The sequence below is a fragment of the Babylonia areolata genome, chromosome 23 (assembly GCF_041734735.1).
Source record: "Babylonia areolata isolate BAREFJ2019XMU chromosome 23, ASM4173473v1, whole genome shotgun sequence".
NCBI classification, from domain to species: Eukaryota; Metazoa; Mollusca; class Gastropoda; order Neogastropoda; family Buccinidae; genus Babylonia; species Babylonia areolata.
The window spans coordinates 6,478,306-6,593,305 of NC_134898.1; the positions used below are offsets into that span (position 1 = coordinate 6,478,306).

The window sequence follows — 115,000 nt, forward strand, 5'->3', positions numbered from 1 at the left end:
TGATGTGATCATGATGAAGAAGATGATAATGATGGTGGCGGTGAAGAAGAAGAAGAAGAAGATGGTGGTGACGAAGAAGAGTGATGGGTTTGGGTGGGGTGTGCGGTATGCGGTGTGGGGTGCGGTGTGCAGGACTACCTGAGGCAGGCCCGGGAGGTAAAGAACGCCAACGTGGGGCTGTACGGCATGGGGGCCCAGTGCCACTTCGGGGATGAGGAGGAGCCCAACGTCAATGATATCAACGTCAGTACTGCGCCCTGTCTGTCTGTCTGCTGGTCTGTCTGTTCCCTGTCTGTCTGTCTGTCTGCCTGCTGGTCTATCAGCTCCCTGTCTGTCTGCTGGTCTGACAGCTCCCTGTCTGTCTGCTGGTCTATCAGCTCCCTGTCTGTCTGCTGGTCTATCAGCTCCCTGTCTGTCTGTCTGCTGGTCTGACAGCTCCCTGTCTGTCTGTCTGTCTGCTGGTCTGACAGCTCCCTGTCTGTCTGCTGGTCTGTCAGATCCCTGTCTGTCTGTCTGCTGGTCTGTCTGTTCCCTGTCTGTCTGTCTGTCTGCTGGTCTATCAGCTCCCTGTCTGTCTGCTGGTCTATCAGCTCCCTGTCTGTCTGTCTGCTGGTCTGTCAGCTCCCTGTCTGCTTACCTGGCAGCCCTCTGTGAGTGAAAATGTACAAGGATGTCTGTTCGCGTTTTGCCGTTTCAGTTGTCAGTCCGAAAAGACCACTGTAGTTGTGTGTTTACTGTAGATATCATGGTACAGTTAACAGTCCTGTCAGCTAGTGACCACTTCCACATCTACCACACCAGTGACAGGGTTCTTGTGTTTTACCCAGAATCGGCTGAACACTCTGTCCCAAGCGGGTGTCCCCATTTGGATCACGGAGTTGGACGTGCAGTCTTGGGACGAGAACAAACGGGCTGACTCGTACGAGAAAGCGCTGACGGCTTTCTACAACCACCCGAATGTGGAGGGCATCTTGTTCTGGGGATTCTGGGACCAGTCCCACTGGCGGGGAGAGAAGGCGGCTCTGGTCAAGGGCGATAACTTAGAGGTAAACAAATCAGTTCAAGAGATGATGGCTGCTTGTGACGTTTTCTTTTTGTTAAATGGAGGCAGAAAGGTCCTTTTTGTTTCTCAAATGTGTGGTAGGCTACTGTGCTGTTGTACACATGCACAGCGCTGAACGGGGCAAGGACATACTCCAATAGAAAGACTGGTCACACAGTGCATCGGCAGTGTTGGATCAGTCACTAACGGTGAAAATGAACCTGCTCATAGCTGGAGATGTAAGATAAACCTGCTCATAGCTGGAGATGTCAGTAGGCCTGTTCGACATCAACGTCAGGGTCAGCGTTCTACGAAAGGAATTTTCAACCCCCCAAATGGATACCTCCAAGCAATAGCATCATCATCTTTTCTTTCTATTTTTCATTTCATTGACCGTCGGCAAATTTGAAAGAAAAAATTATGGAAAGTAATGTGATCCTTCTGTGCGTCCTTCCCGCACGTGATGTCACTGAGGCCAGGCGATAGGAGGATATGTCGGCCTCAATGAGAACAGCGTGTAATTGCGAACGGTTCGTGTACCGCTCCACTTTGAAGCTAAGTTCTCACCACACACATTAATTTTCACAATTTAACGTCTGCTTCGACCCCGTTCTGATACCTTGATTAATGAATGTCCATTTCCAATATCCAGCCAAACATTACATTTTTCCAGCTATTTCCGCGCATTACCAGCACTGGAAAAGCATGTTGGTGACAGATCAGAACGTCAGTTTTGACAGGAATTTCAAAAAAATACTTTCGTTTGCAAGTAGACCATAGGATAGTTTGACTGCGTATATTTGCAAACGATTCTGCAGTTACTCAATAGCACTCTCAAAACGGTTTGTTTGTGTATGTCAGTGGTGTGTGTGTGTGTGTGTGTGTGATATCAAAACCAACAATACAACAGTATGGTGCAATATTTAAATAATATGGTATGTCTAATGACGTTCAAGACCTGAATGTTTTCAGTCAACATATACCCAAACCCATCGTTCGCAATTAGACCTGCCCGTTTGCATTTAGCCTTTGACACCCCTGCTTAAAAAAAATATTAAATTTTTTTTTAAAAGTTGACCAAAAAAAAAGTTGATGAACATTTCCTGGTACAACCAAGATGATCGGAGAAAGCCTTCAAAAACAAGAAGAGCTACATTTTGCTATCGTTGTACGTACAATACACACATTGAGCTGGTCGCTTCGACTGGATCGTTCGCAGTTAGGCTCACCTTGCCTATGTACTATGTCGACAAACCTTTCAGTCTACGTGCTCTGAAAACGGGGAATTAAGGTCACTATCGGATCACTAGTCAGCAGATCAACTTGATGCAATATAAAGTTACAATGCAATTCAATTGATTACTCCGTATCAGTGTGGCTGTCTGTAATGATAATCATCAATTTTCATAATGACAATATTCATTATTTCAAAAAGTATTTTCCACTCACGTAAAAAAGAAAAGACTGACATTAACTGACTGAAGGCATCGGTTTACGTGTGTAGCTAGTTCGATTTCGTGGAAATCTTATAAAGCTCAGAACTGGAATGAAACTTATTCAGAGTATGTTATGCCATTAGTAAATATGTCCAAGTTAATGTTTGGTGCCGTTACTGGATATTCAATATTGGGCATGTGCCATGAGTCACGTGCAGTGGAAGTATTGCGGTGGTGAACTGTTTTATTGTTATAATATAGGATGAACAAGTACTCTTCTATCCAATGAATATACATTCATTTGTGTGTGTGCAATTTTCCCCAGCTGACAGCGGCGGGTCGTCGTGTCCTTGACCTTTTCGAGAGTCGCTGGATGACAGAGGTCACGAAACCCTTGGCTGACGTCAATGGTCAGTTCACTGTCCGTGGTTTTCATGGTGACTACGAAGTGCATGTGTACCGCAACGGGCATGAAGTTCCAGAACTGATGCAAAACTTCACTTTGGAGAAGAATTCAGATCATACTGTCACCATCAACTTGCCTTGAGTCCAGTGGACATTGACCATGCTGTCGGGTCAAAAATCACTGACTTTCCTTTCAACAAACCCCGACCTATCCGTCACCGACAAGCTGTAACTGTCAACAAGCCCTGGTCATGCCGATCTTTGTCACTTCCACTAGAAAAGCAAATGATTCTCCCCCCCCACCCTACCAAGACAGCCGAAATGATTCAGTACTTTCGAGCACTTACGTTTGGGGGTGAGGTCAACATCACTTTCTTGTATTGCCAACATCGATTGTAATGATAGTATGCGATGGAAACCCCATTTCTACTTTTGAAAACCAGCCATGTGAACGATTGTCAACCGAGTCAAAATCAATAAAAGGATGTTTGGAATGATGCACTTCCTGTTTTTTTCTTCTTTTATTGCTTAAATTGTAATATAATAAATTTTAGCGACACCCCAAATCCCTCAACCACACCAGGCCAGCAGTTCAGTGAACAACATTGCACCACCAGGAGCCCACACACCTCAGAAGACCCTGCACTGCTGCTGAATCACTTCAGTGGTGCTGTTTGCATGAGGCAAACCTTTCCACTGTATCTTCAGGTTCCACTTATAAAATCATTATGAAAATGGTCTTCCAATGTTTGAATGACAAATACAGTTGAAGCAGCTTATAAAAAAAAAAAAAAAATCACCAGGTACATTCATAATTGCTTTGCTACATCTGGCTTTTGTTAAATCCAACACACGGGCTTGTCAGGTTACTCCATTATTTTTGGCACGTGCGTTTCTTCCTCACACAGACACACACTTGCATGCCTGCACACATTGCCAGTCATCAAGCTGGTTTTCTGGGCCGTCGTATCTTTGATAAAAATTGTTTTTAAAAAATTATTTCAAAAATATGTCTAAATGAATGTAAACAGATTACATATACACCTATATTGCAATCTGGAGGCTTAGAAACCATTAGATAAGTGTTTTATTCTGAAGACTTCAAAAGAAAAGATTGTCAGAAGAAATCGCACAGTGCCACAATTTGAAGGGGTGGGCGGGGATTTCATTTTCTGCAACGTTTGTTTACTGTTTCACTGTTAGGTCATTGAAGTATGCACTGGTATAGAAATAACTCGATTTTAAGTCTGTCATACTGGAGCAATTTTTTGCGCTTGTCACAGCTTAACAAGAAACCACAATAACCAAAAATAGTATGTGAATAACGTTTGAAAATAAAATGACAATTCTTTTTACTTTTCTCTCAATGTCTTTAATTTCAAATTCGCTTTTGCAACAGGCCTTTGCAACATGCAGACGCCATGACGAAATGGCCTATGAAATCAAGGCTTGACACCCTTCCCCTTCACCCCACCCTGTCTACAGTCATTGGCACTTGCTTTACAGGACGATTGCTTTACAGGACGATTTTATTGCTTACGAAGCAGAGGTGACAACAACATACACTGAAAAAAATTGTGAACTACCTAGTGTCTGAAGCTGTGTAAGAAAATGAAAAAAACTTTAGGGTTATGCAGCAAATCAAACATTTATATGTGTGGCTTCTATTTAGAGCAACTCATAGAAAGCTCTACATTTCATGTGCCTATGCAGACACTCGATCTCTCTTGAAAAGCCAATGATCATATGAAGCAAACATTGCAGCAATCCAACTATTCCAGAGAAATGGTTTCCGTACACAAAAGTAAGCTTTGTTGCATCCGGTGTGACTGTATGCTGGAGACCCAAAACCATTTTGTTAAGTGGCTTTGTTACTTCCAACTTATTTTTCATCATTTAAAGATGGATTTTGATGAGACCAACCTTGCTTTGTTACATCTGGCATTCGTTACATCCAACTTCGTTATTAGTGGTTTCGACTATATAAACACAAACTAAGTTGTCTTGTGTTCATTGAATCAAACATGAAAGAAAAAGTAGAACAGATGGCTGCTGACAGTGGATGGCTTGGGACTGGGGAAGCACTTTGTGCAGTCAGCTGAAAGCTTATAGGCAAGGAATGCCTTTTTTAAATGGGTTAAGTAACTTTTTAATCAAATTTATATCCGTCAAGGCTATTATTCTGACAATTAAAATATTGAGATACTTATTAATTTTTGTGTCAATTTCAAGATTTTTCAGTCACATAAGAACTTGAAAGTTTATTTTATCATCTTTAAATCAGATGAAGGAAATATTCTAGTGATGGTAGCCCATGCTTTCCCACAAATGTGATAATCACTTTCACATTGAAAGCGAGGGGGGTGCTTCTATGCATTCTCTCACAATGAAGCATGGGATTGAAAGAAAGCATGGTTGTTCCCTTGACAAGCTCATCTACAGTGTCGGGTGCGCTCACCCGCAACATGTGATAAGTGTGGGAAGTTAACAAGGAGGAAAACAAGCAAACCAAACAGACAAAAAGAAACACACATTTTTTAAAACAATCGATCTAGTATCACCACCATCGTTGTCTTCATTGATGTCACCATCAACAATAGTCATAGTAGCACATTTTTCTCATGATTGAAAGAAAACAAGGCAGACGAACAACCATTATTTTCTAGCAACCCTATGCTGTAAAGTGAGAGATATATGCTCAATGTCAGTGGATCTGGGGATGAAGTGGGCGTTATTTTTGGTATGATCATCAGAACTTCAATGAATTGTCCATTCCACACATTTCAGCTGCTTAACCCGTTTATTGCTAACTGTCATAAACACATATAGGATGGCAATAGACACAAGGCAAAAAATACATCCAAAATGCAACAAGTGAGCAAGATTAACTCTATATTAGTGTAAAGACATATGGACAATTGAGAAAAACACACATGACATGCAATTCGTAAGTCCCCCAATTCCGTATCTTAAAATCCCTCTAGTCCTCTCCACTCTACAAGACATTGACAAAAGTGAGAGACGAGAAAGAAAATGAAAACTGAAACACAAGGACAAAAAACGCACATTAATGTCATAGCATCAAAATGGTGAGCATATCCAAAGATCCCTGTAAATATCATCCATGAAAGAGTGCTGCTTTCTGCCTCAGGCTGCACTGCACACCCCATTATGGCATACTTTCACTGTACACTGTGAGCCACCTGAGCTAACAGTCCAATCACAGATAGCTTCTTGACAGGCCCCTCATTCCAGTCCTTGATGCATGGACATGGGGGAATGCCAAGACAAATGTTCCTTGTTGTGATGGTGCGATAGTGCAGGCTGCACTCCATTCAGAAGTTGAAGCCCTCTGAGGGAACACACTGCTGCTCACTGAATTGGAATGTGTTGTCTTCACCCACTTCAGGGGCAGCGATGGCACCATCTTCATCCTGAACACACAGCAAAACAAATGTACAGGACTGATAACCTTTCCCAAAATGTCATTTCTTTCTCTTTTATTGCAAGCAGTCTTTTAAATAGATATAAATCACAGCTTAACTCGCTCCGGACGATGGAACACTATAGTGTTCCTGATGTAAGGTAGTGTTCCGGACAATGAAACGCCATAGGTTTCGACAATTTTTCACATTTTCATCATGGTGTAACATAATCGCAGCTACATCGGGCACTGCGAACATGTCAAGGGTCGAATGGAAATTTTCTTCACGAGATTCTGTAACACAATCGCTAATGAGTTCAGCACCCATGACAAGCTAATCTGTACAAGTATCAAAAATGGCTTCACAGGTAATACAAGTGGAATTTTTTGGAGCAAACTAGATCATGACAGCGGCTTTTACTGCTGCTGAAGTGAAGGTTTCAACATATGACACAGAATAAAGTATCTGCAGTGAAGAAAGCTACCGGCAAGAAGTTACAGATAGTGACTCAGCTTCTGAGAGCAGTGAAGAGGGAGTGGGGTGGGCGTTCACATGACACGAGAGGGGTCAGGTCAAGCACAGTGAGTTTCATTCAGTTACTTTATGTTTTGTATTTTTTGTGATTTTTTTTTTCCTAACCCTAAGAAATGGGTAGTCTGTAGGGAAACGCAAGGGGCTGTGTGGACCAAGGCTGCTGAAAGTCATACAGCTAAAATCATGGATCAAACTGCATCAGATCTCATGAGAAATTACATCACCGGTGGTGAAACAAGTACTCAACACGAAAACATTAAACAGGACAGATGACTTTAAAAGAAGCAATAATAAAGGACATTCATGTAAAAAGTATTGCATATTATTCATTACAAATGTAATTAATCATTGTAAACATGTTGAAAGATGCCAACGTTAAAATTGCATGTATCATATTGCACATTAAATCTGCTTGATACTATTAAATTTTTTTTGAGAGAATAAAATAATGTGCAAACTGTCATACACTTTACCAAGTTATACTCACACACACATCTGGCACTAAATTTAAAAGGTGGATCGAACATGGGATAAAAGTTTTGAGCTCTGGATTTCAAATGAAAAGTTCTGTCTGTAGCATTGTCCTGATGGCACTTGCTCATGCTACATTACTGGGTTTATACCCGATATAAGTTCGTGTTAACTCAGAAACACTCCCATGTAATTCATGTCCTGGGCTGGAACAATTCAGCTTGCACTACATTTCAAAATAACCTGAATTGTTCACCACTGTCCATGACACCTTTTTCTTTAATGTAATTATGTTTAAGGCCCACAAAATTGGGTTGTATTGCTGATTTCCACAAACTAAGCTGATGAACAGGATTAAATATTTTACTGAACAATATACTGGCAGTTACTGTGCCTTGTCCAATCTTTAAGGACCATGGGTGTAGGGAGAGGGTGGCCATCACAACTTCACCCCAACAAGAGTGAAGATCACATGGCAGTTTCAAGGACAAAGGGAGGTAGGTAAACAGCTCAAGAAGATGTCAATGGTAAAGTGACCTACCTCAGCACCAAAGTAGTTATCAATCAGCCCCTGTGCTGCCTTGTAGACATTCTGGTTTTCATGCTCCTGCAGTTGCTCAATTTTGTCCACAGCTCCCAGCTCCTCCAGATGTTGACACAGGCTGTCCAGCTGAGTCATTCCCTTGGCCATCTGCACACATCAGTTACCTCTCACTCACACGTCTTTGCATCCCAAACTTGAGGGGGTGGGCCTCAAAAGTCAGGAAGGTGATCAGGGAATTCAGGACATTGCAGTGTATCAGTAATGCACCATATGGAGCAGCAAGGAAATTGACTAGCCAGTTCCCCAAACTGGAAAAGGTTTTGAACACCATTCTTTTTAGCATGGAGAGGTTCCTCAACAAAGGAAACTGTCCTCATGACCAGGATGAGGTTAAATGCATTTTCTTTCCTTAACATTGTAGGAATTTCTGGTCTCATGTTTACATTCTGAAAGCTTTTTAGTCATACTGCCTAGTTGGTTACTTACATTACAGATGTTGGAGATGGCATCAAGGATGACCAGAATGATCTTGGTGTCTTTGGCTGACAGCAGAGCACAGAGAGGGGGCAGGCAGTCCTGTTCCAGAGCGTAGCCCACTTGCTCAACACTGCCGCCAGACGTCAGGTTGGTGATGGCCCACACACTCTCCTTCTGACTCTTGAAGTCACCCTGAAACAAAACCACTTCACTTTGGCCACCACCTTGCCCCAGCTATCATTTGTCCATCACATTATTTCCCTCCTTGTGTCCAGTTGCTAAATCTTCCAACCAATCATGATATGGATACTTATATAGTGCCTATCCTAGGTCAGAGACCAACCTCTGAGCACAGTCATTTTCACAACTTGCTGCCTTTCTACAACAAAATTCATTCACGTTCAAACATTAGCATTGGCAGGATAAAAATCTGATGTAATAATCTTGACAAATTTTAATTTGCTAGAATACTGAGAAATTATCACTGCATTTAACAATGTAGAAGTGGCAGCAAAAGAACAGGCAATGTCCATGACTGGTCATATGGAAACAAAAATAAAAAACTATCTTTTCTCAAACTGTTTATGGAGACCAAGATGGAAAGAAAGGGAGAAGAGGTGCCTACCCTGTGCATGAGGCTGATGAGGTGAGGGATTAATCCGGCGTCAATGACAGCCTGGATCTGTGACCTGTTGCCAGCAGTGATATTGGACAGGGCCCAGGCAGCCTCTTTCTGCAGACTGCACTTTGGGTGTTGCAGCAGGTACGGGAAAGCCCGCAGTGCTCCACAGTCCACCACAGCCTGGGTCTGCATGTCATTGCCAGTCACTATGTTGCCCACGCTACGCAGGGCAGGGGTCAGCACTGACGGCTCATTGCTGCCCAGCAACTCCACCAGGCGGGACACCACACCTGTCAACAGTCACACCTGGCTTCTTGCAACATCACAGCACACACCTTGTGCAGACACCACACCTGTCAACAGGCCATTCACACCTGGACACAGCACACACCTTGTGCAGACATCAGTGACACATAGCTTGTGGACAGACCACAAATAGCTTATTGACAGACATCAATGACATCTTTTTGACACAGTTTAGTGTAATATTCTTTCCACAACCCCACTCCAGCAACACTTTGATTAATTAAAAAAAGACAAAAAAGGGAACTTTCCAAACCTGAATCAATGACAGCTTGAATCTGTTCATTTGTTCCATCAGTGAGATAGGAGAGAGCCCAGCAGGAATCAGCCAGCACCTCTCTGTCAGAGTGCTGCAGCAAGAGACGCAGGGCTGGCAGGCACTGACTGACCACCTCAAACTTGGGGGGAGGGTCCTTGTTGCGGCACAGGTTGGAGATGGTCCAGGTAATGTTGCGCATGAAGCCGGCCTGCACAGGTGCACATCATAGGATACAGGAACAGGTTTACAGACCCACATTCAAGGGATACTGTTTACTGTTAAAGCTGAATCATGACAAAATATTTCCTGCAAGCTTTTTCATGATGGCATTGTGACATGAATGACCAATTCATTATACTAAATTCAAACTCAAATCAAGTTACATGAAATGGTAGAGCTGTCTGACAGAATCAGTTTACACAATGAGACTGATAATGCATGTTTTCATTGCATCAGTTTACAGATGGTTCATCAAATAAAACCTTAAGGGTGAGGTGGGGTGGGGAGATGAGGTCATCAAGTGATTTAACAAGTACACGTGTGGACGAGTGGGTGCGTGTGTGGAAGCTCGTGGTGGGCAGTCCAGGTCAGGTTCTGCTTCATGCTGTAAGTAGTGCATGTGCGCCTGCCAGTTTTAACTGCCAACAGAATGGTCAAAAGACAAATTTCAAGACAACTTACCGGAACACTTGAAGTTGCAAGTTTCAGCAAAGGCTCAAGAATGCCACTCTTGGTCACAAAATCTCTTAAAACTGTGCCATCACCTGAAAGAAAGGAAAAATTAGGTAATATAATGAACGTAACTTTAATACTGCAGTACATAAATACTCTGCAGACAATACATCTTTATTCATCTTATTGGAAAGTGTCACCAACCTACACTTTCAGTCCACAGTCTAGTCCAACATAAACATAAACATGACAATGGTTAAGCTCTAAAAGGTCCAGTTTGAGTTGTGATTTTATTCTGTATCAGTAACTTCTACTGCTGTTCATTCACACCTGGGCTTCTGTCACATCTCCAGTTCTGGCAGTTTACTGCAACAATGTTAGGTCACCATGAGACTATATACTTGCATTAGGATGGCGCCATTAGATTTGTTAAGTTCAGTTACTCCCACTCATATTTCAATATTTGGGATGGGGTTACTCATCAAGACTGAATTTTAACCCCCTTTCATAATAGAATTTGGCATCAACTGGGCCACATAAAAATTTATGGTGATGATCACTTCCAAAGACATTTGTGAAATGGATGATAACTGTGTGACTGCTGTCTTCTAATCTAAGTATACATCTTGTATTACATGGCTCTGATGAGTTTTGAACCTGTCCTCTGAGCCATCAATCAAGGTGACTAATCACTTCAGTAACTGCTGTTTTTGTCACCAGCATCAAAATATGTTCAGCACTGCCAACCCCCAATTCATTTCCTTACTAGTATTATTGACACTGTCAGAATTTAAGTCTAGACTATACTTTCCACAAAAACTTTCATGGGTGGGAGTGAATGATTTTTCAAATACTGAAAAGTTTGCAGCTGGGGGCCAACCCCAAGGGCCATGTGGTGGGTACAAACTAGAATAAAAATTTAAAATTCACAAAAATGTAAAAACTGTAAAATGTTCTTTTGACAATTTTGACAAAGACATCCAAGACAACTATTGCAAAGGTTGATCCTTACAGTCTTTGATATTCTAATGATCAGTTTACTCAAACTGATGTATACATTCTCTTTAGTCTTGACATGATCTAGAAATCAATTAAATTCATCCAGTAAAAGCATCAAACATCACTGACATGCACATAACCCACTCTGGAGCATGTGGATGCAATGACAATTTACAATTAAGGATTAAAGCCAGTTTTTAAGTGTTGCTAATCCTACCTGCAATATTTCCAAGAGCCCAGACAGCCTGCTCACTAACAGTGAGATCAGAAGAACTGAGGAGACGTATGAAGTGGGGCACAGCACCAGCATTCACCACCACCTTGGTCTGCTCACTGGTACCAGAGGCGATGTTGGTCAAGGCCCAGGCTGCCTCAAACTGAAGTTCAGATCTGATAACAAAAAGCAATACTACCACCTGATGTTCTATTCTCCTTCTGTATCTGCTGACAATACTTTAACATACCTTACATTCATGTATATTCCATATCAAATAACCAAACTATATGAAATTGCAAGGTTACAATAGGGTTTTATGTTATTCAATGACAAGAAAAAAACGACGTTGAGGTGTAAAACCTGCAACTACACCCAACTGGAAAATAACCATAAAAAAACTGACCATTCGGATCAAATTGTGCCAGAACTCCAGTAAACAGCACATTAATATAATATGCTGCTTTCGCTCTATGAACACATCACCCAAATCAGTGTTGGAACAGAGAAAAATTATCATCCGTCAAGACTACATATTATCAGCATGAGTTTGTACACCACTAACACATTTACATTAACCTGATCAAGTAGTGTTGAAAGCTGACCAGTCCACATACTATTTACTATAAAAATAAAATGACTTGCTTAAACACATTTCTGCATTAGTGTGACGAGTGATTTGTACACCGATACCTACAGCTGACTATTTTGCAGAAAGGTGACCAGGCGAGGAACCACACCCGCTTTAATCACATCACCAATGGGAGGGTTGCGCTCTCGGGACAGCATTTTGCGACACGCCTGCGTGGCCTCAAACTGCTTGTCCGTGTCCTCCCCTTGAATCCCTGCGATAATCTCTTGTAATGTGGCAGCCTGCACAAAAGACATGTACTTTGTCTTATGATCTGTATCTTTCACCTTTTTAGCTGATACACTTTATTTTCAAAGTGTTCTATTCTTATGGTAGCATTCCAGAAAAAAAACACACTTTCCGAGCCTCAAACAATAAGATATGCTTCAAAAAGCTTAAGTAAAACATGCTATGAAAATGATTCAACAAAATAAATGCAATGGTATGAAAATATTTTTTCCTTCCAACTGGCTGTGATGACATGTAGATCTGTCCACTAATCAAGGCACTCTAGCATGACCAGTCATTCTTCTGGTTGACCCAGACAAGTTTTGTGGTATTCCTACTGCTTGAAACTATGAAAGCTGAATTACAAAACTTATGACCATGCTAAAAGGTCTTCCAATGAGAAAGATGGAACAGTTGTGGCTTCTTCAAAAGCTGTCTTTTTTTTCTTTTCTTTTTTTACGAAGGCCACAAATCCCTCCAACATCTTCATGTTAACAGGCATCAAGATTGCAGTTTAGAAGTTGTGTAAATCATAATAGATTACTCTGACAGAAGTTTAACGCCTTCAAATTCAACAAAAGCAAACTTTTAGTTTTACTGAACAAATTTATGTGATCAGGTGTCCTTACTGATTTGCAAACCAGTTTCCGCATTATGACCTAAACATGCCTGTGTGCAATTGCAAAACTGTGGGCTAAGCTCAAGAAAAAGGCTTCATTCCACCTCATTCTAGAGTCTCAGTGTAAATAAGTTATCAATCAAGGCAGTCAATAATTTGCCCACATATAATATATATGATGTACAATATATCTTAGAGAAATACAAAACTGCACACACAGACTGTCCACTCATTAAAATCAGTTTTCAAAATAACTTCATTTTCACCGTTCGGTTTCAAGATGCAACAAAAGAGAAGCGAGCTCTAGTTATCAATCTCCACTTATCAAATTTATAGTCATATTTCATTCATAAACATTCTCTTTAAGGCAAGAGGGTATGAACAGGAATAACTGTATAATTGATAGATTCCTTGTGGTAAAAATTAATGCACAAGAAAACATGCTTATAATAAAAGTGTAGACAAAGTGCAGACTTAATCACATTTTACACTATGTGCCAGCCCGACACCTGTATGACTACTCTATCTGAAGGGTTTGCAGTCACAGTATAGTGTGTTGGTTTCAGGGACAATGATTCACATTACCTTGCTGGCATTGTGCACAGGACTGGTTGCCAAATCTTCCTCATCAGACAGGACAACATTTCGCCGTTTCAGCAGGTTTTCTTCCTTTTTGGCTTTTCTCAGCTCCACAGAGGTTTCATTCCTCCTCCTGCGCATTTCCTGAAACAAGCATTCAACAATTCAAACTACAGATTGCGATCAACTGAAACTGGAATTACTTCAGTCTTTTCTTTACATTGATGTATATTGCTGTATGTAGGCACATGCCTATATATAGTATTAAAGTCCTCAATCTGCCTTCCTTTAAATCTAACCTCAAGCATTTCCTCTGACCCTCTCTCATACATGAAAGTTGATTGTGTAGGTACGTTTGTCACGCTGTATTGTGTGTGCGTTCAAAATATGTATGTATATAATTTTGTATGTATGGATGCATGTATGTATTGTACGTACAAATTTTTATGCGCATGCACATGTTTATTGTGCATGATTTGAGTTGAGTACTGAGTGTGTTTGGTATGCATGTGTGTGGACTGCACAGTGCTTTGTGCAATGAGGAAAGAGCTGAAAAATGTACAGTTATTATCTAGTCAATATATTTCCCATCCATTACTCATTTACTGGATCATGTTAAATTTGTCACTTTGGCTATCTGATCATTCGTAAGACATGGGCTACAGTGACAATGAGTTTAAACATAATTATGGCAGACTTCAGTCAGATTTTGATTTGACGGCAACATTTGCCAAGTTGAATTAGCATCCAAAGTTCTTTCATTTACACATGAATATTTGATTTTTTTTGAATAAATATATAAACAGGTTTCTTGCATCTTTTTAAAAACATGTAATTATATATCTCAATACAACAAGATACTGCAGTTTTTACTTACCTCTACATCTCTGCCTTTATTTTTGTAGTTCTTGATGCGGTCACCAATTTCCTGAAGAGGCATTTTGTAGGACTCTGTAGATATCTACAATGTTTAAACAAAACAAAAACATTATTAGTGATGAAATAGCACCAGATGATCTACTCAAAAAAAGAAAAAGAAAAGAATGACAGCTAAAAATGAAATACAAATTACAACAGACTGTATAGAGAATTTCTGGAAATTGAACACAACTCTAGGTTCCTTTATTCAGTTGTAATTACAATTTGAAGTCTAATTGTTTCCAACATATAAAAAGTATGCAATAATACTACGTCAATCGTTAAACTTTACAGTGAATAGACTGCTGGAGAGTTCCATGGCCATCTAAATGTTACTCAATATCTCGAGCAATGCCAAAGGCTGATGTAGACAAAAGCAGCAAATATGCTGTCCTCCCTTCAGTCAATAGCTTCCATTGATACAACCATATGGAGTGCCACCAACAGTGCAATATTACCCCGAGTTCTATTGTTTCCTTTCAACTCTTCAAGGAACTTTGGTCGCCTCAGAAAGTTCTACCAGTTAAGTTATGCCTACTCATCCCAATCATCTGCAATGGCACAAGTTCAAAATTACAGAGGGTCGGCAATATCTACATGAATCCATGTTTGATATCTAGCCTATAGTCGGCACAAACCAAATTTGGTATTAGGTGTTTCTTCGTAACCTACTTGTCTTTTTCAAATCTTGCAGAGGGGAGGTGGGGGGCGGAGGGGGGGGGGGTGGAAGAAAAAATGACGCAGGTTTTCCCATGCCTGGAATTGTGAATAAAAAAAATTTGAGAAAAGTGTAGCTGAAACTGATTTGCGCACGGAGATCATTTCAAGTCAAAAATAAAAACTCTAATCACAAACATAAGCAATCGCTGAGATTGTGCCAATGTTCGCTGGTCAAACTCAAAAGGTCAGCGGAGGGTGGGTCGAGTCTTTTTAAACCAAGAGTGAAAAAGCAAACTACGCGCTTGTTATTGGGTTGACATGAGAAAATAAGCTTATGCAATGACAAATACGTGCTTAAAGTCATCTTGAAAGCAAATTATACTTCTTTAACTTGTAAACTTACCAACTCTTTCAGATGTGTATGGACCAACTGTGCAGCGTCTGTCAAGCCCTCGTTCACAAAGTGAGACTCAAGCGTGCCGCGTCAACGTCACATTTCTGCATGAAGCCTTTTTCGATTGGTCAATTTCTTAGGCAATGAATTTCATTGGTCATTTCCATGGCTTCAAACAACAAACATTATAAATTTCACATCACAGTTAGTTTGTTTTGTTTTTTGTAGATGATTCCTGTTATGCACAGAATGTTCCACCAGTATGTAAATACAGGTATTGTATGTAAAAACCATTCAAATCAGAAGTTTTATCCGCACGTTCCTTTTCCGCGCATGCGCAAATGTCATTGTTTATGGACGTTCAACATGTCTGCCGACGAAGACACCGAACTTCGGGACCTGGTTGCCCAAACGCTTGAAGCAAATGGAACTCTCGGAAAACTTCGCGTAAGTCTTCATGACAGTTATCGACACTCGCTATACATATAATTCTGAAAATCTGTAAAGTATACAGAACTCATTGAAGTACTGATGGCAATTGACATCCGTCCATCTCTAGTTTTTTTGTCCCATGATGATGGAAACTTGTGACTAATAGCAGCAGACACAGGAAACATGTGTGTGCTTGCCGATTCGAATTCCGAACAGTTGTGCATTTGACCCGTTAGTTTGTTGGTTGGCTGGTTCTCTCATGTTTATTTCGTGGATCATTTAAGCAAAATCATTGATATCTTTATTGTACAGTCTCAGCATGTCTTTGCCGAGCTGTCAGTGTCAGAAAGGTTGAAGGGGTGATATAGAATAGAATAGAATATGTCTTTATTACCAAGTGTACCGGGGTCACAAGGAATATGGGGGGGATAGTACATATCAAGGTACGAACATAAATCGAAAATCATACACAAACACATATACAGTAGAAATTAGGATACATACAAGTGCATGTAAATAAAAAAAGTTGTGCATTGTCACACATGCAGGCACTGCACACACACACACACACACACACACACACACACACACATGCACGCACACATGAACGCACACACATGCACACACATACACTCTCTCTGTCTCTCTCTCTCTCTCACACTCTTGGAAATATCACATCATTGTTTCAGTAGTGCAGTTATATCCACTGTTCTGGTTGTTTTAATTATTCTTACAGAAATTGTCATCTCTCCATGGGAAGTTGCCAGTCATTCAAAACTTCTGAAAATATTGATCAAATTTATTTTCCATGCGATCAAAAGGAGAAATCATATACTCAGACCTAATTAAGTAGAATTAATGTCAAGTCCATGAATATTATGATATTGTGTCATCTATTCAAGTGTTATAATACCCCTTCCCATGCCCACCCCCAGTCCCCTGGTTTTGAATTGTGGTCCATGGCCAAAGTTCATTAAAACAATTTCGTTCGTTCGTTCGTTCGTTCTCTCTGTGCCTCTGTCTCTCTCTCTCACACACACATTCTCTCCCTGTGTGTGTGTGTGTGTGTGTGTGTGTGTGTGTGTGTGTGTGTGCCTCTCTCTCTGTCTCTAACACACACACAAACATTTTCTCTGTCTTTCTCTGCCTCTGTCTCTGTCTGTCTGTCTCTCTCTCTCACACACACACACACTCTCTCTCTCTCTCTCTGCCTCTGTCTCTCTCTTTCTCTCTCTGTCTCTCACGCACACACAAACTCTCTCTCTCTCTCTCTCTCTCTCTCTGCCTCTGTCTCTCTCTTTCTCTCTCACACACACATTCTCTCTCTCTCTCTCTGCCTCTGTCTCTCTCTCTCTCACACACACTCCCTCTCTCTCTCTCTCTCTCACACACACACATACACACACACACACACGTTTGAACAGAAGCAGCATATTACATGTGGATGGGACTGATAACTAGATCTTCAGGTAGATGGTTGTTGATTGCACAATTCTATTTATCATACTGGATTTCTTCAAGAGACAGGCATTGACTGCTTTGGGTAAAAAGCTTTAATTGGCAAAGCGATTGGTTTTCGTCCTTATACCTCTGTTCTGTCAACCAGAGGGGAGTTTCTCGAAAATCCCAAAAGTTGGATGTGATTCATCCTGGCTGATTGATTTTGCGTTTTTGCGAATTATGTCATTTAGAGAAGGTAGGTCAGCCCCGGTGATCTTGGTGGCATTTTTTATGATTCTGTTAAGGACTGCAACTTCTGCCTTGGAAATATCACATCATTGTTTCAGTAGTGCAGTTATATCCATTGTTCTGGTTGTTTTAATTATTCTAATAGAAATTGTCATCTCTCCATGGGAAGTTGCCAGTCATTCAAAACTTCTGAAAATATTGATCAAGGGAACTAGAATAGCCACAACAGTTGAGTGATAAGACTTGGAGCATTTCACTTTCAGTAAGGGCCTGAGTTCAATCCCTGCAGCACTTGCTGAGTAGAAATTTTTTCCAATCACCCAGGTCAACAGAGATGTGGAGACTAGCTAATACTGAAACACCTTTCTATACATATAATGAATGGAGAAATTTTGTGAAATTCAGTTACATGTCATTTATGGTAAAGATCCTTCATCCCATTTAACAGTTCAGCTGGTAATGGAAACAAAACCTCTGCCAAAAAGGAAGCTTCCATACCCTGCATTTTATTTAAGCATGCTGAACCACAGTTAAAGAAATGTGAAACACAAATAACAATATTAATTTAGTTAGACTGGACAAGGCCATATAGTACAGAATATAATGACTAATGAGACAACTTGAAACTTTGGTGTGTTTAATATAATCAGGAAAACAAGCAAAGACTGAAAAAGATGGAACTAAACAGCGGATAAGTGCTGTTGATCTTGGTCAGACAAAGAAACAAATGACAATTATAAACCATCCCTGTTTGTGCTAACCATTAGCTAGCAAAGAAATGACACACTAACATCCCCAAAAGGGAAGCTACACTACACATCTTTACTGACACCATTCATTTACTGACATGTTGTGAAACCTGTACAAAGATCAAATGTAGAAGTTTTTTTATGCACTTAAATATCATGAAGATTTATTCAAAACTTGACAGGTCCTTTAGTCCAGAGTATTTTTGGTTTTTACTCTGCCCAACTTTAAAAGTTCTGGAAGGAATATATTATATACATTAATACATAAAATGTTAAATACACAATTGATATATTCATGATGCATATTTACTTTTTATGTAAATGTCTTTTGTATTCACTTGAAAAGTGTAAACCCAAAAAAAATTAATGAAAAAAGTTTGAGGGGAAAAAAATTTTTTTTTTATATATAACACAATCTTTGTCCTTTCCATTCTATCAGGTCTTCTGTTGAAAAGCTTCTTTGAGTCCCCAAAACCATTTAGACATTTGGCCAAAGAGTCCTTAAGTATCAAGCACCTTCTGTTTGGAATTCTCTTACTCTGGATCTCAGTCACTTACCAATGTTATCCTCTTTGAGAACAAACTTGAAAACCCACCTGTTCAAACTGACCTTTTTGTGTGATGAAGCATTGTTAATTGTCTGCATTCCTTCTCCTAGCCACCCCACTTCACCCTCTACTGAAACCATCATGTAGTATGTGTGTGTCTGTGTGTGGGTGATTTAGTGTGCGGGAGCATGTGTGTGCAGAAATGTGTGTGTGCAAGTGTTGGGCATTTTTTGTCCATGTGTGTGTGTATGTGTGACTGTTCTATCTGTAATCTGTAGTATTGTCTTGGTGTATAGATACACACATGAACATATGTGTTGTTTTTCCATGTACAGAGGTATGTTGTTATGCACTATTGTGTATGAAAATATATATGTATGGGGAGTTTGGGCCATGTAAGTACAATCTGATATTATTGATGATAATATCATTATTGTTTTATAGCCCAGCTGACCACACAGGTTGATATCAGGGCTTTGACATAACAATCAGTGTGTAGTATACAGTACAGAGAGTTTGGATAAAAAAATTTTAAAAAACCCCAAACAAACAAAAAAATGAATGGGGAATAATCATTTTCCTAAGCATAAAATGATGAATAGCACAGCTCACTCTTTCCTTCTACCCCTCCCTTTCTCCCACAGTTTCAGTATGTCTTTTGTTTTCTTTTGCTTCACCTCCTGTATGAATAGTTTCAGTTCCATCCAAATGCTAAAAAAATTTGCAAGCCTTATGAATACATAGCGTAATATATTATCCAAACTTGTTGAACTTGCTCAAATTTTCAATGTCACATTGAATTTATTTTCCAGAAATAAGGTGTAAAAAAAAAAAAGAAAAAAAAAGAGGCTGCTTTTAATGACCACACCTATTTACATTAACTCACTCTGGACGAAAGGCCCTGATTGGGGCCATACTGTTCACAACTGTTTCAGACGAAGGGCTCCAATCATGGCCTTAGATGGTTTTGATTTTTTGGAGTGGCACCTAATTTCCATAAATGGTGTCTGACCCAGTTTTGTCTCAGTCACAAGACAAACAACAGAGTTAGATGAAGGGGCCCTGTCATGGCTTTTTAACATTCTTCAAACTCTTTGTGCTTTTCTGGAAATCATCAGTGTGTGCAAATTTTGAACAAAAATATGGATACCTTCATCATTTCACTGTATGATAGCATAAGGAGGAAGGACGTTTTATGTTTTGTCCCCAGCTAACACATTATGTTACTAATCAGTTAGGAAATTTTCAGTTCATAAGTTATAATTTTTTAAAATTTTTATTTTGTTTTATATTTTTTGTGGTGATTTTATTTGTTTCCCACACAAATGGGTCATTTGTGGGGAAAGTCAGGGGAGCTAACTGGGAGTACTAAGTTAAATGATATATATTTCAACTGTATTGTATATTTACTACATACATGTTTGTTGTATAGGTAGTTTGTTATATTTTCTGTGTTCAAATGGATTGGACTGAAGCGCACTGATTTCTCTCACATGGTACTCGTATTTTAATGTTTTTAATAGATACTGTTTAAAACATGAAAGCTTTTCATTTTTACACTTTTTTCTTTCTTTCTTTTTCTTATAAATCTTTCAGGCACAGCTGCGGGCCAGTGTGTTCCTGGCCCTGGAGGAGCAAGAGCAAGTGCAGGTCAGTACAATACACAATCTTTGTGTACTCCTTTACTATGTCATGATGTGACTAGTTCCATGCAGCTGTCTCCTGTCTTTTACAGGTACCAGGTCAGCGTGCGGCCTCCAACAAACCAAGGTGTCATGCATTTATCACAGAATGGCAAGCTGTGAATGCCAAGAAGTAGTCATTTACCTTTTAAAAGTTTTATTGTTGTAACTTACACTTGATAAGAAGACTCATTTTTATCTGCAATGTCTGTTTTAGAAACACTTGATAAGAAGACTAATTTTTATCTGCAGTGACAGTTTTAGAGTGGTGGGTTATAAGACAAGAAGATGTGAGACTTGGTGTTCCCATTTCAGCGTGTAGTTCCAGCCCTTGGCTGTCCAAATGAGGGCTTCTTGGCTTCCGCTAGTACTCCCCAAGTCCTGGTTTGCTTGTCCACATTGTCACTTCTGAACACTGTTTCTCGTAACCCTAGTCACACTTGTCTCCCTTCTGTGTGTACATTTATACCTCTATACTTGTAGACCGAGTCACTCTGACAGTTGACAAGCAAAGCAGTAAAAAAAAAAAATTGCCATGTGGCTCATTGTATTCATGTCCATGTTATTCAGTGTTGTTTTTACGTGCGTGCGTGTGTGTGTGTGTGTGTGTGGTCACATTTTGGTGTGTGTATGTAACATAGATATAATGTTTTATGTTATCAAAAGCGTTTTTGTAAAGCACCTAGAGCAGATTTCTGGATAGTGTGCTATATAAGTATCCATTATTATTATTATTATTGTTTATGTACATGCTATTCAATGTTGTTTATGTACATGTTATTCAGTGATGTTCCATATTTGGTTACAGAACAGAGCACCATTCCTCAACAAGAAACTGAACAGCTTTCTGTCAACAGAAGATGGTAATCTTTAATCCCCCTTTTTTTTTTCTTTTTAGAGGTTGAAGGGGGGTGGGGAGAGCGATCAACATTGCCTTTTAGGATACCCTCCTGTTGCCAGCTTGCGTTTTTCTTTTTTCTTTTTTTTCTTTATAACCTGCTTAACATTTTAAGTGTATGACATGTTAGCAGCAGGACAAAAATGGTGTTTTTGTGTGTGTGTGTGTTTGGTGTTTTGTTTTGTTTGTTTTTTAAAGAGCAAGGAATCTGTTCAAGGAGCAAGGTACCTTTACTCTGTTAGCTTTTTGTTTCCAAAGCTGGATCAAAATGATTGTCTGAATCAAGGGACATTTACATATGGTACTTCATGTTATAAAGTGTGAAGGTTTGGCCAGTATCATCAAAAGATTTACAAAAGACGATATCACACCTTTCTGGTCATTAACATTGCATGCAACAGTATCTGGTCAAAAGCAGTTGTAGTATAAAAGAAAAAAAAGAGCAGAGTTTTAGTCTGCTACAAAGAGCCCTGGTCTAGATGTTATCAGGCTTCCCACATGATGCAGGGCGCCTGGTGACCGGTATGGTGCGAGAATTCTTGGATTTCTTCCACCTGGAGTTCACTGCAGCTGTCTTTGACCCTGAAACTGGCCTGGTAAGTTTTTGTTGATGTTTTGGTAGATATGCTGGTGTGTGAAAAGTGAATATGTGTGAGGGGAGAGATGTCACGGTAGAAATGTTGATGTATGAAGAGTGGCAGTGTGGGGAAGAGATGACACAGTGGAGATGTTGATGTGTGTAATGTGTGAGTGATGTGGTGGGAAGATGTCAAAGAAGAGATGCTGATGAGTGAAATGTGAGCGATGTTATGGAGAGATATCAGAGCAGAGATTTTCATGTGTGACATGTGGTGATACGGTTGAGAGATGTCAAAGTATGGATGTTGATGTGTGAGTGATGTGGTTGAGAAATGTCACAGTAGGGGTGTTGATGTGTGAGCGATGTTGTTGAGAGATATCACAGTAGGGGTGTTGATGTGTGAGCGATGTTGTTGAGAGATGTCACAGTAGGGGTGTTGATGTGTTAGCAATGTGGTTGAGAAATGTCACAGTAGGGGTGTTGATGTGTGAGCGATGTGGTTGAGAAATGTCACAGTAGGGGTGTTGATGTGTTAGCAATGTGGTTGAGAAATGTCACAGTAGGGGTGTTGATGTGTGAGCGATGTGGTTGAGAAATGTCACAGTAGGGCTGTTGATGTGTGAGCGATGTGGAGAAATGTCACAGTAGGGGTATTGATGTGTGAGTGATGTGGTGGAGAGCAGTGTGGTTGAGAGATGTCACAGTAGGGATGTTGACTTGTGAGTGATGTGGAGAGTGAGTGGTTGAGAGATACCACAGTGGGGATGTTGACTTGTGAGCGATGTGGAGAGCGATGTGGTTGAGAGATGTCACAGTAAGGGTGTTGCAGACGGAGGAGGCAGAGAGCCGGGAGGCTCTAGCCAAGGAGCTGAACCTGAGGACTGGCCCAGGGGATGGGGAAGCCCAGAGTCCACTGTTGATGCAGCTGCTGCAGGGATGTCGGAGTGGTGGCTCCCCCCAACAGGCATCTCCCTCTCACATCACCAGGTCTGCCGCACTCATCCATGTAAGTGTTGTCCAGGATAAGTACACAGTGTCTGTGAAGATCTGTGTTTGATTACTGCTCTCGCCCTTTCTCCCAGGTTTGACTGGAAAATCAAACTGAGCATCCAGTCATTCGGATGAGGTGATAATCTGAGGTCATGTGTACAGCACACACTTAGTGCACTGAAAAAGAACCCATGGCAGCGAGAATGTCGACCTATGACAAAATTCTGCAGAAGTACACTCTGATAGATACACAAACATATATATAAGCACTTAAGGCCTGACTAGCACATTGGGTTATGCCGCTGTCAGGCATCTGCCCAGCAGATGTGATGCAGCATGTAAGCATTTGTCCAAATGCAGTGATGCCTCCTTGGGAAACTGAAACTTTGTCAGTCTCTTGTGTCACCTCGCAACAGGACATGACATTCACTCCTCAGCCTACACAGTCATCAAGTCATGTACAGTTATCCGTGTCAGTATTTTATAAAGATGTGGTGTCATCTTCTGTCTTTTGCTCCACCCAGTGCTCTTGTGTTGGGTACAGTAAAAGTTTTTATTGAACATCATTGGCTTTCTGGGTATATTGTGTAAGTATGATTTGCTTTCTGGGTACAGTGTAAGTATGATTGGGTTTCTGGGTACGATGTAAGGTTTTATTGAACATGATTGGGTGTCTGGTTACAGTTTCGATTTTTATTGAAAATGAATGGGTTTCTGGGTACGATGTCAGTTTTTATTGAACATGATTGGCTTTCTGGGTATGGTGTAAGTTTTTATTAAATATGACTGGCTTTCTGGGTACAGTGTCAGTTTTTATTGAACATGACTGGCTTTCTGGGTACAGTGTCAGTTTTTATTGAACATGATTGGCTTTCTGGGTACAATGTATGTATGATTGGCTTTCTGGGTGCAATGTAAGCCTTTATTGAACATGACTGGCTTTCTGGGTACAGTGTAAGTCTGGGTACAGTGTCAGTTTTTATTGAACATGATTGGCTTTCTGGGTACAATGTAAGTATGATTGGCTTTTAGGGTACAGTGTAAGTCTTTAATGAACATGACTGGCTTTCTGGGTACAGTGTAATTCTTTATTGAACATGACTGTCTTTCTGGGCACAGTGTAAGTCTTTATTGAACATGAATGTCTTTCTGGGTACAATATAAGTTTTTATTGAACATGACTGGCTTTCTGGGTACAGTGTCAGTCTTTATTGAACATGACTGGGTTTCTCTCTCCCTCACAAAAGTGCAGTCTCCCCCATCAGGAGTAGATAGATGAGATAATTGTTTGGCATGGTGAATAATGGTGATTGGTCATTATGTTTGTTCATGGGGTGATGGAACTTTGCTGTAACTGCAGGACTGTGTTGTTAACTTGTAAAGCTTTGGTTCTGTGTGAGATGGGTACTGTCTGCAGGTACATGCAGACTGACAAGCGTGTGTGTGAAATTGGGTAGAGTGGTGAATATCAGTAAAACCTGTCTGGCTGTTGCCTGTGTAGAGATGGTGCTCATGCATGATGAAAGTCGTAAGTCTGAAGTGAATGTTTCAACATTGATTTTACTATTTGAAAAAGATTCACATAGAATTTGTTGAACACTGCAATAACAAAAAGCTTTCCAGATTACACTGTTCCACTCCAGTACTTCAGCGTGTGTTTTGGTTTTGTTTTATGTCCCTACAGTAAACTGTGTGGTAAATGAAGTTGGAATCATGAATCAGGGATGGCTGTGCCTTCCTTGCTGTTGTTATTTTGTTCTTTTTGTGTCGTTTGATGGTTTCGTGATGCATTAGATGACAGTGAAACAGAGAGTGTCTGGTTGTCTGAATGGTGGTGGAGGTGGGGTTGGGATGGTGGTGTTTGCTTTCACAACATGTATTGCAGAAGACTGTCTTCACTAACACTTTGTTTTTCTTGCCTGCTGCTTCTAATCTTCAGCCAGAGGAAGATGTTGAGTGTAACAGCAGTCCACACCTCCCACAGGTAGAGTCTGATGTGTTTCATATCATATAGTTCCTCACCTGTTGACAGTTACATGGTGTATGTACTAAGCACCTCTTTTTGGTTTACAGCAGTAACGGTAGATAAATAGATATATATATATGTGTGTGTGTTGCTTGTAGTCAGTAATAGAATTGGTTAGTATGTCTCACAACAGAATGTAAAAAGATATTACTTCATTTGAATCAAAGTTGTGTAGAACAAGTATATGTCGTACTTTAAATGTTCTGGATGTAGGATGTGTTTCCCATAATCTTCAAGCCAGGTCAACAGAGATAAAACTAAAAGTGCATTGGCTGTAGTTCAGAAAGCAAACTGTATATCAGTAGATGTAATTGTTAGACAGCTTTTGATACAGTTCATAATTGAGCCTTCATAACTGCTTGACATGAATAATGTAAACTGAGCATGGTGTGTGTCCATTTCCCATTTGATCACTCTTTCTCCATAATCTCCCCTTCACCCCTTTTTCTTTGTCTCTGTTTCCTATTATAACTGATTTTGGGTTTTATATGTAGTATGTATCACCCTTCAGTAAGGGGCTGTGGCTTTTACCTAAGTGAACTACCACCTCATGTCATGGAATTTCTCTTTCCTGTGTTGTAGCTTCACTGGGTGTTCAACACTACAGTGCTATTGTTTCAGAGCTTGACAGAGAAGCAGGTAGAAGATGCCAGGAAGAAATTTGAGGAATATGACAGAGTGAGTATTGTTGCATTCAGGCATTATTTGTGGCAGCTTCTTGTCTCCATTTTATGTGAATGTTACTTGTGCATGCATGTTTTAGAATGGCTGAGGCCTGTGATGGAATGTGGGTAATAAGAAACACTGTGATGTACAGAGGTTGAGGTAGGTGATGCCTGCAGTTTAATGGATGAGGCATTTACTATAATTAATGATCTGTACCTCTGTCTCTGTGCTGTATACATGTGTTGTAGAAATGTAGTGCAAGGGATGATGTCTGTAGTGTGTGACATGATCTGTTTGTGTTTCAGGACGGCAGTGCCAGACATGTGTTGTGGATATGTAGTGTAAGGGATGATGTCTGTAGTGTGTGATATGTGATGTGTGTGTGTTTCAGGACAGCAGTGGTGTTATAGACATGTGTTGTAGATGTGTATTGTAAGGGATGATGTCTGTAGTGTGTGTGACATGTGATGTGTTTGTGTTTCAGGATGGCAGTGGTGCAATAGACATGTGTTGTGGATGTGTATTGTAAGGGATGATGTCTGTAGTGTGTCATGATGTGTTTGTGTTTCAGGATGGCAGTGGTGCTATAGACATGTGTTGTAGATGTGTAGTGTAAGGGATGTCTGTCTGTAGTGTGCGACATGTGATGTGTTTGTGTTTCAGGACGGCAGTGGTGCAATAGACAAAGATGAACTAAGAGAACTGTTCATGGACATGTTTCCTTCTTTCAACAAGTACGTACTTGGCATGAAGCTGTGTCCTCTCTTAGTGTCTGTCTGTCTCTCTCTCTTTTCCTTTTTGCAAGTAGTCTATAGAAGCGGGTTGGAGGAGATGGTGCAGTTTGTGTTGCTATCTCAAAGTTTTATGGGAATAGGAATTTTTCTCTTTGTTTTAGAATGTTCAAAAGATTCGTTTGTTTTATAATTTTTTAGAATGTCGGAACAAAATAGTTGGGTTTTTTGGGTTTTAAAAAAAATATTATATTACAAAAATGTTTGTATACATTACTTATACTAGTTTTGAAATATCTGAACAATAAATTTGTTCGATAATAATGTAGAAATATGTGTACAAAATACGTTTTTTCTAATTGTTTAAAAAAGTCTGAGAAGAATATGACAGAAAGAAAGATACGTAAATATTTGTCTTTGTTTCAGAAATATGCTATCACATAGAATTTCAGGAACAAGTGTGATGTGTGTGTTTATCTGTGTTTTGGAAATGTATAGTAAAGTTATGCTTGTCTCTGTGTTCCAGAATTGTGTTGGAAATATATGTTTGTATCCGTGTTCCAGAACTGTGTTGGAAAGATATGTTTGTCTCTGTATTCCAGAAATATGTTGGAAAGATATGTTTGTCTCTATATTCCAGAAATATGTTGGAAAGACATGTTTGTCTCTATATTCCAGAATTATGTTGGAAAGATATGTTTGTCTTTTGTGTTTCAGTATTATGTTGGAAATATATGTTTGTCTGTCTGTTCCAGAAATATGTCGGAAAGATATGTTTGTCTCTATATTCCAGAAATATGTTGGAAAGATTTGTTTGTCTCTGTGTTCCAGAAATATGTTGGAAAGATATGTTTGTCTCTATATTCCAGAAATATGTTGGAAAGATATGTTTGTCTCTATATTCCAGAAATATGTTGGAAAGATATGTTTATCTCTGTGTTCCAGAAATATGTTGGAAAGATATGTGAACGATGAGTTTCGAGCTGTGGACAGAGATTTCAGCAGCAGTAAGTCATGAGACTTGATGTGTTTGTTGATGTGTTCTTGTAGTATAACTGTTGGTGTGTTCTATAATGTAACTGTTGGTATGTTCTTATGGTAAAACTGTTGGTGTGTTGTTGTGTTCTTCCAGTGTAACTGTCGGTGTATTCTGTAATGTAACTGTTGGTGTGTTCTTCTGGTGAAACTATGTAACTGTTGGTGTGTTCTTCCAGTGTAAAAATGTTCTTTCAGTGTAACTGTTGGTATGTTCTATAATGTAACTGTTGGTGTGTCCTTCCAGTGTAATGTGTTCTTCCAGTGTAACTGTTGGTGTGTTCTTCCAGTGTAATGCGTTCTTCCAGTGTAACTGTTGGTGTGTTCTGTAATGTAACTGTTGGTGTGTTCTTCCAGTGTAATGTGTTCCTCCAGTGTAACTGTTGATGTGTTCTTCCAGTGTAACTGTTGGTGTATTTTGTATCATTGAGAGACTGTCTCTCAGTGCGTTGGGGTGATGTTTTTGTGGGTTTTTTTCTGGTGAGACATGTTAGGAAGTGACTAGCAGCATGGCTGGGTTGTGGTTAGGGGTTGGACAGGATGGGTTTTGGGGAGAGGGGTTGTGTGACATTTGCACACAAGAAAATAAATGTTATGACGGGGGCAATAGCTGAGTGATTAAAGCATTGGACTTTCAATCTAAGGGTCCCGGGTTTGAATCTTGGTAATGGTGCCTGGTAGGTAAAGGGTGGAGATTTTTTCCAGTCTCCCAGGTCAACATATGTGCAGGTCTGCTTGTGTCTGAGCCCCCTTCGTGTGTACACGCAAGCAAAAGATCATACGCACGTTAAAGACCCTGTAATCCATGTCTGCGTTCGGTGGGTTATGGAAACAAGAATATACCCAGCATGCACACCCCTGAAAACGGAGTATGGCTGCCTACATGGCGGGGTAAAAAGGATCATACACGTAAAATCCCACTCATGTACTTACTAGTGAACGTGGGAGTTGCAGCCCACGAACAAAGAAGAAATGTTATAGACAAACACACTTGCAGAAACGCTCGCATGATGCAAAATACTAAGCATCATTGGTTTGGAGGTGTATGGTGTTGAAAGCGTGACGGTTACTGTCCGTGTTAATCATGTCATATGTCACATCCTAGCCTCCTGAGGATCTGGTTTCATGGTGAACGGGTGGGGAACTATGGTTTTGCTGCTTTTGCCTTAATGGGGATACCAGAGGTTCTTTCATTTATTGTGTCCTCTTCATCTGGAAATTTCTGTTTTTTTCCATCGTTGCCTTTGCTTCTGATTTTCTCTTTCTGTCATGTCTTTCTCGCCCATTGTCTGCCTGGTTAGTCTGTTCACCTGTGTCTTTTCCTGAAATGTCTGGATGTGACTACTGAGTATTTTGATTGTGTTGTGGTTTTTAGCCCTTGGGAAATGTGAGTTGCCTTTAGGCAGTCATGATTGTTGTGTGGATGTATGTGTGTGTTGTGTGTGTGTGAGAGAGAGAGAGAGAGGGAGTAGCAGTTCACTTTTGTCTTGCGGTGTGAGAACACATGGTATCCACATAACTAGTTGGTGAATCGCCAGAAATGCATGCAGTCACAGTTTGATAGGGAGTCTTCATTTCTTTGATGGATGAGGATTATTCTTAGACACTACAGACAGTGTATTTTATTTTCCATTTGCTAAGTTGTTTTGTTTTATGCTGTTTTCTGTTGTTTTTTTGTAGGAAACTATTTCACAATCACAGCCAGAGGTACCTGCTTCAGTTTTTATTTCTCTGTTCACATTTCCTTGGCTGTGTTCTGCATGCACCGCTGAAGATGGTTGATTAGTTCTGACTGCATTGTCTGTTTTTCTCTGATTAGTTCTGACTGCGTTGTCTGTTTTCTTCTGATTAGTTCTGACTGCGTTGTCTGTTTTCTTCTGATTAGTTCTGACTGCGTTGTCTGTTTTCTTCTGATTAGTTCTGACTGCGTTGTCTGTTTTCCTCTGACGAGTTCTGACTGCGTTGTCTGTTTTCTTCTGATGAGTTCTGACTGCATTGTCTGTTTTCCTCTGATGAGTTCTGACTGCGTTGTCTGTTTTCCTCTGACGAGTTCTGACTGCGTTGTCTGTTTTCTTCTGATGAGTTCTGACTGCGTTGTCTGTTTTCCTCTGATGAGTTCTGACTGCATTGTCTGTTTTCCTCTGACGAGTTCTGACTGCATTGTCTGTTTTCCTCTGCTTAGTTCTGAATGCATTGTCTGTTTTTCACTTATTACTAGTACTGACTGCATTGACCGTTTTTCTCTGCTTAGTTCTGAATGCATTGTCTGTTTTTCACTTATTACTAGTACTGACTGCATTGACTGTTTTTGTCTGATTAGTTCTGAATGCATTGTCTGTTTTGCTGTCCTTTGTACTATTGTATGCATGCACAGTGGTAAGTGTTCAAGGTGCAAAATCATTTAATCCGAAAAATCTTTTGGGTACATGGAAACATAACAAAGAAATTACAGGCCCACATCCTCAAGGTGTGCACTTGCACAATGAAGAAAAGAAAAAAAGGGGGAAAAGGAAGAAGAAAGGAAGAAGAAGAAGAAGAAAAAGATGGGTGATCCCATTGATGTGCTGCATGGGCAGCATGCACTGTGGTAATGGTAAGGGTAATTCCATTGGTGTGCTGCATGGACTGCATGCACTGTGGTAAGGGTAATTCCATTGGTGTGCTGCATGGACTGCATGCACTGTGGTCAGGGTGATTCCATTGGTGTGCTGCATGGACTGCATGCACTGTGGTCAGGGTGATCCCATTGGTGTGCTGCATGGACTGCATGCACTGTTGTAAGGGTAATTCCATTGGTGTGCTGCATGGACTGCATGCACTGTGGTCAGGGTGATTCCATTGGTGTGCTGCATGGACTGCATGCACTGTGGTCAGGGTGATTCCATTGGTGTGCTGCATGGACTGCATGCACTGTGGTCAGGGTGATCCCATTGGTGTGCTGCATGGACTGCATGCACTGTGGTCAGGGTGATTCCATTGGTGTGCTGCATGGACTGCATGCACTGTGGTCAGGGTGATTCCATTGGTGTGCTGCATGGACTGCATGCACTGTGGTCAGGGTGATCCCATTGGTGTGCTGCATGGACTGCTACTGTGTAAGGAATCCACGGACTCCAATAAGCTGATGTAGTCAGATACAGTGTGTTTCCGTCATCAGTCATCTGACAGTCAGCATGCCCATGAATGAAGCGTGGATGAGGGTGTGTGTGATATGCCTTCTCCTAGCTTCACTGCATGAGTGTGGGTAGTCTGACTTGTCCCTCCACCTGTCAGTCTTGGCTGCATGTCTGTGCCGTGACCAGGTGAAAGATGACCTGACATGTCTTGTCATTGTCCCTCCACCTGTCAGTGTTGGCTGCATGTCTGTGCCGTGACCAGGTGAAAGATGATCTGACATGTCTTGTCATTGTCCCTCCACCTGTCAGTCTTGGCTGCATGTCTGTGCCGTGACCAGGTGAAAGGTGATCTGACACTGTCTTGTCATTGTCCCTCCACCTGTCAGTGTTGGCTGCATGTCTGTGCCGTGACCAGGTGAAAGGTGATCTGACACTGTCTTGTCATTGTCCCTCCACCTGTCAGTCTTGGCTGCATGTCTGTGCCGTGACCAGGTGAAAGATGAACCGACACTTTGTCTGCTCAAAACCCTTGTCACCTGAAAGGGCACATCGTTCAATGAGAATGAAAAGCTGTCAGTAGAGTATGATATGTTAGTGTTTGTTGTCATGTGTCAGTAGAGTAATGTTATGTTGGTGTTTGTTGTCATGTGGCATGTTTGGGTAATGGTATGTTAGTGTTTGTTGTCATGTGGCAGTAGAGTAATATGTTAGTGTGTTTTGTCATGTGGCATGTTTCTCACAGGTGTGCTGACATTTCTATTGTTGTACACTTTAAAAAAATGATTAAAAAAAAAAGAAAAAAAGAATCAGCCACTTCAGGTAGTGGAAAGCAAAAAAGAGGACAGACAGATTTCTCATGTGGAGAAACAAATACAGACAGTGTATTAAGCGTTGATGATGAGCTGCACATAGTTGATGCTCTGTGTAACTGCTTTTGGGGAAGCAGGTGGTCAGTTTGGGATCTACTGCCTGCAGCACTGTGCGCTTTATTTGACAGTGCCTGTGTGTGTGTGACTCAGGTCAGTGACTGCACAGTACAGAGTGCTGTGTGCTGTACCTGACAGTGCCTGTGTGTGTGTGACTCAGGTCAGTGACTGCACAGTACAGAGTGCTGTGGGATTTACTTGACAGTGCCTGTGTGTGTGTGTGACTCAGGTCAGTGACTGCACAGTACAGAGTGCTGTGTGCTTTACTTGACAGTGCCTGTGTGTGTGTGACTCAGGTCAGTGACTGCACAGTACAGAGTTCTGTGTGCTGTACCTGACAGTGCCTGTGTGTGTGTGACTCAGGTCAGTGACTGCACAGTACAGAGTTCTGTGTGCTGTACCTGACAGTGCCTGTGTGTGTGTGACTCAGGTCAGTGACTGCACAGTACAGAGTTCTGTGTGCTTTACTTGACAGTGCCTGTGTGTGTGTGTGTGTGACTCAGGTCAGTGAATGCACAGTACAGAGTGCTGTGGGCTTTATTTGACAGTGCCTGTGTGTGTGTGTGTGTGTGTGTGTGTGTGACACTCAGGTCAGTGACTACACAGTACAGTGTGCTGTGGGCTTTACTTGACAGTGCCTGTGTGTGTGTGACTCAGGTCAGTGACTGCACAGTACAGAGTGCTGTGTGCTTTACTTGACAGTGCCTGTGTGTGTGTGTGTGTGTGTGTGTGTGTGTGTGTGTGTGACACTCAGGTCAGTGACTACACAGTACAGTGTGCTGTGGGCTTTACTTGACAGTGCCTGTGTGTGTGTGTGACTCAGGTCAGTGAATGCACAGTACAGAGTGTTGTGTGCTTTATTTGACAGTGCCTGTGTGTGTGTGTGTGTGTGTGTGTGTGTGTGTGTGTGTGTGTGACTCAGGTCAGTGAATGCATGGTAGTTATTGGTACAGAGTACATAGAAGTGGGTGTCCAATGCATGCTGCCTTAGAAAAGCAGTGTTAAACATTGTGTAGGTAGTGGAGGTAGACATGGAAACAGCTATCAGTAACCTCATGAGAACCACAGTGTAAAATTGGTGATGATTTGCATCACTTGAATTTGAAAGTCTTTACTCTTGACAACCTTTTTTTTTCCTTCTTCTTCTTCCGTATCTGTTGAAGTGTGCATCAAAGTGTGTTACTTAAGTCAGATGCATTATGCAACATATGTACTGACACTGACAGTGAAGGTAACTTGTTAACTGGAAATTATCTGGTGGTAATGTTGACATGCGTTGTGCAGACTGGTTTAGATCTTGGGTGTATTAAATAAGATGAAGACAGTTTTCATAATAATCATGAATGTACCTGGCTAAGTAACCATGTTTTCAAGGTGATGAAATTGTTTTTTTTACAAATTAGTTTGAAGCATATAGTTTAAAAAAAAGAAAAGATATTGGTCATTTGAACGCACTCTTTATATTGCTTATACATTTTGTGGATGACAGTCTGAATTATTTCTGAAGCATGATGAATGTGTGGAAATGAATGATTGAAAAAAGACTGTGTATTTCATGTGTGCAAAAAAGAAACCTGTTGATTTCAGAGATACTGATTATACAGGTGTATACAAAATATAAAAGTTTTTTTTTTATTTCTGAGATACTTACGTACATTTATATGCATAATATGATGCATGATATGAAACCTGTTTATTTTGAGATATTCATGTATGTCTGTGTACAAAATGTGAAAGCTGTTTTGAATGAAATGGTTCCTGTATGTGCTTAACATGAAAGCTGTTTATTACCAAGCTTCTGAGTGTGTGTGTGTATGTGTGTGTCAGGCATAGACTTTGAGGAGTTCCTGGGGATGTACAAGCGTCTGTTCCTGCAGTGCCGCACAGTGGTGTCAGGGGATGTGGAGGGCATCTTGTCCTCTGTCCAGCACCCTGCACCTCTCAAGGTCAGTATCCCCTGTCCACGACTCTTCACCTCTCAAGTTCAGTATCTCCTGTCCACCACTCTTCACCTCACAAGGTCAGTATCCCCTGTCCACCACTCTGCATCTCACAAGGTCAGTATTCCCCTGTCCACCACTGCACCTCACAAGGTCAATATCCCCTGTCCACCACTGCACCTCACAAGGTCAGTATCCCCTGTCCACCACTCTTCACCTCTCAGGGTCAGTATCCCCTGTCCACCACTCTTCACCTCACAAGGCCACTATCCCCTGTCCACCACTGCACCTCACAAGGTCAATATCCCCTGTCCACCACTGCACCTCACAAGGTCAGTATCCCCTGTCCACCACTCTTCACTTCTCAAGGTCAGTATCCCCTGTCCACCACTCTTCACCTCTCAAGGTCAGTATCCCCTGTCCACCACTCTTCACCTCTCAGGGTCAGTATCCCCTGTCCACCACTCTTCACCTCTCAGGGTCAGTATCCCCTGTCCACCACTCTTCACCTCTCAAGGTCAGTATCCCCTGTCCACCACTCTTCACCTCACAAGGTCAGTATCCCCTGTCCACCACTCTTCACCTCACAAGGTCAATATCCCCTGTCCACCACTCTTCACCTCACAAGGCCACTATCCCTTCTCCACCACTCTGCACCTCTCAAGGTCAGTGTCCCCTCTCCACCACTCTGCACCTCACAAGGTCAATATCCCTTCTCCACCACTCTGCACCTCTCAAGGTCAGTGTCCCCTCTCCACCACTCTGCACCTCTCAAGGTCAGTGTCCCCTGTCCCCTGTCCCATGTCCGTGACTCTGCACCTCACAAGGTCGGTGTCATCTGTCTGTCCTGTCAACACACTGTCCTTCCTCACTCCTTTAACCTGTTTTTCCTGTTGGCACGGTATGTTTAGTCACTTGCCATATAGCAGTTATTACTATACTCGCTAAACCTGTCCCCTCTCTGTCCTGACATGGAGAGCATGTTTATTTGCTATGTAATGATAATTATTATGCTTGTTAAACCTATTGTTTGTGTCTGTCCTGTGTCAACAGAGTGTGTTTACTTGCTAGGTTATAATCATTCTTTTTCTTGCTAAACCTGTTCCACATCTGCTCTGTCAGCAGAGTGTGGAATCACTTGCTAAACCTGTTCCATGTCTGTCATGTCAGCAGAGTGTTGAATCACTTGCTAAACCTGTTTCACAGCAGACAGGGTCCTCCCAGAAGTCAGTGGAAGCCAGGAAGCAGGTGAAGACAGAGAAGAGTGCCCCTCCTTTACCCAGCACCCCCCCTCCCCACAGTGCGGGTAGTCAGAATGGGGGCCATGACAGCTTGGTGGACGACCTGTTGGGAGGGGATGATGACTCCTTCTTCGATGACGTGTTGCCCTCTGGGGGAGGAGGCATGAACCTCTTCCCCAACAGGTCAGTGTGCAGCCCTTGGGGCCTCTCTGTCTCTTCCTTCTGTCCTTGGGGCCTCTCTGTCTCTTCCTTCTGTCCTTGGGGCCTCTCTGTCTCTTCCTTCAGCTCTTGGGGCCTCTCTGTCTTTCCCTTCAGCCCTTGGGTCCTCTCTGTCTTTCCCTTCAGTCCTTGGGGCCTCTCTGTCTCTTCCTTCTGTCCTTGGGGCCTCTCTGTCTTTCCCTTCAGTCCTTGGGGCCTTTCTGTCTCTTCCTTCAGTCCTTGGGGCCTCTCTGTCTTTCCCTTCAGTCCTTGGGGCCTCTCTGTCTCTTCCTTCTGTCCTTGGGTCCTCTCTGTCTTTCCCTTCAGTCCTTGGGGCCTCTCTGTCTCTTCTTTCAGTCCTTGGGGCCTCTCTGTCTCTTCCTTCTGTCCTTAGGTCCTCTCTGTCTTTCCCTTCAGTCCTTGGGGCCTCTCTGTCTCTTCTTTCAGCCCTTGGGGCCTCTCTGTCTCTTCCTTTTGTCCTTGGGGCCTCTCTGTCTTTCCCTTCAGTCCTTGGGGCCTCTCTGTCTCTTCTTTCAGCCCTTGGGGCCTCTCTGTCTCTTCCTTTTGTCCTTGGGGCCTCTCTGTCTTTCCCTTCAGTCCTTGGGGCCTCTCTGTCTTTCCCTTCAGCCCTTGGGGCCTCTCTGTCTCTTCCTTTTGTCCTTGGGGCCTCTCTGTCTCTTCCTTTTGTCCTTGGGGCCTCTCTGTCTCTTCCTTCTGTCCTTGGGGCCTCTCTGTCTTTCCCTTCAGTCCTTGGGGCCTCTCTGTCTCTTCTTTCAGCCCTTGGGGCCTCTCTGTCTCTTCCTTTTGTCCTTGGGGCCTCTCTGTCTCTTCCTTCTGTCCTTGGGGCCTCTCTGTCTTTCCCTTCAGTCCTTGGGGCCTCTCTGTCTTTCCCTTCAGTCCTTGGGGCCTTTCTGTCTCTTCCTTCAGTCCTTGGGGCCTCTCTGTCTCTTCCTTCTGTCCTTGGGCCTGTGATGGTATATGTGTTATGTGTGTGTGGCTGGTGACACTGGATGATGTGTCATTATTGGTGTGGTGGTGTGTGTTGTGGTGATGTTAGTGATGTGTCATTGTTGGTGTGATGTGTGTTGTGGTGACATCAGTGATGTGTCATTATTGGTGTGATGGTGTGTGTCAAGGTGACGTCATTGATGTGCCATTATTGGTATGATGGTGTGTGTTGTGGTGATGTCAGTGATGTGTCATTATTGGTTTGGTGATTGGTGTCAAGGTGGCGTTAGTGATGTGTCATTATTGGTGTGGTGGTATGTCGTGGTGACGTCAGTGATGTGTCCTTATTGGTGTGTGTGGTGTGACGTCATTGTAACTGGGCCGTGTCCACATTGCAGCCAGTGATGTGTTATTATTGGTGTGGTGGCGTGTGTTGTGGTGACATCAGTGATGTGTCATTATTGGTGTGGTGATTTGGGTCGAGGTGACTTCAGTGATGTGTTATTATTGGTGTGGTGGTGTGTGTTGTGGTGACATCAGTGATGTGTCATTATTGGTGTGATGATGTGTGTCGTGTGACGTCAGTGATGTGTCATTATTGGTGTGGTGATTTGTGTCGAGGTGGCATCAGTGATCTGTCATTATTGGTGTGGTGGTATGTGTTTTGGTGACTTCAGTGATGTGTCATTGTTGGTGTGATGGTGTGTGTGGTGGTGGCGTCAGTGTAACTGGGCCATGTCCACATTGCAGCCAGTGGCGACGGTCAGCGCAGAGCAGCAGGATCAGGTGTTGAGCTGAGCACACTGCTGTCTGGTCAATGTCTGTCCCCCTTCCTGCCCCCTCTTGTCCCTTCACTACAGGGGGAGTCCTCACACTGCCTTTCTCCTTTCAGTGCCCACTGGTCAGCAGTCACTAAATCGTTCAATCTTTTTGTGTGTGCCATTTGATGTTCTGAATCATGATGGACACTTCCACACTATATCTCTTTCACTTGACAAGATTTTCAACAGTGGATTTCAAAATCATCAGTTTGTTACAGAGCTGCAGATGTTAGCAGGTTATTTCTTGTAACCTGAATGGTTTAATCAGTTTGCTACTTGTGCAAAGCTGAAATTATTTGAAATTTACTGGTATAATTAGCATGCTACACACTGATAACCTATTTTTTTTATTTTTCAAGTCATCCGTTTTTTCAGAGGTCTGTTACTCCACCCTTTGCTTCAAATGACAAAAAAAAGACTTTACACTTTCTTGAATACATTGACAGGTGGTTACTGTACATCTGTATCTTGGTTTATATTGATCATTATTTTTGAAGTGTTGTCAGTGAATCTCTGCTTGAATGAAAGTCATTTGGCTGCAGTCTGAGGGAAGGCATCGGCAGCATTTTTAAAAAAATTGGCATTGGACATCAGAAGTAAAGCAGAAACACTGTCATGTCTGACCTTTCAGTGGCCAGTATTTGTCCTGTGACATACATTTTCAGTTTAAGCTGAAAATGAACTTCAACAAATTGAAAGAACTGTAATAGTGCTACACATTGCTCTAAGATACATGTCCAAGTTCAGCATAGGCAGGCTATTTGTGAAAGATGGTATCAGAATTGTGATGAAAGATGTTGTCAAGGAAATTTTGAGTATGTCACAGCAATACACACATATACTTTATGCAAACCGTTGAATGTGCAATGGACGAAATGATCACAGTGTTCCCAATGAGAAAGGTGTGAGAGGATTCCACAGTCTGCATGCCACATGCCCTCCTGTCAACTGTCCTACTGTCCATTAACTGTCCACTGTCTGCCCTGGCACTGTGTACCACCTGTACTCTTATCTCTCTCTATTATACATTCTGTGACAAGGGTGGGGGCAGTTGCACTGACTGACTTGTACAGAGGGTTCACTTGCCTTGTCCACTGAAACACACTGCACTTCTGCACACTGGTCTCTGTGGATGTGTGTGTGTGTGTGTGTGTGTGTGTGAGGGACAAGTGACCGTGTTGTGGTTAGTGGTGTGACAGCCATCAACAGACAGACAGACAGCATTGTGATGTAGAAACACTCCATGCACCATGTAGTGTCCACATTGTTGTGGTCAGTGGTGTGACAGCCATCAACAGACAGACAGCACTGTGATGCGATTGTGGAAGCGCTCTATGCAACATGTAGTACCCACCTGGAAACATCTCCCACAGCCTCACCACTTGAGGTGCTGTCAGGTTGGTCTGGGAAAACCCTACGAGACAGAAGGAAAACAGGGAGGGGGTGTGGTGTGGTGAGGTGGGGGTAGAGGGTTGGAGGCTTCCTGATGCCTGTTGAGATGAGCTTACTCGGTGAACACCTGTGCAGGACATGCCACCTGTAGGTCATGTTTGTGTAGCTTCAGTTCTATACTCTGCACAGGCACTTAATCAATGCATAGACTGTGTATTCTGAACACTAATCATACGAATATCTACATGGAGTTTTCTGTGACAGCTCTGCTTTGAGTCATATAGAATACTGTACATAAGATTCTTCGAATATGCTTGGAGCTTTGATATTTGTGTACTGAATCCCATTCTCTGGAACTATACAGCGCTTCACTGAATGTGTTTGGCATTTCTGTCTTATCAAACAATATGAGGCTTTAAATGTTTGTTAATCTTTCATGGTTATGATGAGTTGGGTGTTGTTGTTTTTTACAAGATCTTGCAAAATTTATATGTCATTGCCTGTCACTGAAAATTTTGTTTCGACCTCTGAAAGATGTCTTTCAATCTATTTCTGTTTTTAACTGAGATCAGTGAAAGGGAGGGATTTTAACTCAGATTGTGTACAAAGTACATTGAGTTTAAGATGACCTGTATGAAGCTGTGCCCTCTGTGATGACAGCGCACACCACACAACCTGTGTACAGCACTGTCAACAGACTGTGTCACCTTCTCTGTCAGTCTGCACACAGGTGACGGCACTGCACCATTACCTGTACATACCTCTCCTCTCTTCCAGCCTGTGTCTGGCATTCCTGTATCTATTGTGTACTGTTCAGTATACACTCCTGAAGCATATTGCATTCCTCCACTGTATAATATCTGTAATCATGCAACGGAGAAACAAGCCACAGGAAGAGAAGAAAAATGTTCGTTTTAACCATTACAGAATGGATTATCTTGGTAAAGAGGTCAAAACAGTGTTGAACAGATATATGGTAAAGTGATCATTATAAACAGTACAGAACAGATATATCATGGTAAAGTGATCATCATTAACAGTACCGAATGGATATAAACTGGTAAAGTTATGATTATACACTAACACAGTACAAAATTGATATATCATGGTAAAGTTATCATCATAGACAGTACCAAATGGATATAAACTGGTCATGTGATCATCATACATGTTACAAAATTGATATATCATGGTAAAGTGATCATCATACATAGTACAGAACAGATTTGTCATGGTAAAGTTATCATCATACACAGTACAAAATTGATATATCCTGGTAAAGTGATCATCATACATGGTACACATTTGATATATCATGAGAGTGATCATAAACAGTATAGAACCGATTATGAGATATAGTCAGGTGATCGTAACACATATAGAATGGCCATATCATTACAAAGTGATCATAGGGCATACAGAATGGCCATATCATGACAAAGTGATCATAAACAGTGCAGAATGGCTATATCATGACAAAGTGATCATAAACAGTACAGAATGGCCATATCATGACACAGTGATCATAAACAGTACAGAATGGCTGTATCATGACAAAGTGATCATAAACAGTACAGAATGGTTATATCTTGACAAAGTGATCATAAACAGTACAGAATGGCTCTTTCATGACAAAGTGATCATAAACAGTACAGAATGGCTATATCATGACAAAGTGATCATAAACAGTGCAGAATGGCTATGTCATGACAAAGTGATCATAAACAGTGCAGAATGGCTATATCATGACAAAGTGATCATAAACAGTACAGAATGGCTCTTTCATGACAAAGTGATCATAAGGCATACAGAATAGCTCTGTCTTGACAAAGTAATCATAAACAGTACAGAATGGCTGTATCATGACAAAGTGAACATAAGGCATACAGAATAGCTATATTATGGCAGAGTGATTACGGTGTAAAACACAGAGACAATTTACTATTGTAAAATGATTATTATGCATGATACAAAATGAATATATTTGGTAGAAAGATCAGTGCAAACAGCAAGTAATGAATATGTCATGGTAAAGTCATCATCATAAACACTACAGAGTGATTAGTTATGATAAAGTGCTCATCATAAACAATGCAGAATGAATTGTTATGGTAAAGTTATCATAAACAGTACGGAATGAATAATTATGTTAGGGTAAAGTCATCATCATAGATAGTACAGAATGAATAATTATGTTACAGTAAAATGCTCATCATAAACAGTACAGAATGAATAATTATGTTAGGGTAAAGTTAACATTATAAACAGTACAGAATGAGTGATTATGCTACGGTAAAGTGCTTATCATAAACAATACAGAATGAATAATTATGCTACAGTAAAGTGGTCATCATCATAAACAGTACAGAATGAATAATTATGTTAGGGTAAAGTTGTCATCAGAAACAGTACAAACTGAATGATTATGTTATGGTAAAGTAATCATCATAAACAGTACAAAATGAATAATTATGTTATGGTAAAGTCATCATAATAAACAGTACAGAATGAATGTTGATGTTAGGGTAAAGTCGTCATCATGAACAGTACAGAATGAATTATTATGTTAGGGTAAAGTCGTCGTCATGAACAGTACACAATGAATTATTATGTTAGGGTAAAGTCATCATCATGAACAGTACAGAATGAATGATGATGTTAGGGTAAAGTCGTCATCACGAACAGTACACAATGAATTATTATGTTAGGGTAAAGACATCATTAACAGTACAGAATGAATAATAAAGGTAAAGTCATTATCATAAACAGTACAGAATGTTTATGTTCGGGTAAAGTGCTCATTATAAACAGTACAGAATGAATATTTAATGGTAAAATTATCATCATGAACAGTACAGAATGATTATGTCTTGGTAAAGTGATCAGTGTAGATTTCTTAGAATTAATACATTAAAGTGCTTGTTGTAGACAATGCTGTTATGGTAAAGTGATCAATATATTATGGTAAAGTGATTGATGTACAGTATATATGATTGTAAGTCGATCAATGTACTAAAGTAAAATAATTTCAGCAAACAATACAGAATAAATGTATTATGGTAAAGTGATCAGTGTAGACAGTACTGAATGAGTATTTTATTGTAAAGTGATCAATGTTGACAGTACTGAATGAATATGTTATGGTAAAGTGATCAGTGTAGACCGTACTGAATGAGTATGTCATGGTAAAGTGATCAGTGTAGACAGTACTGAATTAGTATGTCATGGTAAAGTGATCAGTGTAGACAGTACTGAATTAGTATGTTATGGTAAAGTGATCGGTGTAGACAGTACTGAATTAGTATGTCATGGTAAAGTGATCAGTGTAGACAGTACTGAATTAGTATGTTATGGTAAAGTGATCGGTGTAGACAGTACTGAATGAGTATGTTATGGTAAAGTGATCAGTGTAGACAGTACTGAATGAATATAATTATCATGGTAAAGTGATCAGTGTAGACAGTACTGAATAAGTATATCACTGTAAAGCAATCAGTGTAGACAGTACTGAATGAGTATTTTATTGTAAAGTGATCAATGTTGACAGTACTGAATGAATATGTTATGGTAAAGTGATCAGTGTAGACCGTACTGAATGAGTATGTCATGGTAAAGTGATCAGTGTAGACAGTACTGAATTAGTATGTCATGGTAAAGTGATCAGTGTAGACAGTACTGAATTAGTATGTTATGGTAAAGTGATCGGTGTAGACAGTACTGAATGAGTATGTTATGGTAAAGTGATCAGTGTAGACAGTACTGAATGAATATAATTATCATGGTAAAGTGATCAGTGTAGACAGTACTGAATAAGTATATCACTGTAAAGCGATCAGTGTAGACAGTACTGAATGATTGTATCATGAATAAGTGATCAGTGTAGACAGTGCAGGATAAATGAAATGTATTATGGTGCAAGGATCCTTTTGGACAATATCATCAAGTTCCAATCCTCCATGCCACTGTGTCAATTTACTGTGGACAGTTTTGTTAGGTTTCATTACACTGCTACTGTTACAAAATGGTCACTGTCATTCAAGTCAGTCTTCTGACATGTTATAGAGCTCTCCCGTACCACCAGAATATAGTTTGGTTTGAAGAGTTGTATGTCTGAGCTCTTTGCCTGTGGCTAGTTTGCATGGACGCAGACGTGGCAATGAGTTGCTGGTCAGACAGTGATGCAGACAGCGGTATGGTCAGGGTGTAACTGATGTCGTTGCCTTTCAGCCCTAGCCCCAACCAGAGCCCAGACTCCAAAAGTCGTCCTTCACAGATTCCGGTGTGGGCAGCATCGCGGAGGTAACTGGCATGGCAGCTGTACTTCCTGTGTTGTGTCAAGTCGCTCTCACCCCAGGTGCTGAGGGCAGATAACAAATCATGGACATGCCTGGCCTGCAGTCTGTGGTTGTGTGGGACTTGTTGTGCAGGGGAGCTAAGTTAACCATAAGGCCCTGTAGTCTGTGGTTGTGGGACTTGTTGTGCAGGGGAGCTAAGTTAACCATAAGGTCCTGTAGTCTGTGGTTGTGGGACTTGTTGTGCAGGGGAGCTAAGTTAACCATAAGGTCCTGCAGTCTGTGGTTGTGGGACTTGTTGTGCAGGGGAGCTAAGTTAACCATAAGGTCCTGCAGTCTGTGGTTGTGGGACTTGTTGTGCAGGGGAGCTAAGTTAACCATAAGGTCCTGCAGTCTGTGGTTGTGGGACTTGTTGTGCAGGGGAGCTAAGTTAACCATAAGGCCCTGCAGTCTGTGGTTATGGGACTTGTTCCACAATGGAACTGACCATGAGCACAGAGGAAGGTAACTGACATGCCTCTGGCCTGCAGTCTGTGGTTGTGTGTGACTTGTTCCACAGGGACAGCTAATGTGACAGTATTCTCACAGCACATGTGTGTTGTATGCATGTTACACAGCTGGCAGGAAATGGCAAACACCATAGCAGTGCAAGCAGGAATCACACAGTAATACATGGCCGTCATCAAACAGTTGCATGCTGCACATGGCATTGTGTGTCCATTGAATCCTTCAAGCTGCAAGTGCCACATGTGACAGTTGCTTGACACGCAGCATGGTGTGTCAGTGTGGTCCTTGTGAATGGTGTGTCAGTGTGATCCATGTGAATGGTACTGTGTCAGTGTGGTCCATGTGAATGGTGTGTCAGTGTGATCTATGTGAATGGTACTGTGTCAGTGTGGTCCATGTGAATGGTGTGACTGTGACAGATGGCAGGCAGCACTGTGAGGTGTGTACAGCAGGAGGCCTGCAGGAAAGGCTGGTGTTAGTGCTGACTGCTGGGTGCAGGGACCCAAGGGCGAGGTCTTTCCTCTGGGTGGCCACATACTCCGTAATTCACACTCTGTCCGACGGGGGCAGTAGCCGACTAGTTAAAGCGTTGGACTTTCAATCTTAGGATCCTAGGTTTGAAACTTGGCAATGGCACCTGGTGGGTAAAGGGTGCAGATTTTTCCAATCTCCCAGGGTCAACATATGTGCTGACCTGCTTGTGCCTGAACCCCCTTCATGTGTATATGCAAGCAGAAGATCAAATACGCACTTTAAAGATCTTGAAATCCATGTCAGTATTGGGTGTGTTATAGAAACAAGAACATAGCCAGTATGCACACCCCTGAAAATGGAGTATGACTGCCTACATGGTGGGGTGAAAACGGTCATACATGTAAAACCCCACTCGTATACATTGGAGTGAACGTGGGAAATGCAGCCCACAAAGAAAGAAGAAGAAGACACTCTGTCCCCACTTTCTCTAAATTCTGGTCCTTTCTGTTGTTGTTTTGGGGGCAGCAGTTCTTTTCAGTGTGAAGCCATTTTCTTTTGGAGTTCCCTTTGGCACCTTGGTTTGGGAGGGGGTCAGAGGGTGGGGGAAGGGAAGAGGGCATGGTACTGGGAGTGACATACAGGCAGGGGAGGGGGAGAGGGCATGGTACTGGCAGTGACATACAGGCAGGGGAGAGGGAGAGGGTATGGTGCTGGCAGAGACATACAGGCAGGGGAGGGGGAGAGGGTATGGTGCTGGCAGAGACATACAGGCAGGGGAGAGGGCATGGTACTGGGAGTGACATACAGGCAGGGGAGGGGGAGAGGGTATGGTACTGGCAGTGACATACAGGTGGGGGAGGGGGAGAGGGTATGGTACTGGCAGAGACATACAGGTGGGGGAGGGGGAGAGGGTATGGTACTGGCAGTGACATACAGGTGGGGGAGGGGGAGAGGGTATGGTACTGGCAGTGACATACAGGTGGGGGAGGGGGAGAGGGTATGGTACTGGCAGTGACATACAGGCAGGGGAGGGGGAGAGGGTATGGTACTGGCAGTGACATACAGGTGGGGGAGGGGGAGGGGGTATGGTACTGGCAGTGACATACAGGCAGGGGAGGGGGAGAGGGTATGGTACTGGCAGTGACATACAGGTGGGGGAGGGGGAGAGGGTATGGTACTGGGAGTGACATACAGGTGGGGGAGGGGGAGAGGGTATGGTACTGGCAGTGACATACAGGTGGGGGAGGGGGAGAGGGTATGGTACTGGCAGTGACATACAGGCAGGGGAGGGGGAGAGGGTATGGTACTGGCAGTGACATACAGGCAGGGGAGGGGGAGAGGGTATGGTACTGGCAGTGACATACAGGTGGGGGAGGGGGAGAGGGTATGGTACTGGCAGTGACATACAGGTGGGGGAGGGGGAGAGGGTATGGTACTGGCAGAGACATACAGGCAGGGGAGAGGGCAGGGTACTGGCAGAGACATACAGGCAGGGGAGAGGGCATGGTACTGGCAGAGACCTACAGACAGGGGAGAGGGGAGAGGGCAGGGTACTGGCAGAGACATACAGGCAGGGGAGAGGGGAGAGGGCATGGTACTGGCAGAGACATACAGGCAGGGGAGAGGGGAGAGGGCAGGGTACTGGCAGAGACCTACAGGCAGGGGAGAGGGGAGAGGGCAGGGTACTGGCAGAGACCTACAGGCAGGGGAGAGGGGAGAGGGCAGGGTACTGGCAGAGACCAACAGACAGGGGAGAGGGGAGAGGGCAGGGTACTGGCAGAGACCTACAGGCAGGGGAGAGGGGAGAGGGCAGGGTACTGGCAGAGACCAACAGACAGGGGAGAGGGGAGAGGGCAGGGTACTGGCAGAGACATACAGGCAGGGGAGAGGGGAGAGGGCAGGGTACTGGAAGTGACCTACAGGCAGGGGAGAGGGCATGGTACTGGCAGTGACCTACAGGCAGAGGAGAGGGGAGAGGGCAGGGTACTGGCAGAGACATACAGGCAGGGGAGAGGGCATGGTACTGGCAGTGACCTACAGGCAGAGGAGAGGGGAGAGGGCAGGGTACTGGCAGAGACATACAGGCAGGGGAGAGGGCATGGTACTGGCAGTGACCTACAGGCAGGGGAGAGGGCATGGTACTGGCAGTGACCTACAGGCAGAGGAGAGGGGAGAGGGCAGGGTACTGGCAGAGACATACAGGCAGGGGAGAGGGGAGAGGGCAGGGTACTGGCAGAGACATACAGGCAGGGGAGAGGGCAGGGTACTGGCAGTGACCTACAGGCAGGGGAGAGGGGAGAGGGCATGGTACTGGCAGTGACCTACAGGCAGGGGAGAGGGCATGGTACTGGCAGTGACCTACAGGCAGAGGAGAGGGGAGAGGGCAGGGTACTGGCAGAGACATACAGGCAGGGGAGAGGGGAGAGAGCATGGTACTGGCAGTGACCTACAGGCAGGGGAGAGGGCATGGTACTGGCAGTGACCTACAGGCAGAGGAGAGGGGAGAGGGCAGGGTACTGGCAGAGACATACAGGCAGGGGAGAGGGCAGGGTACTGGCAGTGACCTACAGGCAGGGGAGAGGGGAGAGGGCATGGTACTGGCAGTGACCTACAGGCAGGGGAGAGGGCATGGTACTGGCAGAGACATACAGGCAGGGGAGAGGGGAGAGGGCAGGGTACTGGCAGAGACATACAGGCAGGGGAGAGGGGAGAGGGCATGGTACTGGCAGAGACATACAGGCAGGGGAGAGGGGAGAGGGCAGGGTACTGGAAGTGACCTACAGGCAGGGGAGAGGGGAGAGGGCAGGGTACTGGCAGAGACATACAGGCAGGGGAGAGGGGAGAGGGCATGGTACTGGCAGTGACCTACAGGCAGGGGAGAGGGGAGAGGGCATGGTACTGGCAGAGACATACAGGCAGGGGAGAGGGGAGAGGGCATGGTACTGGAAGTGACCTACAGGCAGGGGAGAGGGGAGGGTACTGGCAGTGACCTACAGGCAGGGGAGAGGGGAGAGGGCAGGGTACTGGCAGTGACCTACAGGCAGGGATGGGGAGGTTTGTCAGGAGACAAGCGTAGAGGATTGAGATGAGGAATGGTCCCATTTGTCATGACTTTTTCCATGCATTCATTTAAAAAAACACAAAAAACTTGGAAGTAGCTGTTGCATCAATTTTACAAATTTTATGCAGTTATCCTCAGGAATACAGGTGTGTCCACTTATTTGGAAAATCAAACATTCAAAAGTGTGTGTCTGTCATTCCCGTGTGTAAGTGAATTTATGTTTCAGGTGTTTTCCACTTTACAAATTCAGTTCAGTTTCATTCTGAATGTAATAAAACCATCTATTTGCACAGTGAGAAACAGAATGTCTGTCTCATCTCCACCCCCACCCTCCCCCCACTTTTTGTTTTCTGCATGAACATGGACAAATCCACCAGTAGGATTTTTGTCAGTGGCTCATTTATACTGCTTACTACAGTGCAAGTGAGTGTGTGTGTGTGTGTGTGTGTGTGTAAGAAACTGACCAGAGCCATACTGTATGTGTGTGCGCATGCATGCATGCAGTTGTACATTCCATGTCACAGTCGTGTGGCAGTCTGGCTGTGTGTGTGAATGTCAGAGAACACGTGTGTTTTTGAGCTGTGCCTCACTGTATATGTTGTGTGTTTGTGTGTGCTGACAGTGAGGGTGACAAAGCCGGAGAGAAGAAGGACGCAGGAAAGAGTGGTGGAAACAAGGGAGGCAGCAAGACAGCAGGCAGCAGCATGAGCTCCCTTGGAGACCTGCCCTTCCTCTCCTCCACTGGTACTGGCAGCACTAAACCCACAGGTATGTTCTGCAGAGCTATGGGGTGACACAGTGTGTTCACTAAACCCACAGGTATGTTCTGCAGAACTATGGGGTGACACAGTGTGTTCACTGAACCCACAGGTATGTTCTGCAGAACTATGGGGTGACACAGTGTGTTCACTGAACCCACAGGTATGTTCTGCAGAACTATGGGGTGACACAGTGTGTTCACTGAACCCACAGGTATGTTCTGCAGAACTATGGGGTGACACAGTGTGTTCACTGAACCCACAGGTATGTTCTGCAGAGCTATGGTGACACAGTGTGTTCACTGAACCCACAGGTATGTTCTGCAGAACTATGGGGTGACACAGTGTGTTCACTGAACCCACAGGTATGTTCTGCAGAACTATGGGGTGACACAGTGTGTTCACTGAACCCACAGGTATGTTCTGCAGAGCTATGGTGACACAGTGTGTTCACTGAACCCACAGGTATGTTCTGCAGAACTATGGGGTGACACAGTGTGTTCACTGAACCCACAGGTATGTTCTGCAGAACTATGGGGTGACACAGTGTGTTCACTGAACCCACAGGTATGTTCTGCAGAACTATGGGGTGACACAGTGTGTTCACTGAACCCACAGGTATGTTCTGCAGAGCTATGGTGACACAGTGTGTTCACTGAACCCACAGGTATGTTCTGCAGAACTATGGGGTGACACAGTGTGTTCACTGAACCCACAGGTATGTTCTGCAGAGCTATGGTGACACAATGTGTTCACTAAACCCACAGGTATGTTCTGCAGAGCTGTGGGGTGACACAGTGTGTTCACTAAACCCACAGGTATGTTCTGCAGAGCTATGGGGTGACAGAGTGTGTTCACTAAACCCACAGGTATGTTCTGCAGAGCTGTAGGGTGACACAGTGTGTTCACTGAACCCACAGGTATGTTCTGCAGAGCTATGGTGACACAATGTGTTCACTAAACCCACAGGTCACAATACACACACACACACACACACACACACACACACACACACAGATCTACAAACTATACACAGAAACATACATATATGCACACAGCTGAAACACAGCAGATATCAAACTATTTGTAAGTACTCTGGTTCTCATGCATATACATACAACCATTGACATGCACACACAGACCGGCAAACATGCAGGCACACAGACCGGCAGGCACACAGACGGTGATCCACAGCTGATGGGTGTTGCCGTGTTCTCTGTGCCCCAGGGTCCAAGGCAAAAGACGGGTCATCCAATCTGAGGTCTCTGGATCGCCGCATGGCTGACCTGGGCATCGACAATGGTACGTCAGACATCACTGACATGCCATCTGTCAGCTGTCTTCACTTCTTTGATGTCAGATGGGCAGAAGGAGAGGGGTCAATTTGTGTCACTGAGCAGTTAGCAGGGGCTGTGTTGTTGTGCAGTCTGACATGTTGTGACTTTGTGTGGAGGGAGGGGGGGGCATCAGTCAGGAGCAGCGTCTGTTGTTGTGCAGCCTGACATGTTGTGACTTTGTGTGGAGGGAGGTGGGGGAGGGGGAGGGGGGCATCAGTCAGCAGTCAGGAGCAGTGTCTGTTGTTGTGCAGCCTGACATGTTGTGACTTTGTGTGGAGGGAGGTGGGGGAGGGGGAGGGGGGCATCAGTCAGCAGTCAGGAGCAGTGTCTGTTGTTGTTCAGCCTGACATGTTGTGACTTTGTGTGGAGGGAGGTGGGGGAGGGGGAGGGGGGCATCAGTCAGCAGTCAGGAGCAGTGTCTGTTGTTGTTCAGCCTGACATATTGTGACTTTGTGTGGAGGGAAGAGGGGAGGGGGGGGGGGGCATCAGTCAGGAGCAGTGTCTGTTGCTGTGCAGCCTGACATGTCACTTTGTGTGGAGGGAAGGGGGCAGGAGGGGGGGGGGGGGCATCAGTCAGGACCAATGTCTGTTGCTGTGCAGCCTGACACGTCATTTGTGTGGAGATCAGTCAGCAGTCAGGAGCAGTGTCTGTGCACTGACATGTTGTCACTTTGTGTGGAGGGAGGGGGGCCATCGGTTTGGAGATGGGTGCAAGACCCAAAATGGGTCTTGGACTGTCAATCTGAAGGGCCTGTGTTTGATACTGATGTCAGCAACTGTTGGGTTAAGGGTGGTATTGAGTATTTCCCATCTCCCAAATCAGTAGAGTGCATACCTATAAATCCCTTAATCTTCCTTCTTGTGTGTATGCATACTGAAGATGAAATACACCTTGTAACAATCCATGTCATTGTTCTTCAGGAAAATTACCCAGCATGTACTCCCCAAAAACAGAGTATAGGTTCCTGAATGGCAGGGTAAAACAATATTTCACATCAAGTCCCCTCACTTTCAAGTGAACAGGGGAGCTGTTGCCCACAAATGGAGAAGCAGAAGTTCAGAGACAGAAAGTAGTAAAGACAAAGAATGACAGAAAGGTGTGTGACCCAAACACAGGATGCATGCAGTCAGGACAGTTCACTGACCCATCCTTTCTGTTTCAGACATGCAAGATGACTTTGAGTATGAAGACGACTTCCAGAGCTCTGGGTAAGCAGGATCTATGCAGTTTTTACAATCTTGTTTAAAAGAAAAGTGAGCTGGCTGTCTCAAGTCAGTCTTTAAAAACTTACCCCACTTTGGGGTCCAGCCACTAACAAAGTCTTTGTTTGTTGTCTTTGTGTTTTGAAATGGACATGTGTTGATTATTTAATTTTTATCTGAACATGAGACAAAAATGTGATGGTGTCATGCAAGGGAGGTAAACTGTCGCACAAATAATGAACTTGTGGTGTGGCTCGGCACGGGGTTCTGACTGTCAACAGTGACGGTCAGCAGTTATTGACCTGCCTGTCAGGGCCTTGCTGCTAGCTGTCTGATCCATTCTCACCCTGCCTGTCTCACCACACAAGTAGTCTTCTCTCTCTGTCCACCGGCACTCTCCCTTTTCTTTCCCTGACAGCAGCAGTGTGTGTGTGTGTGTGTGACAGCCACAGCCTAAGCCAGAAGTCGCCCCGCAGCAAGGGGGAAGGGCGAGAACAGGCGGAGAATGGCAGTATAGCTGAGGAGATAGACGGTGAGGAGATAGACGAGGACATCTCCATCGAGGCCGACGACTTGCTGAAAAGTGAAAACAGTGGGGTAGGTTGCTGCCCTCCTGGGACTTATGTCTTGTCTGTCTCTCACTCCTTTCTCTCTCTCTCTCTCTCTTTACCTTACCAGCACGTCAGAGGGTTTGGAGTGAACAGTGGAAATTGGTATCTCAGTTTCTGTGAAAATTGGGAAATGTATGTCACTTCAAGTGTGTCAGTGGTAGGAGTGACCAGGGAAGATGACTGACAGGACCTGACAGTGGTGGGTGTGGCTAAGGAAGATGACTGACAGGACCTGATAGGGGTGGGCGTGGCCAGGGAAGATGACTGACGGGACCCGACAGTGGTGGGCACGGCTAAGGAAGATGACTGACATGACCTGATAGTGGTGGCATGGCCAAGGAAGATGACTAACATGACCGGACAATGGTGGGCATGGCCAAGGAAGATGATTGACATGACCTAAGTGGTGGGCGTGGCCAGGGAAGATGACTGAAGGACCTAGCAGTGGTGGGCATGACCAGGGAAGATGACAGACATGACCAGACAGTGGTGGGTGTGGCCTGGGAAGATGACTGACATGATGTGTGACCTATGTATTATGTGTGCAGTTTGAGGACATGACGGAGGACCACAGCATCTCCCAGATGGATGGAGGCTTTGACTACATGGAGGATCCACAACTGCCCTGACCTCCCACCTAAACACACACACCCCCCACACCCCCGACGTCTCCCTTCATCCTTGTACAGCACAACACCTCACTGACCTAGTTGTGTGGGAGGGGCGGAGTGAGTGCTGGTTGGGGTGGCAGTGTGTGTGCCCCCGACCGTGTAGAGTAGCAAGCAGCAGTCTGTCCTTCCCCCACACAGTGACATACCTACAGCAGCAATATTGTGTGTTTGGTGATATCAGACTGAAGCAGCAGTGACCATTGCTGGTCTCTGAACTGAAAACCAAACCTCCGCTCTCCACAGCATTTGGTGTTCATTGATAAAATATCCTCCCTTCTACCTGTATCGTGTATTATGCTTTGACGTGTGTGTGTGTGTGTAGTGTTCAGCTGTGTCAGTAGACGTAGTGTTGAGGGCAGGGTCCACTGCCCAGCATGAAGCAGTAGTGTGAAAGACAGGTGTTGAGGGCTGCACACAGCAGTAGTGTGGAAGATCCAGAGGTCAGAGTGACATGGAGGGATGCAAGCTGCTGGGACTGACGGGCTAGTTGGTGGCAGGTTCCTCAGTGTGTGTGTGTGTGTGCGCAGAGGGTGTAAGGGGAGGGGTGGAGTCTGGGTCAGTGCTCATCACCATGTGACAGTCACTGTGGTGTCACGTGTCACTGTGCTTGTGATGTGTCACTGTGGTAAGTGGCAGGGATGTGTCAGTCACAGGAAATGAGTCAGTCGCTATGGTATGGATGTCACTGTGGTAGTGGTGGAAACGAGTCAATTGCTGTGGTATGGATGTTAGTATAGTAGTGGTGGAAACGAGTCACTTGCTGTGGTATGGATGTTAGTATGGTAGTGGTGGAAATGAGTCAATTGCTGTGGTATGGATGTTAGTGTGGTAGTGGTGGAAATGAGTCAATTGCTGTGGTATGGATGTCAGTATGGTAGTGGTGGAAATGAGTCAATTGCTGTGGTATGGATGTTAGTGTGGTAGTGGTGGAAATGAGTCAATTGCTGTGGTATGGATGTCAGTATGGTAGTGGTGGAAATGCACCAGGCACTGTGGTAGTGGGAGATGTCACTGTGGTAGTGATGTGTCTGCTGTCATTCACTGATGTGGTAGAGATGTGTCACTGTGGTAGGGATGTGTAACTGGAAAATGAAAGGGGTTTCTCCGTCACTGGTAGTGGTATGTGTTGCTGTGGTAAGCAGTAGGGCTGTTTCAGTCACTGTGGTAGTGGTAGGCATGGCACTGTGGTAAGTGGAAGAGATGTTACTGTGGTAAATAGGGGAATATGTCAGTGGGTAGTGGTAGGCATGTCACTGTGGTAAATACGGGAATATGTTAGTCACTGGTAGTGGTAGAGACGTCACAGTGGTAGTGATGTGTGGCTGTGGTGAGTGGTAGTGCTGTCCGTCAGTGTGGTAGAAATGACCGGGTGATGTCAGGAGAGCAGTCCAGTGTCCTTGCAGTGCCGGTGATCCACAGTGGAGTCAGGGACAGCCCTGTCAGAGGGGACTCAATGTGCACAGCTACGTGGATATTCAACATTGCAGACGATGAGCTTCATGGACATTCAACATAGCTAAAGACAGAACCAAGAAGGGCAGTGATCACACAGTTCTGTGTCCTCGGTTTTCTGCACTCAGTGATTGATCATGTATAGAAAGTTGTGTTTTAAGTTCAGTCAGTCGTGCATAAAATCAACGGATGTTTTTAAAATATTTATTAGCTAACATATGTTACAGTTGTATAGTTTGCTGGGCCAAATCTTAATGAAGGAATTTTAGAGTGCGAGCAAGTGCGGGTGTTGTGGGTTTTTTTTTTATAATTATGGATTGGTTTTGGGGAAAGAGAGCCTATGCAGAGCAGCAAGTGACCAAGTGCTGACCGATAGTCACTTACCCAACACTTTTCCCATGATGTACATGTTCTCAGGTCATTCCAAACACTGCTTCTGTAGGAAAATCAAGGGTCCTCTGCAATCTGTGCTCCTGTGTGGAAAGAGCAAGGAAGCTTTAGATGTGTGTCGTGACGTTTTTCAACCCATGATAGAGGGCGTGGGTGAAGATGCCTGGGAAAAGAGGGGTGCGTGTCCAGTGTGCACACTGCAGGCAGCGAGATACCATGGGAAAAGAGGGGTGCGTGTCCAGTGTGCACACTGCAGGCAGGGAGATACCATGGGAAAAGAGGGGTGCGTGTCCAGTGCGCACACTGCAGGCAGCGAGATACCATGGGAAAAGAGGGGTGCGTGTCCAGTGCGCACACTGCAGGCAGGGAGATACCATGGGAAAAGAGGGGTGCGTGTCCAGTGTGCACACTGCAGGCAGCGAGATACCATGGGAAAAGAGGGGTGCGTGTCCAGTGTGCACACTGCAGGCAGCGAGATACCATGGGAAAAGAGGGGTGCGTGTCCAGTGCGCACACTGCAGGCAGGGGGATACCATGGGAAAAGAGGGGTGCGTGTCCAGTGTGCACACTGCAGGCAGGGGGATACCATGGGAAAAGAGGGGTGCATGTCCAGAGTGCACACTGCAGGCAGGGGGATACCATGGGAAAAGAGGAGTGTTCAGAGTGCACACTGCAGGCAGGGGGATACCATGGGAAAAGAGGGGTGTCCAGTGTGCACACAGCAGACAGGGAGATACCATGGGAAGAGGGGGCAGGGGGTTGTCCAGGGTGCACACTGCAGGGAGATACCAGTGCACCACCCATTCAGGGACAGTCATGGAGGAACTTTGTTTAATGTCCCATCACACACACTGGTGAATGTACAGTAGACGTTGTGCTTGAAGTATTATTTTTCACATTTTAATGTAATCATTTATTAACGGGCAGTCACCTGAACATGTACTGACAACCCCTTGCTTTGTGTGTGTGTAGAAAGTGCTGACCACAATTTCTTTTTCTTTGGGTATGACCACTGTCAATGTCTTCTTCATATTGTATAACCAAAAACAGTTTAGTGCTCATTTTTGTGGGGGTGTGGCCATATGTCATGATAGTGATGGCTGATCTTGGTGCGAGTGTGGCCATCTGTCACGGTAGTGTACTGGGAAAGATAGAAGAGAGCAGCAAAGAGGAAGACAGGAGGTGGTGTACAGATGTTGCTGTGATAGTGTGGGGTAAAGAGTGAGAGGCATGTCAGCTGGGGTCTGTGACTGGCTGTCTTGGTGGCCTCATGTGGGCAGCTTTTCTTCTCGTCTCTAGGTCAGAATAAACATGAATCCTACACGTTTGCTGCATCATAAATTGTACGTGTTCTTCACTGCATCATAGATTGTACATAAATTGTACGTGTTCTTCACTGCATCATAAATTGTACATGTTCTCCACTGCACCTTTTCCTGTCCCACACACACTGACGCCACATTTACTTCTGCATGCACACACCAGTCAACATGGACATGTGGTGTGCCTCTGTTGGAATCATTGACAGTTTGATAGTCATTGTATGGGTCTATTTCTCCATTGTGATGAACTTGTCCTATTACTGTTGGAGCAGCATGGACTGATCCCTGTGTATATTGCCAAACATTTAAAAATTCAAAACCATTTATAAATCTAAATGTATTATACCATTTTATGAATTAAATTGAAACACACCCTCTTTGAGAATTTAAAAAAAGGAATATGTTTCCCCTACTGCCAAATACAAGAATAAAAAATAGTGTCATTGTTTGCAGAACGTGTTGTGGCAGTTCACTCTGAATGTTGGGCCAGCCCCCCTCTGGGGAACAGTGATGAGGCATTGGGAAAGGAAATGGCTGAACTTGTTGCTCAGCTTCAGTCTTGTTCCAGATCAAGCCGTTCCCTTTTAAGTACCTTTTCATTTTCCTCCTTGCTTTCAGCGGGCTGAAAGGTGTGTGTGAAGGAGCCAACAGATGGAAGTGGAGCAGAGAGTGCAGGATATCACATAGTATGTCACTCTAATCATCCTTTAACCAGTTCAGTGCCAGAAAAAAATTTTTTTAAAGTGCTCTCCCCTTGCCAGGGAATTTTGAGGATTTGGGGGTAATTAATCACAAAAAATTCTAGCACAAAAGTTACGGGCGATACAGAAAGAAAGTAAATGTTTTTGTGAAGGAAAATGGTAGATTCTGCTTCTGGACTTTTTTTTTTCACAATTAGGTCGATTGTAGGTAACTGTTCAGGCATGTAAAGTCAAGATAATTTTTGTACAACAAAAAAGTCTATTTCCACCTCTACATAATGACATCCATAAAGAAAAGAAACAAAATACAGCAAGAAATAGCATGCCTATTGTCAGATTATACCTGTAGAAGAAATTAAAACAGGTTATAAGTTTATGAAAACAAATTACAGCTTGTGCAGACATGTAAGTAAATCACTGCCCCAACAATGACAAAGGTGGGTAAAGTCAACATAAAAGCCATTAAAAGGTCAATCACGGTCTCAGAAGCTGAGATGGCAAGCTTTTTGACAACAAAGAGCGTTTGCAAGTGAGAGGGTGAAGTTCTTTGATGACGTTGACACCTTCCAGCTTGCCACCTCTTCAAACAAGTGATCCAGCTAAAAAAAAAAAAAAAAAAGTGTTAAAAACAAAAAGCATGTGTTTCACAGCCAGTGCAGGTTCAGCCCTGCGTTTCATGAAAATTGTGGGGCATTGGCAGCTGTCAATTCCCTTCTGTCTGCTTTGAAATGTGAGTACACTCTTCCCAAAAGCCACGCCCCCTAGGTCATTGACCTCTGGCTGGCATTCGACCTATCGTCTTACACAACTGCTCTTCCTCTCCTCCCCTTCTTCCAACGCTCGCTGCACATATTCTGTCAGTCATAGCCAGTTGTTCAAAAACGCTGTCTGATTGGATGGACGGACTGCATTACCACCATCAAATGGGCAGTCAGTTTTATCACTGTCGTTGTCAATAACCTTCGTTTTCAAACCAATCATCAGACAAGAGAGATCTTCTCCATCACAAAAGCTGTCCATAATCACAGGCAGAGCTTTCAGAATTGTGTAAATCTGCTGACAGCGACTATTTGCTTTACTGGATACAGTTTTCAACACATTTTCTTGCACATGATAACCACCCCCTTTTCCATGCATTTATCACGTGGTTGGTTAGCAAATCATTATTGAGTAGAAAGGGGTCTTCTACCTGATGAATGTTCATTTAAATAGTATTTTTATAATCCAGACACATCAAACTAACTGTTCAGAGTCCGTTTATGTGAATTGAACCAAACTCCAATAAAGGAAAATTTGGAACATATGCAGGACGTTGGAGGACGTCTTATAGGCACTATGGCAATACTTTTTGTAGGTCAGCTGACGTCTTATAGGCACTCTACTGGTTAAATACTTGAACTGTGCTCTGTATATTTACTACTCGCACACTGTGTGTGTATTCAATGTAATATGCCAGTGCCACACAGAAGTGGTTGGCAACTAATTATGCAATTTTAAATAATAATAAAATAAAGAAATCCAGTTACTCTGACATGGTTGTTTTGGTGTTTCCTGTGGCTGAGTGGTTTGGGAGTGAAAGATAAATGAAGGCTTGCATTCTCTCAAACCATCCTGTCTCCCATAAACACAAACCCCAAGAATCTTTAATATTTCTTTATTCAAAAGTGTCCTGATAAAATTAACTTGAAGACTGCATGCAAAGCATGTTCTGACAAAGCATAGTGGTATTTGTATGACATGAAAAATGTTCTGACAAAGCATAGTGGTATTTGTATGGCATGAAAGATAACTTTTGTGAACCAAGAAGGGGGAAGATGCAGCCAACCTAACACACACTGGACCACTCACTCCACAGACGTCGACACACAACCTGACACCTAGCACTACATCCATTTCTCCCATTGCAGTTCATTCAGATTCACTTGTTTGTTTTTTCCTCTCTCCTGTCTAACAAAGTCTTCAAATAGTGGCGGTGGGTTAGTTTACTCTGTGTGTGTGTGTGTGTGTGTGTGCGTGCATGTGCGTGTGAGCTTGTTCTGTGTGTGTGTGTTCTATTTCCTCATGTGCCCTTATATGTCATTGTGCATGGGGCACTTAGGAGTCCATCACATGGGGAGATTGCGCCATATGAGAACCATATGTTGTTGTTTTTGTCAAACTACTCTCCAAACACGACAGGAGCATCTCATACTTGACCTTTTCCCATAAAAAGTCACTACCTTTTCGGTCTTATGAAGAGCAAGAGCATTTCTGCAGGACAGCAATCAGTGCATGTACACAACCTACCACTGTCACTGAAATCATCCTTTGCCCTCCCACTCCCTTCCCACTCTACTTCCCTCCACATGTTCCAGCCAACCTTCCCCTGACAAAACCAAAGCGTTCCAAGAGGGTTTAAGTCTGACACTCAGTCATCACATACCATAAACAGTCTCTGACACTCAGTCATCACATACCATAAACAGTCTCTGACACTCAGTCATCACATACCATAAACAGTCTGGCACACAGTCATCACATACCATAAACAGTCTGACACAAAGTCATCACATACCATAAACAGTCTCAGACACACAGTCATAACATACCATAAAGTCTGACACAGTCATCACATACCATAAACAGTCTGACACACAGTCATCACACACCATAAACAGTCTGACACACAGTCATCACATACCATAAACAGTCTGACACACAGTCGTCAAATACCATAAACAGTCTGACACACAGTCATCACATAGCATAAACAGTCTACACACAGTCATCACAACCATAAACAGTCTGACACACAGTCATCACATACCATAAACAGTCTGGCACACAGTCGTCAAATACCATAAACAGTCTGACACACAGTCATCACATAGCATAAACAGTCTGACATTCAGTCATCACACACCATAAACAGTCCCTGACACTCTGTCATCACATACCATAAACAGTCTCAGACACACAACACATACCATAAAGTCTTACACACAGTCATCACATACCATAAACAGTATGACACACAGTCATCACATAGCATAAACAGTCTGACATTCAGTCATCACACACCATAAACAGTCCCTGACACTCAGTCATCACATACCATAAACAGTCTGACACACCCACAGTCTCAAACACACAACACATACCATAAACAGTCTGACACTCAGTCATCACACACCATAAACAGTCTGACACAGTCATCACATACCATAAACAGTCTGACACACAGTCATCACATACCATAAACAGTCTGACACTCAGTCATCACATACCATAAACAGTCTGACACACAGTCATCACACACCATAAACAGTCTGACACAGTCATCACATACCATAAACAGTCTGACACACAGTCATCACATACCATAAACAGTCTGACACAGTCATCACATACCATAAACAGTCTGACACAGTCATCACATACCATAAACAGTCTGACACAGTCATCACACACCATAAACAGTCTGACACACAGTCATCACATACCATAAACAGTCTGACACTCAGTCATCACATACCATAAACAGTCTGACACACAGTCATCACATACCATAAACAGTCTGACACTCAATCATCACATACTATAAACAGTCTGACACACAGTCATCACACACCATAAACAGTCCCTGACACTCAGTCATCACATACCATAAACAGTCTGACACAGTCATCACATACCATAAACAGTCTGACACAGTCATCACATACCATAAACAGTCTGACACACAGTCATCACATACCATAAACAGTCTGACACAGTCATCACATACCATAAACAGTCTGACACACAGTCATCACACACCATAAACAGTCCCTGACACTCAGTCATCACATACCATAAACAGTCTGACACAGTCATCACACACCATAAACAGTCTCTGACAGTCATCACACACCATAAACAATCCCTGACAGACATCACATACCATGAACAGTCTCTGACACTTGGTCACTTCATACCATAAACAGTCTGACACACAGTCATCACATACCATAAACAGTTTCACACACAATCATCACATACCATAAACAGTCTCGGACATACAATCAACACACAATAAACTGTCTCAGACAAACCAACAACACATACCATAAAGTCTCGGGCACACAATCAACACATTCAATAAACTCTCAGACAAACCATCAACATATACCATAAACTGTCTCAAACACACCACCAACACATAAAGAAACTGTCTCAGACAAACCATCAACATATACCATAAACTGTCTCAGACACCATCAACACACACCATAAACAGTCTCAGACAAACCATCAACACATACCATAAACTGTCTCAGACACACAATCAACAAATACCACACATCACATGATAGGGGGGTTGGAGGGGGGGGGTCCATTGAGAACATCCCTTTTTTTTTTCCTTGACCACACACAAACCTACCATACAGTCTTAAAGCAGTAGTCCAATAAACATACATATAAAAAAAAAAAACACCAAAAGATCCCAACTCAATTTTGCTAATGTGGTTAGCTCCCTCTAAAGGACTCCACAAAACAGAAAATGTGGGAAATACAGCCACACAGGCACCCCTTCTTTTGTCTCCAGTTCTCCATCTGCCCCTCCCTAATCATTTCCCTTACCCCTTGACCTACTGCCTGACACCTCAGTATACACACATGCCAGCACAGGGACATAAACACATGTGAGCACACATCCATGCATACACACACATGCAGAAAGTTAGAAAAACAAATTATGCAGGTAATGTCTATCCTATGTATTCCAAGTGCCAACAGATAGTGCAATGGCACAGTGTTAGTCCTGCAGTACCTATCCAATACCAACCCTCTTCTTTCCATGAAATAAGGTCCCACACTAGGTCCCAAATATGGTAACTATATCATCCCTCCTATTTCTGTAAGAAGATTTTTGACACTGTGTTCCAAGTAAGGAAGCTGTACAATCTCCAAGGTCACTTCACTATTCTGAATGGTTCTGTGACTGGGTATATGTTCACCATGACTACACAGTCATAGCCTGTGCACACAGTGCATCAGGCAGTATATGTACTGAACCACTTTCCTCCCTTCACACCTACTGATCTGAATCACACACACACACACACACCTTTCTCCATTTTTCCTTCTTTCCCCATGCGAGCTTAGTACCCACAACATATGGAAGATGCACGTGAATGTCTCTCAGTGATAACAGAATCGATGTACTACTCAAAAGATCAGACTGGTGCACCAAAAGAACCCTTTACAAACCAGCATCAAACAAAACTGCTGGTGGCAGCCTGGCTTCACCGTCTCCGCAGTGAGGGGGACCTGCAAGCAGACAAGCAGTTGGCCAAACCACCGCCACACTGAAACACTCACACGCCACCCTTCTTCCTCCACACAACACCAACACAGTCCAAGGCAACACACACACACAAACCTACTTCCGTGTACTTCATCCTGAAAAGGAAAGGGGTTTGGGGTTAGTTGCTATTTTGGGTTTTCTCTGTCTTCCGTGTTCCTTGTCCTCATTCATTCTTTTGCTCAACGTCTAATGGGTCTATCCACATTTGTGATTTTAGACAAATAAAATCCTGTCAGTGGTGGGCTGCCCTCTCACTGTGCCACACCCAGTGTCACTCTGCCTCCAGCAGTGAGCAGTCCAGTGTCTGGTCACAAGAGTTATTAAACCTCTTGCTCTTTGTACAGGGCTACTTCCAGCAGTGAGCAGTGCTGTCTGGCCACGCTCAGAGTTAAATCCCTCTTGTTCTTTGTACAGTGTTGGAATGCATGGCTCAAAAGACTGAGAAAAAGAAAAACAATATCCTTCTACAGTGTTTCAATAACCCGGTCAAAAGACCCAGTGCACAATACATCTTTTACAGTGTTTGAAATTGTGTGTCAAAAATCTGAGACAATCTTTGTACAGTGTCCGAGTCGGTCAAAATAACCATAATGTAGCTTTCCACAATGTTTGAATAAGTGGGTCAAAAGACAGACATAAATTTGTAAAATGTTTGAATATGTGGTTCAAAATACACACAATATATCTTTGTACAGTGTTTGAATAAGTGGGTCAAGGAACACAATATACGTTTGTACAGAGTCTGAATTTATGTGGGTCAAAATACCCACAATATATAGTACAATGTGTGAATATATGGGTCAAAATACCCACAATCTCTTTGTACAGTGTTTGAGTAAGTGGGTCAAAAGAACACAATATATCTTTGTACAGTAAGTGGGTCATAATACCCACAATGTATCTTTGTACAGTGAGTAAGAGAGTCAAAATACTCACGATATATTGTTTTACAATGTTTGCATATGTGGGTCATAATACCCATAATATATCATTGCACAGTGTTTGAATATGTGGGTCAAAAGACCACAATATATCTTTGTAGTGTCTGAATATTTGGGTTAAAAAAAAAACTGAGACAATATATCTCCATACAATAAGTAAGTCAAAATATCCACATTACATCTTTGTACAGTGTTTGAATACACTGAATATGTGGGTCATAATACCCACAACATATCTTTATACAGTGTTTGAGTATGTCAGTCAAAATACCCACAATATACCATTGTACAGTGTTTTAATATGTCGGTCAAAAGACTAAATACACATTATAACTGAAGCACAAACATTTGTGCAACAAAACAGTTTTTTTTAACAGAATGTTGGGTTTATGCTAAGGTCATACGTCTCCTTTTTTTTCACAGCAAATGTAGTAGGGTGTATATGATGGACAACTATGTCCACAAATTTCTAACCTTCTGTCTGGATTATGGAACTCACAAAACTGAACCCCCAAAAAAGATACAAAGACAGTGTCACCAACCCACGCAATCATAGCACACTGATACCACCATTCTGACACATACAGGCTGTCTTTTATTTTCCAGTCTAAAGTGCACCAAGTCAGCATCACAATCCCCAGGCCACCTATCCAAACTGCCCCACTCTGTCACACCTGACCTGTCAAGTCTCTAGCCCTAGCAGTCCAAGAGAAATATCAATAGCTTCTTCTTTGTTTCGTGTGCGTCCCATCATTTGCATTGAATGAAAGGCCACAGAAGTATGGTGTGTGTTGTTTTTTTCTTTCTATCTTTGACGATCAGAATGAAAACAATACTGCAATGGAGGTCTCTTGAGGTTTGGAACAATGTAACAAGGCTGTACTGTTTGTATCACACCATATTCCATTCTTCATCACACTGTGTTCCAACATCAACTGAGCCAGACACCTGCAGTGTTGGTCAGCAGCACTTTCATTGACACATCCATGAAGTGGATGACCCTCGACTAGGTGATCCCAGTCTTCCCATTTGAGCTCCAAGCATGCTCAACTCTGGGTTCTACCTCTGATGGGTCTTTGACTTGTGTTCTCCCAGTTGTGATTTCAGCGGCGTTTAGTGTTGTCTGTTCTGATTCAACAATAGTCATTTCAGTGGTGTTCAGTGCTGTCTGTCCTGATTCAACACTAGTCATTTCAGTGGTGTTCAGTGCTGTCTGTTCTGATTCAACACTAGCCATTTCAGTGCTGTCTGTTCTGATTCAACACTAGCCATTTCAGTGCTGTCTGTTCTAATTCAACACTAGCCATTTCAGTGCTGTCTGTTCTAATTCAACACTAGCCATTTCAGTGCTGTCTGTTCTAATTCAACACTAGTCATTTCAGTGCTGTCTGTTCTGATTCAACACTAGCCATTTCAGTGGTGTTCAGTGCTGTCTGTTCTAATTCAACACTAGCCATTTCAGTGCTGTCTGTTCTGATTCAACACTAGCCATTTCAGTGGTGTTCAGTGCTGTCTGTTCTAATTCAACACTAGCCATTTCAGTGCTGTCTGTTCTGATTCAACACTAGCCATTTCAGTGGTGTTCAGTGCTGTCTGTTCTGATTCAACACTTGCCATTTCAGTGGTGTTCAGTGCTGTCTGTTCTAATTCAACACTAGCCATTTCAGTGGTGTTCAGTGCTGTCTGTTCTAATTCAACACTAGCCATTTCAGTGCTGTCTGTTCTAATTCAACACTAACCATTTCAGTGGTGGTCAGTGCTGCCTGTTCTAATTCAACAAAGGCAACCCAACAAACCACCACCTTTCTCACACAAACACACACGCACACACACATACTCACACACACACACATACTCACACACACAAGGAGGGGAGAAAGGGAGAAGGAAACGTACCTGGACCTGGATCTACTCTTGTGCTTTCTGGACTTCTTACCACTGCGCTCGTACCCATCACCATGACTGTCTCTGCTGGAACCATGTCTGACGTTCGAGTCCTTGCTGTTCCGGTGTCGCCCTCCCCGCTCGCTGCCAGATGACCCTGACCTTGACCTCCTCCTTTTACGTGATTTGCTTTTGGTATCAGAGCGCTTGGAGACTTTACCGCCCCGCTCTCTCTCATCGCGAGACCTACTGCGACTTGCCCGGTCCCTGTGGCGACCACGGGTTCGAGACTCGCTATAACTGTCTCTACTCTGGCTGCGACTGGCTCGCTCATACTCCTCATACCTCTCCCTGCTAGCACTACGGCCCCGTCTCCCCTCTCTCCCCCTGCTCTCACTTCTCCTCCTCCTCCTCCTCTCTCTCTCCCTGCTTCTGCTCCTTCTGTCTTCTGGGCTAGAGCTGGCGTAGCGTCTCCTGTGGTAGCCCTCCTCCCTGTGTCTGCCCCAGCTACCCTCACTGTCCACCTCCCCACTGGTGCTCCCCTGCCCCCTCCTCCTCCCTCCCCGTTCAGAACCTCCGCTTCCTTCTCTGCCCCTCTCTCCGCTCCGCTTGTCCCTACTCCCTCTCCTCTCCTCGCTCTCCCCTCTCTTTCTCTTTTTGTCTTTGGATTTTTCCTTCTCTCTGCGCTTCTTTTTGTCTGCCTTCCTGCTTCCACTCCCTCTATCGCTGTCCCCCTCCTCCCTCCTCTTCTCCTTCCCCCTCTCACCCCCATCCCTCTTCCGCCGCTTGTCAGTGTCCACACTGTCCCTCTTCCTGCCCTTCCCCTCCTCCGCCCCCTCCCTCCTCTTCCTGTCCCACTGTTTTTCCACCCACTCCTCTGAGTCTCCCTGTTTCCTGCCTTTCTCACTCTTCTCTGGTCTGGACGTTTTCTTCTTCCTCTTTTTCCCCCTTGAATTGGAGTCAGACTCAGGGGAGCTTTCACTGTCACTGGAACTAGAGCTAGAAGAACTAGAGGAGGAGTCTGAGGTTGAGGAGCTGGACTCTGTGCTCTCTTCTTTCTTCACTTTGGACTTGGGTTTTTTGGAATCCTTGTGTTGTTCGCTCTCACTGCTGTCTACTTTAACTACTTCCCTGGATACCTGTTTAGGCTCTACCCATTCCCCCTTGGCTTTTGTCCCCCCCTTGCCCTCCTGATCACTATCAATCCCTGGGATTGTTGTGTCCTCCTTGTTAAAGGACAGCGGCTGAGCTGCTTCCCTCAGAGGGTTTTTCAAGCATTCTGGAACCTCAGGTTCAGCCTTGTAATCTGAAACAAAGCACACAATATAACACCATTAGCTCAGTGATTCACTATACAAACCAATGAGAAAATCTGTGGAGGAGAAAGGGGTGGGGTGGGGAGGTAAAGGTATCAATAAAATCATTCAAAAACAGGAAATATGAACTGCATCAGTCAATCTAAAACAAAAAGTAGCTCACCATCAGACTATCAAACCTGACTTCAAAAAGTTCATGTCCCCTTGTTGATCACCATACATGTACGCTGGCAACCCTGTTTAACTTTGACCCCAGCTAGGACAGCTAGGCCTCTAACTGCAGGGTGAACTAGGGTTAGGCAGGACAGAGTGGCCAAAAAAAGAAAACCCAGCTAGGACAGCGGCTACAACTGGCTACTGGAGCTGCAGAACCTGGGGTCTGACCCATCGGGGAAGAACTGTTATCTGGCTGTACACCCTGCCTGCAACAGGCTGAAGCTGACAGACCAGGAGCAGATTTGCTGAAGCCCAAACTGACTCCCTGTGAAAGCAATGGGCAAGGTTACCGGTAGTTTTTGGACCTCAGCACAGCATTCAACCACTGGATCATTCCATCCATCACAAGCACTTGGAGGTCACCTTTGGAACTGGTAGTGTAGTCCTTGACTGGTTTTCATCTTCTGCATGTGCTCTGTTGCTGGTGATGGTATTCTCTTGCTTCCTTCACCTCTCATGTGTGGGCTGCCACAGGGATCAGGTTTGGACCCTGTCCCTTTTGACATTCTATTCTCAGCCACTGTCAGATGTGACTGTTGCACATAACTGCAACGTCCACAAATTTGCTGACAACACTGAACTGTCACAGAGCACTTGCTCTTGGTGACTTCCTTTCTATTCAGCATGGCACTGAAATATATAACTGAGGTACTTGCCTGGCTGAACAGTAACAAGCTCATGCTGAACACAGGTAAGTCTTATTTGTTGGTTCATCCTGTCGTCTGGGACTCGCTGGCAGTCAATATACAGATATTAGCTCTATTCCCTTCAAACTGTCCATGGTGTATCTTTGGATCACTACTGATTAGACTCTCCCCATGCTCAAACATATTAGCAATGCTTATAGCCCTTGTTTCCTTGAACCGACAAGTATTGCATTTCTTTATGCAACCTCATGCACTCACCTTGTTGCAGCTTTCATCACTCCTCGTCTTGATTTCTGCTCAACTCTATTTTCTCCACACTCACACCAAAAGAACTTTCAAGGATACAGTGAGCGAAAACAGAGCTGTGCTGCTCATTCTGAGAAAAGGTCAACACGGTCATGTTACACCACTTCTGAAGGAGCTGCATTGGCCACCAGTCAAGTTCCACAGTCAGAAGCACTAAGTGGCTGTCCTTGCACACAACCTTTTTGATGGGACACTTCCACCATACCTGTTGAAAGCACTCCTCACATACAAATCACCACCTTCTGGTCCTCAGGAAAAAATCTTGAAAGTACTTATAGTTTCCATGCTCCAACTGTCTGGATTTTGCTCCCTGTTGGTCTTTGGAAGCAAACAAATCCCTGCTAAGAACTCATCTGCTCTAAGAGGAGTTTTTTGTGAATTTTTTCTCCACTGTTAATTTGAGCTGTTTTCTGTTCAGAAGCGTGTGTGTGAATGGTCAAGTGTAGTCAGTCATTTTGGGGCATGGTTGCATGTGAATGAGTGACTGTAAGCACACTGAGACAGAAATGTGTTATACAAATGCTGTTCATTATCATTTTTATTATTAGGACGACCCTGGGTTCAACATAAAATGCTGACCCAATACCATGATGAAGAGAGGGAACAGGTTTGAAAGCAACAGAGAACATGGAGGGTCTCTGCTGGGGTCCAGACAGAAGCTAACACCCCACCCCACCCCCACTTTCCATTGTTCTGGGTGTGTAAGGAGTTATGGTAGTTGGACAATTGTCCATCCTCAACTGCCCTTTGCATCTGACACTGGGCCGAACGATCTCTATTCACAGCCCTCCCACCCTTTCAAGCATATCTGTAAGTCTCTTCAGTGACACAATCCAGAAAGTCAGCACTTACTTCGCTGATTACCTCTTGAAAAGGTAAAGGGGGCGTGGCACACACCTGACATGTACAGACCAGAAGAGCCACAAGGTGGCACAGCTGGAAAGAAAGGAAAGTCTTTGTGCATCATTCCTCACTCACATCACACACTGCTTCCCCCCTACGTCTTTCTCCCACCTGCCACCCAAGTTAACAAGAAAAATGTCCAAACTCTAGCATCAAACACGCTTGGTGTCTTGCACCCATGTGATTTGTGAAGGCAGGAAGAAAAGGGGCGTGAGGCAAAGGACACCCTCTCCCTCCAGCCCCTACACTCACCAGAGTCCTCATCACTGAAGATCTTGTCTTTGTCCTGTGCTTTGCTCCTGGCAACCTTGCTGGCGCCCTGAGCTGACGACTCACTGTCGCTGTCGTTGCTGTCTCCAGACTCCTCGTCAGAGCTCCCTGACCCGTAGCCAAGTCCTGCCCACATACACCTGTCCCATCAACCCCTGCCTCCTCCCCTTCATGCATCACAACTTGGCACATCACTTCTCAATATCCCACCACACACCCCTACCCCTTCACATCTACATAACATTTTTACTCACATTTGGATATTTCCCACAGCACTTTTTTTTCCCTCTTAACAAAGTCAATTTTGGAGAGAGAAAAAAGAAAAAAAGAAAGAATCCCAAAGCAATGTGTGCTGACAGTTGTGATGCCTGACCCTGTACTCTGACCACAGCCCCAGCTCCAACACTGACATACCATTATCACAGCTGTGTGTCTCTACCCCTGCCCCAACAATGACACCCCATTATCACAGCTGTGTGTCTCTACCCCTGCCCCAACAATGACACCCCATTATCACAGCTGTGAGTGTCTACCCCTGCCCCAACACTGACACCCCATTATCACAGCTCTGTGCCTCTACCCCTGCCCCAACACTGACACCCCATTATCACAGCTCTGTGCCTCTACCCCTGCCCCAACACTGACACCCCATTATCACAGCTCTGTGCCTCTACCCCTGCCCCAACACTGACACCCATTATCACAGCTCTGTGCCTCTACCCCTGCCCCAACACTGACACCCCATTATCACAGCTCTGTGTGTCTACCCCTGCCCCAACACTGACACCCATTATCACAGCTCTGTCTACCCCTGCCCCAACACTGACACCCCATTATCACAGCTCTGTGTGTCTACCCCTGCCCCAACACTGACACCCCATTATCACAGCTCTGTGCCTCTACCCCTGCCCCAACACTGACACCCCATTATCACAGCTCTGTCTACCCCTGCCCCAACACTGACACCCCATTATCACAGCTCTGTGTGTCTACCCCTGCCCCAACACTGACACCCCATTATCACAGCTCTGTGTGTCTACCCCTGCCCCAACACTGACACCCCATTATCACAGCTCTGTGTGTCTACCCCTGCCCCAACACTGACACCCCATTATCACAGCTCTGTGCCTCTACCCCTGCCCCAACACTGACACCCCATTATCACAGCTCTGTGCCTCTACCCCTGCCCCAACACTGACACCCCATTATCACAGCTCTGTGCCTCTACCCCTGCCCCAACACTGACACCCCATTATCACAGCTCTGAGTGTCTACCCCTGCCCCAACACTGACACCCCATTATCACAGCTCTGTGCCTCTACCCCTGCCCCAACACTGACACCCCATTATCACAGCTCTGTGCCTCTACCCCTGCCCCAACACTGACACCCCATTATCACAGCTCTGTGCCTCTACCCCTGCCCCAGAACAGCACTAAAACCTCACACTTTATCTTCTCACAGTCACCAAACACATCTCATCCCACCTTCACCCACAAACACACCCACCTCACCTTCACCCAAATAACCACCCCTAACCTTCACACAACATAACCACACCTTCCAAACCTCCACATGCATAACATCCCACCCCCCAACCTTCACACACACAAGCCCCACCCCTAACCTTCACACAATGCCCCCCCCACCTTCACACACATACCCCCCTTCACACAGTAACCCCCCCCCCCCCCCAACTTTCACTCATACTCCACCCCCACCCCCCCAACCTTCACACACATACCCCCCTCCCAACCTTCACACACATACCCCCCCCCAAACCTTAACACACATACCCCCTCCCCCCAACCTTCACACAATACCTCACCTCCAACCTTCACGCAATACCCCACCCCCAACCTTTACACAATACCCCCACCCCCAACCTTTACACAATACCCCCACCCCCAACTTTCACACACATATCCCTCTCCCACCTTCACACACATAACCCCCCCCTCCTCCTCCCATCCTCCACACAATACCCTCCCACCCACCCCACCTTCACACACCACACCCCCACCCCCAACCTTGACACACAAAGGACAGAGAGATGTGTGATCAGCAGACCCTGTTCAGCGTGGTCACTTGCACCAGGTTAGTTCAACACAGCAGTGTGTGCTTCCTGACAAACTATGGTCACTGCCTTCTTCTACACCAGTACACAGGGGTGCAAGCAAGTGACTGGCCCAAAGCCAATGACAACTTCTCTCATCTTCCCATGCGTTAGTGAACTAAAAAAATATATACATATTTACTGGTTTGTATCCGACTAGTCAGCAAAACAGCACGTTTTTTCAAAACCTATTTATAGTTATAGGCTTCTTTCTAACTAGTCAGCAAAGCAGCAAAGTTTATCGGTACTGTACACTGTTCAGACTGTATCCACTTAAGTTTCAGCCCACTCCTATCCTGACCCTACCATTCCCACCTGGATCACAAAAGCAGTGAACACCTGACAATCACTTGTCACAGGTAACAGCAGCAGGTAGGACAGCAGTTCCTTATTAACTGCTATGATTTCACTACTCCTCTATCATGTCACACAAAGTGTTAAAAATGGATAACATAAAAAAACAACAACACAACTTGCACCCCTGAGGACATTTGTTCCTGTTTGTGGCTTTTTCAGACCATGGATAGCTGACTCCTTTCTTTGGACAGCATGGCCTCAGAGAGAGACCGGCCTAGAAACCTGTGACAGTCAGCACTGTTTCTCTCTGTCCTGTGAGGTCAGACAGAGAGAGACACTGTTCCAGGCACTGAGGGGGGTGCGACCGTGCTGATAAGGGTCAAAGGGAGACAGACACACACACACTTACTTACCCAGTGCGCCGATAGAGGCCAAAGCAGAGGACTTGGTGAGGACTTTTGCTGGTGCTTAAAATGACAAGGACAAAATTAGTGAGCGGCCATCAAAGAGGCGAGGAAAAGAAGCTACAGGAAGCAAAAGGTGAAATGGGCAGTAAGCAGCAGGCAGGTGTGGACTGCTGGCCCCAGCAGCTGGGGCCTCCTCCCTGCACTGAAACCACTAAAACAGTCAGAGTGGGTTACTGACAACCCCCCTGTCCCAACCCCACCCCCACCACCATCCCCACACTTCACCTGGACACTGACCACCATCACCTCATCACCCTCACACCCCTGTCTCCACTGGACACCCCACATTTTTCACACACCTCTACATCCACTGATGCCACAGGGCACCAACACATCACATGCAGTGTTCCTTCAGCCTGTAACTATCACTTTTCTCTCTTTCTTCCACTATGGACTGATCCTTCACTTTGGGTGAAGCTTTAGTCTGGTGATTTTATCTGGCAACACTCAAACATTAATGAATCTTGCAAACACTTGTGTGTGTTAAAGATCCCATAATCTGTCAGCATTCAATGGCTTATGGACACACACACACACACACACACACACACACACACAGCATAAACAAAGTATGGCTACCGACATGGCAAGGTAAAAACAGTCTTACCAAATAAAAACCCACTTATACATACGAGTGAAAGTGGGAGTTACAGTCCTGAATGCAAAAGACAAGAACTTTGTTACATTGTTGTAATGTTCACCATTTTACAAACAGCAGGGTCAGTACTGGTACTTCTGTACCACCCTTGCTGCACAGCATCCAGATCATCTCTGACACATCTGATGGGATGACAGTCTGTTCTAAAGCCTCAAACTGACAAGTTTGCCATGAGACATGGGTACAGGTCAACATATAGACCAGTGCATGGCTCCCAATGGTAGCTGTCTTCATTTCTTCACCCCGTTTATCCTCTCTCTCTGTGTGTCTTAGGGAATCAGTGAACGTGTCTTCAACACTGACATGCCTGTTCCTGGCCGCCCATGTTTGTTAGTTCTGCTTTTCCACTCCTCCCCTTGTTTAGCTGTGTTTGCCCACACAACTCTGTTTAGCTGTGTTTGCCCACACAACTCTATCCACATAACACACACATATGCTCAAGGCACATACATGTACCACACAAACGCGATCCACACAACACAAACATATAAATGCTCAAAGCACATACACATACGTACTCACACATACACACTTACATTCACTCACATTCACACAGATGCTGCTGTTTAGACTCAACCCTACCCACAAATGTGTTTAACAAGCAAGATGCCTTGCATGTAATAATCACAGTAACAGAGAAGGTGCACGTCATAATCGCCATCAGTCATCAGTCATTTCTCTACATCAGCTAATTAAATAGTAGGCCTCAAAATTAATGTTTCTTTTTTTCTTCTTTAAACAGATTAATAACACTCCTGTAATTCCTGACAGGACAAGAAAACTGATGGGTGTGACAGCCCTGAGGACTTTCAATCTGAAGGTCCTGGGTTCAATCCCGTCATTTTGTACCTGGTGAGTTAGGGGTGATTTTTCCTACCTCCCAGGTTAACACAGGTGCAGACCTGCCAATGCCACATCCCCCTTCATGTGTACACACATGCAGATGATCAAATATGCCCATGAACGACCATGACAGAATTCTGTGGGTCAGAAATACCCAGCACGTGTCAACCACAAAGAGAATCATTAGCAATTTGATGTTGGTCATATATTGTAATAGGAAAGCAATAAATCCACTAAAAGTAGAAAAGAGACAACAAACATCCAAACAATGCAAAAATCATTTTATTTCCAACTCAGTTCAAAAACAAAGAAACAGCACTGCTACAGTTCATCATCAATACCTGCATGGTGTGTGTGGTGTCTGTGTGGAACTTGAGACAGACCTACCTTTGCGGGCCTGCACTTTGGTCTTGTCACACACCTGCTGAACTACCTAGGTCTTCATGGAGGTGTGCATGTGTGTGTGTGTGTGTGTTTGCGTGTGTGTAGTGTGTAGTGTGTGTGTGTGTGTGTATGCACAAATGCATATGTATGGTGTGGTGTGTTGTGGTGTGGGGTGGAGTGGGTTGAATGTGAGTGGTATGATCATATGCGTATGTGTGGTATGTGCATACTGTAAGTATATGTAGTGTAGTGACTAAAACATGTGTTGTAGAATGTATGCAGTGTAGTGTGTAGTGTAGTGTAGAGTAGTGTAGTATGTGTGTGTGTGTGTGTGTGTGTGTGTGTGTGGTGTGTTTGTCTGCGTGTTGTATGTGTGTAAAGTGTGAAATGTATATCTGTGTGTGTGTGTGTGTGTGTGTTTGTGTCTTTGCATGTCTGTGTGGTATGTATGTGTCAGTGTAGTGTGTGTGTGTAGTGTGTGTGTGTGTGTGTGTGTGTGTGTGTGTGTGTGTGTGTGTGTGCGTGCGCGTGTGTGTGTGTGTGTTTGTGTGTGTGTGTGGTTTAGTATGAGCGTATGTGTGTGTGTGTATGTGCAGCGTGAGTGTGTGTAGTGTGTAGTGTGTTGTGTGTGTGAGCGCACCAAGTGAAGTGCCCTACCTTTCAGGGCCTGTTGTTTGGCTTTGTCAAACACCTGGTGAGCCACCTGGGTGATCATGGAGGATGTCACATCCAGCAGGATCTCCATCATCCACTGTTTCACCTTCATCATCTGTCCAACACAGTTCATTTTGGTGAATATGTGACCAGGACAGCTGTTTCACTTCATCATCTGTCCAACACACACAACACTTTGTGACCAGCTGTTAATCAAATTACTGGTAATGTTGTTTTAACTTTTTTTTTTCTTTTTAAAGGCTGCCCGTACCTACACTTTGTAACCAGCTGTTTTGCTTCATCAACATCATCCAACACACAGAACACTTTGTGACCAGCTATTTCGCTTCATCATCTGTCCCAACACGCACAACACTTTGTAACCAGCTGTTTCACTTCATCTGTGTCCAACACACACACTACACTTCAGTGACAATGTGACCAGCTGTCCTCTGTGCCTCCTTTCAAACTAAATCCAACCATCAGTTAAGCATAAGTGATACAGATCTGCAAAGATTATCCAGTGAATTTCAACAACACTGAAAAAGCACACACACCCCACCACCTGAACCTGGCCTGTGAATGGCATTTAGAGTATGTAGTCTTGGGGCATCACTTGACAACATGGTCCTCACTTGACAACATGGTCCTCATTGACATCATGGTCCTCACTGCTGTGTTGGGCATCACCTGTCATCATGGTCCTCACTGACATCACAGTGGTCCACACTGGCATCATGATCCTCACTGACATCATGGTCCTCACTGCAGTGTTGGAGCATCACCTGACATTATCCTCACTGACATCATGATCATCACTGACATCACGGTCCTCACTTGACAACATGGTCCTCACTGACATCATGGTCCTCACTGACATCATGGTCCTCACTGCAGTGTTGAGGCATCACTTGACAACATGGTCCTCACTGCAGTGTTGGGGCATCAACTGACAACATGGTCCTCACTGACATGGTCCTCACTTGACAACATGGTCCTCACTGACATCATGGTCGTCACAACAGTGCTCATACCCACCTCACAGCACTGACACACTGCTGGTATATGTGGTCACCTCCCTCCCACACCACTACCCAGCACTGCTGCCTCTCTGCTTCTCTCTCACACTGACTCACTCACATATGTGACCTCCCTCCCACATCACTACCTAGCACTGCTGCCTCTCTGCTTCTCTCTCACACTGACTCACTCACATATGTCACCTCCCTCCAACAGCACTACCTAGTACTGCTGTCTCTCTGCTTCTCTCTCACACTGACTCACTCACATATGTCACCTCCCTCCCACATCACTACCTAGCACTGATGCCTCTCTGCTTCTCTCTCACACTGACTCACTCACATATGTCACCTCCCTCCCACAGCACTACCCAGCACTGCTGTCTCTCTGCTTCTCTCTCACACTGACTCACTCACATATGTCACCTCCCTCCCACAGCACTACCCAGCACTGCTGCCTCTCTGCTTCTCTCTCACACTGACTCACCAGTTCCAACTGGATCTCCTCCTCAGTCTTGACCACTTCAGGTGCAGGAGAGTGTTTGCCAATCTCCGGCGAGGTAGACGCCCGATCCTTAGGGGCAGGTGATGTTGTTCTAGAGAGTTCCCCATTGTCCTCATCATCCGAGTCCTGCACCAACACGCTTGGTTCATTAGGAACTGCAGGGAACTTCATTGTATTCAGATCTGTTTTCAGTGCAGAGTCCCCACTGACACAGCAACCAGTCCTACACATCACACTGTTTATACACTGCCCTAATACTGACACAACCACCAGTTATACACACTTCACTGTTTATACACTGCCCTAATACTGACACAACCACCAGTTATACACACCACACTGTTTATACACTGCCTTAATACCAACAAAACCACCAGTTATACACACCACACTGTTTATACACTGCCCAAATACCAACAAAACCACCAGTTATACACACTACACTGTTCATATACCTCCGTAATACTGACATACCAACCAGTTATACGCACTACACTGTTTATACACTGTCAAAATACTGACAAAGCCACCAGTTATACACACGTCACAGTTTATACACTGCCCTAATACTGACAAAACCACCAGTTATACACACTTCACTGTTTATACACTGCCCCAATACTGACACAGCCACCAATTATACACACTACACTGTTTATACACTGCCCGAATACTGACACAGCCACCAGTTGTACACACTTCACTGTTTATACACTGCCCTAATACTGACACAGCCACCAGTTATACACACTTCACTGTTTATACACTGCCCCAATACTGACACAGCCACCAGTTATACACACTACACTGTTTATACACTGCCCGAATACTGACACAGCCACCAGTTGTACACACTTCACTGTTTATACACTGCCCTAATACTGACACAGCCACCAGTTATACACACTACACTGTTTATACACTGCCCTAATACTGACACAGCCACCAGTTATACACATTACACTGTTTATACACTGCCCAAATACCAACAAAACCACCAGTTATACACACTATACTGTTCATATACTGCCGTAATACTGACATACCAACCAGTTATACACACTACACTGTTTATACACTGCCCTAATACTGACACAGCCACCAGTTATACACACTTCACTGTTTATACACTGCCCTAATACTGACACAGCCACCAGTTATACACACTACACTGTTCATATACTGCCGTAATACTGACATACCAACCAGTTATACACATTACACTGTTTATACACTGCCCTAATACTGACACAGCCACCAGTTATACACACTTCACTGTTTATACACTGCCCTAATACTGACACAGCCACCAGTTATACACACTTCACTGTTTATACACTGTCAAAATACTGACACAGCCATCAGTTATACACACTACACTGTTTATACACTCTCAAAATACTGACACAGCCACCAGTTATACACACTTCACTGTTTGTACACTGCCCAACACAAGCAGAGACAGTGGACAGCACTGTATCTCTGAACTACTTTGCTTACAGTCAATATTCAGGATTAAAACTGTCCCTTGAATCTTTGTCCTTCAGTGAGAAATCTGCTATCCTACGGTGAGAAATCTGTCATCTTGCAATGAAAAATCTGTTATCCTACAAAGAGAAATATGTTGTTATACACTGAGAAATCTGTTGCCCTACACCAAGAAATTTGTCATGCTACACTGAGAAATCTGCTGTCCCACACTTACTAATCTGTCAACCTACACAGAGAAATCTGTCAACTTACACTGAAAAGTATTGTTCTACACAGAGAAGTATGTTGTTCTACACTGAGAAATCTGCTGTAATCTGCTCTCCTACACTGAGAAATCTGTCAACCTAGACTGAGAAATCTGCTGTCCTACACTGAGAAATCTGTCAACCTACAATGAGAAATTTGCTGTCCACTGAGAAATCTGTTGTTCTACACTAAGAAATCTGCTTTTCCTACAATGAGAAATCTACTCTCCTACACTGAGAAATCTGTTGTTCAACACTGAAAAATCTGTAGTCCTGCGTTGAGACATCTGCTGTCCTTACACTGAGAAACCTGTTGTCCTATACCAAGATATCTGCTCTCCAACAGTAAAAATTCCATCACTGTACACTGCCAGATAATACAATACTGTCATACCAGACCCCAGTGCTACGAGACACATGACAACACAACACCGTCACAGCAAAGCACTGTGCTACAAAACAGGACACTGACAAATCGGCTCTTGCGTGGCACCCGGGCTTCTCCACTGGAGGCCTCCTCTCGTTCACGCAACAGCTCCTCCGCCGCTTCCTTCTCTGCCGCCTCCTTGGCGCGTCGCGCTTCCTCCTTCTCCTGCTCTGCTCGCTCCTTCTCCGCCTGCTTCTGCTTCTCTCTCTCCATCTTCTCCAGCCCTTCCCGGATCCAGGCTGGCAACTGTTTCCTTTTGGCAGAATCTGTCAACAGCCAACACTGCTGTCAACGATGCCGGCATGCAAACGCCATAGTGTCAATGTCATCAAGCAGTGTCAACACTTCTGATACCATCGCCACTGTACTGAGCCAACTACTCTTTTGTCACCACGCAGTGACAGCTCTTCAGTCAACACACAGTGTCAACTCTTTCGTCAACACACAGTATCAACTCTTCCTTCACCACACAGTATCAACTCTTCCTTCAACACACAGTGTCAACTCTTCCGTCACCAACACAGTATCAACTTTTCCGTCACCTTTTCCGTCACCACACAGTATCAACTCTTCCTTCACCACACAGTATCAACTCTTCACCACACAGTGTCAACTCTTCCGTCACCATACAGTATAACTTTTCCGTCACCTTTTCCGTCACCACACAGTATCAACTCTTCCATCACCACACAGTATCAACCCTTCCTTCACCACACAGTATTAACTCTTCCTTCACCACACAGTGTCAACTCTTCCGTCACCAAACAGTATCAACCCTTCCTTCACCACACAGTATCAACTCTTCTGTCACCACACAGTATCAACCCTTCCTTCACCACACAGTATCAACTCTTCACCACACAGTATCAACTCTTCTGTCACCACACAGTATCAACTCTCACACAGTATCAACTCTTCTGTCACCAGTGTCAACAACTCTTCTTCACCACACAGTATCAACTCTTCCTTCACCACACAGTATCAACCCTTCCTTCACCACACAGTATCAACTCTTCCGTCACCACACAGTATCAACTCTTCTGTCACCACACAGTATCAACTCTTCCTTCACCACACAGTATCAACCCTTCCGTCACCACACAGTATCAACTCTTCCTTCACCACACAGTATCAACTCTTCCTTCACCACACAGTATCAACTCTTCCTTCACCACACAGTATCAACTCTTCCTTCACCACACAGTATCAACTCTTCCTTCACCACACAGTATCAACCCTTCCTTCACCACACAGTATCAACTCTTCCGTCACCACACAGTATCAACTCTTCTGTCACCACACAGTATCAACTCTTCCTTCACCACACAGTATCAACTCTTCCGTCACCACACAGTATCAACTCTTCTGTCACCACACAGTATCAACTCTTCCTTCACCACACAGTATCAACCCTTCCTTCACCACACAGTATCAACCCTTCCTTCACCACACAGTATCAACTCTTCTGTCACCACACAGTATCAACAGTCTCAACTCTTCCGTCACCACACAGTATCAACCCTTCCTTCACCACACAGTGTCAACCCTTCCTTCACCACACAGTATCAACTCTTCCGTCACCACACAATATCAACCCTTCCTTCACCACACAGTATCAACAACCCTTCCTTCACCACACAGTATCAACCCTTTTCTTCACCACACAGTATAAACTCTTCCTTCACCACACAGTATCAACTCTTCCTTCACCACACAGTGTCAACTCCCCTTCACCACACAGTGTCAACAACTCTTCCGTCACCACACAGTGTCAACAACTCTTCCATCACCAGTGTCAACTCTTCCATCACCACACAGTGTCAACAACTCTTCCGTCACCACACAGTGTCAACTCTTCCGTCACCACACAGTATCAACTGTGGGTCTGTCTTGTTGATCGGTTGGACAATGATTGTGTAACATTCGTCGGTAGGGAAAAAAACCTCCCAGGTGTAGGGCTGGTCCTTAGCCCTTACCAATACCAGGTGTAGGGCTGGTCCTTAGTCCTTACAAATACCAGGTGTAGGATTGGTCTTCAGCCCTTACATATACCAGGTGTAGGACTGGTCCCCTAGCCTTACCTATACCAGGTGTAGGACTGGTCGTCAGCCCTGACCTATACCAGCTGTAGGACTGGTCGTCAGCCCTTACCTATACCAGGTGTAGGACTGGTCGTCAGCCCTGACCTATACCAGCTGTAGGACTGGTCGTCAGCCCTTACCTATACCAGGTGTAGGACTGGTCGTCAGCCCTGACCTATACCAGCTGTAGGACTGGTCGTCAGCCCTTACCTATACCAGGTATAGGACTGGTCCTTAGCCCTTACCTATACCAGGTGTAGGACTGGTCCTTAGCCCTTACAGAAAACAGGTGCAGGACTGGTCCTTAGCCCTTACCTATACCAGGTGTAGGACTGGTCTTCAATCCTTACCTATACCAGGTGTAGGACTGGTCCTTAGCCCTTACCTATACCAGAATCATCAGTCCTAACAGGTGCAAAGTTGTCTCCCTGGTAGTGGCGCCCTCTGGAGGGATGACGATCTGCTGCCAGGTTAGGGGCTGGGGGGAATGGTATCTGAGGGGGAAAGGTCTGTGGAGCCATGCCAGGAGGGGGGGCGGCAGCACCCTGAGGGGGCCACAGTGACTGCTGCATGTTGTTCATCATCTGGGGACCGCCACCCTGTGGACAGACATACATCACACACATCACTCACAGCATCTGGAGACCTCCACCCTGTGGACAAAGATACATCACACACATCACTCGCATCATCTGGGGAGGGTGGACAGACATACATCACACACATCACTCACAATCACATCGTCTGGGGACCACCACCCTGTGGACAGACATACATCACACACATCACTCACAGCATCTGGAGACCTCCACACTGGACAGACATACATGACACACATCACTCACATCATCTGGGGACCTCCACCCTGTGGACAAAGATACATCACACACATCACTCGCATCATCTGGGGAGGGTGGACAGACATACATCACACACATCACTCACAATCACATCATCTTGGGACCTCTACCCTGTGGACAGACATACATCACACACATCACTCACATCATATGGGTAGGGTGGACAGACATACATGACACACATCACTCACATCATCTGGGGACCTCCACCCTGTGGACAAACATACATCACACACATCACTCACAAACATGCACACACAAAAATACACACTGTTTTTTTCTCAATTACTTGGAAATTTGTCATGCAAAAATGTGTGTGGGTATGTCCATGAGTACAAGCATGGCATACCCACATCAACCCACAAAATTATATGCCAGTAAAAAGAAGCTTGTTTCCTACAGTGTAGTGTATACAGATCAAAGTTTTTTTCTTCCGTTTTATTTTTTTTGGGGGGAGGGGTGGGGGGTGGGGGGGGGGAGGGGTTGGCACCACTGGTATAAAAATAGGACAGCTCATTGGCCAGGAAAGATGAAGCCAACTGGACGCCATACGGACACTCGTATCCGGCTGTCAGTTCACTGAGAAATTGTCTGCTAACTGGTGGTAGTTTCTGAACTGTAACTCTGTATCTTCGATGAAATCACGTTATGCTTGCCCCCACAACATGCCAATTATTGTGTCTTGATTGATATCTGCCAATGGTTTATTTACCACAGCTGTTACAGGAAAACTGCAGTGACACATAGCACAAACTTGCTGGGGAGGCACACACTGGAATGTCAGCTTAACTAATGCTGCGAGCAAGTGAAAGATTGCCATGAAGCTGCTGAGCGCTTGGCTACATATAAGAAGTTACCGCTTCGCACTATATTGACACGAGTAGCAAAATGGCTGACTGAACACTTCCGCTGGCTTCAGTTAGTAAAGGGGCTCAAAGATGGCAATACCCACCTATTTTTAGATCAGTGGGTGGGCACACGTCTCCTTGTGATCAAGGCAATAAAGCCAAAAAAACTGGGGTCAAATTTTAACTTATTCATTAATTTTATTAATTAATTTCACCAGTTATATATCTAGATCTCTATATACCTGTGGCTTGAGCTATATGTCACAATGTAACCAGCAAATCTGCACAGAATGTAACCAGCAAATCTGCACAGCTGTACATCATACCTGATAAAATATGTCACTTGAAGGAGCAAAGTTGCCCCCAAAGCCTGGCCCTTGATTGTAGTGGAAGCCATCCTGGGGGGAAATACATGACATTTATACTCCACACAATGGCATGTAACATTTATGCTCAAGACCATGAGACTATAAAGTCATATCTAAATTCCACACCACAACATTAGACAGTCACATTTCAACTCCACACAATGAAATTAACTCTACAAAATGTTAGTCACACTTCAGCTCCACACAATGACATTACAAAATGTTAAGTCACATTTCAACTCCACATAATGACATTAACTCTTCAAAATGTTTGTCACATTTCAACTCCAAACAATGACATTAACTCTACAAAATGTTAGTCACATTTCAACTCCACATAATGACATTAACACCACACAATGACATTAACACTGCACAATGACATTAACATCACAACTCCCCACAATGACGCCAACACCATACAATGACATTCCATAGTCATATCTAACTCCACACAATGATACTAACTCTACAAAATGTTCGTCATTTCAACACCACACAATGACATTAACTCCACACAACATTAACACCACACAATGACATTAATTCCACACAATGGCACTCCACAGTCAGATCTAAACTCAACACAATGACATGACAGTGCCACATCTGAACTTCATACAATGACATCAGACAGTCACATTTAAACTCAACATGACAACATTTTAGTTAGTCATGTTTAGAATTGACACAATCATAATAACAGACATGTATTAAGTCTTCCACTTCCAAGTGTGGATATATCCACACTTTGCAGTAATTGCATTATCAACAGACCAGCCGGTCAACTGAGTACACTTACTTCCTTGCAAATGCTGAGTGCCTTGATGTGTGTTTGAAGTAATATCTCAGCAAATTTTCACTGGATTCGATGCATTTTCTAAAGTGAAAAGTTGCTGAGCATGTCTATATGGCTGCCAGGATGTACCGTACATAAGAGGTGGCAAGAATTTTGTTTGATTTTCCACACAATGTTGACAATGCAAAAAAACAAAAAAAAGCAAAGCAATAGAAAACAAAAGTAATGATTTAATCAACTGAGGTGATTCTGGTTATCCTGATAAAGATTACTTCCAAAAGGCATATCAGAAGGAAGGGGGTGGGGTCATGTTTGAAGTGGGTATGGAAAAAAACTTTTATTTTAGCTTGAAACCTTCATTCTGGGGTTTTCATTTACTATGAAACCCTCCAGATGAAAGATTCAAGCCAAAGTACTGCTTACAGTGAGCTTTCGTGTTGTAATATTGTGTGACAGTGTTTGTGGTTGTTTGGGTGGGAGGGGGTGTGTGTGAGTGTATGTGAGTGTTTATGTATAGTGTTTATGTTTAAACTGCACTTGGTTGTTGTGTCTGATGCATTCACAAATATTTCAGCACCATTTCCACCAATAAAATAAACAAGCTTGAATTTTCTTCTGTTTTTCAAAAAAAAAAAGTTTTTCCCCTCAAAATCTGAGTTATCCTCCTCTGAGAATTATCTCATCCTGTCAACAGTGAATTTATGTAAATTATTTTTATAATAATAATAATAATAATGGTACTTATATAGCGCTAAATCTTGTGCATAAACAAATCAAAGCGCTTACTTCTTCTTCTTCTTCCACGCTCGTGGGCTGCAACTCCCACGTTCACCCGTATGCACACGAGTGGGCTTTTACGTGTATGACCGTTTTTACCCCGCCATGTAGACAACCATACTCCGTTTTCGGGGGTGTGCATGCTGGGTGTGTTCTTGTTTCCATAACCCACCGAACGCTGACATGGATTACAGGATCTTTAACGTGCGTATTTGATCTTCTGCTTGCATATACACACAAAGGGGGTTCAGGCACTAGCAGGTCTGCACATATGTTGACTTGGGAGATCGGGAAAAATCTCCACCCTTCACCCACCAGGCACCGTCACCGTGATTCGAACCCGGGATCGGGACCCTCAGATTGACAGTCCAACGCTTTAACCACTCGGCTATTGTGCCCGTCACACTGTTACAAAACTCTTGGAATTTCACAGTGATCACAATATTACAAACACTTTTTCAAACACTTTTGCAGAACTGTAAAATCTCAATGAGCACGATGGTATACAACACTGAAAGAAACCCCTAGAAGTTCACAATGATTATGATGATATAAACACAACTACAGCCATCTAGCCCAACAATATGGCAGAGCTGACCATGGTGTACAACTGATGTAAATGACAGTACTACAGTGTAAGTGGGCACACAGGGAAAAAACATGATCATAAACATGATCACCACCACAGGGTGTATAAATGATCTAAACAGAAGGACTAGTGTGTACAGATACAAGAGCTGACCAACAGCACACACTTACAGGGTAGCACTGATTGGCATCATATCCCTGTACCTGACTGCCGTCTTCGGACCATGGCTCCCCGCCCTGGGATGGGGGAGGCCAGCCACCGCCCCACTCCATCCCCACCCCCTGGTGAGAGGTCACCGCCGGTGTGGGCAGCAGAGGTCCTTGACCGGCATAGCCTGCAACACACATGTGACATCATCCTCATAGCTAGACAACACAAGTATGTAAATATACTGAACAAAAACTCACTGAGATACAACTTAATTAGTTCATACAATAATTACATAAAAAAGTTGCACTTGATTCACATTTACTTGCACTGCTACTTAGATACAGTGGAGTTTAGCGGAAGGAAACGTGTACAATCCTACCATTCTTGTTGGACGAGTTGACTTTGGACGAGCCTTCAGCCTCCTCATCAGAGATGTCCATGCTGTTCTCATCCTGCTGCACAGTGGCTTGGTCCTGAGGGAAGGCAGCATTGTCAGGGGGGAGGGCTGGGGCAGGGGGTGGAGGCTGCTGGGCCAGGTTCTCCATGATCTGCTGATGCTCCTCCTGCTGAATCACCTCCGCTGCCTCCCTCTGGGCAATCCACTGCTTGGCCAGCGTGGCCCAGTCCACTGCACACAGGGGCCACCACACATCAGGGGGACAGCTAGTTTGTCATCATCATCATCACAGTATCATACCAGTTGTCCTGACTGACCACACATCAGGGGGACAGCTAGTTTGTCATCATCATCATCACAGTATCATACCATTTGTCCTGACTGACCACACATCAGGGGGACAGCTAGTTTGTCATCATCATCATCACAGTATCATACCATTTGTCCTGACTGACCACACATCAGGGGGACAGCTTGTTTATCATCATCATCATCACAGCATCAACCATTTGTCCTGTCTGACCACACAGAGGGACAGCTAGTTTGTCATCACCATCATCACAACATCATACCATTTGTCTTGTTTAACCACACATCAGAGGGACAGCTAGTTTGTCATTATTATCATCTGACATCATCACAGCATCATACCATTTGTTATGTCTAACCACACATCATGTGATCGTGTGTGATGAAAGAACATCTTTTTTTTTCTCTCTCTCTGATAATTACATTCATCCTTCTGAGGGCTAACATTCATGATGATTTCACAGTGCTGCAGATCTGGTGTGGAATGGTGTTGATCGATGCGATTCGCTTACCTTGATCGTGCGGCATGTTCTGCACTGTGGACTGCTGGATGGGCCATTGTCCACCCCATGGGTTGGCCCACATGGTCACAATTCTGAGATGGATAATCTGAAACTGTATGACACACTGATCAGCCCACCATGCAATCTGTCTGACATTCCTGCCAGTGTAACTTCTGTTCTTAAAGGTAATCAATCAATCATTCAATGATTAGTAATGAATAATCATAATAAAGTGCTCTTCAAAAGCACTGCTCCCTTACAGAGAGGCTCACGATGATTAACAAATTACATATAACAAGAAAGAAACAAAAATGATCAAGAAATTTGAAATAACCAATCTGTTATCACTCACAGCACTCCAAAAATTACCTGTTACAAAAGCAAAGCAACAATCATTAAGAAAAAAATATCAACCATGAAGAAACGATCACCATCCCCGTATCATGAACGGTACACACATACACAATCACACACATGCAAAACACACAAAGCACATAATCACATGCACACACAGCACCCCCACCCACACATACACACAATGGAAAAAGCAGCACATACCTCATATAAAAGCAAATAAGAATAAACTGTTACTCAAATGCAAGACAAAGATGTTTTCAGTTGGGACAAGAAAGAGTCTGAGCAAGGGGCTCATCACTCAATGAGTTCCAGACAATTTGGACTAAGAAACTAAATGATCAAGGACTGAGGGTTTTCATATTATTATTAGTGTTTGGCATCCAATATAACCTTCATCTGAAGATCAAAGAGGACAGAAATACTAATATAGTCATTAGTTGTGAGTGAAGAAGAGAGATACTGTGGAAGTGTGCCATTAAAAAAGTGGTATGCGAATGTGGCAATTCTGAAATGGATGCTGAATTCAGCTGGAATTTGGAAGCCAATGCAGCTCTGTAAGCAAAGGAGTCACATGCTCATGCTTAAGATTTCCATTTAACAAGTTATGCTGCACTCATCTGAACTCTGTGCAAACGACTGATCTGATCAGTTGGAAGACCCACGAGTACCGAATCCCAGTAATCCAAGCACAAGGTAACAGTGGAGGAGACGAGTCTGACCGTGGCAGTCTTTCAAGGACAGGAACAAATGCTGGCTATTTCTGAATTCCAAGCAAACCTGCACAGCAGATGGAGCTAACATACTGCTGCATGGACAATGCTGTCTCGATGTACACTGAGGTACTTGACAACAGGTTTCAAAACAACTCTATCACCCCCAATGTTACCAGACTAACTGTCCTCTAAACAAAGATGTGATGCTGAGCCCACTGCCATGACCTCAGTCTTGTCTGCGTTGAGTTTCTATTTGCTGCAGCTCATCCAAACCAGCAGGTGATCATACAATTTTGAAGGTCAAATAAAGCAGTGGGACATTAATTTTCGGATAATTCGGTATCATCAGTGAACACGTATGGTAGTCACAAGCACAAGAATTAATCATATTGTCAATGTACTTATGGTAGTCGCAAGCACCAGAATCGATCACATCTGAGAGAGGCTAAGCGTACAAAGTAAAAAGTACCGGCCCCATCACCAAAACATGGACTCAGCTGGAATACTCCATAAACAAGAGGACTGGGTGAAGACATAACCCTATTTCCAACAACAGACTGTCCACAGCCAGTTAGGTAAGACCTGAACCAGTCAAGGACAGTACCATCAACTCCAAAGGACACTCAACTCCTCAAGTCTAACAGGATGGCATAATCCAGTGTATCAAAAGCTGCACTCAGGTCAAGTACAGCTTGTACTGAAACAAGTCTGTCATCAGCCCTGGCAAACAGACCATCGAGATCACAGAAGACAGCAGTCTATTTACCAAGAAATGCTGATTTATATCAATTCACAAAACAATAAGAACAGGTAAACTTTCCACAATTAGAGTCCAAAAATAGATATCCATCCCCCACCACCACCACCCAAAAAAGTTTTTATCTTAAAGTAACTAAACGAGTAAACGTTGATCCTCGATTGATACGAAGCTTGGTGCCTACCGGAGATCCCAAGAAGTGTCACTGAACAACATCAGTAATTGTTACATCCAGTATTTCTAATTGGAGGAAGTTCGCTGGTAATTTGGTAGGAGATCTGGCAAATATGGAGTCTGGAGGAGGTGTTAAGGGTGACCAATCTGTGGATCAAGAGTCTGATTCCTGATTGAACTTTTCTGTTGGGATCGTACATTCAATCAGCCATTAGTGAAAAATTCATGCCGGAAAGCAAACTAAAGAATTACAACAGGCCTTCATTTCCCTGACACACCTGAACTGATGTAAGCATAGACTTTCAATGAACGAGAATTGAACATTACATCCGTTAATTCTTGGGGATGAATGGCGAGTTGCTTGCTGCACATCAATCCGGTATCGATGTCCAGTGTTAGCCATTTTATTTCATAGTTCTTACATTATAGTCCTCCTTCGCACTCATAAGCGGACTTGCATCAAAGAAAGAGGCTTGAAGCAAATGAATTACTCATTTACTGAGTATCTGATTCCTTCCTTCCTTCCCTCCATGGGTGAAGCGACCACAATCATTTGTTGATTATTCTTTTACGAATGGGAGGGATCTACAGGAAACAGCACAAACTTCAAAAAGAAAAAATGACATTTGGCTGTATAGGCTAGAAAAGCCTGGCTAACAATGCACTCACTGGGGGTAAACCACTTTGATCCATGATCCATACATTAAGAATATAAAATATTACCCAACTCCTCTCTTTTCTAAAACGTTTTTGGTGTGGTTCCAGGACACACACACAAAAAGTGACAAAAATCAGTTGTTGCTAGCAGTCACTTTGAATCCATTGGCACAAAGGTGCAAGCAGTATTGGCCTCCACACTGCCTGAGGTAGAACAATCCAGTCCCGAATAGTTCTTCGGAGGGATTCTGCTTGTCTGTATTATGTCCTGCAGTAACTCTGGGGCAGCTGTTCTGGATAGGAGGAGGGCATGTTAACTATGTCGAACAGCAGTTTACACAGCATGGCCAGTCTTGCCGTTTGCCGTCTTTGTTGGAGAGTGGGCCATTTCAGGTGATCAATGATGTCAGAAACGCTTGAAATGTTTCTGCAGCGCCTCATTATAAATCTTGCTGCACGTCACTGAACTGATTCCAGGCGACCGATGTCCTGTTGCTGGTGTGGACCCCAGACTGAGGATGAGAATTCGAGTACTTGAAAAAGGCACTGGACGGACAAATGACGTAATATATCGTTGTATGCCAATTGAAAGAGTTAGTTATCTCCTGAGGGTGGCTCTGACGATTATTTCATAATCGGTTCGCATACACTGCAAGATAATGCTTTTTACAATAATATGAAACATCCCTCGTATCAACGTGTTTCAAGCTACTCACTGTTTCTATATCGTCACAGCAATTTACGGCCTGCGAGAAGACAAGTCTGTCATGGCGGTCCAGTAAGAAATTTGCAAATATCTTAATATCGCATGCTTCACAAACAATTATATCAAACGCTTTTATTTCATCAACTACAACGAATTGATCATAATCAAATAATTAAAGTATCTTTTACTCAATTACATGAGAAGAAATACTCCATGTGTCCTCTGGATAATGATCCAAGATTAAAAGAAAAATGCACTGAGTTTCAGTTTCAGTTTCAAGGTGAGGTATCTGGGTTTACTGTTTTATGAATTCTCTGCTGGCTTGAGGATGTGTATGGCTCCTCCTCAAACAGCGTGATGCCTGTATAATTGGCTGATGACACCTGTACGTTAAACTGATGGCCAGTGTACTGATGTATATGTATATCTATGACAGTCACGCCCAACTGTGACCATAAGAACAGTTCAGTTGCTCAAGGAGGCATTACTACATTCAGATAAATCCATACAGACCACACCACATCTGTCAAGCAGATGCCTGACCAGAAGCATAACCCAACATGATAGTCAAGCTTTTACGGAATAAATGAACGAGGAAAAGAAAAGAACATTTATTGATAGATATATTAATTAAATTAAAAACTACTAAAGGATAATAATGATGATAAAAATGATAAATAAATAGACAAACACACACACACACATTGATACTTATCACTGCTCCTCAGTAACACACACACAGACACACACAAACACACACACAAACACGCACACATAACAGATATGCAACAATTTGCAGTCTTGCAGATATAAAAACCAAAACCAAATGTACACAGTCCAAACTCTGCACATAAAAGCACACGAGTCCCAACACATAAACTTACACACACACACACACACACACACACACACACACACACACACACACACACACTCTCACATGCACATACACATCTACATTGCCCATCTCCCACATTACTGACATGCACTCATACACATACATATTGCAACTCCCATGATATACATACACACATGCATATGCACAGAGCTCTCACGACACATATGTAATGTATGCACACACACACACACACACACACACACACACACACACACACACACACACACACACTCACACACACACCAGTCCCTCTGTCTTTCTTTCTGTGAGGCAATCAGTGATGTGCTGGTCTTTTACCTGTTTTTTAGGTACTCTTTTACTGTTTTACTGTATTTAGGATTTCAGATTCTTCCAGATGTAGACCACTCATTGTTGCTGTGCTACCAGCAAACCCATGGGCTCTCTCATGTCCCTTACACCTACATATCCAAAGCAGTATATCTATGTAAGCTTATGCATCTGAGAGTTGTGCATTGCTTCATGGGCTCCCCATTCCACTTTTTTTAATTTTTTTTATAAGAGGTTCACTGAGTCAGTCAGAATCATAGCATGTTGATTGCCAGGTGCGCAGATGACAGCCACTGGACAGTATGTGTCACAGCTTCAACTTCCATTGTCGGGCCGAAGGTTGTGACTTTGTAAGCAACACTCTCTTCCCTAATTGTTATTCCCTTTTGCTCCACAGTGAATCCCCAACCGGATTGGTCTTTGGTGACTGAACCATGTGTGTATATCATCTCCTCTTCTTTTCTGTTACCTTATATGAGCAGCTCTTTGTCAGTTCTGGTCTCTGGTCATTCCTGGCAATATCTTCCTAGACTGGCTGAAATGACTGTGTTGAAGTGCTGTTTGAAGTTTTCAGGGTTTTCTTCCCATTCTGTTTCTTTCATGTCTTGTAGCTGGCATACAAGATGGATTGTGTATTCTGCTTGTCCAGTCCATGATCATCCACATCCAAGATGGCTGCCTTTTGGTTCCTTAACTTTCTCATGTAGTGGGTTTTGAGGGTTTACCAATGCTCTGAAATAGGCCTTCACCTTTTCTAACTTGTTTCTGGCCTGTGTTGAGGGAAGATCAAGGCGGTATCACATGGTTTTATTAGGAGTGTTTTTCGTTGTTCCGAGGATCTGCCTCATAGCTTCATTTCTAATTCTTTCTTACTTTAGGAGGCTGCTTTTAGAAAGTGTCGTTAGCCGTAGTCCGTAGTTGATCACACTGAGATGAAGTTATTGCCATAACCGGAAGAGGTGGTATTGTTCAATGCCTTTGGCTGCCGTTGCCTTTATGACTGAAAGACCCTTTTGCATTTTAGAACAGTGCTTTCAGTGTGTGTGTGTGTGTTCTGAAGGTCAGCATCCTGTCAAACTGCAGGCAGCGTAGACAGACAGATTTATCGATGTGAATTCCATCAAATGAGACAGCTGGTGGTGATTTGCTCGCAATTTTGATGTTGAGAGTGCATGGCAATGTTTGGGCTTTCGCTGGACTGATGGAAGATCCCATATCCTTGCACCATTGGGGGATATCGTTCTGTTGTTTCTCATGGATAGCTGTAATTCTTTCTTGAGCATCTTTCAAAGTTTTGAAGACTAGGCCATCGTCCACAAGAGAAAGCTCCCGATCCATTGTTGTATCAGTGTCTGCAAGACTTGTAGATATTGTGGAAGACAGACAAGAGCAGTGATCATTGTGGCAGTCCAATGGAAAGTTTAGAGGGCGCAGACATCCAATATCCAAGACATAGGATGATGGTTCTTTCCCACTGAAGTGCTGCTGTTATCCATCTTGTAAGTGTCAAACTTGACTCCATACTTTAGGTCTGCAGACTTTACCATGTTGTATGCATTTTCCTGGTCAATTGCTACTGCTGATCAGTCTTTCTTCTTTTCCTTGAGATCGTCCTTCACATACCTATCATGCGAAAGCAGCCACATTTTCTCATGAACACTTATCCATTCTGTGCCCACCTTAAATAGGAGGGGGAATGATCAGTCCTTTGCCAGTTTCCTGGCTATAATGCGTTATCAGAACAGCAAAGAACTGTGACCAAGGTTTTCTTCCCATTCGATCTTTTGTTTCTGTTGCTGCTGTCCCGACAATCCAGGCTAAAATTCGATTTTAGTGTTGAGTGCCTTCCCACGTTACATTATCTCTCTCTCAGTCAAGATGGATTCAGGGCAGTCAGCGTTGAGATGGTACCATGAAAATGCCAACTAACCCCAAGGCTGCAGTGCTAAGAGTCAGTGCAGTCTTGCCTCCAAGTTTGAGAGTCTTAGTCCTTCACAAAAGACTAAGCTCTAAACAAATTCCCATTGCAATGGAGAAACCTGGCAGGCAATGGTCATACAGCTGTCACTTCATTGACTGTTGGCCCAACTGTAAGTTTGTGTCAATCTCTGATATAAGCCGAGCAAATTTTACAATGGCAGATCAGTTGTCATGTGTAAGTCCAGCTAGGCCAATCCGGCTACTGTAGTGGTCCCAGGGAATACACCCGACTAGCACAGCCCTAGCCTTCTACAACACTACTTACCAGTGAAAAATAAAAGTGGGGGTGGGTGGACTTGCTGGCTAGTGCAGGCGTGGGGTGATGGGAGGGGACCTAAACAGAGGTGTTGGAGGGTAGTGAGGGGAGGGGAGGTGAGTCTACTCTGTTGTGTCACAGGCAGGAGGCGAGTCTAGACTTGAAGCAGTCAAGTGACTCAGCTGTGACAACCTCCTGGGGCAGTGTATTCCATTCCGGGATGGTACGGGGGAAGAAAGACATCTGTCTGTACTGCGTCCTGCAGGCAGGTATGTCATAGTTGCAAGTGATGTTTTTCCTGGAGCTCAGCCTGCTGTCTGATGGTGTTGGTAAGTTGACTGAGTCGATGGAGATGAAACCATGGTGGAACTTGTAAAACATCTCCAGGTGATATTTTTTGCGTCTGACTTGTAGAGGGTACCAGTTAAGGGAGCTAAGGATGGAGCTGACACAAGATGTCTGTCGATGTCGGTTTGTGACCCATCTTGCTGCTCGGTGCTGGACCTTTTCGATGGCCTGGATGTCATTGGCTGTATAGGGATCCCACACAGATACAGCATACTCAAGGATAGGTCGAACAAGGGCTTTGTACACAGTTTCCTTTTTCTTCTTGTTTCCTATCTTCAAGTTGCGCCGAAGAAAGCCTAAGGTCTTGATGGCTTTGTTGGTTGTAGAACTGATGTGGGATCCCCAGTGTAGGTCGTCTTGGATGTTCACACCAAGATATTTTGTGGTGTTGACGTTTTCAAGCAGATGGCCATGGAGTTTGTAGTTTGGTGCAATCTTTTTCCTCTTCATTCTACTGACACTCAAGGTGGAGCACTTTTCCGCGTGGAATTGCATGGCCCACTGTTTCTCCCAGATGGAAAGGGAAACTAGGTCTTCTTGGAGTGTTTGCTGGTCAGCTTCCTTCTTGATTATTTTGTGGCCCATGGTGTTGCCTGCAAATAATCTGGCCTTAGATTTGATGGTATTTGGGAGGTCATTGATGTAGAGAAGGAAGAGACAAGGGCCGAGGACCAAGCCCTGAGTTGACTGGAATGTATTCTGAGATGACTCCCTCCACCACAACTGCTTGCTGCCTGTCCTCAAGAAAGCTTTTGATCCAGGTGTTGAGCTGACCTCTAATTCCATAGCGCTGTAACTTATGGTCAAGCACTGAGGGCCTGGTTGATCTTGTCAAAGGCCTTGGAAAAGTCTAGCACAATTGTATCCACTTGGTTTCCTTTTTACAGCTCAGTTATGGTTTCGTCAATGTATCCGAGCAACTCAGTGTGTTTCACAAGATCGTCCTCTTCGGAAGCCGTGCTGTTCTGGGCAGAGGATACCATTGCTCTCCTGGTACGTCATGATGTGGTTGGTGACAATGTGCTCCATCATTTTGCAGGCTACACATGTGAGGGAGATGGTCGATAGTTCTCTGCCTTGTAACGTTCTCCCTTCTTGAAGACCGGTGTGATGTAAGCCTGCTTCTAGTCGTGTGGCAGTGTTCTGGTGTTGAAGGAACTGCGGAAAAGCAGGGTGAAGGCTGGAGCAATCTCATCAGCAACTGTCTTTAGGAGCCTGGTTGTGATGCCATCAGGTCCACATGCTTTGTTGTGGTTCAGTCTGAGGAGCAGCTTTCTTACTCCTTCCTCTGTGATGTTGATGTCGCTGCATGTGGGGTAGTGGGGTAGTTCAGGTGGTAAGGGGCATCGTTGGTTGAAGTCCTTGAAGCTGAAGACAGACTGGAACTGTTTGTCCAGGACTTGGGCTTGTTCCTTTGTCAGATGTGACACTATAGCATCTCTGATGAAAAATTCCAAGATTTAACATACAATGCAAGTCAAGCTCACTGGCCTATAGTTTCCTGGTTCAGGTTTTGACCCCCCTATATATATATATATATATATATATATATATATATATATATATATGTGTGTGTGTGTGTGTGTGTGTGTGCGTGTGTGTGTGTATATATATATATATATATATATATATATATATATATATATATATTGCTGTTACCTCAGCCATCTTCCAATAAATAAATACTCAAGGGAAGAGCTAACTCTCTGTTCAGTTCCTTCTGACCATTGACCACCCCATACCACTACTAACCACCACTGACCATCACTGACCACTGAACACAACTGACGGCTACTGACTACAAAAGATCACTTACCGCTACTGACCACTGACTAATGCTGACCACTGGTAACCACTGAACATTATGGTCACTGACTACTGCTGATCACCGACCACTGCTGACTGCCACTGACCACCACTAACTGCTGACCACTGAGCATTACTGATCACTACTGACCACTACTGACAACCCAAAAGTGTATGTATGTATGATAGTCAGTCATGTGCGACATGACCATCAGAACAGCAGTGAGGTAACTGCTGTCCCAACTATATGGGCTAGAATTTGATTATAGTGGAGAGTGTCTGGCCAACCACTCTCTCTGCCAAGAGGGTTTTAGGACAGTCTGCGTTGGGATGATTCAGATGAGCCAGTGCAATCTTGCCTCCTAGTTTGAGAGTCACAAAAAACTAAGCTGTAAATGACTTCCCACTGTAATGGAGAAATCATTGATCCTACTATGATTGAATACACATAGGCCTGGGGGAATTTATACCACAGGCGAATATATACCTTGAATGGGGAACATATACCTGGGGGAATATAAACCTGGGGAAACATAGACCTACCTTTTTGTGGGACACATGAAACTGGGGAACTCAGACCTGGGGGAATATAGACATGCTCCCAGGCTTAGCATGCAAATACTTCGTCCCCCTTACCCACTAAAGCAACTGCCAACGAAGGAAATAATGATAATAAATCAGTGGTTACAAAATTACTCGGTCAGGAGAAATGGTCCACCTTTCACCCCCACCCCCACCCCCCCCCCCCCCACCCCCCCACACACACCCCTAATAAATTTGTCATATGCATTTTTTTTGTGCTTTAGAGTGTATAGATCACGAAAAAATCATGTTAACATAAAAATTCTTGGGACTCACTGTCCCTTCTGGCAGGGTAGGGATCGGGATGTGCAACAAAAAGATAAAGACATGATTTTTTTTCTTCAGGGCATCAGTCAATCCGTCAAGGGGCAAGTTATGTCACAATGGAATAATACCGCTGATTTACACCAGATTGTCATTCATTTCAAATTAGTATATTATTCAATAGCGTGTCTTTTCAATGCTTCATATGAAAATCTATCTATCTACATAGATAAACAGATAGCCTGCATTCTCAGTCAGTCACTTCGCTTGCAAACAGGGCAGCTAAACTTAAACGATCACAATTTGTTTTATTCTTCACATGGTCACTGAGGCACACCTCAAGCCTTCCTGTGGATTACGCGCCGTTTTCCTCTGTGTCTGTTTAAAGGGTCTGCATATATCTTTAGATCTTAAGAAACTGAACAGAGTTGTGAAGCAAGAACGCTATATTCTGCCGACTCTTGAAGATATATATGCAGAATGGATCGATGGTATTCACAAAACTGAAAGCAACATCAGGCTTCTGTCAGCTTCCACTTGACTACGAGTCAGCAAACTCACGACTTTTACCACACCGTTTGACAGGTACTTCTTTCGTAGTCTTCCAGTTGGTATCTCAACAGCTCCTGAAGAGTTCCAGCGAAATATGGAAACAATCCTAGGCAACACTGACGGAGCTGAGTGCAAAATGGACGATATCCTCATCCATGCAGAAAACATGGAAGACCACGATATATGTCTCAGCATGGTACTTCATCGCTTAACAGATGCTAGACTGAAGCTGAACAAAGAAAAATGTGAATTTCGCAAGAAAGAAATCAACTTCTTGGGCCCCATCTTCAACAAGGATGGGATCAGCCCAGATCCTTCAAAGCTGGTAATATTCGGAACATGAATGATTCAAGCAGATCTTTCTGAATTATGAAGGTGGCTAAGAATGATAAACTATCTTGACAGATTTCTCCCTGATTTCTCAAACGTCATGAAACAACTGAATGACCTCCACAAAGACAACTGGCTCATCTGAATGATCCCAACGCAGACTGTCCTAAAACCCTCTTGGCAGAGAGAGTGGGGATGTAACTTGGCAAGATTCTCTACTATAATCAAATTCTAGCCCAGACAGCTCGTCAGTTATCTCACTGCTGTTCTGATGGTCATGTCGCACATGACTGACTATCATACATACATACACTTTTGGGTGCTGGTCCGACATGGTCAGTTGTCAGTAGTGGTCAGCAGTGATCAGTAATGCTCAGTGGTCGGCAGTTAGTGGTGGTCAGTGGCAATCAGCAGTGGTCGGTGATCAACAGTGGTCAGTGACCATAATGTTCAGCGGTTACCAGTGGTCAGTTGTGGTTAGCAGTGGTCAGCGGTCAGTAGCGGTAAGTGATCTTTTGTAGTCAGTAGTCGTCAGTTGTGTTTAGTGGTCAGCAATGGTCAGTGGTGGTTAGTTGTGGTATGGGGTGGTCAGTGGTCAGTGGCAGTCAGCAGCTGTCAGTGGTAAGTAGTGGGCAGTAGCCACCAGTGGTGGTCAGTGGTCAGAGGTGGTCATCAGTCAGTAGTGGTCAGTGGTGGTTAGTGGTCAGTAGTGGTTAGTGGTTTGCGGTCATCAGTGATCAGAAGTGGTCAGCTGTCAGTAGTGGTCAGCGGTGACCAGAAGTCAGCGGTCAGTGGTGGTCAATGGTCAGCAGTGATCAGTACTGTTCAGTAGTGGTCACTGGTGGTCAGCGGTCAGTAGAGATCAATGGTGGTGAACAGTAGTCAGCACTGGTCAGTAGTGGTCAGTGGTGACCAGTAGTCAGTAGTGGTCAGCTGTGGTAAGTAATTGTTAGTAGTGGTCAGTAGTGGTCTGTGGTCAAAACTGGTGAAAAAGTACTGATATTGCATAAGATATAAGTTAACAATGGTTCCAGACCTGGGGGAATATGGACTTGGGTGAGCAGAAGACCTGAGGGATTAGAGACCTGGGTAATGAGGTAGTGGTAAATTTGGGGGAACATAGGACTAGGGGAACATAGGGATGAAACCACTCAGTTCTTGTACACAAACACACGAACATACATTATTTTCCTTTACTTCGTTTCATTTTTTGTCTTTTTATTTTTCTTTCTTTCTGTCATGTATTCATTCATTTCTTCAGCCCCTTAATTTCGTTTTTCAACTGTTATTTTTCTGTCTTTTTTTTCCTTGCCCAATTTCCCTTTATTTCTTCTTTCTTTCCTTTTGTACTTCTTTCCTCAATTTCAATTTTCATTGCTTTCTCAATTTTTTTTCTTTTTTTAAATTCCATGCGTCTTCGTTATTTTCTTTCTTGTTCTTCATTTCAGCAAAACAGCGACAATATGGCATTAGCTTTGTAAGATATGTCGCCGATCGGTTTGAGCTCCGCTGAATTGAGCGGATAACACACAGCCACACTGTCTCTGTCTCAGAAAATCGACTGTCGTTCGTCGCATCGTTTGATTCGAGCTGCGAGTCTGCCTAGCGGCAAGCTGCACCACGAAACAAAAGCTGACAGACAAGAAGCAGCCGCTCAGTTCACCAAACGTCTCGGGGCAATCTGCAGTCTTTGATCAGACAACCACGACCTGCTGTCCCGTGCAGGCTGACAGGTGAAACTTGTCACACGGTCGCTGTCTCTCTCTGAACTCAGCTGTGGAGCTGGAAAGCTTGCTTTGAATGTCTTTTGTGGTGAGTAATTTTTTGTTGCAAAATTTGCTCATGGCAAGCATACGCACAAACATAGAAACGTGTTTGCAAACACACGCATGCACGCACACACCACAAATCATGGACACAGTTCTCTCCGCATAAGTCGGCCTCACGGTGTTGTTTCGTCGGACAAGCCGATGCAATTCTTTGGCCATGGCCAGCAGCCTATTTTACCCCAAGAAGTTTTCCTCGCATACCTCGACCTGGTGTTAACTCTTCGCATGCGTCTTCCATATTTTTGTATCAAGTCATGGACACAGTTTTCTCCGCATAAGTCGGCCACGCGGTGTTGTTTCGTCGGACAAGTCGATGCAATTCTTTGGCCATGGCCAGCAGCCTATTTTACCCCAAGAAGTTTTCCTCGCATACCTCGACCTGGTGTTAACTCTTCGCATGCATCTTCCATATTTTTGTATCCTAGTAAAGTTCAGCCCCCTCACTTCCTACACCCACCCACTCCCTCAGTCCTGATAAGTCGACACAAACACCACGCCATGGACTCTAAACTGCGAATGTTGCGAAAAGTATCCTCGTTGAAGCCGGCCTAGTATCCCAGATAGTTCCCCGCCACGAGAACATGCACGGGGGGACAATTGTGACCACTGGAAATGTCCCCCAGTTACTTTCTCGGCTTTCATAATGTCCCCCATGGACAATTTCAGCGACCAAAATGTCCCCTTTCTTGCGTTTTAGCCTCGTTCTGACCACCACCACCCCCTACCACCCCCTGAAAATGTTCCCTCTCTTTTATCCCAAAACGTCCTCTCTGCCGAAAATGCCCCAAATTCATCGCAGAAGCACAACATAACCTTATCAACGGTGACAATAACAGAAATAACGAGGAAAGTAATCATGTGTAGTGTTTATTTTTGTGTGTGTTCTGATGATAAAGTAAACAGTATAGAATGAATGGCTGAGTTTGGTTATATTATTCCTTTTTTTTCCTTTTTTATAAGCGTTTATTTTATTTGTTTAATTCTGAGGAACTTTGAAAAGATTGTGAGAGGGTATGTGAGAGGGACTCCTGGAACGAGCAGAATATGTTCTGCTATACTTGTGTTAAACAAAAATTATCCTGTCCCCCCCCCCCCCCCCCCCCACACACCCCTTTTCAATAGACCCTTGCAGGTAATGACAATAAAGTATCAGTGTCAAAGTCCCTGTCTGTCTGTCTGTCTGTCTGTCTGTCTGTCTCTCTCTCTCTCTATATATATATATATCCTTCTTCTTTTTTTTTTTTAGCTCCTCTCTCTCTCTCTCTCTCTCTCTCTCTCTCTCTGTATTTCACTACGCCCTCTTTTTTTTTTTTCTTTTGATTGCTTGAAAGTGTTCGTTGATTAAGTTAAAAGACATAGAGAGGAACATGAAAACAATAAAATTAAAAATAATATTTAGTTGCGTTAAAAAAAATAGTTAATTGTTTTATTTTTGTTGTTGGTATGGGAGATCTCCAACAGAAAAGTGTTCCTTAATTTATTGATTCACCAGTCTTATTATTAAAGAAATAAAAGAATTCCTTGAAAAATATCAAGTGAAACGGCGAATGGCAGTGCACTCTTTTGGACTGCTGAAGTGTTATTGACATTGTTTTCCTAAGCCCTGCAGTTTTTGCGTCCGTACCTTGCTATCAGTGAATGTCAAAAAGCATTTCAACAGGATCCCAATGCTGCAGCAATACATCTTTATACATATACGCTTTAATTCATTAAATCTAGATAATCTTTCTTTGATTTTAAATCAAACAACCTAAACTGCTTTAACCCAGGAAAAAATATCCCGAATATGCTTCTGAACTTACAGAACCAGAATTCTGTGATTTGGGCATGTACAGTTAGAAATCTTTAGTACAAATTTTGTTTTGGAAAAGTTTGGAAATCTCAGGGGTCGGTAACCCGGAACTGTTTCTAACGGCTTTTATACAGAGACTTACCGACTGCATTAAACAAGATTGGCATGCTCGTATGCAGTCACATACTTTCTACGATGTCTATGCCTCTTATGAACATTCTTTTTCACTTAGTAGTAATTTACTTCGAATTGTCAACATCAAAGTAGGTAACGTTTTCTTGCGATTCAGGATTGGAATGTCTCCACAAAATTGTCATTTTTTTACAGTACGTACGCAATATGAACAGAAACGTGAACTGTCCTTTTTGTGCCAATGTCTAAGAAACAGAACTTTACTTTTTCTTAACTTGCCGTGAATATGGAACTATTCGGAAAGAGCTAATACCAGAAAGTTTTATAGACAATCGTTAATGTTTAAACATATATTGCTGTTTGTCAGTGTGAACGAAATAATTATTTATAAACTGTATCCTTTTGTATTCAAATCTTTGAAAAATATGACAATGTGTGAATGCGATTCCATGTCGAAGATTATTTATATGTGTAGCCGTGTACCCGAGTGGTTTTATAAGCGTACGGTACAAAAGAACTAACTAATGATGAATCAATATATTAAAGGATAGACAAGAATTCCCACGCACAGGCCAGGAACATACAGAGGCCAGTCACAAAAAGGGTTTTCTATTGTTCTATTTACAATAGTTATTAAGAAGATTAGAAGAAGAAGAGATAAAACAAGGATAAGGAGAAATAAGGAGAAGAGATAAAACAGTGCCTGAACAGACACAAGTAAACATATGTCATTAAGCACATGTCAGCACAAGTGAATAATAAAGCACATGTAAACATATTACATGGAAAGACTATCACTCTGGGATAAGCAACAACATAACATAAGATAATGCATATATGTGAAGACTAAACACTGACATCAAATGGCATTTCTAATACATTTAAATTGTGTAGATAAAGTGGTTAAAACTAAGCTGATTTTGTGAAAGTACACAAACAGTATAGATAAGGTAAAGCTTATACTGTGTCAAAGTGACTCAAATGAATCAGTTATCATGTAGCACTATACTGGAGTAAGCCGTATAGGAGAGAGCATAATAACTAAAATATAATAAACAGACTGATGCATATCAGATGGTTTTAACCAATAACTGATATTAATCCAACACTATCTTGTAATCATGACAACAGAATACTACACACATCTTAGAGTATTGAGAATCAGTGAAACACTATAGCAGCATAACTGATATCAGTATGTAAAGTAATACGTGAATAATATACAAGATAATAGAATCGGTGGCTTTGCATCAAACCGGCAATGACGTCACACATTCTGCCTGGGTCGTTGTAGACCAGCAAGTTAGTTGCGAAAAAAAAAAGCGTCTGCTACAGCTGGTGTTGTAAACAGTTTTTGAAGCAAGCAGAGCGCTTGGTTACATATGATACCAGTATTTTCATACTTTCTTACGCATAATCCATTGTATTGTGCGAATGGCCTGACGATTAAACCACCCTGCGTCCTCTCTCTCTCTCTCTCTCTCTCTGCGTAAAATTTCAAACAAAACGGAACAACATGCGAAAAACATCAGTGTGGATACGTGGTTTCAGCCTTTTAAACAGCTGCTCGAGGAAAACAGCGACATGTACTTGTTATAATCTGTTACAAAATTATATTCAACCCAACAGCGATGCTGATCTTAGTAATGCTGATAATGATGGTAATCACAGTTTGAATAGTCCTATTTCAGCTGAGGAATTTTTTATTATTATTTTTTATATCAATTTTGAGAAAACTAATGAAGCTGTTGGTACCAAATTGTTCACAAATGCACGCAGATGTAATTTAATATTATACTTTCTGGCTAAGTTTTTCAGTTGTTTATTCGATGGAGGGATTTATCCAGAATGAGTGAAAGAGTCAGTTGTAAATCCATTGTACAAAAAAGCGGCAACAGCAATCCTGAATTTTATAGAGGGACCTTCTTATGTAATGTGTAAAGTAAAATCATTAACTCGAGACTCTAAAAAAATTGCATGGTAGGAGACTTTCAAACTTGGTTTAAACGGAATTACTTTGCAATAGATCACATCTTTACATTGATGGCTTTCATAAAAAAATTACTATTTTCTTTTTAATGTTTAAGTCGCAAATTGTAGATGGTAAGACTGGAACTGACACACAAAATAGTGTTCAATTTGAGATATATCGTCGGATGAATAACTTACATAATTTTTCAATTTTTGGTAATTGTCTATACATATTTGTCAGACATCTGAAGTATATACTGACGAGATTTAACATGGGCGTTTCTGAACTGTTTGTTTATCTACTTGAATCGCCAAAGACAGTCTGAACATTTCTGACATGACTTGTCCATTATATGTAGAGAATGAAAGGAAGATGAAGTCCATTTTGTGTTTGACTGCTCAGAAATGAGAGATAACAGACATTTGATTTCAGATAATATTTCAAACAACACTGGATATTTAGACTCGTCCTGTGAATGTCATCTACAAATGAAAAACGTATGTATCTATTTTAAACATAACAAGAGAGGCAAGGCCTTCAAGACTCACTTGTGATACACTTTAAAAAAATCCAAGCTTTTTATGTATTGAGTATAATTTCAAAATGTAATGTTTAAGATGAGAAAGATCAGTTTAAAGCAAATTAAGTCCCCTAGCATTAATTACAGAGTAATTTCCCTTTTTTACTATCTGCACCAAAACATTTGCAAAATAAATAAAAATTCCATGCTTCGCAAAAGAAGTTCCTGTTTGAACAAAAAATGATAATAATGACTCCTCTTGTTGTTGTGTCAGAATAAGAGGTCAAAGTGCCAAGTTTAGAGAATACAAAAAATATAAATATAACAGTAAATGCAGTTTGCATATGTAAAAAGAGGTGTTTGACAGAGAGTGTGGTTCGATTCTAACAGAAGAGAGAGGGGAGCAGACAGGGGGATATAGGATCAACTAATGTTGCACTCACTCACTCTCTCCTCACATCAATAGCAGGGCCACATGGAGTGGTTTTTATAGAGTGTTTACTTTACAATACAGCACACAGTAAAAAGTTCACCTTACACCTAAAGCAGCACCTATAAGCAGCACACCTGGAACACAAACACACAACCAAAACCCAGGTCAGGTAAAATCTCAAAATATCCCGACATCACTGACATGAAAGGCCTATACCCTCTCAGCACCTTTCATCACATGTCCACCAGTATGCACTCCTCTTACACATAGATCTATGCGAGGAAATACAAGCTTCATCAAGCTTACCTGCCACCAGCAGTGACATACCAATTACCATACTGTGTACAAAACATATCACTGACCAATACAACCCTGTGTTCCAACTCATGTTACCCATCATTCAATTAAACTGTGTGTTACCATTACCAAACAAATCTATTTGTCTTTACAAGGTATACCACCAACACAAGTACATGTAAGGAAATTATTACTTCCAACATATCTCTGGTAAACAGCAATGTGCAACAACATAGCACTGACCCTCAATGCTCTCATAGTTTGCCAACTCACTAATCACATTACAATGTTCCTTCCCACTTTGTCTGAACAAAGTAAACCACTGACACATAGCACAACTCCTACACATGTTACCACAACTACCAACAAATCAAACATGTGTTCCACAACACTTGCTGTTACCCCCATGTGCACAAACACATGAAAAACCCTCAACACACATTGACAATGTGTTAGCCTATAGATCTGTTCAGTTCACACTGAACCAACACCACCTACAATATACAAAACAAGTAGGTAATACATCAAAAATACAGAACAAGATATCTGTAACAAAATAGAAGGGGGAGGGGGGGGGACTCAAAAGATATAGGCCAGTACTTCCCTCAGTGGGTAGCTTTCACACATTAACCCCTTTTCTTTCCACAAACCACAAGATCAACTTAAACTGGCTGTTCACCAACTCAAACATAGTTTCCCAGCACAACTAAGTTATCAACATAACATAAAACCATTACAAGTTGTGTACCCACAGCCCAACAAGGATTTCCTTGCTCCTCACATCACTGATCAGTCAGTCACCCTGTGTCAGTCAGTTCTTCTGGGAGACAGCTAAGAACTGGCTGTGCTGACTGGTTTTATCCCTTCCCACAACATACTATGCATGCTCACTCACTCCCCCAACTAGCTGAACTGAAATAACCAATCTTTGCTTGTCCTAATGACGCTATGTGAATGACTGACAGATTCACTGCTTAATCCCAATTCGTCCAATTAACAGATTGATCTGATTCGCTCACTTCAACCCCACTTGTCTATAACATTCTGTGATGACAAGTTCACCCGTTTACGTCTCAAAGAGATTGGGGAGACAGGACAATACAACTCTCGGCATGTTAGCCGGCCTGATCAAAGTTCACATTAGCATAAATTTTCCCTAGTTTACGTTCCGAAGTCCCGCCATCTACGTCAGCTGCGTTTGTGAACGGGGAGATGATGAACGACTTGAAAGACAGGCCGCCACACGGGATGTTCCGCTTAGCACGGGGATTCCGGCAAACGTCACATAACCCCACGTGTTTCAACGACTGGGACGGGTGACGCGGACCAAAGGCGCCGACTAGGGAGTAGGGGTGAGGAGGGAGGGTGGCGCGGGTGTCGGTGCAACCTCAAAGACTGGGCTTTGGACGAGCGGGAAGGGAGATAAGAAGGGAGGGGGGGGGGAGGGAAGGGGGACAGATTGTGGGTGGTGGGGGGTGACACTGCTGGCACACTATAACACATATAATTAGGCTTCTTTTTTTTTTTTCTTTTTCTTTTTTTGCCCATCCCAGAGGTGCAATATAGTTTTAAACAAGATGACTGGAAAGAACTGAATTTTTCCTATTTTTATGCCAAATTTGGTGTCAACTGACAAAGTATTTGCAGAGAAAATCTCAATGTTAAAGTTTACCACGGACACACAGACACACGGACCCATACACACACACACACACAGACAACCGAACACCGGGTTAAAACATAGACTCACTTTGTTTACACAAGTGAGTCAAAAAGGTGAAGTGCCTCCGAAACAACATGCAGATTCTGTGTGAATTAGTAAGCGACTCTATTTCTCTATTGGGCTATATGAATTTATGATTAAAACATCTGAGTCTGAGTCTGAGTCTCTCTCTCTCTCTCTTTGACACACACACACACACACACACACACACAGAGGCACACACACACACACACACATACACATGCACAGTGCTGTCGCCAAGTAGCGCTGTTGACACGTAGTGCTACTGACACGAAGCGATAACGAACAGTGTGTTGGGTAAAAAAGTGCCATCGACAGGTGGCTTTATTGATACGTAGGGCTATTGACACGCAGCGCTACTGACACGTAGCGCGCGTTGTTGAGACGAAAACTTTAGTGCTACCGACACGTAGTACTATCGAACGTAGTGACGACACGTAGCGCTATTGACACGTAGCGTTATCGGGATGTCCCCACGGGAATTGGGAGCGGTAGAAATAATAAGAACACAAACTGTGGACGAGGGTAGGGAGGGGGAGAAGGTAAAGTGTCGCTGTTACTCATTACAGCGCTCTTGGGGCGTAGCTGAGAGGAATGGCGATTCTAGTTTGACTGCTTGACATGCCATACTTGTAGCCATTGTAAGTCTGACATACGAACAACCCGCTCACTCTTTACCTGCATGTAAACCAGCCTTTTTCTTGCAATTTGGTTTGAATTTACGCCGGTCGCCGAAGTTGTTTATGTTTGTTTCTTTATTGATATTTATTCGGGGGTTAAGGGGGTAGTAGTGAAGAAGGGGGCGCAAGGAAGAAGCTGAATTAACGTCAGTCTGGTCTTTGCGTTTGCTGCAGGCGGGGCGATACGTAACAAATGATCAGCAGCATGAAGATCACAATAATTAGCGCAGCATAAGTACACACACGCGCGCGCACGCACACACAAATATACACAGAGGGATAGGAAGGGAAATGAGGTTGACGTCGACTCCTACCAGTTATTTGATCGACAGGTAAGAAGGACATGTCCCAACCTTACACAGACACAGTGGTAGTGAAAAGCCATTTTTCATTGCGAATACGAAAGCCCAGTAATAATAACGTGATGTGAATTTCACGAACCAGACAGGGAAAGGCAGCGATGTTGGGTAGACAGGGAGATGAACAGCAGCAACATGGGATGTCTCTATTGACGTGGCAGACAGACGGAACGCGTTCGCTGCTGTCCTACCTGTCCTGTCTCTTGTCACACTGCCGTTGTTATGGTTACCAGGTAGGCCAGGAAGAATAGTCGGGATCGGGGTATGCGTTAACAGGGTGAAAATAGATTGTTGCAGATTGGGGCGGTGGTTGGTGAGCACGAAGGGAAGGAAAGGTTAAGATGATTCAGCATGTCTGTCAGTCTATGACTGTCTTTCGACTGGCAAACAGAAAGACTGACAGAAACTAACTGGCGGCGTTTTCGTTTACACCAGTATAAGTTGGCCCTTTCAAGATTACATACAACGTTCCCTTAAAGACATAATAACAGATTTACACACTAAATAGTAATAATAATAATAAGGCAGTGTGCATAACGAGTGCAGAAATATACACCAATATTTGGCCCTGATCTCGTTCGTTTATTTATTTATAGTCTGTTCATCTAAGATGATGATATTAGACTGAAAATCAATGATATTATTATTATTATTTGGATTATTATCATTTCTATCATAATGATGATTGTTATTATTAAACAAAATGTGGAAAAGAGTACAAAATGAAAAATGGAGAGGGTGAGTGTCAGTGACTGGAGAAAGAAAAAACATAATATTGGAAGGGTGTGTGTGAGAGGCCGGATGGGGGAAGCGGGATTAGAACAAAAAATTATCAATAACCAAATATTGTATGCACTACTTCTGTAGATTATTATTTGAAAAGAGGTTCATGTGGGGATCTACAATAAACAACCAACTGGACTATTCAACACATAACTAGATAACTTTAATAAAGAACAGTTTGAAATATATAACTTTTTCAAAAAAATGTTAACATTTGAAACTGGTAACACGTGTTCCGTAATTTCTGGAGGCAAAAACGGTTTCATTACTAAACAGCGGGTTAAAACGTGCTCTACCGTAAAACGTCCCTTGCAAATGCATTCAATATTTTTAAAAAAATTCACAATATTTTGTGCATGGGGCATTTAGTAATAACCTAAATGCCATGGCCTGCTAGTTCTTTTAGCATTTAATAATGCAGAAGTGTTAAATTCTAAAGGCAGAAAGGAATTTTGCATATTTCTTTCAACAATATGATGATGATAAACGATGAGGAGGTTCAATTGCATTTAAAGCGTTTTTACCTCCAAGTTTTGCAAGATGATCTGCACGTTCATTAGAAAAAAGCCCACAGTGTGAGGGAATCCAGCACATTTCAATATTAGTTCCTCGCATTTGAATACAGTGAATCAAAAATCTTATTTCAAAAATGATGTTATCATTAATATTCGTACAATCTGATTTGATAGACTGCAGAACTGATTTTGAATCGACACAAAATAAAACATTAATCAAGTTTAGGGGCAGATCAATGAGGTATGTTAATGCCATAAGAACAGCAATTAATTCAGCTGTAAAAAATTGAGAAGCCCTTTCCAATATGATATGACTTTTCAATTTTCAAAGCAGGAATTGAACCAGCAAACATATTCTAGAACAGAACCGTCTGTAGGCCCTGATCTTTCCCAACGAATGTTGGGAATAATGCCGAAACGAAGCAACTTTTTACATTGGTGTGAGGAAAGCTTAAACAAACAAACAAAAAAAAGAACAACAAAACAACAACAACAACAACAACAAAACAAACAAACAAATAAATAAACAAACAGAAAAATAGTGGAACTAATTTTTGAACTGAGTCGTTGCATAGTCTTTGTTTTGCTTCCTATGAAGTTCACTAGATGTACAGATGGTCAGACAACAGTCACTGACGATTTTGTGGACACAATTACATCAGATCTGTGGTATTTGTGTAAATAATTATGGATAGATGGAGTGTGGATGGCCTCTTCGTGATCCTGGTTGCACTATAAATTGTTGATGCAGGCCAAAGAGAGTGGTGGTGGAGTCCATGGACGTGAAGTTACAATCTCAATGGGTCATGTGAAATATTAAGGAACGAAAATTTGTACAAAATCACTAAACCAAGGAAACTTAATTGTCATGATTTACGAATAGACATCCGATAAGGAGAGAGAATTAATATATTTGACCTGTAACCATGTACATTCCACATTTAGGTCTGTAGGTAATGTTTTGATTCATATATTTTCCTAATTCTGTTTCACCATTGCGATTTGCCTATCATTGAAACATGGATACATGAGTAGATGGAGATTCATGAAACATCATGAATGTTATTGTGTTGATGATTAACACAGAGGTGACTAAGGCGTAGCCCTTTATCATTAGTGATCCCATCAGATTGTTACACAATACTGATAGCGGTAAAGAAGAGGCTAAAGTGACTGACTACAATGAATATTTATTTTTATTTTTATTAAAAGAAATATTGTGTGGTATAATAAGAAGCATTTAGATATCAAGATAAAAAAGAAATTGCTTAAAGAAAGAAAAGAAAAAAAAGAAGAAAAAAAACAACTCAAAATGAGAGAGAGAGAGAGAGAAAGAATCACTTCACAACAGTCGGGGTATTTGGAGGCTGTTGCTGTTTTGAAAACAGAGGTTTCAACATCTGTCAAAACATTTCAGTGATTGATTGCAGATGCAGAAGACACATTGACCAAGCACGCAGCTGGGCTGCTTTCATTCGCTTTGCACAGCGCATTTCGGGTCAAAAGCTTAACTGAGCATACCGTCCTTGATTTCACAACGACGTGTGATGTTTCTCGAAGCTTGGCCGAAGGTGACATTCGAAACAGTCTGTTTGATGGAAGTTGGGACTTTGGTTGCAAGCTCTCTCTGTGTCTCTCTCTGTTTCTCTCTCTGTGTGTGTGTGTGTGTGTGTGTGTGTGTGTGTGTGTGTGTGTGTGTGTGTGTGTGTGAATTCAGAATCAGAAACAGTTTGTCATCAAACCCAGCAGGTTTACAGGACACAGTCACAAAAATTCAGTGTCTCTTCTTAAAACAGTTGTGAATGTCCAGCTGGACCTCTTCAAGTTTCCTACATCCTGGTGGTAAAGTAATTGCATTTGAGCGTGCACGTATTTTTCTGGTGAAAATAATTATCTTTTTATATAATCTGCAATGGTTAAAAAAAAGACTTTCACCTTCCAACATATCATAAACCCTGCATGTTTGTTTCTCGACTGGTGTGTTGTTGCGCCTTTCCCTTTCTCTGTTGCAATTTGAGTTTACTCGTTTCTCTTCTGTATTTACGTATTTTACATTGTTGGGGATACGGTTCTAATCTATGATCTAACACTAATGTTACTGCATTATAACATTTTAGTCTTCATTTTGTTTCAGTTTAATTTTGCTTCCAGTGCTGTGTGCATTCTTTTCTTCGCCATTCTTTTGCTGATGATACTCAGCTATAGAATTTTGCAAAACCATGCCAAATAGACAATCTGGTTCTGTCAGTGCAAGGCTGCATCATTGATGTTAAATCCTGAATGACATTCAACAAACTATAAAGTTAAATGATGAGAAAGTGACGCTATAATCATTTCCTCTTTAAGAATGTCCACATCTGTCTCTTTCTCTGCCTCTGTTGTGGTTTTCACAGTCAGCAATGAACCCCGGAATCATTCTGGACTCAAAGCTCGGTATGCATAATCAGGTGGCCATTTTGATACGCACAGTCAATTGTGAACTTCGTCGGATTAACTCTGTTCGTCAGTTATTCTGTTATAGATGGAAGAACCTTTTTTGACTGGCTTTTGATTGGTCAGGAATTAAACGAAAGTATAACTTTTGATACGTGCATGTACTTTATAATTTGGATCGCCCTTATCTTCATCTTGTTGTCGATGTATGCTGCTGTTGTAGTAAAACTGTTTTACTGACAGCGATTTCAGATTATGATAAATTATATCAAATGTAATTTCTTTTTATCTTGAAAATATGTAAGTAATTGGACCATCAGAAAAAATATACGCAAATAAAAATGACAAGTATTACTATTTCATATCTGAATTGCCAGGAACTATGTGATCTTCACAAAAGAAGAGATGTTTTTCATTATCTTAGGGAAAAAATCACAAACATAATATACTGTTTACAAGATACTCATTTTACCACTAAATCAGATATGTAACACCTAAATGGGGTTACAAATGTCTTGTATTGTTGTTGTTGTTTTTGTGTGTGCCTCATATAGATCAAATGCCAGAAGATTGGCAGTGCTGTTTAATAACAATTTTGAATTTAAAGTTAACAGTCGAAAGTGACACTGATGGAAATTATACAATTATATCCTTAAGAAGAGACATATCAGTAATAAATGTTTATGCCATACGGATGGCCATGAATTTTATTAATTTAACAGCAGGAAGTAAAGCTATAATGACCATGAACTCGTATTTGTTGGGGACTGGAACTTTGTTCTTGATCCCCATTTAGACTGTGACAACTATGATAATGTAAACACCCCAAGAGCAAAAGAAGCAGCAGAAAACATGGTATCTGAGCTAAACCTGTTTGACGTATGGAGGGAAAATAATCCCCTAATCAAATATTTACCTGGAGAAAATCTCCAGCTTTAAAGCAAAGTTAACTGGACATTATTCTTGTATCCGGAAATCTCATGTGGAATTGTGAAGATTCAGACATTATTGCAGGATATTCGATTATTCTCTTGGGTTTGGTAAAACCTTAAATCATAACACGTTCTTGAAATTTAATTGCACATATTGAGAGAAAAACAATATGTTGAAATAAATGGAGTAATAGATTATATAATTTTTGGATATTTTACTGAACTAATATTATGATGCAACAACCCTTAACAGCATGGAGTTGATGGGAATAGACCTCTCGGTTTCAGATGAATTATTTGTAGACTCTCTACTAATGAAAATACGATATAAAACAATAGCTTATGCCACAATAAGGAAAGGAAAGCGTCAGAAAAAGATCTGATCAGAACAATAGAACAATTAGAGAAAAAAAGGTGAACAAAAGAGAAGACAAGATTTTGAAGAAAATAAATCAAGAACTAGTCTCAATAAGAGAAATAAAAATACAATGTTATATTAAGGTCAAGGGCGAAATGAATAACCGATGGGAAAAAGATAACAAATTATTCCTGTAATTTGGAGAAGAGGCATTATGTGTATGAAAGTATTACGGAATTGGTAGATCATAGTGGAACATTAATCGATGAACCAGAACAGATGAAACAAGAGAATTGAACACCCTTTATTAAAAAAAAAAAGGGTAATATACAGAGAAATATTTAGTGCCATGTAAAGTAGATATCTTATTAAATGAATGTCCCAGATTGACAAATGAAGAAAAAGATTCCCTAGAATGGGAAATAACCCTGGGAGAAGCAGGCATAGCTTAAAACAACAACAACAAAACAAAAAAAACAAACAAAAAAACGACAACAAAAACACGAAAAAATGAAAGTGTCCTGGTACTGATGGCTCTGGGGCAGAATTCTATGTCTTTTGGAAAAAAAAGTTAGGTCCATTTATTGCACGTGTCCTGAACCAGTCAGTTTGAGAGCAGGAGAGCTTTCAGCCACTCAAAAAGAAGGGCTTATAACGTGTATTCCTAAGCCTGATAAACCAAAAGAATGTGTAAAGAACTGGAGACCAGTCTCTCTGATAAATGTAGCATATAAAATTGGTGCTGCTTGTATTGCAACTATTCTTCTTCTTCTTCTTCGTGGGCTGCAACTCCCACGTTCACTTGTATGTACACGAGTGGGCTTTTACGTGTATGAACGTTTTTACCTTGCCATGTAGGCAGCCATACTTCGTTTTCGCGGGTATGCATGCTGGGTATGTTCTTGTTTCCATAACCCACCGAACGCTGACATGGATTACAGGATTTTTAACGTGTGTATTTGATCTTCTGCTCGAGTATACACATGAAGGCAAAAACAGGTCTGCACATATGTTGACCTTGGAGATCGAAAAAATCTCCACCCTTTACTCACCAGGCACCGTTGCCGAGATTCGAACCCGGCACCCTCAGATTGAAAGTCTAACGCTTTAACCATTCGACTATTGCGCCCGTCGCAACTAGGATTAAAAAGGTTCTTCCAAAGCTAATTAATGAAGACCAGAATGGATTTGTAGCAAATAGGTATTTGGTGGATCTTATCTATCTATTAGATAGATGTGAAGCATATTGTATTTCATTGTAATTTATTGTACACTATTGTATTGTTATGTCGTGTTGTTTGTGTACAAAGTCAAATCTGTTTTGACAGTAACATAAAAAGCGAAAATTATCTTGTGTAGGCTTTTGAATTGGCCTTTCTGAAAGATTTTGTGTTTCCCGTTCTGGGAGTGCTACATGCCGAGCTGCCTGAATGTAACCTTTTGCTGCAATGGCAACGACTTTACCGGGCTCCCTGTCTGTAACCTTTACTGTGCTGACTTGCTCTATTGATTTCTGTGTCTCTTTGCTGTGAGATCTCAACAAACAATTGTCGTTCTGTTTCTGCCTGTCGCTTGCGTAAGCCTCAGTGGAGATTATAGCCTCGACTGTGAATTACCTCCGACGTAAAAACTATCCATGGCTTTATTCTATACGAATATATGGGCGGTAGTTACACACACACACACACACACACGAATGCACGAACGTACACGCACGCACGCACGTACATACACAAACACATACACACCTGCGCGTGCACGCACACGCACACACACACACACGCGCGCGCGCGCGCGCGCGCGTGCATGTAAATTATTTTATTTGACCTCTCCGAGAATTATTAGCTTTCCAAGACGAAGGTAATCCTAGGACTTAAAACTCGTAGTGAAATATGTTTGTTTCCATAGCTGGGAGGAGAACGAGAAAGACAACTGAAGATGACCTCGTGATCAGGAGTTTTGATGCTTACTGACTACTTCAAATAAAAGAAGTAGAAAAGCAAGGTACCACAACCTTCCAAGATTTTTTGTTTGTTTGTTTGTTTCAAATAACAGCAATGTGACTTCCAGAAGAACATCCGTGAAGTGACAGATTTGTATCCAGGTGGTGTGTTTTACTTTGGGACACATACATTGGCCTATTTTTGCATAAGCCAAGGTAAGTATATGATGATGATGTGTAACCTGCCCTTGCACCCACTGGCTGCACTGTGTTGGCCTCTGTCTTTTTGTGTGTGATTCTGTGGTTCCCCTGTTTTTAATCTGGACATTTTTATATGTGTGTTTGAGTCGTTTTTCGAGGACATCTAAGGTCGGAACAGTTTTATTGTATTTATTTGCTTTTCAGAACAATTTGATAAATACTATTCGTAATATCAGTCTTTTTATTTTCAAACTGACATAAATGAATGCTACTCACCATACCCTCGTTATCGCAACAGCGACCATCTTTGTCCTGCCAACGATACTCTCCGTTTTTCACGTGCCCAGCCCACTCTTACCGTCCGACTTCTGCTCTCGCACTGCAACTGTCACCATGGTGAACGTCAATCACATCAGAGCGTTGCTGTCAAATATATCAGAGGATAAACAATTCCGACTACACGATGACACGACGCAACGCATCATCAGCCTGGGCATCAGCAGGGCAAAGACAAAAAGAGGAACCAGAGCGGGCAGACTTCGCCGTTTGTGGGGCTCTGTCCCCTGCATTGATCGTTCTGTCTTCGATGTCAGCCATGCTGTTGCTGTGACTCACTGACAACCTCAACATTCATGTTCAAGCTGACTCCTTTACTTCCCATGACCCTGTCCTCTCTGACACTTTTCCAAAATGTGGTGTATCTCCCGTGATTGTCTCTGGTCTGCTTTCTACCCCTTCCACACCTGTCTCAACTCCCGGACCTTTCTCTGCCTTCCTATTTTCCTCCACTGCTCAGTCACCATCATCTCCTTCCGTTGTCTGTCTGTCTGACTCACCTGCTTCACCATTAAATTTCTCTCCGCCTGCCTCTGATCTCTTTCATGCCTGCATGTTCAGTGCTCAATCTGTCTGCTCTGATGAAAAGACTGACTATATTTCTGATTATATTTTTGAAAATAACTTTGATATCCTATGTCTTACCGAAACCTTGTTCAAATTACAAGGTCACGAACCCAAACTTATACAACTGACCCCCCCTGGATACAAAACTAAGTCACTTCCTCGACTGTCTCGTGGAGGTGGCATCGCCATCGTCCACAGAGACATCTTGGAGTCTTCCCTTTCCTTCTCCCATAACCACGCCTTTCCACATGACACTTTTGAAATGCTCGAAGTCACTCTCAATGTTCCCGGTCACTCAATCTTCTTCTGTTTCTCTATCGTCCTCCTCCTAGTCATAAAAAACAACCTAACGTCTTCTCTGTTTCACGATGAGTTCCGAACATTACTTGATTACTACAACCTTCGTTCTGGCAAACGTATCATCCTCGGAGACTTCAATTTTCATTTCGACAACCAAACTTCCACTGACGTCAAATGCGTATGTCTATCTCTGTCTAGTCATTCTCTCTCTCAGCTCGTTACAGAACCAACGCACAGATCTGGCCATACGTTGGACTGGCTCATCACACGAGACTCTGATGCCATGATTGCGTCAGTGACTGTAACTGACGAACTCTTTTCCGACCATTCTGCTGTCATATTCTTGCTTAATATTTCAAAACCTACCAGAACCAAAAAATCCGTTACTCGTCGCAACCTGACGCAACCTGAAATCCATCAACGTTAACACTTTTTCTTCTCAAGCTGCTGAACGCCTTTCCAAAATTCCTTCCCACACCGACGTCTCTACACATTACAACACTGTCCTCTCTCAACTGCTGGATGAACATGCACCCCCACTACCCGCACGCTCCCTGATATACCTTCCGCCCCATGGTACACACAAGACATTTGACTTGCAAAACGCAAACGTCGCCAGTTGGGACGGCGATGGCGATCAACAAAACTGGAAGTCCACAATCAGATCTTCCGAAAACAAATAAATAAAGTCAAACATATGACCTCATCAGCGAAAACAAAATTCTTTTCTTCTCATGTTCTGGATGCCACATCCACCAAATCTCTTTACTCTATCATGTCAAATCTTCTCGGTACTGCAAAAAAGACTCCTCTTCCTTCTGCCTACACTTTATATGAACTCCCCAGTGTCTTCTCTTTCTTCTTCGATAAAGTCCAAAATATTTGTACCATCTTAGACCAAATGCCTTTCCAACCTGCTCATCCTGATCCTCAATTCAACGGCACTCCTCTCCATTCCTTTAATCCATTAACTGAAACAGAAGTCCATGAAATCCTAAAAGAAATGACAATAAAATCCTGTGAGCTCGATCCTATACCAGCCTGTCTTTTCCCAGTGTGTCTCACAGCTTCTCCCCACAATCACCAATATTGTCAACTCATCCCTTCTCACTGGAACGTTTCCATCCGCTTTCAAAACTACAATCGTCTGGCCTCTTCTGAAGAAATCCAACCTTCACACAAACATTTTGAAAAACTATCGACCAGTTTCTAATCTTCCGTTCCTGTCCAAACTCATTGAAAAAGCTGTCCTGAAGCAGCTCAACAACCACCTTTGTTCAACAATCTCATCCACCCATTTCAGTCTGCCTATCGTGCTGACCACAGTACCGAAACCACTCTCCTCCACATCCTGAATAACCTACTGCTAGCGTCCGACTCAGGACAGATCTCCCTTCTCACTCTTCTCGACTTGTCAGCCGCCTTTGACACGATAGACCATTCAATCCTTCTTTCCCGTCTTTATTTTACATTTGGTATCAACGGCACTGTTCTAAACTGGTTCAAACCTTACCTCACTGATCGATTCCAGTCTGTCATTGTTGATAATTTCCAGTCTGAACCCGTTAAAATCGAATATGGAGTCCCACAGGGATGTGTTGTAGGCCCAGTGCTCTTCACACTGTACATTGCTCCTCTCGTTGAAATTATCAACCGTCATAATGTCAGTCATCATTCTTATGCTGATGACACTCAACTCCGGAAGAGTAATAGCCCCGAAAAACTATCGTCGCTCTTACAAGAAACATCTAACTGCTTCCTGGACATTCAAAACTGTATGACTCTAAATAAGTTAAAATTGAACGCGGACAAAACTGAAGCAATTAACAAAACTCTCTTCCATCACAACTGACACAATCAAACTTGGCAGTACATCCATCCCTCTTTCCAGTTCAGTCAGGAACCTCGGCGTTGTCCATGCAAAACTTTATCAGTCAGACATGTCAATCCTGCTACTGTCAGTTGCGGCGCATCAGTTCCATCCGGAAATATCTGTCCATTGACGCAACATCTAGACTTGTCGTTTCTCTCATTCTCTCTTGCCTTGACCACTGTAACTCTCTATTGTCTGGTTTGCCTGCTTCATCCATTCAGCCCCTTCAGCGCATACAAAACTCGGCTGCCCGACTCGTCCTCAGAAAGAAAAGATCTGAGCACATCACTCCTCTTTTGCAACATCCCCACTGGCTTCACACAGAATAAAGTACAAGATCATCACTCTGTGTTATAAATGTATTAAAAAATCAGCCCCTTCCTATTTCTATGGCTGCCTTCGCCTCTACACTCCATCTCGCTCACTACGATCAGCTTCGGATCCACTCTGTTTACACATACCCAGATCCAAACACTCGACTGTTGGCCGCCGTTCTTTCTCTGTCTCTGGACCTTGCAATTGGAATGAACTTCCTCTTTCGCTTCGTCAAGTCTCCACACTCAGCTCTTTCAAGTCTGGCCTTAAAACCCACCTCTTCCCAAAATAGCCTCCCTTCCCTGGCTCTCCCTTGTCTTCAGTTTTAGAGTTATGCATGCGTGTGAATGACTGGTGCGAAAGCGCTTTGATTTGTCTCTGCACAATATTCAGCGCTATATAAATACCATTATTATTATTCATTATTTCATGCAGGAATGAGCGTTTGTACCGTACATTTGGTAAAAGCAATACTCTGGAAGTTATGTGGTCTCTTTCCTACGCGAACAATGAAATTGACACATGAATGGATTAGTTTTAATCTTACTGGTGAGTATTTGTGTGGACGCATATGCATGTGTGTGTGCGTGCGTGCGCGCGCG

The 115,000-nt window shown here is 43.2% G+C and overlaps 4 protein-coding genes across 10 annotated transcripts in view; 2 read left to right on the plus strand and 2 right to left on the minus strand.

Moving 5' to 3' along the window:
* LOC143298224 (uncharacterized) overlaps positions 1–3,262 on the plus strand; it is a 22,333-nt gene extending 19,071 nt beyond the window's left edge. The window contains exons 10-12 of the mRNA XM_076611023.1: positions 133–243; positions 828–1,046; positions 2,804–3,262. Of these exons, the coding sequence (XP_076467138.1) occupies positions 133–243; positions 828–1,046; positions 2,804–3,025 (552 nt within the window). The 3' untranslated portion in view covers positions 3,026–3,262. The remainder of the gene's footprint in view (positions 1–132; positions 244–827; positions 1,047–2,803) is intronic.
* A 1,099-nt stretch (positions 3,263–4,361) lies between these two features.
* On the minus strand, positions 4,362–15,513 carry LOC143297758 (importin subunit alpha-5-like). Its single transcript, XM_076610221.1, has 11 exons — positions 15,442–15,513; positions 14,338–14,421; positions 13,467–13,604; positions 12,101–12,276; positions 11,407–11,579; positions 10,200–10,282; positions 9,516–9,726; positions 8,960–9,246; positions 8,344–8,526; positions 7,855–8,004; positions 4,362–6,317 (listed from the first exon to the last, which is right to left on the minus strand). The coding sequence occupies exons 2-11, from the start codon at positions 14,398–14,400 to the stop codon at positions 6,219–6,221; spliced, it is 1,563 nt and encodes a 520-aa protein (XP_076466336.1). The 5' UTR covers positions 14,401–14,421; positions 15,442–15,513; the 3' UTR covers positions 4,362–6,218.
* A 275-nt stretch (positions 15,514–15,788) lies between these two features.
* On the plus strand, positions 15,789–56,360 carry LOC143298352 (uncharacterized). 5 transcript variants are annotated; one of them, XM_076611235.1, is made up of 17 exons: positions 15,789–15,879; positions 20,447–20,500; positions 21,341–21,395; positions 21,938–22,026; positions 22,840–23,016; positions 24,940–24,984; positions 25,648–25,704; positions 26,356–26,426; positions 27,369–27,430; positions 29,139–29,165; positions 33,328–33,446; positions 34,650–34,864; positions 46,997–47,142; positions 48,360–48,434; positions 49,633–49,678; positions 50,119–50,269; positions 50,832–56,360. In XM_076611235.1, exons 1-17 carry the CDS (start codon positions 15,799–15,801, stop codon positions 50,910–50,912), a joined length of 1,551 nt encoding a protein of 516 aa, XP_076467350.1. In that variant the 5' UTR covers positions 15,789–15,798; the 3' UTR covers positions 50,913–56,360. The 5 variants fall into 5 exon arrangements, with proteins under 5 accessions (XP_076467350.1, XP_076467349.1, XP_076467353.1 ...); XM_076611234.1 differs by having other exon boundaries at positions 34,647–34,864; positions 50,832–56,359; XM_076611238.1 differs by lacking the exon at positions 24,940–24,984 and having other exon boundaries at positions 34,647–34,864.
* A 1,237-nt stretch (positions 56,361–57,597) lies between these two features.
* Positions 57,598–86,867, minus strand: LOC143298353 (uncharacterized). 3 transcript variants are annotated; one of them, XM_076611242.1, is made up of 13 exons: positions 86,792–86,867; positions 83,427–83,529; positions 82,588–82,836; positions 82,229–82,392; positions 79,852–79,923; positions 78,203–78,416; positions 75,782–76,002; positions 73,556–73,699; positions 72,053–72,164; positions 69,457–69,510; positions 66,614–66,757; positions 62,986–64,279; positions 57,598–60,111 (listed from the first exon to the last, which is right to left on the minus strand). In XM_076611242.1, exons 2-13 carry the CDS (start codon positions 83,497–83,499, stop codon positions 60,087–60,089), a joined length of 2,766 nt encoding a protein of 921 aa, XP_076467357.1. In that variant the 5' UTR covers positions 83,500–83,529; positions 86,792–86,867; the 3' UTR covers positions 57,598–60,086. The 3 variants fall into 3 exon arrangements, with proteins under 3 accessions (XP_076467357.1, XP_076467356.1, XP_076467354.1); XM_076611241.1 differs by having other exon boundaries at positions 57,598–64,279; positions 82,262–82,392; XM_076611239.1 differs by having other exon boundaries at positions 57,598–64,279.
* Positions 86,868–115,000: the final 28,133 nt, after the last annotated feature.

Coding starts and splice junctions, on each gene's coding strand:
- LOC143297758 (XM_076610221.1), bottom strand. CDS start 14,400: ATGCCTCTTCAGGAAATTGGTGACCGCATCAAGAACTACAAAAATAAA. Junction 8,005..8,343: donor CCATCTCCAACATCTGTAAT/GTAAGTAACCAA, acceptor TGATGTGTGCAG/ATGGCCAAGGGAATGACTCA. Junction 6,318..7,854: donor ATAACTACTTTGGTGCTGAG/GTAGGTCACTTT, acceptor CTGTGTGTTCAG/GATGAAGATGGTGCCATCGC.
- LOC143298353 (XM_076611239.1), bottom strand. CDS start 83,499: ATGTGGGCCAACCCATGGGGTGGACAATGGCCCATCCAGCAGTCCACA. Junction 82,837..83,426: donor GAACATGCCGCACGATCAAG/GTAAGCGAATCG, acceptor CCCTGTGTGCAG/TGGACTGGGCCACGCTGGCC. Junction 79,924..82,228: donor ATGCCAATCAGTGCTACCCT/GTAAGTGTGTGC, acceptor ATTTCCCCCCAG/GATGGCTTCCACTACAATCA.
- LOC143298352 (XM_076611234.1), top strand. CDS start 15,799: ATGTCTGCCGACGAAGACACCGAACTTCGGGACCTGGTTGCCCAAACG. Junction 21,396..21,937: donor CTTTCTGTCAACAGAAGATG/GTAATCTTTAAT, acceptor CACATGATGCAG/GGCGCCTGGTGACCGGTATG. Junction 50,270..50,831: donor TGAAAAGTGAAAACAGTGGG/GTAGGTTGCTGC, acceptor TTATGTGTGCAG/TTTGAGGACATGACGGAGGA.